At 50.1% G+C, this 132449-nt stretch overlaps 53 protein-coding genes across 53 annotated transcripts; 26 read left to right on the forward strand and 27 right to left on the reverse strand.

The window, feature by feature from the left end:
• Nucleotides 1–26: 26 nt before the first annotated feature.
• Nucleotides 27–365, reverse strand: HO173_013121 (uncharacterized protein; the record flags this gene model as incomplete). The annotated part of the gene is made up of 1 exon (XM_037314946.1): nucleotides 27–365. One exon carries the CDS (start codon nucleotides 363–365, stop codon nucleotides 27–29), a length of 339 nt encoding a protein of 112 aa, XP_037158102.1.
• Nucleotides 366–1027: 662 nt separating this feature from the next.
• Nucleotides 1028–2355, forward strand: HO173_013122 (uncharacterized protein; the record flags this gene model as incomplete). Its single annotated transcript, XM_037314947.1, has 4 exons — nucleotides 1028–1056; nucleotides 1107–1341; nucleotides 1417–1867; nucleotides 1934–2355. The coding sequence occupies 4 exons, from the start codon at nucleotides 1028–1030 to the stop codon at nucleotides 2353–2355; spliced, it is 1137 nt and encodes a 378-aa protein (XP_037158103.1).
• A 1411-nt stretch (nucleotides 2356–3766) lies between these two features.
• On the forward strand, nucleotides 3767–4905 carry HO173_013123 (uncharacterized protein; the record flags this gene model as incomplete). Its single annotated transcript, XM_037314948.1, has 2 exons — nucleotides 3767–4355; nucleotides 4478–4905. The coding sequence occupies 2 exons, from the start codon at nucleotides 3767–3769 to the stop codon at nucleotides 4903–4905; spliced, it is 1017 nt and encodes a 338-aa protein (XP_037158104.1).
• A 664-nt stretch (nucleotides 4906–5569) lies between these two features.
• On the reverse strand, nucleotides 5570–5986 carry HO173_013124 (uncharacterized protein; the record flags this gene model as incomplete). Its single annotated transcript, XM_037314949.1, has 1 exon — nucleotides 5570–5986. One exon carries the CDS (start codon nucleotides 5984–5986, stop codon nucleotides 5570–5572), a length of 417 nt encoding a protein of 138 aa, XP_037158105.1.
• A 39-nt stretch (nucleotides 5987–6025) lies between these two features.
• HO173_013125 (uncharacterized protein) lies at nucleotides 6026–9411 on the reverse strand (the record flags this gene model as incomplete). The annotated part of the gene is made up of 4 exons (XM_037314950.1): nucleotides 6026–7256; nucleotides 7282–8535; nucleotides 8626–8901; nucleotides 8993–9411. 4 exons carry the CDS (start codon nucleotides 9409–9411, stop codon nucleotides 6026–6028), a joined length of 3180 nt encoding a protein of 1059 aa, XP_037158106.1.
• A 294-nt stretch (nucleotides 9412–9705) lies between these two features.
• On the reverse strand, nucleotides 9706–11412 carry HO173_013126 (uncharacterized protein; the record flags this gene model as incomplete). The annotated part of the gene is made up of 4 exons (XM_037314951.1): nucleotides 9706–10007; nucleotides 10060–10326; nucleotides 10385–11063; nucleotides 11134–11412. The coding sequence occupies 4 exons, from the start codon at nucleotides 11410–11412 to the stop codon at nucleotides 9706–9708; spliced, it is 1527 nt and encodes a 508-aa protein (XP_037158107.1).
• A 1126-nt stretch (nucleotides 11413–12538) lies between these two features.
• Nucleotides 12539–16092, reverse strand: HO173_013127 (uncharacterized protein; the record flags this gene model as incomplete). The annotated part of the gene is made up of 4 exons (XM_037314952.1): nucleotides 12539–13297; nucleotides 13363–15254; nucleotides 15305–15945; nucleotides 15998–16092. 4 exons carry the CDS (start codon nucleotides 16090–16092, stop codon nucleotides 12539–12541), a joined length of 3387 nt encoding a protein of 1128 aa, XP_037158108.1.
• A 194-nt stretch (nucleotides 16093–16286) lies between these two features.
• On the forward strand, nucleotides 16287–18091 carry HO173_013128 (uncharacterized protein; the record flags this gene model as incomplete). Its single annotated transcript, XM_037314953.1, has 3 exons — nucleotides 16287–17139; nucleotides 17192–17475; nucleotides 17525–18091. The coding sequence occupies 3 exons, from the start codon at nucleotides 16287–16289 to the stop codon at nucleotides 18089–18091; spliced, it is 1704 nt and encodes a 567-aa protein (XP_037158109.1).
• Nucleotides 18092–19989: 1898 nt separating this feature from the next.
• Nucleotides 19990–22711, reverse strand: HO173_013129 (uncharacterized protein; the record flags this gene model as incomplete). Its single annotated transcript, XM_037314954.1, has 4 exons — nucleotides 19990–20002; nucleotides 20053–20481; nucleotides 20540–21931; nucleotides 21981–22711. The coding sequence occupies 4 exons, from the start codon at nucleotides 22709–22711 to the stop codon at nucleotides 19990–19992; spliced, it is 2565 nt and encodes an 854-aa protein (XP_037158110.1).
• Nucleotides 22712–23452: 741 nt separating this feature from the next.
• HO173_013130 (uncharacterized protein) lies at nucleotides 23453–24607 on the forward strand (the record flags this gene model as incomplete). The annotated part of the gene is made up of 3 exons (XM_037314955.1): nucleotides 23453–23468; nucleotides 23531–23764; nucleotides 23895–24607. 3 exons carry the CDS (start codon nucleotides 23453–23455, stop codon nucleotides 24605–24607), a joined length of 963 nt encoding a protein of 320 aa, XP_037158111.1.
• Nucleotides 24608–24939: 332 nt separating this feature from the next.
• Nucleotides 24940–26082, reverse strand: HO173_013131 (uncharacterized protein; the record flags this gene model as incomplete). Its single annotated transcript, XM_037314956.1, has 2 exons — nucleotides 24940–25686; nucleotides 25894–26082. 2 exons carry the CDS (start codon nucleotides 26080–26082, stop codon nucleotides 24940–24942), a joined length of 936 nt encoding a protein of 311 aa, XP_037158112.1.
• A 1065-nt stretch (nucleotides 26083–27147) lies between these two features.
• On the reverse strand, nucleotides 27148–28620 carry HO173_013132 (uncharacterized protein; the record flags this gene model as incomplete). The annotated part of the gene is made up of 5 exons (XM_037314957.1): nucleotides 27148–27178; nucleotides 27236–27989; nucleotides 28040–28202; nucleotides 28268–28476; nucleotides 28533–28620. The coding sequence occupies 5 exons, from the start codon at nucleotides 28618–28620 to the stop codon at nucleotides 27148–27150; spliced, it is 1245 nt and encodes a 414-aa protein (XP_037158113.1).
• Nucleotides 28621–29260: 640 nt separating this feature from the next.
• HO173_013133 (uncharacterized protein) lies at nucleotides 29261–30317 on the forward strand (the record flags this gene model as incomplete). The annotated part of the gene is made up of 4 exons (XM_037314958.1): nucleotides 29261–29354; nucleotides 29696–30021; nucleotides 30081–30129; nucleotides 30184–30317. The coding sequence occupies 4 exons, from the start codon at nucleotides 29261–29263 to the stop codon at nucleotides 30315–30317; spliced, it is 603 nt and encodes a 200-aa protein (XP_037158114.1).
• A 292-nt stretch (nucleotides 30318–30609) lies between these two features.
• Nucleotides 30610–31384, reverse strand: HO173_013134 (uncharacterized protein; the record flags this gene model as incomplete). The annotated part of the gene is made up of 2 exons (XM_037314959.1): nucleotides 30610–31264; nucleotides 31323–31384. The coding sequence occupies 2 exons, from the start codon at nucleotides 31382–31384 to the stop codon at nucleotides 30610–30612; spliced, it is 717 nt and encodes a 238-aa protein (XP_037158115.1).
• Nucleotides 31385–31652: 268 nt separating this feature from the next.
• Nucleotides 31653–34112, reverse strand: HO173_013135 (uncharacterized protein; the record flags this gene model as incomplete). The annotated part of the gene is made up of 2 exons (XM_037314960.1): nucleotides 31653–33860; nucleotides 33915–34112. 2 exons carry the CDS (start codon nucleotides 34110–34112, stop codon nucleotides 31653–31655), a joined length of 2406 nt encoding a protein of 801 aa, XP_037158116.1.
• A 470-nt stretch (nucleotides 34113–34582) lies between these two features.
• On the forward strand, nucleotides 34583–35299 carry HO173_013136 (uncharacterized protein; the record flags this gene model as incomplete). The annotated part of the gene is made up of 1 exon (XM_037314961.1): nucleotides 34583–35299. The coding sequence occupies one exon, from the start codon at nucleotides 34583–34585 to the stop codon at nucleotides 35297–35299; it is 717 nt and encodes a 238-aa protein (XP_037158117.1).
• An 81-nt stretch (nucleotides 35300–35380) lies between these two features.
• On the reverse strand, nucleotides 35381–36877 carry HO173_013137 (uncharacterized protein; the record flags this gene model as incomplete). The annotated part of the gene is made up of 2 exons (XM_037314962.1): nucleotides 35381–36530; nucleotides 36588–36877. 2 exons carry the CDS (start codon nucleotides 36875–36877, stop codon nucleotides 35381–35383), a joined length of 1440 nt encoding a protein of 479 aa, XP_037158118.1.
• Nucleotides 36878–43586: 6709 nt separating this feature from the next.
• HO173_013138 (uncharacterized protein) lies at nucleotides 43587–43964 on the forward strand (the record flags this gene model as incomplete). Its single annotated transcript, XM_037314963.1, has 2 exons — nucleotides 43587–43752; nucleotides 43807–43964. 2 exons carry the CDS (start codon nucleotides 43587–43589, stop codon nucleotides 43962–43964), a joined length of 324 nt encoding a protein of 107 aa, XP_037158119.1.
• Nucleotides 43965–46355: 2391 nt separating this feature from the next.
• Nucleotides 46356–47411, reverse strand: HO173_013139 (uncharacterized protein; the record flags this gene model as incomplete). The annotated part of the gene is made up of 2 exons (XM_037314964.1): nucleotides 46356–46504; nucleotides 46574–47411. 2 exons carry the CDS (start codon nucleotides 47409–47411, stop codon nucleotides 46356–46358), a joined length of 987 nt encoding a protein of 328 aa, XP_037158120.1.
• A 1239-nt stretch (nucleotides 47412–48650) lies between these two features.
• On the reverse strand, nucleotides 48651–49296 carry HO173_013140 (uncharacterized protein; the record flags this gene model as incomplete). Its single annotated transcript, XM_037314965.1, has 2 exons — nucleotides 48651–49034; nucleotides 49126–49296. The coding sequence occupies 2 exons, from the start codon at nucleotides 49294–49296 to the stop codon at nucleotides 48651–48653; spliced, it is 555 nt and encodes a 184-aa protein (XP_037158121.1).
• Nucleotides 49297–50259: 963 nt separating this feature from the next.
• On the forward strand, nucleotides 50260–51944 carry HO173_013141 (uncharacterized protein; the record flags this gene model as incomplete). The annotated part of the gene is made up of 2 exons (XM_037314966.1): nucleotides 50260–51293; nucleotides 51341–51944. The coding sequence occupies 2 exons, from the start codon at nucleotides 50260–50262 to the stop codon at nucleotides 51942–51944; spliced, it is 1638 nt and encodes a 545-aa protein (XP_037158122.1).
• Nucleotides 51945–55236: 3292 nt separating this feature from the next.
• Nucleotides 55237–55596, forward strand: HO173_013142 (uncharacterized protein; the record flags this gene model as incomplete). The annotated part of the gene is made up of 1 exon (XM_037314967.1): nucleotides 55237–55596. One exon carries the CDS (start codon nucleotides 55237–55239, stop codon nucleotides 55594–55596), a length of 360 nt encoding a protein of 119 aa, XP_037158123.1.
• A 338-nt stretch (nucleotides 55597–55934) lies between these two features.
• On the forward strand, nucleotides 55935–56339 carry HO173_013143 (uncharacterized protein; the record flags this gene model as incomplete). The annotated part of the gene is made up of 1 exon (XM_037314968.1): nucleotides 55935–56339. One exon carries the CDS (start codon nucleotides 55935–55937, stop codon nucleotides 56337–56339), a length of 405 nt encoding a protein of 134 aa, XP_037158124.1.
• A 990-nt stretch (nucleotides 56340–57329) lies between these two features.
• On the reverse strand, nucleotides 57330–57593 carry HO173_013144 (uncharacterized protein; the record flags this gene model as incomplete). Its single annotated transcript, XM_037314969.1, has 1 exon — nucleotides 57330–57593. One exon carries the CDS (start codon nucleotides 57591–57593, stop codon nucleotides 57330–57332), a length of 264 nt encoding a protein of 87 aa, XP_037158125.1.
• Nucleotides 57594–59505: 1912 nt separating this feature from the next.
• On the reverse strand, nucleotides 59506–60034 carry HO173_013145 (uncharacterized protein; the record flags this gene model as incomplete). The annotated part of the gene is made up of 2 exons (XM_037314970.1): nucleotides 59506–59913; nucleotides 59981–60034. The coding sequence occupies 2 exons, from the start codon at nucleotides 60032–60034 to the stop codon at nucleotides 59506–59508; spliced, it is 462 nt and encodes a 153-aa protein (XP_037158126.1).
• A 777-nt stretch (nucleotides 60035–60811) lies between these two features.
• Nucleotides 60812–61057, forward strand: HO173_013146 (uncharacterized protein; the record flags this gene model as incomplete). Its single annotated transcript, XM_037314971.1, has 1 exon — nucleotides 60812–61057. The coding sequence occupies one exon, from the start codon at nucleotides 60812–60814 to the stop codon at nucleotides 61055–61057; it is 246 nt and encodes an 81-aa protein (XP_037158127.1).
• A 455-nt stretch (nucleotides 61058–61512) lies between these two features.
• On the reverse strand, nucleotides 61513–62811 carry HO173_013147 (uncharacterized protein; the record flags this gene model as incomplete). The annotated part of the gene is made up of 1 exon (XM_037314972.1): nucleotides 61513–62811. The coding sequence occupies one exon, from the start codon at nucleotides 62809–62811 to the stop codon at nucleotides 61513–61515; it is 1299 nt and encodes a 432-aa protein (XP_037158128.1).
• A 291-nt stretch (nucleotides 62812–63102) lies between these two features.
• HO173_013148 (uncharacterized protein) lies at nucleotides 63103–64170 on the forward strand (the record flags this gene model as incomplete). The annotated part of the gene is made up of 6 exons (XM_037314973.1): nucleotides 63103–63163; nucleotides 63219–63253; nucleotides 63306–63382; nucleotides 63440–63900; nucleotides 63957–64044; nucleotides 64104–64170. 6 exons carry the CDS (start codon nucleotides 63103–63105, stop codon nucleotides 64168–64170), a joined length of 789 nt encoding a protein of 262 aa, XP_037158129.1.
• A 772-nt stretch (nucleotides 64171–64942) lies between these two features.
• On the reverse strand, nucleotides 64943–66428 carry HO173_013149 (uncharacterized protein; the record flags this gene model as incomplete). The annotated part of the gene is made up of 5 exons (XM_037314974.1): nucleotides 64943–65465; nucleotides 65517–65581; nucleotides 65634–65732; nucleotides 65779–66070; nucleotides 66121–66428. 5 exons carry the CDS (start codon nucleotides 66426–66428, stop codon nucleotides 64943–64945), a joined length of 1287 nt encoding a protein of 428 aa, XP_037158130.1.
• A 2023-nt stretch (nucleotides 66429–68451) lies between these two features.
• On the forward strand, nucleotides 68452–69180 carry HO173_013150 (uncharacterized protein; the record flags this gene model as incomplete). The annotated part of the gene is made up of 3 exons (XM_037314975.1): nucleotides 68452–68803; nucleotides 68945–69045; nucleotides 69109–69180. 3 exons carry the CDS (start codon nucleotides 68452–68454, stop codon nucleotides 69178–69180), a joined length of 525 nt encoding a protein of 174 aa, XP_037158131.1.
• Nucleotides 69181–69327: 147 nt separating this feature from the next.
• HO173_013151 (uncharacterized protein) lies at nucleotides 69328–71305 on the reverse strand (the record flags this gene model as incomplete). The annotated part of the gene is made up of 3 exons (XM_037314976.1): nucleotides 69328–70274; nucleotides 70322–70914; nucleotides 70986–71305. 3 exons carry the CDS (start codon nucleotides 71303–71305, stop codon nucleotides 69328–69330), a joined length of 1860 nt encoding a protein of 619 aa, XP_037158132.1.
• A 1010-nt stretch (nucleotides 71306–72315) lies between these two features.
• HO173_013152 (uncharacterized protein) lies at nucleotides 72316–72989 on the reverse strand (the record flags this gene model as incomplete). Its single annotated transcript, XM_037314977.1, has 5 exons — nucleotides 72316–72336; nucleotides 72390–72541; nucleotides 72598–72681; nucleotides 72738–72781; nucleotides 72835–72989. 5 exons carry the CDS (start codon nucleotides 72987–72989, stop codon nucleotides 72316–72318), a joined length of 456 nt encoding a protein of 151 aa, XP_037158133.1.
• A 115-nt stretch (nucleotides 72990–73104) lies between these two features.
• On the forward strand, nucleotides 73105–73736 carry HO173_013153 (uncharacterized protein; the record flags this gene model as incomplete). The annotated part of the gene is made up of 2 exons (XM_037314978.1): nucleotides 73105–73138; nucleotides 73405–73736. 2 exons carry the CDS (start codon nucleotides 73105–73107, stop codon nucleotides 73734–73736), a joined length of 366 nt encoding a protein of 121 aa, XP_037158134.1.
• Nucleotides 73737–75344: 1608 nt separating this feature from the next.
• On the reverse strand, nucleotides 75345–76736 carry HO173_013154 (uncharacterized protein; the record flags this gene model as incomplete). The annotated part of the gene is made up of 6 exons (XM_037314979.1): nucleotides 75345–75679; nucleotides 75734–76109; nucleotides 76168–76271; nucleotides 76319–76422; nucleotides 76501–76638; nucleotides 76708–76736. The coding sequence occupies 6 exons, from the start codon at nucleotides 76734–76736 to the stop codon at nucleotides 75345–75347; spliced, it is 1086 nt and encodes a 361-aa protein (XP_037158135.1).
• Nucleotides 76737–77430: 694 nt separating this feature from the next.
• Nucleotides 77431–78947, forward strand: HO173_013155 (uncharacterized protein; the record flags this gene model as incomplete). Its single annotated transcript, XM_037314980.1, has 3 exons — nucleotides 77431–77500; nucleotides 77561–77979; nucleotides 78030–78947. 3 exons carry the CDS (start codon nucleotides 77431–77433, stop codon nucleotides 78945–78947), a joined length of 1407 nt encoding a protein of 468 aa, XP_037158136.1.
• Nucleotides 78948–79709: 762 nt separating this feature from the next.
• HO173_013156 (uncharacterized protein) lies at nucleotides 79710–83109 on the forward strand (the record flags this gene model as incomplete). Its single annotated transcript, XM_037314981.1, has 2 exons — nucleotides 79710–79750; nucleotides 80406–83109. 2 exons carry the CDS (start codon nucleotides 79710–79712, stop codon nucleotides 83107–83109), a joined length of 2745 nt encoding a protein of 914 aa, XP_037158137.1.
• A 1205-nt stretch (nucleotides 83110–84314) lies between these two features.
• HO173_013157 (uncharacterized protein) lies at nucleotides 84315–84983 on the forward strand (the record flags this gene model as incomplete). Its single annotated transcript, XM_037314982.1, has 3 exons — nucleotides 84315–84352; nucleotides 84475–84529; nucleotides 84735–84983. The coding sequence occupies 3 exons, from the start codon at nucleotides 84315–84317 to the stop codon at nucleotides 84981–84983; spliced, it is 342 nt and encodes a 113-aa protein (XP_037158138.1).
• Nucleotides 84984–86969: 1986 nt separating this feature from the next.
• HO173_013158 (uncharacterized protein) lies at nucleotides 86970–87455 on the reverse strand (the record flags this gene model as incomplete). The annotated part of the gene is made up of 1 exon (XM_037314983.1): nucleotides 86970–87455. The coding sequence occupies one exon, from the start codon at nucleotides 87453–87455 to the stop codon at nucleotides 86970–86972; it is 486 nt and encodes a 161-aa protein (XP_037158139.1).
• A 9-nt stretch (nucleotides 87456–87464) lies between these two features.
• Nucleotides 87465–88018, reverse strand: HO173_013159 (uncharacterized protein; the record flags this gene model as incomplete). Its single annotated transcript, XM_037314984.1, has 2 exons — nucleotides 87465–87735; nucleotides 87789–88018. 2 exons carry the CDS (start codon nucleotides 88016–88018, stop codon nucleotides 87465–87467), a joined length of 501 nt encoding a protein of 166 aa, XP_037158140.1.
• Nucleotides 88019–89091: 1073 nt separating this feature from the next.
• Nucleotides 89092–91171, forward strand: HO173_013160 (uncharacterized protein; the record flags this gene model as incomplete). The annotated part of the gene is made up of 2 exons (XM_037314985.1): nucleotides 89092–89468; nucleotides 91042–91171. The coding sequence occupies 2 exons, from the start codon at nucleotides 89092–89094 to the stop codon at nucleotides 91169–91171; spliced, it is 507 nt and encodes a 168-aa protein (XP_037158141.1).
• A 3-nt stretch (nucleotides 91172–91174) lies between these two features.
• HO173_013161 (uncharacterized protein) lies at nucleotides 91175–95803 on the reverse strand (the record flags this gene model as incomplete). The annotated part of the gene is made up of 1 exon (XM_037314986.1): nucleotides 91175–95803. The coding sequence occupies one exon, from the start codon at nucleotides 95801–95803 to the stop codon at nucleotides 91175–91177; it is 4629 nt and encodes a 1542-aa protein (XP_037158142.1).
• A 2816-nt stretch (nucleotides 95804–98619) lies between these two features.
• HO173_013162 (uncharacterized protein) lies at nucleotides 98620–99665 on the forward strand (the record flags this gene model as incomplete). The annotated part of the gene is made up of 5 exons (XM_037314987.1): nucleotides 98620–98701; nucleotides 98752–98974; nucleotides 99036–99401; nucleotides 99451–99559; nucleotides 99633–99665. The coding sequence occupies 5 exons, from the start codon at nucleotides 98620–98622 to the stop codon at nucleotides 99663–99665; spliced, it is 813 nt and encodes a 270-aa protein (XP_037158143.1).
• Nucleotides 99666–99761: 96 nt separating this feature from the next.
• HO173_013163 (uncharacterized protein) lies at nucleotides 99762–100378 on the reverse strand (the record flags this gene model as incomplete). The annotated part of the gene is made up of 4 exons (XM_037314988.1): nucleotides 99762–99953; nucleotides 100006–100136; nucleotides 100225–100327; nucleotides 100376–100378. The coding sequence occupies 4 exons, from the start codon at nucleotides 100376–100378 to the stop codon at nucleotides 99762–99764; spliced, it is 429 nt and encodes a 142-aa protein (XP_037158144.1).
• Nucleotides 100379–100731: 353 nt separating this feature from the next.
• Nucleotides 100732–101079, forward strand: HO173_013164 (uncharacterized protein; the record flags this gene model as incomplete). Its single annotated transcript, XM_037314989.1, has 2 exons — nucleotides 100732–100821; nucleotides 100882–101079. 2 exons carry the CDS (start codon nucleotides 100732–100734, stop codon nucleotides 101077–101079), a joined length of 288 nt encoding a protein of 95 aa, XP_037158145.1.
• Nucleotides 101080–101137: 58 nt separating this feature from the next.
• On the forward strand, nucleotides 101138–101785 carry HO173_013165 (uncharacterized protein; the record flags this gene model as incomplete). Its single annotated transcript, XM_037314990.1, has 1 exon — nucleotides 101138–101785. The coding sequence occupies one exon, from the start codon at nucleotides 101138–101140 to the stop codon at nucleotides 101783–101785; it is 648 nt and encodes a 215-aa protein (XP_037158146.1).
• A 1194-nt stretch (nucleotides 101786–102979) lies between these two features.
• HO173_013166 (uncharacterized protein) lies at nucleotides 102980–103848 on the forward strand (the record flags this gene model as incomplete). The annotated part of the gene is made up of 4 exons (XM_037314991.1): nucleotides 102980–103000; nucleotides 103077–103191; nucleotides 103250–103525; nucleotides 103622–103848. 4 exons carry the CDS (start codon nucleotides 102980–102982, stop codon nucleotides 103846–103848), a joined length of 639 nt encoding a protein of 212 aa, XP_037158147.1.
• Nucleotides 103849–109875: 6027 nt separating this feature from the next.
• On the forward strand, nucleotides 109876–111253 carry HO173_013167 (uncharacterized protein; the record flags this gene model as incomplete). The annotated part of the gene is made up of 3 exons (XM_037314992.1): nucleotides 109876–110100; nucleotides 110157–111022; nucleotides 111088–111253. The coding sequence occupies 3 exons, from the start codon at nucleotides 109876–109878 to the stop codon at nucleotides 111251–111253; spliced, it is 1257 nt and encodes a 418-aa protein (XP_037158148.1).
• A 379-nt stretch (nucleotides 111254–111632) lies between these two features.
• On the reverse strand, nucleotides 111633–112874 carry HO173_013168 (uncharacterized protein; the record flags this gene model as incomplete). Its single annotated transcript, XM_037314993.1, has 3 exons — nucleotides 111633–112032; nucleotides 112106–112647; nucleotides 112704–112874. The coding sequence occupies 3 exons, from the start codon at nucleotides 112872–112874 to the stop codon at nucleotides 111633–111635; spliced, it is 1113 nt and encodes a 370-aa protein (XP_037158149.1).
• Nucleotides 112875–117296: 4422 nt separating this feature from the next.
• On the forward strand, nucleotides 117297–117715 carry HO173_013169 (uncharacterized protein; the record flags this gene model as incomplete). The annotated part of the gene is made up of 2 exons (XM_037314994.1): nucleotides 117297–117427; nucleotides 117526–117715. 2 exons carry the CDS (start codon nucleotides 117297–117299, stop codon nucleotides 117713–117715), a joined length of 321 nt encoding a protein of 106 aa, XP_037158150.1.
• A 367-nt stretch (nucleotides 117716–118082) lies between these two features.
• HO173_013170 (uncharacterized protein) lies at nucleotides 118083–121651 on the reverse strand (the record flags this gene model as incomplete). Its single annotated transcript, XM_037314995.1, has 4 exons — nucleotides 118083–118753; nucleotides 118808–119017; nucleotides 119067–121057; nucleotides 121110–121651. 4 exons carry the CDS (start codon nucleotides 121649–121651, stop codon nucleotides 118083–118085), a joined length of 3414 nt encoding a protein of 1137 aa, XP_037158151.1.
• Nucleotides 121652–123056: 1405 nt separating this feature from the next.
• HO173_013171 (uncharacterized protein) lies at nucleotides 123057–124502 on the forward strand (the record flags this gene model as incomplete). Its single annotated transcript, XM_037314996.1, has 3 exons — nucleotides 123057–123239; nucleotides 123763–124297; nucleotides 124375–124502. The coding sequence occupies 3 exons, from the start codon at nucleotides 123057–123059 to the stop codon at nucleotides 124500–124502; spliced, it is 846 nt and encodes a 281-aa protein (XP_037158152.1).
• Nucleotides 124503–125738: 1236 nt separating this feature from the next.
• Nucleotides 125739–128297, reverse strand: HO173_013172 (uncharacterized protein; the record flags this gene model as incomplete). The annotated part of the gene is made up of 4 exons (XM_037314997.1): nucleotides 125739–126100; nucleotides 126154–127426; nucleotides 127496–127771; nucleotides 127824–128297. The coding sequence occupies 4 exons, from the start codon at nucleotides 128295–128297 to the stop codon at nucleotides 125739–125741; spliced, it is 2385 nt and encodes a 794-aa protein (XP_037158153.1).
• Nucleotides 128298–129411: 1114 nt separating this feature from the next.
• HO173_013173 (uncharacterized protein) lies at nucleotides 129412–129906 on the forward strand (the record flags this gene model as incomplete). Its single annotated transcript, XM_037314998.1, has 1 exon — nucleotides 129412–129906. The coding sequence occupies one exon, from the start codon at nucleotides 129412–129414 to the stop codon at nucleotides 129904–129906; it is 495 nt and encodes a 164-aa protein (XP_037158154.1).
• Nucleotides 129907–132449: the final 2543 nt, after the last annotated feature.

A 132449-nucleotide genomic window follows, 5' to 3' on the forward strand; every position in this document is an offset into this window, starting at 1 on the left:
GAGTCTCAATGGGAGAAGAAGGAGGTTTACGTGTCGATGTAGTTGATGCCGATTATGTCATTCTTGACGAGGACCTCGCCTTCTTTGGGCTCGGGGACTGGTAAGTCGGTCTTGTACTGTAAGACCTCCGTTCCTCCGGTCTTCTCAACCAGTATCCCCTTCATTGTCTTGGGGATCTGCGTGGAGGATGCCATGGTCCGGGATCGCGGGAAGTGGTTGCTGAAAAGGGAGAGTCGGGATATTGGTTTGGTCAATTGGTTGGGTATCTTTGCCAGGATGAAGCGCGACTGGAACGACATGCAATTGAGCGTCAACTGAAAGATATGACGAAAAACAGTCCCAACATTAGAGGGGCATATCGTCATTGCGGAGTTAACCCCAGTAGATTACGGATGTCCGCACGCAAAGTCCTGGACATCGCTAGTAGTAGCCCTAACCCTAATTTTGGAAGCTGACCCCGTAACTGTCGCCTAGAACTATTTCCTAGGATCGCATGAATTGAGTTATCAGTTGCTCCTGAGAGTGAGCTCAGGTTAGGCGCAAATCCGAAGCAGATTTGATGCATTGTCCAGGCAAACTTTCAGGCAGGGCGTTATCCGAGATCTTGGCGCTCAGGATTTCTGGGGTCCCCCACTACAGGGCCCCCTTCTGAACGTAGGATTAGGGCTGCTACTGGCGCCCGCTCAGGTCCTTTCTCCGTAGGTGGTCCCAATCGCCCTGTAAAGTTCCTTGGTACGGTGTACCACGTAGAGTACCGTTCAGGCATAATGTCACAACAAAAAAGTAAAGCAGCTCCCCACTGAATCACGTGAGAATTGCCTGCCACGTGGTCCTTTGGCAAGAAGTCAGCCCTAAGAACAAGGTGCCGCCAACAAGGTTAATGCTCGTCATAATGATCGGCAGCAAGGATTATGTCTCGCATACGATTGCCCGCATCTCAGGAACCGATTTCGACCGATTATGACAGCTTTCAACAAACAATCCTGTCGCCCCCCGGCAACTTCAGTGCACAAAAACCACCCCCATCATGACTGTCGGCTCAGTGTTGGTCACCGGGTAAGTCTACCTCATTTGTAAAGGTATCATCTGTACTAACTCAATGCCAGAGGGACGGGCTACATAGGCTCGTTCACTGCGCTTGCACTACTCGAAGCAGACTACAAAGTTGTGATCGCAGACAACCTCCTCAATTCCTCAGAAGAAACCATCAATCGTATCGAGCTCATCTGCGGAAAGCGACCCGAATTCTTTAACGTCGACGTCAGAAAAGAGGAGGACTTCGACAAAGTCTTCAAGGCGCATCCAGACATTGACAGCGTGATCCACTTCGCTGCTCTCAAGGTATGTTCCAAAGGATCGCAAAGAGCCGTTTTTTTGGGTTGTGGCATCTCTGGAATCTCAATTGACCGTTTTCAGGCTGTTGGTGAATCCAGCGAGATCCCTCTAGAGTACTACCGTACCAATGTCTACGGCACCATCTGCCTCTTGTCCTCCATGACACGCCACAATGTATCCAACATTGTTTTTTCCTCTTCGGCCACCGTCTATGGCGATGCCACCCGCTTCGAAAACATGATCCCAATTCCTGAAATCTGCCCAATCGGCCCCACGAACCCCTATGGCCGTACCAAATCTACGGTCGAAGCTTGCATCACAGACCACGTGGAAGCCCAACGCAATAGTCTTCTGAAGGCGGGAAAATCTGGTGACCACTGGAACGCTGCTCTCCTCCGCTACTTCAACCCGGCAGGCTCGCATCCTAGCGGTGTCATGGGTGAAGACCCCCAAGGTGTACCATACAATCTCCTCCCATTACTTGCCCAAGTAGCAATAGGGAAGCGCGAGAAGTTACTTGTCTTTGGCGACGGTAGGAGCGCTATCTCCCATGTTGGTCACCCCTATGGAGAACGCATGCTCACAGAATTGACCGTAGACTACGCATCTCACGATGGCACCGCCATCCGCGATTACATCCACATTCTCGACCTCGCAAAGGGTCACCTCGTCGCTCTCAACTACCTTCGCGATCACCACCCTGGCGTACGTGCCTGGAATCTGGGAACAGGCAAGGGTAGCACGGTCTTCCACATGATCAAAGCATTCAGTGATGCGGTGGGCAAAGACTTGCCATATCAAGTCATTGGGAGGAGAGCCGGAGACGTGCTGGATCTGACAGCTAATCCGAAGAGAGCGAATGAAGAACTGGGATGGAAGGCAGAGAGAACATTGGAGGATGCATGTGAGGATCTGTGGAGATGGACCAAAAATAATCCGCAAGGGTATAGGCAGAGTCCGCCAAAGGATTTGCTGGAGCAGTTGAAGAAGGATCGAGAGAGTGGCAAGAAGTGGGTTTGAAAGGTTATTCTCCGTAAATAGCTGCTAGAGATGTGATCATGATCGAGCTTGCGGATTCATTGATGAGTGGCACTAAGCTGATAGAATTGCAGAACCCATAGACAGCAGTCCTTCATCTGGACATATTATCTGGGTGCACTCTCTTCACGGGACGTATGTTGTTCTGCCGCAACGACATCCCAGGCATCTAAATGTTTTCCCTCCAAAATACAAAAACTACTGACAATGTGGGCCCACTACCGAGTAACACCTTGACCTCACCAATGTTTCGTTTCAACGCGAGTGACATCTCAGCCGGCGAGATCGTCCCGTGTCGCCTGCAATCCTGCTCAAGCGCGCTTATCATATAAAACCCTGTTGATACCTTGCAATTGCAAAGATGAACCAGCTTTAAGGCCCGAACCTGCGCTAATACAGAATCTGCGGCTTTCCTCAAACGCGAACGTCGGTTCCTGAAAATAGCAACGCATGGAAACGTGGCAAACCATGCTACTTCTGGCCTTGATGCAGGTGACTGAAGGCTTTGCAGGAGCTTAGCATCTACCTAATTATGAACCTAGCGGTCTGACCGCAAATTTGGCCGCGTATGCCAGCCGCTGAAGCTGGTGGGCCGCGGCAAGCTATCCGAAATGCTGGAATCCCATGCAGACGATAGATGACGCCCAGGACGGACAACTCGAGTGTGGCTGTGTAAAAGTTGATGCGAACCGAAAGCCGATCCAAAAGTCTCCAAAGGGACATTTTCTGCCAATCAAGTGAGACTCTGCGCCAGCCTGGAGCAGCGGTGCCAGTCCCTAGATCGAGCAACTGGAACGCGACATGGTTACTTGGCCTAGCTTGATGCCATCCTTACATCGCTTGCCGCTCTTGACGACGTCTCGTGTACGGAACTTTCCAGTAGGAAATTGAAGTATCGGATCATCTTAAGCCTCTGCTGTGAGCTTGGGTTTCCCGACCCGCCCCATTGGTTTTCGTTATGGTTATGGCTCTCAACTAGGATCTCAACATGAGACGAAGTCCATGCACTCAGTCGATGTTGGCGATTGGAGCGCAAGAAGTTGGTCGAGCTATTCAGCCATCATGCCGTCCAGGCGGGAGGATACCATTTATGCTTCGATCCACAAGAGTCCCTCGTGCAGCGAAAAGATGGCACTTCTCCTCATGAGTCCAACGATATCCCAACGCGGACAATTTTCATCGCCTGGAGGGTTCGTAATTTCGCATGAAAGCATACTCCCACTCTGTCATAGCAGGAATGGAAAGTCCATTACTTGACGCGCAACATCGGAAGGATATCTATAAAGCCTGCTCCTCACCTCACTCATTCCCACAGCAAAGCCATCATCCTTGACACATCCAGTCAATGTCAAGCAAACTCCAAAAAGCCTAGCACCCAAACACATCGACCATCATGCATCCCTCTCCCCAACTCCTCGCACTCGCTGCATCTGCTCTCCTCTCATCCACCACCTCAGCTTCCCCCCTCCAGCCCAGTGCCACCGCCACCTACACCTCATCTTCTCCACTAGGAACCAAGTCCGTCGACTGCAGCAATGTGTCAACCGGCCTAGCTCCTGCCTGCTGGTTCACTCTAAACATGACCACCTACCTCAACAATTGGGTAACCACGAGTCCGTACGGCGGCGAATTGGCAACCGGAGAGACGCCAGGATCTACCAATCCTTCACCAGCCACCAGTTCAGGTTCCGCGCAAGCGTCCGGCAATCCCTTCGCCGACGACGTCACAACCGGCACCAACTCCTCCTCCTACTTCCGCAAGCGAATCGTCGCCCGAACAGCGGCAGCCCCGGCTTCTGGGCAATGCGAAGGCGGCAAGCCATTCTCCACCTGCTTCCTCCTGCTGCAGCAAGGCTACGGTTCTGGCAAATTCAACTGCTCCAAGATCAACACCGGCGGAGCGAACGGGACGTGCCCGGCGCCTAGACCAGCCTATTACGCAAACAACCCCCAGGCATTCTACGCTGTGTGGAACTTCTACGGTAAGCCCCATGTCTCCCCTCCTCCCGTAGATCAATAAGCCTATTGTTACCTTTCAATCGATGGAGGACACCATCACAAGATCAAGCAAGAAGCCGAAGGACGGACTGACCTCCCAACCCAGCAATAAACGCCTACATCAGCACCTTCCACCGCGCCCTCCGCACCCTCGCCCTCTCTTCCCCCGCCGTCATCTCCACCGCCGCCACCGAAGCCGCCCCAAAGATCTCCTACTTCCAATCCGCCAACCAAACCCTCTCCATCGACGTCGCGCTGCTCGACCTCCTGGTCCGATCGACCGGCGGCCACGAACTGCCAGGAGGGCAAAACACGCCTTTTCTGACCCTGCTGGAGGGAGATCTGAGCAAAGTGACGTACGGAGAAGCGACGCCGCCGGCAACGCTTGCGCTGTTGATGCAGGGGCGTTTGGAGCAGGTGTTGCGGGAGGTTATGCGGGATGAGAGGGTGTTTGTGAAGGTTGCGGGGAACGGGGCATTTTCGACGAGGGGTTTGTTGAGTGTGGAGGGTTTGGTGAAGGTGCTGGGTGGGTGAGTGGGGGATGTGAGCTGTTGGAGGATTGAGAGGTTGTGGGGATGGTTGTGATCCGCGGTTGATTGATTGATTGATTGATTGATTGATTGATTGATTGATTGATTGATTGATTGATTGATTGATTGATTGATTGGTTGGTTGACTTGTCTGTCGTTACCTCCGGTGATATCGTATATTTAAGATTTGTGTCTTCATTGCTTCGCTCTAAATCGATATGTATTTCGAGCGTCGACCCCAAAATCCCATGGCTCTTGAAAGTCTTATATACCCATGTAGGGCGGAAACCCTCCCAGCTTCGATAACTACATCGTCGGGCCCCCTCTCTCACCCCAGTATCTTCACCAAAATTCGCAGTCAAGGTGCGGCAGGATCGAAAAATCTGGGTTTTCACCCGCCCCTTTTCGCAACTCTCACAATGTTCTCCTGTGTATATCACAATAAAAACAGGGCTTAAAGCCCAAACTTTACTTCCAAAGGTAATTGAATTGCTTTTGAAGAAGCCACTCCTTTGAGAGATCCTAGCCTTGAATGACCTGAGTTGGTAGGATGTTGTGGGGCTGTAACCAAAACACCACGGCCGCAAGCTGGAGCGGTTCGCAGACTCGGCGCACTGGCTGGCCGGTCTACAGCGTTGCTAACAGCTAGCGAAAATCCTTGACATTATTCACCAGAGATCCTCTTCTTTGACACCAACGTCATCAAGCCCGCTCGGCGCTATCGGAGCGGCATGTCTCACCGGATCAGCTGGGAGTTGGTCCTGTTGAGGACTGGGAATGGCGTTACTATCGTCTGCAATCTCGTCCAGCCCCATCTTTTGCCGACAGAAAATTTCAGCCTCTTCATGCTGTCCCAAGTCTCGCAGATGATCTGCAAGAAACCGCATCGAATCCTTTGCGAGATCACTGTCCAGCCCCAAGATCTTCGATCTAGTCTCGTACACGTGCCGAAGCAGGGGCGTGGCTTCGTCTGATTCGCTGTCTTGGTACTTGAGCACCGAAGCAAGGTTGTTCATTATCACAAGCGTGTCTGGGTGCTCCGACCCTAGGTCTTTGCGGCGCGCTTCGAGCAAGAAACGGTACATTCCTTCTGCTTGAGCACACTTTTGTTGCTGTTGAAGCACTCATGCAAGCTGCGTGAGGCTGTCAAGAGTCTTCGGATGATCCACACCAAGGATCTTGGACTGGATGCCCACCAGTTGCACATACTTCGCTTCAGCGTTCAAAAAGTCTTCTTGCTCGCGGTAGACCAGCGCCAGGTTCCACAGAGTCTGCAAAGTCTCTCCGTGCTCAGGTCCGTAGTGCACGGTCCTGTAGTCCAATATCTGCTTAAAGATACGTTCGGTTTCATCATGCTTTCCCTGCTGGCCAAGAAGAAAAGCAAGAGCGTCAAGATTGTCTTGAATTTCTTTCTCATCTTCGCCGGAAGCCAGTCGAAGCTCCAACTCCTGACGGCGAATTGCCTCAGCGTCCTCATACCTTTCTTGATCTGTAAGGCTCTTGGCGAGGTTTTCGAGTGTCTGTAACTGTTCTGATTCTTTATCTTCATGCAAGGAATCGGATATGTTCAAGGTCTCAGTGTCCAGCTTGTCTCCCTGTTCAAGATCTCCAGACTTCCTCAGTGCGATCGCAAGATTGCGCCGAGTGTGCATAGTGTGTGGATGAGTAGGCCCAATGACTCTCTTCTGCAGCTCCAAGACGGCCTTGAACTCGGTTACCGCCTGTGCATAGTCTTTCCTGTCGCAAGCGGAACATGCTAGATTGTGCATGACGTTGATTGTGGAAGGGTGAGTGACGCCGAGAATATCCTGCTCAATAAGCAGGGCTTCCCTATAGATACTTTCTGCTTTCTGATGCTTGCCTTGGCGGGCAGAGACTATTGCTAAATTGTTCAGAGTGATAAGCGTGTCAGGATGGCGATCACCAAGCGATTCTAATCGATCCTTTAGCAAAGCGTTGTACATCTGCTCAGCTTCATCCAGTCTGTCCTGATCTCTAACCGTACCTGCTAGCTCCCCACGTGTGATGAACACATCTGGGTGAAGACGTCTTAAAACAAGCTCACCCTTATACAATGCTTCCCGATGTAGCTGTTCAGCTCCCTTGAATCTGCGTTGGTGAGAAAGCACACGAGCGACATTGTTCATTGCAATGAAGACGTCCGCCTTGATCCCGATATCTCCTGGCCGCCCATCGAGTAGTTTTTGCTTTTCAACGAGTTCTCGACGATGGATCTCCTCGGCTTCTCTGTACTGACCAAGGGTTTGTAGGTCAGACCCCAAAGCATTCAAGCTCTCAAGTGTGGCTCGATGACCAATTCCAAGCACTTTCTCCCTTGACTTCAAAGATCTGCCTCTGTAAGAGCGTTGCATCTTGGTACCTGCCACGTTTGTGGACAGTATGTGCGTAGCTTTCCATGGCGGACAGCGTATCTGGATGCTCAGAGCCATACAAACGCTCGAAAACCTGCATCGACTCCACAGCTCTCAATTCTGAGGCCTCGTACCTGCCTTGCATCCTGAGGAAGGTTGACATATTGCGTAACAGAGATGCTTTAGCGTGTAGTGACGCGGTTTGAATTACAACAGCACTGGAGCGAAGGACCTCTTCCGCATGCGGAAAGTAGACTCTGCAGGTCGGCCAACTCTCAAAGAAGCCATCTGGAAACCTGTCGGATACCGTCTTCAACGCTTGTGCTGCGATCGTTTCGCATTTATTTTCGTACTCGCGGAGCCAACCCTGGACGGCCACCGTGACTAGACCGTGGACGTTGCATGCGTAGCGGTGCGTGTCCAAAGTGACGAGCGAAAATGCTTCCAATAGACCCATCGCTTCTTCGAAATCAAACTCATCTTCTCCGTCTGCTATCAACAAGGAGAATGGGATCCCTCGCGGATCCATAAAGCTCATCATCGACAATATCTCCGCACCTCGCGGGTTTTCCGTCTTGATGTAGTTAAACGATATCCACCACGTAGTCACGACTGACTCTAACGGTCTTGCTTCTCTACCATGATGATTGAATCGTTGACCAAGAAGCCTAATTCTAGTTGATTCACTGCCACGATATAGCTTGATATATTCGGCGACGCTTTTGCGTCTTTTCGCCATGAAAGCTGCGGCTTGAGAAATCGCCAGTGGCAGATAGACCAACTCTCCGAGGAGTTCAAGCTGCTCGGTTTCTGTACTCTCAGCTATGATGTTCTGACCAAGCAACGCTTGGGCCTCATGCGCATCCATGGAAGGCACGGTAATCGGAACTCGATCAAGAGCGAGGTCCATGCCGATGTCTCTATTCCTTGTCGTGTAGAGTACTGAACCTTTGGAACTTTGGGGGATATACTCCCTCAAAGCTTTGCCAACGTAGCTAAAAGTTTCAAAGAACATGTGGCGGTCATCGACATTGTCAACAATCATTAGCCATGGACACTCATACTTGGCCTCCAGCCAGTCGCGGACAAGCTGGAGTACGTCTGCATTTGGATCATCTCTGCCCGGTATCTGGCATTCGGAAGCGATGCGCTTGTAAGATTCGACGAACCTCGCTGCATTACCAGCATGAATCCAGAATACTGATGTGTTCGCAGACCGTTCCCTCTCTCGGTATGCGTATTCCAGGGCAATCTGGGATTTCCTGCACCATACCCTGCGTCAGAAAAAGCGATTGTGGCTGTCGATGGCCATCGGCCATGACTTACACCCGGTCGTTCAAGACTTTACTTACCCAACACCACCTAGTCCACACAAGACCGCCGTTGGCACAGCATCTGGTTTGGCTGCAAGCCTGAACTCCAAGGCCGACATCACCGCAGTGCGTCCGACGAAGGTAGGATTCCGTCCTATAGATACCATCCATAGGACCTTGTCTAGAAAGCTGGCATTGTCGTTAATCTGATCCTTCAAGCCTGCCATGTGCCTCAGATCGCTCAGCAGCGACATCTGCTCAAGCTGCCGTTCAAGGATCAACACGGTATTTGTTTGTACTTGACTTGATGCGGATCTTTGAAAGAGTCAGCACGAATGACATCTGGACATTGGATTCCTTGAGTAGGCAACAGCGAGTCTTTGGTGGGCGAAGCCGCAAGTCTTACCTCGTATCAGCCTGCAATTGAAGGCTCAAAACTCCGACAAGGCTATCTAAAAAACCTTGTAGCTCTTCAATCTGATCAGAACGATTGAGCGACTTGAATGCTCTTCTTGCATTCTTTGCCCAAATCTGCCTTTGGCCATCGCTCTTCAGATCATCCAAAATACCGGACAAGTCCTGCGCTTGAGTCTGACATCGTGCCAGGGTCTGGCCGCTCAAGACTGCTTGATTGGAGGCCTTGTTCAGCGATTCAAGGATAATCAGAAGGTCTGAAAGACGGTCGGCTTGGGTGGCGAGCTTTTTCGGCAAGCCGGAGCCTGATGCATATTCCCGTATTCGGCCACATAGCTTCGCCGTGAAGTCAATGAATTGGATGACATTAGTAGCGATACCGAAAGCAATAATTGCCTCCGCACCCGACATTGCTATGGCTGCATAACATGTAGAAGCCGATTGATCGAAGAATGAGAAACTATAGCATGCGATTACGAATCAAGCTAGACTAGGCGCACCAAAGGGAAGCTGCGATAGGGCTGCGCAATGGTTTATATCTCAATGCGATGCTTGCGAATGGAGCTGGCTAGGTGGAATGGAATGGCACAGAGCGGACAGCATTCAAGAGATGGCATTGTGTCTAACTAGGGTATCGCTTTTTGACTATCCAACAACGCCTCGCTATGCGGATCAATGTCATGCAGCTCGGAGCTTCCTCAGCCTTCACATCAAGTCAGAGATTCCTTCAGGCCATGAACCCCATATAATGGCCTTATTTGGCAATCTTCCCCCTACGGGTGCAAGCACCTTCAGCTTGTTTTTTTCTCCATCTACATCGGCAATGTATATGAACCCCATCACGCTGGCATCACGGATGTTCTCCTGCGTATCTTCAGGGTGGGCGTTTACGATGGTGAGGATCGCATTTTGCATCTGCGGGGACGGTCGGACCTTGTTGAAGATGGCGGAGATGCTATCTTCTGTCACGTCTCCAGGCATCAGTGATTTGAGCAGGTCATCGATTGCTGGACGATGTTAGTCAGATCAAATGGTACAGGCACGAAAGTTCCCACTCACGCTCGGCCAACTTGTATATGATCAGCTGGTTGAAGTCGATCTGTTGCGTATGTGGGCTTAACGTGGCATTGACGTCGCCAAAGAAGTACTCCCGGATTTGAGACTGGCGGAATTGCTGTAGGTATGCTTCGTCTCGATCGACACATCCGCCAGACTTGTCCACTTTGACGACAGCAATGGTCTCGCCAGCGCCGGTCTTCTGGCCGCTGAAGCGTCGGAGCATGTCATTGTATAGTCTTTCGGAGCCAAGGACTACCATCGCACTGACTGCCATAGAAGTGAGCAGAGGAAATCAGGTCAGAGGTCTCGTCTGTCAAACTCTTACCTGAGAACTCCGAGACGATGTGCTGGATCATTTCATAGCCGCCTTTGCCTTGACTGATAATGCCTGGTGTGTCAATGATGACCCCTGTTTCTTTGGCTTCACTATCATCCTGTAACCGGTTCATCACGGACAATGCGAGCCGGGTCACAACGGGCTTGAATATCAGAGTCTTCTCTTCCGGATTGGCTAGTCCCATATAGTACACCAGAGGCAGCTTGACGGGCACTTGGCTAGGCCCATTCATTGGACTGCTTCCCCATCCATTCTCCACGTCTATGACCGAGGTGAACGTTGTGGCAGAGAGTGTTCCAGGTATGCTCAACATGCCTTCTTTCGTATCAAGATTGACCACCACAGGCTGTCGACCAACTTTCGTAGCGTATGCTGTAAGTATCTTGACTAGACTGGTCTTCCCTGCGTTCTCCGAACCCACTATTAACACCCGAGGTCCATCTCTTCCTTCTGAATTCGCTTTATCGCGTAGGTTCTCTAGAGCAAAATGTAGGTTCGCATAGATCATCATGGGGGTCTCTTCGGCGATATAATCGACTTGGCAGTCGCCGACGACCTCGATGCGACAACCATGCCACGTGTAGATGGCCGCTTTAGTGCCAGTGAAGGTGTAATTCTGATTGATAGGGAGCTCGGTGCCAAAAAGTTCAGCAGTGCCTGAGAGGAGCTACAAAGATTTGGTTAGTATTCTCACACTTAGGAAAATTGAAGAGAGCGATCGAGCTGGGACTTCATACCCGAACCTCAACTTTGGTACCAAAAGCAACCTCGAATCTCCATTCTGTTTGCTCCTTGAGCTCATGAACAGTCGGCGTCGCGAAAGTCTCAACAGGAGCAGATAAGTCAAGGCCAGGCAGAGACATCTTGGAGGTGTAGGCATGTCCAGGAAGGGTAACCTTAACAGCTTTGGCGGCCCGACTGTGCTCCGGCGTCTCCAGCGTCTGCGCTTGGGGACAATCCAACCTCAGGTCCTGTATTCCCTTCATAAAACCCTTCATGTCGAATGATTTCTGCATTTTTGGGGGTGCACAAATTTGAAGTACAGGCTGCCAAAGAAGTCACTATCGTTTTCTGTATTTCAGGCCATGCTCTGTGAAATAGATTTTAGGGAGTGACCTTGTAGCTATGCGTACCACATAACAAGAAACAATGTTGGTTATTCACCAGTGTTGTGGTCAATCAAAGGAAAGCTATCACTCGTTGTGTTGGAAGGCGGCCTTGAGAGGTGCGTGTAAGTTTTAAGGGATCCAGACGCCCTGGCTGATCCATCAAGAGAGTAGCATGTACTGCTAGTGTAGAGCAAGTCTGTTAACGGACGTTGCATTACGAAGTATCTGTGGTTGGACATTGATACTGCTTTGGCCTTGCCCTTGGTCCATATCGAGGATGCGAAAGTTTGGCTTTGCAGAATTACATGCGAGGCGTGATCTACTTTGAAAAAACTCCAAAAAAAAAAAAAGAGGCTCAAACTCGTCGTCGAACCGAGGAGCAAAAGGAAAATCATCCATACTACAGGAGCTCAGTTTTATTAAAGACTGTGCATATTCATATGGATGCAAACCCTCGAGCTGACGTTAGTGGCAATACTGTACTGGGCCAACGGTTGATGAGTAAGGCCTCATCAGATTAACTTGGGTGTTCCAGTGTAAACCACTAGGCCAAACTGCTCGATGAAAAAGGAATCTACTAAAATGATCTATACTCTTCAAAAGTTAAAAATCAAGATTGCAACCGAGGGTTAATAGTCGACCCCTGGCCATTGTTATTTGAGTCAGCATTGGGTTGTTGAGCCTCCACAACAAGCACAGACATACAGAACTACGACTTTGATATTTGCGTGACTAGTTTTGGTTTTAAGTGCCTTAATGACATGCGCTACATGGGTTTTGCGTGCAATTTCTTCTCTTCGGGTTCGTTTCAATATGTGAGTCGCTAAAGGATTAAAAACACTTTAGAGTCCTTACTCAACTCTTGCCCGGGTATGAATGTCCTGAACATCTATTTGTTTTGGTTTGTTTTTTGCGTTTTTCTTTTTCGGGTAGGGCGGAAGGGAAAGGGTTCTCTCAGTCACGATCTCAATTGATTGCTTTGATATTCAACTGGCACATTGTTGGGTTTCATGAGAAATTAAATAGAAAGCTCTCAATGCAATCTCCTTAATCCCTCTACCAGCTCTCTTACGCCCTCAACTCCGCCCGCTTTCACGCCCACCTCCCCCAGACCCCCTACAACACTTTCTTGCACCCTTTCCCCTAAGTCCAAAAAGCCCTCAATCAACTCCCCGTCCACAAACCGATAAGGCTCTTCTGCTTCTCTGACTTGATTTCTAAGCCCTCTATATGCATTGAACGGAACGTCCCCCAAACTATTCACCATGGGCGCCAGCGCAGCTTGCAAGCGCATGAGGAGATCGCGGTGTGTTGGGGCAATGAGGCCAAAGAGGTAAATACTGCCTTCCACGGTACCCATAAACGCTTTCGGTACCACGGGCGCAGGGGTACGAGTATCGGTTTCGCTGACTTCAAAACTCCGGATCCTATTAACCATCTCCCCCAACCTCAGCTCACTGGTAACCTCCAACCTTCGCCTGTCATCACTCGTCACACCGCCGACATTCTGATGTAGCACCATAAGATTGCCTTCAGCATCAGCTTCGAGCCAAGTGTCTTCACCAACATGAGCGACAGCGGTGCTCCAAGCTGTCTGGTAGTGGCGGGCCGTTTCTGTGAGGGTGTCCTCGAGTCCTACCGAACCGGGAGTGTAGGTGGTGACGGACAAGGATTTCATGAGATCAGCGATCGCGATCTGGGAGCCGTGAACGGATATATCGATGGGGGCGGTAGAGGTGCGGTAGGTGGCACGTTTGTGGAGATGAGAATTTTCGAGGGAATATACCACAACCTAGAAGGTACGTTAGCTGTTGTGTCTGCAACAGAGTGAAATAGGAAGAAGGCGGATCGCCGTACTGTCTTCACGAGCGCCGCGACAATGTTGCCCGAGATTACGCCGAGGGCTCTGCAGGCGCCTCTGACAGGCAGTTCGGTGATGACTTTGAGGGTTCGTTCAGAAGTGACAGCAAACACAATGATTCTGCCGCGTATTGAGTCTGGCTCTTCGTCATCCAGATATGCAGTCCCAACAATGAAGCGTTCGACTAGCTCGCCAGAATCTTCGCGAATGTCGGCTCTGATGACGCTTTCCACCAACTCTTCTTCGTTGAGAGCGTAAGTGTCGAGCTCTTTGAAGAGGACCTCATCTGCGAGCTTGAAGTGACTCTTGATAAATTCTCGTGACTGACGCAATGATCTGTGTATTGTTCCTATGCCAAAGGCTTTCAGCTTGGGTGAGTATGCCATTCTTCGTACAGTCTCTCCGACAGGTAGAGTCTGAACGTGTGTTGTGCGCTCTGTATCCACAAGCGCGATCCTGACGTCCTCGGGTGTAGCTATGGCGATGGCACCAGGGTAAGCCTCGGAATCAAAAGAGCAGATGCACGACGCTTTTTCAGCGGTGACGGCAGAATACACAATACGGCCCTCAGAGCCATAGATTAGACTTGGATGCTCGCACGTTGCAAAGACATTTGACAGGCCATCACTTCTTGGGAGAGCCTGGAAGCTCGCTTGCTGAGTCCCAAGTACGGTGACTTTCTTCGAGGAGAGTGCGAAGGTGGTGAGGTTGGTGGAAAAGGTGATGACTTCGCCATTGGCCATGGCGATGAACAGCGTAGGTGGCTGTTCTGGGAGAATCTGGACAAGTAGGATAGAGCGCGGTACTGAGACTGTCTCATCGCTGACAATGACTTTCTGCAGTGTTTCGAGAGTATCAATCTTGAAAATAGCAACGGCGGCACTCTGCCAGAAGCCTGCTATGCAGATCTCCGACGAGACATGCGAGACGTGGATGCAAGCAATTTGACCCTCCTCTGTGAATTGTCTTCTTGCGCAGACCTTTAAGTCTTCCCTCAGATCCAGTACAAGGGCTTCCAGACCATTGACTGACAGCACAAGGTTCTGATCATTTGCTGACGCGGCCGTGATTGGATGGCCATCGGTCGAGGACCACTCGGAGATAACCATACCATTTTCTGACTCAATCAAGCGAGCCGACGATGCAGTGACTTGGAGCAGCCGGCCATTTGAAAGATCTGCAGCAAGTAGAGTGCCTTCTGACAATGATAAGCTCTTGTATTCCGCTTTTTCCTCCACCTCTCCATCTGCTTGGAACTGAAATAGCCTTGTCTCGCCAACGAAGGACACCACGAGTAGATCTACACTAGCGCTTGCATCGCCTGACCTCAATGAGAAGAGATCCGTGGCATGATCCATCTCTCCCAGCAAACCCTGCTCTTCTAAGCCAACTCCACTACGGACACTTCGGAGGCTACCATCTTGAAAAGCTCCCGATCCGGTGACGATACGAGCTTGCCCCGAGGAGTATTCATTGGTCTGTCCTTCGCCTGACCGATTGCCCATGTCCATGATAGTGAAATCCAGGACAGGCGCGATGTTCGAGATCGTCTGTACTATCTCGATGCCTTGCTCTTGAATTTTGACAACCTGTGAGTCCCCTTGATGGGAGCCGACGAACATATATCCCCCGTCTAAATAGACAAGTACGGAGGCCCGTGATGTCTGTCCAATCGCATCAAGCTTCCAGCCTGTGACATCGCCTTCATTCTCCAGTAGAAGCATAAGGAGGTAAAGTTTCCCAGAGTCATCTGCTATAAGCCAACGCTGATTGTCAACCTGTGCCCAAGCCACAAATTGCCTTGCTTCCTCCAAAGCATTGCTCAGAACTTCCCCATTGACATCGTCTAGATACGTTATTGAAGTTTCAGCAAGGATGAGCAGGCCATCTGTCATTATGTAAGTAGGTGAGCGACTGCAAGTACTGGACGTGGCATACAAGCTGGGGCAGGCACGGCTATGAGATGGCTAGCCCCAAGCTCTAAATCGTCCCGTGTGCTAACAATTTTCTCAAGGTATGCGCTACCTGGTTCCCCACTGCCGCTGGCAGAATATTCCAAATTTCTAACATTCAAGCACACTCTTTGCTGGTTGTCTTCGTAGAGAAAGGCGAATTTCAGCTGTTCGGCATCTTCTTGTCGAGGGTGCAGAAAAGTTGAAGATCGAACAAATAAGTCGGAGATTCTTGCCGGTACAGGATCGCCCAGAGTTCCAGGTTCGCCTGTGCCCTTCTTGCTGCCCTGCTGGTGTATGGGTAATATAGTGACGATGCCATCGTAGAGTAGAAGCGCCATGAATCTTCTGGTAGGGTCTATCAGGCACCGATCTTCGGTCTGAGAGTCTCTTGCAGTCTTCTCAGCTTGATCTTGATAGCTCTTCTCCGTACGTAATTGCCGCGCCTCTGAGTCCCAGGAGACGGTAAAGTACATATATCGATCTGTACCAACGAAGAGGTGTTCGGTTGAGGCATTGGCCGGACGTAGCGTCTCCAACATTGTGACCTTGCCATACAGGCTTCTTGTATGAGCCAGCACCAAGCCATCTGGGGTCTGATGGTAGATTTCGAGCCGATTGGCTTTGCTAATGCACAGTCAACGCCGAGCGTCATCCTTAACATCGAAGGCGAACTCACGCTAAAACCAGTGATTCCTCATCTGCAGACAATATATGGAGCTTTATTGCATGCTGCACGCTAGTCCCACGATGTATAGGAGCAAGATATGCCATGATTGCAGGGAGCGATACCGTTCAAGGGACTGGTCAGCAATACTTAAAAGAAGCAAGCTCGCGCTTACCGATAACAGCGGCGCTAGGCGATAAGCCTGCATAACGCGGGGAATGACGGCAGTTTGTAAACGCGTAATATCATTTTGCCTGCAAATATCTGCCAGATTCAAAGTCATCTTCCTACAGCAGCGACCATGCCTCGCGGCAAGAAAAAGTCTGCTATCGTTGAGACCAAGCTCAACCAGGCTGCGCGAGCAGACTCTCTCGCGCAAAATGTGCAGCTACCTCTCGAAGAAGTGACATATCCTAAGGGCTCAGCACCCCACCAGCCTAATCCACCGCTACCAAAAGCGTCCTTTAACAGTATAAAAGAACAGCTTCGAGCGGCTCGAGCTTGCCATACTGTCGTCGAGGGCGAGCCAGTCTCCCCCTCAGACGACCGTATCAAGGAGGCGCACCGTGAGATCTGGCAGCGCGTTGGGTTCTATTCCAACCATCCTAACCATGATCCTACGGCCATTAACGAAGCTTACATCAAATCAATGAGGGAGAAGAGCCATAGATTAGGCAAAGTCGTGGCTAAATACCGCTTGTTCATCAACAAGCCAACGGGCAAACGTGCCATGTTGATGCAGTATCCCAACCGAGAGGTTGGTCAAGAATATCGTGCAACGTCTGGTAATAAGCCTTTGGAAATCCGCATCAAACCTAAATGCGGTCTTGTCGAGGTCGAGATCCCAGTGAACATTCACGTAAATTACGACAAGGAGAGAGGTGTCGAGTACGGAGAGGCTATGCGCAAAAGTCGGTTGCTACAGGAAGGAGGATCGTATAGTCTTGGTGGTGGTTTGGGAATCGGTCCAAAGGCAATATCAAAGAGCGACCGCCGGGCACCCGCACCAGAAGGGCCCTCGCACGAAAAGCTCTTGGAAAATTTTGATGATGCCAACAACAAGGGCCATGTGATGAACAAAATTACTTTGGGCGGTCAGATCTATCCGTTCAGGAACGGTGACCCAATCTATATGGCAGCGACTTTCAAAGACGGTGAGCACATCAGCTCCGATCACCACAAACTTTCCTACTAAATATCGCACAGACATCTGCACTTGGACGAAAATGGATGCAATTGTCCAGTTACGGCCCCAGTTCGTCCATCTTGATGCTATCAACGAGGCAAAGAAGACCGCGTTTCGAACAGAGCGAGGTCCGGACAATCGCGATAATGTTGAGCAAGAACCCGAAGCCAGGGCTGTCAATATGGCTGTCAAATCGACCGAAGGTAGCGAGGAGGATATGTATGGGGGAATGAGAGCAACCGCCAAGCTCCTACGCGATATGAGAGATGAGCCGTGGCAGCGTTTGGCTTGGGTTGACCAGGATGTAAGCTATATGAACAACCACTATGTTAGATCAAACCAACACTTTACAGGAACCCGAGTCATACAAAATCTACAACGATGCCCTGGTATACCAAGACCCTGAAAACGCCCCTCAGCTAGTCTCCGAGATGACCAATGAGCAATACCTCGACGCCATCAGCTGCCCTCGCATCGATCCAATCAAACAGGGTCAAAAAGTCATGGCACAGGTAGAGGAGTCATTTCTCGAATCTGAAGATAGTGACGGTAAGATGGAGGTCATTGACGACACCGATGACGAAGACAGCGACGAAGAAGATGAGGAAGAGTATGAAACCTTGCCCGAAGGTGCGATCCGCCCTGATGACTGCGTTGCTGAGAGACGTATCGAACGCATTGCCAGGGCAATCTGCATCCACCCAGTAACTGAGCAAGCCTTCTACGAAGGCCATATGAAGCAGAAATTCCTCAATGACCCGAAATGGGCCAAGCACTCGTTCCTCCTTGCCGGCGATCGTCATCACATATACTACAAATATCGCGTCGCTGAGAACAGGGCTGGTCGAGGCATCGACCCCGTATATGACACGTTTGAGATGGTGGCAGCACCCCGAGGTCACAGTTCGGGCAGTAGTTGAGAATGGTGTACTGCAAGTATAAAAGTAGGTGATTAAAGCATAGCGACTGGGAATCTTCAAATATAGCGAGGGAAAATATCATGCATAGCGAAAGGTCTAACGGAGTTGTCTCTCGATATACCCTACATAGCGTTGCGAAAAACCCTCGGGGCGTATTACAAAAGCAATGGACGTTCAAATTAAATCATCGACATCACGCCACCCACATAGTCGACAGATGCTCGACCAGGCAGATTCGCAGGCTGTAAGACCAAGTAAAATTTACAGTCGATGCCCCAGGCATTTCCCTACTAGAACTTCCCCAAACTACAAATAGATATGCGTCAAAACTACGTCCTCTAACCGCCCAAAGAATTGAATTACCATTTCACATACCCCACATATCTAACAAAAGCGAGGATCATATGCTGTACAGCTTTATTTCCCAAACCACTCGCCAGCCTACTCTGTGCAACCCGAATCTCCTCCTCACCCGGGAAGCGGCCGTTGTCCTTTCCGTCTTCTTCCTGTCCTCCGCCAAGACACCAAATCAACCTTTTCGAAGAAAAGACATGAACTTGCCCAATCTCCCGAATAGTCCTCCGTGACAACAAGAACATCGGTGAAATACACAGCCAACTCGGTGGCGGACCATCATCCATCACGAAGCGAATCGAACCTCGTTGTCCAACCCTTGCCCTCCCGTCCGCTCAAATCCCTCACGCCCTTGTGCTCAGGTCTCCGCCGGCATATCTCCATCAGAGCCACAAGCACGAGGCCGCCCAGCTCGATTGCCAAAAGGTGAACTCCAGAGCAGGCACACCGGCCTGCTATTGGAAATCGAGATCGGATCGCAGCCCCTTTCGGTAGGCGCCCTTCAAGTCCCCGCGTATAGTGGAAGACTTGATGGACATTTGCTCTGCTTTGTGACAGGTAGCAGGCCAACCTGAGTCTGACCGACAACCCTGTGTGGTTGTCGGGAGACCCTGCGCGGATGCATGCTGGGCAAGGGGATGGTTCGGCAATGGCTTGGCGCCGTTGTGAACCTATCTCACTCACCGCATGGAGGTCCACGGTAACTTCTACGACAGGTGTTACAAGATAAGTTATTCAAGTAGAATGCAATGCAGGAACGTTTGCAAACCATGGTAGCATTCTAGCCCTAGAGCAGACCCAACGATTTAAAATCTCATGTAGGGCAAGCGTTGAAACATACAATACTTCACGGTAAATTACAAAACGATGACACCAACAATTTACATATGGCCACAAGATGCTTTGATCGCAGGGACAACAAAATTCAAGGATGCAGTATTTAGTAGAAAGTCATAGAACTCGTCATTGTTGGCATTTGATAGCATGGATGCGAAGGGCCACGCTGCAGCGAAGAAAAGGCAGTCATCATGCTACCTTGACACAAAAAACTACGGCTTACGATACCTTAACGAGTTTTGGTTCTTCTCGTCGCTGAGCTCAAACCTCACTGCTAGATCCTGTCAACGTTTCAATCCTATGCCTACTTCCCTTACTTCCCTGACTTCTGCTTGAATAGCATACTAGTAAACGCGGGCAGACTATGTCATTCAAGAAATGCTAGACTCGTAAATGTGCAGAGCAAAACCAGCTTAGTAGCACAATATTCTTTCTAAAAGTAGCGTCTTGCGCCAAATTCGAGATGCGGCATGCTTGAAATTTTATGATCATGGTTTTGACCAACCCTAATTATTGCCAGCCTCTGCACGAAATATTTGAGTGCTGCTAGAGAAATGAAGTCTTTCAAAGTACAAATTTCCAACACAATTGAGAGTATCGGAAATACAACAAGGCCCGTGCTCGAGCGCCACGCTATGCATTTTAATTGTTTGGAGCTGAACAAGATGGTGAAAAAGATGCCCAGAGTATCGTAACTCAAAAGGCACCTACCAGCGGCGACTGAAACGGCATCAGGAATTGGCTGGGACACAAGGAAGGATCTTACTCACCTGTACGCCTCGGCGACTTTGGGTTGACGCTTCTTGAGCTTCGGCGTATAGTCGTCTTCTTGGCGTCTTTTCGGAGTGTCTTCCTCATCAGAGGAGGAATCTCGATGTCGTTTGCGGCTCAGTGACTTCTCTGAGCGTAATTCGGTGGGTGAAAGAGCTTGTCCATCTGTCGGCGGGGTGAAGAACCCATTGCCATTACCGTTGCTGTGATCTACACCGTTAGTGCTGTAGCCAAAGGGATTAACGTTGGCGAGTCCAGCAGACAGTGGGCTGCCATCAGTTCCATCTGGATGCGGTTGCTGTCTGAAAGGCATTGGCGGCGGCGGAAGAGGTCCGAAGTGTTGGTTATAGGAAATTGAACCATTGGTTTGGTGCTCTGGGGTTACTTGACTAAGGTCGGACTGTTTTCGATGCTGGTCTCCACTAAGACTGGAAGCAGGTCAGCAGGATCGCCGGTCACCGCGTGATATATGGAACATGAACCCACATGTCTGCTCTCGACGAACTTCTACTACGTGACACATGCGTATCATTAGGTGAGCCATGTCCAATGTATTGATCTGGCCAAGTAGTTGCTGTGACTGGCTTCGGTGCTCCAGTCACACCTAAAGCTGCGAGAACATCCTCAGGGTCCTGTTCGGATTTTATTGGTTGCCCAAAGGTCGCAGGTTCTGGGGGTGTATGGTATTCTTCTTTAACCTCGTGATCCCCAAGCGGATGCTGCTCCGGCTTCACCGACTGTAGTGGAGATGCGTGCACTGGATTTGCCGGCTTCCCCTTCTCAAGCTTTTCTTGAAGCCTCGCTTTGGTCTCTGCCAGTTCACGCTCCATCCTGTCTAGCGTGTTTTTCACCTCGAGCGAATCCTGGTTCATGGAAATTGTTCGCGACTGACTGCGAGAATCTCTGTTCAACTCATCGCTTGATCCTGGATGCGCGTGACGTTGCCTGATCTTCAGCAGGATTTCGCCAACAGGAACGATCTTACCGTCAGCTGGGAGATCAGAGAAAGCGATATCATCTGCGTGTTCTTTGTCCCAGTACTTTGAATCTTTGGATTGCTCAAGGCAGGCTTCGAGACTTCCATCGTATTGGTACTTTGACTTGCAATAGCCTTTATCTTGAGGTGCTGGCTGCGGAAACGGTGCTAAAGCATCCGCAACAATAAAGTTCCCTGGTAGAGGTTGACTGATAAGATAGACAAATTGTTGTGATGCATTGGTGAAATGTAACCTGGATTGTGGTAAATCGGGTATGTCAAGAGAGTCCAAGTCATCGTCTTCAAAATCATAGTCTAGGACCTGAGCTTGGTCTGAGCTTGGTGGGGTAGACTGGGACTTCATAGATGCGGAGGATTCCATTCGCTGGTCTGGCTGGGCCGTGGCCTCAGCGCCAAAAGACTGTTGATTAGATTGGACAGAAGTAGCTGAAGCTGGCGTGAATTGTGATTGGTACATCTGGGAGCCGCCAGTGTATTGCGAGGCTTGGACAGCAGACGCCTGGCTGGGCGTCTGAGAACCGTTTGGATATCCCGTAACTTGACCATGTGGAGCCATATATGGCTGTTGGTGATGCGGTGACCCTTGGTGTTGGTGGTTGCCTTGCTGATAAGCTTGTTGAGATTGGTAGTACTGTTGCCATTGCTGATAGTATTGCGCTTGAGCTGGTGAGTGCGCCGAAAGCGGAGTGGCAGGACTATACGCTTGTTGATACTGATGATGTTGGGGATACTCCATTTGCCCATGAGGCGGTGGTGGGTACCCTTTTGGCGAGACTTGCGTATGACCGGGATGTGGCGTGTATTGGTGTTGGGTGGCCACAGTACCACCATTTTTGGGTTTTCTCAATGGATTTTGAAAGGCTTGCGGGTTTAACTTTCCTCTACACTTGGCATTAGAAACATCGCAAAGAAGCCAAGTATGAAACTTACGCTGGAACCTCACGTATCGGTTCCGGGCAGTCCATCGCGAAGTGACCCGAGTTGCCACAATTGAAGCATGGCTGAGGTGCTGCATGAGCGGGACTCTGTCCATGGACAGGATTAGGTTGCGGCTGGCACGCTTGCTGGTAAGGTCCGTACTGAGAAGTACCGAAATGCTGAGAAACAACTGGATGCTGAGGTGAACTATGAACAGGAGAGGAGCCATGCTGGGGAGGAGAACCTTGCAGCTGGGGTGCATACTGTCGTGATTGGTAATGCTGCGGTGCATATTGATGATGGTAGCCATTTTGTCCTTGTTGAGGTTGATGAGACTGCTGCTGCGGGTATTGTTGCGCTGGCTGGCTTTGTTGAGATTGCGCATACTGTTGCGCTGACGGGCCTTGTTGAACTTGCGGATACTGCTGTCTCGGTTGACCTTGCTGTGGTTGCTGATGTCGCTGTGCTTGATGTTGTTGGTTCTGCTGATACTGCTGCACAGGGTAGCCTTGTGGTTGGTTTTGCTGATACTGTTGCATAGGCTGAGAATTCGGCGGTAGCTGATACTGCTGAGTGGGCTGAGGTTGTTGGTATTGCTGTGCCTCATATTGCGGATTATGCTGATACTGATACTGCTGGGGTTGCTGGTACTGTTGGCCTTGTGCGTATTGTTGAGGCTGCTGATAATGCTGAGGCAGCTGTTGATACTGCTGATACTGTTGCGGCCACTGAGTGGCAGCCATGTTTGACAATGATGACTTGAACTCTTGCTTCTGCCGCCAGCACAATATGGACACTCGCCCTCAGATCATGAAGACGTTTGTAGGGACAAGAAACCTAGGAGTAGGGGCTTGACGTTTTCAAACAGAACTAATTTTCTGGTGGAAGTAAATCTGAAGTTGAGGACCAGAATTCTTAGAGGAGTTCTTGACAAGGGTGATGCATATACGTGTTTCAGAAAAGGGAAGAGAGCCGACAGGGAATGAGATCTTAAGATCCGACTGAGACTAGCTGGTCAAAGAGAACTCCTACAGGCCGCTGAGTATCTGCACAACCTAAGTTGCTCGTCAGACTTTACACGATTTGGCGGATAAACGGTTCCGAGAAAACGATTTTCTTTGGAAAGGGTAGAGACTGTGGGAGTTTGCAGCTTGCATGGAAGATGCAGTGTTGTCTCAAACAAGAAAGTTGGAAAGGGCGATTTGAGAGGGTGTACGTATATCGAGATGACTAACGCTTTTCGGATAGCTTCCGCTCGGGAAAAGTCAAAATTTAACTGAGAGGAGTAGGTACAACATCAAGTACACATAGGCCTGTCTAATGTTTTCCCATCATGCCATGCCGTTTCCTGTTTTGAGGGAGTAAAGCTCATGATGATTTTGAGATATATCTTACAGCAGGCTTCCGCACTGCTAGATCAAAGAAAAGCCATCCTGCAGAGCAACGCGGTCTGAGAGCCCCCGCTTGGGTTGGGAGGCAAAGACATGCCCGGTCTTCCAGGTATGCCTCCACCCGTCGCTTGCTCTTTAACCAACAGACGGCTTGCTAACCCTCTGCTCTAGCAAGTGTCGATCTCGATGAATGTATCGAAAGACTCTACAAGAAAGAATTGCTTGCCGACTCTGTCATAGAGGCAATATGCGCCAAAACAAAAGAGCTTCTGATGAAAGAGAGCAATGTTGTACACATCGCAGCGCCAGTCACAGTGGTTGGAGATATACATGGGCAGTTCTTTGATATGATTGAGATATTCAAAATTGGAGGCTTCTGTCCAGATACCAATTATCTTTTCTTGGGTGAGCTGTACCCAAGAGTGCTCGCGTGCTCAGCAGAGCGAAATCTCTTGAGCTGGTCTCTGCGTTCAATCCACAAGACGTTCGCCACTTTGCTACCGCAACGGAGTCGCTAATATCTTCTTCGGTTTAGGCGACTATGTAGACCGCGGTCTCTTCTCCGTCGAAACAATCTCCCTCCTTGTCTGCCTTAAATTGCGCTACCCGTCCCGCGTGCACTTAATCCGCGGCAACCACGAGTCTCGCGGCGTAACACAATCATATGGCTTTTACACCGAATGCAACCGCAAATACGGCAACGCGAACGTCTGGCATTACTTCACCGACATGTTCGATTTCCTCACCCTCTCTGTGGTGATCAACAATCAAATATTTTGCGTGCATGGCGGATTGAGTCCGAGTATACATAGTATCGATCAGATCAAGATTATCGATCGCTTTAGAGAGATACCGCATGAGGGCCCAATGGCAGATTTGGTGTGGAGTGATCCGGATCCTGAGAGGGATGAGTTCTCGCTGTCTCCGAGAGGCGCGGGCTATACGTTTGGAGCGCAGGTGGTGAAGAAGTTCCTGGATGTCAACAAGATGAACCACATCCTTCGTGCGCACCAGCTCTGTCAAGAGGGCTACCAAGTCCTGTATGAAGATCGACTGAGCACAGTCTGGAGCGCGCCGAACTATTGCTACAGATGCGGAAACATGGCGAGCGTGCTCGAGGTCAGCGATCAGGGAGAGAGGTATTTCAACGTCTTTGATGCCGCGCCGGAGAATGATCTGCATAGGGGAGAGCAGCAGAATCAGCCGAATCAGGATGGTCAAGGCGTTGTGGTCGAGTATTTTCTTTGATGATACCAGGTTGCATCAAAGCGTTGGAATCATGTGAGGCATATCAAGTGTTCATTTGATCATCGTTATTAACGGGAAAAGCATCGTAGATAGGCAGATTCCATATGCCGTTTTCTGTTCTAACGCTATATGAAGTACTACGATGTTTCGATAGCAAGACACAGGAGAGAATGAACTCATGAATCGCTTAATCTATCTACAAAGGTTCGCAAAGCCCTCAAAGCTCCGGCCGAAAACAGACCAGCTATAAAACAATTGCCGTTCCTATTCCCTCTCAGATGGCAGCCCCTCGTTCAGAGAGACCAATACATAGCCATGACAAACCCCATATACTACACCATCTTCCCTCCCAACCACCTGTAGACAACGCTGAAATCCTTCCCTTTCTCCGAAGCCTCGACATCCTCATACACGTCTCCTGCTCTTTCTCCCATCTCCACCTTCGCACCCACCCTCATCGCCTCCTCCATCGCCAACCTCAAGTCTTTCTTCATCAATTCCACCCCGAAACCGCCTTCGTAATCTTCCTCCGCTGGCGCTCCCGGGCTGATTCCGCGGACTGGGTTGTTGATCTCGCTGCTCCAACATCGGCCGCTGCTACCGTTGATCAGTTCGCCAAGGACGTGCGGGTCGAGTCCCCATCGCAGGCCGAGATTCATGGCTTCGGCGGTTGCGATGTTGGAGATGGCAAGGAGGTAGTTGTTCGCTAGTTTCCCGGACAGCCCAGCACCTTGTTCGCCCAGGTGAAGGACTTTGCTGCCCATAAATGCCAATATTGGAGTCACCCTCTTCACCAGTCCTCCCGATCTGCTGCTGGCTCCCAACATGAATGTCAAAGTGCCAGCCCGTGCGCCTACGACGCCGCCAGACATGGGAGCGTCGACAAAGCGACCTTGAGCTGTGCAGTGGACGGCGTTGGCGACTTCGCGGGACGAGGTGGGGTCGATGGTGGAGCAATCTATGAAGAGGCGTTCAGAGGCGCCGGAGGAGGACGTGAGTGGTGGGAGAGGTGGGTTAAGGATGTTGTGGAAGACGTTTTTGACATGGGAGGGCTCGGGGAGGACGGTGAGTATGACTTCCTGCGCGATGTGTGAGCAATTGGCAACTTTCATTTGGCCGCCGAGAAGAGAGTGTGGGATTGAGGATGTCAGAGGATTGGCTTTGATGTGGAATTCGAATCAGGGAAAGGGCTGCATGACGCGAGCTCCCAACTTAGATCATTGAGGTTGGAACATGCTCATCATAAGGGAAAACGCATGGTGACACTAAAAAGACCAGTCACGTACAGCCTTCTCCGCCACTGCTCTCGGCGAGCTTGCAATCTCAATGCCCATAAGGCCCATTTGGTTGTTCGAGGTTGGACTGTCCCTTGCAATGCCGACTTCATGCATGAAACTGGCCGTAGCTTCTTTGTTGCGGTCATGTATGATCAAAGTATCGCTCGCCGGGATCTTTGCACGTAGGTTTCTGGCCATTGGGTACCCTGAGAAGGGCACGCAGCCATTTGTAAGCACAATTCATTCTTCAATTGGGACACGCTGTCGAGGACATGGTGGGGCTTCCACGTGCGATAAGGAAGCGAAGCTCACCCATTCGTCCAAGACCTATGAATCCCCATGTTGCTAGGTTTGCGGGTGTGGAAGCGAAAGAGCGTCTTGTTATGGAGGATAGCGAGGATGCTGAAGGGCCATTGCTTAGCATGCAGAGGCGAGAGGGAGAGAATCGGACAGAGACGGCAGCGCTCATGTTGACTTGTTAGGGAATGCAAAGAGATGGCAGTAATGAGGAAAACAAACAGATCACGTGTGGAGATAGAAACATGAAAGACAAAGAGTAAGGTAGTTCGAAAGCTGGGGAAGCTTTCAAGGTGCGGGATGAGACTCGAGAGCGTTTGAGGGGTCTATGCGAGTGTTCGCTTTGAGTTCCACTTTATCCCTCGGTTGGTGGATAGCGCAGTTGGGGCAAGACTCTGATTAGCCAATGGGCGAAAGGAATGGGACTCCGATATCTCCCGCATGTCGCATGTCATGTGCTTCCACATTGTAATTTGGTAAGGCACGTGAAGCGGGTTAACACAGTTGATGGGAGTGCATCGTTGACATCGATAGGATGCTTGTGCGATGGTGGTGGTGGCAAAGTGGGGGTTCTAAGCAGGGCAAAAGCCACGAGCGATTGATAGACGCCGGGACCCTGTCACGTGCCTCTTCCTTTTATGTAGTCCTCAAGACTATCGGAGTAAAGTACTAGTACTCCGTACAACAGCTTAAAAGACACGGGTCTCTCTGTTTGTGCAGACTACAGCTTTCGGCAATATTACTTTCGGCTTCTAATCCTAGGGGAAGTTTCAAGTCTCCCGTCCTACAGGAAAGCTCCTCCAACGCCTGCCAGAAAAGATATTTGACAGTGTAGAGCGTACAAGAGGGTATGATGAGAAGAGAAAGAGATTCCTCGACGCCTGTAGGCACTCGATGCTTGAATCTTGTCGATACCAATCAAATGAATTTCACCAAAGGGCAATCAATCTATTGAGGCTGGACAGATCAGCCGGGCAGCACAAGTGGGATTATAGCTCTGTTTCTGGTATTAGCAACATTCAATATTGGACGAGATAGTCTCATAGGCACATACCCGATCACCAATGTAGCCGCAACTCCAAGTAAGGCTCGCGTCCTCACTTTCTCCTTCTTCAATTCCTCCCCTAAGAGCCTAGCCTTCTTTGCGGGCTGAAGTTCATTATCTGCAGATCCATCGGACTCCTCGTCCATCTCCTCTGCCTTTCGTTTCGCTTTTGAGGAGCTACCCTCCCCATCTGCCTTCCTGGCCTCTTCTACCATTGCTCTCGCTGTCTCAATCATCTCCTCCGGACGTTCTGGCAATGGTAATTCTGGAAATCCCGTGGGCATTTCGATGTTCACAGTGGTAGTCTCTCCTCTCTCAGTGTCACCCTTGATTTCAACGCTGGACTCGACACGGATCTTGACATTCTCGCCGTCTGCTGATTCTGGCTCTGCTGTGGACGTACCGTCAGGCGCCGTATGATCTAGGGTAGCTTGTAGAGACGCGCTGGCCTCACGCGCTGATGCGGCGTCTGCCTCTTTTGCGGCCTTTGATGCTCTAGGCTTCTTCGTAGATGGTTTGCCGGGACTTGCGTTCTTCGCAGGAGAAGTCCCTCTGGGTCTGCCTCTTGCTTTTGGTGTTGAGGCGCGAGCAGTTGTTCCGTTGGGAGGGGGTAGGAGAGTCCTGTCATTTGCCGTAAACGTGAATTTCGGTGGGGGAGAGATGGCCTTCGTCGCGGGGTCGTCTGTGCCTTGAGAGATTGGGGCTTCGTCTAGGAGAGCATGAATCCATGGTACTATCCCGTAATCTTGTGCAAGCTCAATTGCTGAAATGCTGTCAGTCGCTCATCACGCAAGGTCTATCGGAGCAACGCACCGTATAATTCAGAGACCCAAACATTGCCTGCAACCTCGTCCTGTGCCGTCGATGGCAGGCTCTTTACGTAGTCGCGTTCTGCATTCTCCTCCGCATGCTTCGCCCATGGGAAGGCAGCCTTGAACATTCCAGTCGCACTCACATAGCCATCAGTGCTACGTCTCTAGAGGCACGATGACATCGTCAGCGGTTGGCTTCCGGGCGCAACGACAGTTCAGACACACGTACCATGAGGAAGTAAACCTCGGGCGTCGGCTGATTTTGATGAGGCGCGAATATCTCGGATCCCTTCAGACTACGTGGTAGGGGAGCGCGGAGGTGTGCATAGTCAAAAGGTCCCAGGTTTTCCGGCTTTGTAGCATTGGAGGTTCCGACTTGTCCAGGTTTTACAGCTAGGTTCGTCTGTCCTAGCCTGCGCTTCGCGATGAGTTCGCTGTCTATTTTGGAGCGGATTAGCAATGAAGACGGAACTGGACTTTGGGTAGGATCGTACGAGGTTGTGTCTTTTCAGGCGCAAGAAGAGGATTGCGCTTGCTTGGCAATACCCGCTCAGAGGTTCCATTGATCTGTACATTCGACATTGCGATTATACCTCCAAAATTTCAATCAGTGTTGTTGATGATGTACTGACGTCGAGGGTAAGCTTTCGGGCGGGTGCCAAGCGCGTCGAAATAAATCTGGGCTCTACCAATTGACTGATCGCGTGGCTCCTTGTACACGGAATGGCGCGCTCGATATGATGCTGTCGCAGTGATGCTGTATATGAATTGTGAGATGAAGAATGTGAAGGGCGGGTGAGGTGTTGTTCTGCGTTCAGGCCAAGTTCGCTCCGGGCTAGCCTAGGGGGGAAATCTGGGGGAGGAGGCCGCGTTGGAATGGGTGGCTGGAAGCAAATTCGTGGCTGGCTAGACTTTCACTGTCGCAAAAACAACGAGGTCACGGGTGTGTGAGCAGGAGATGATGAGATTCAACCGAGGATATTTAGTGGATGTAGTACAAAATATGTTGCTGTCGAGGTCATTGATGATGGTGTTTCAACATATGCGGAGAGCGGAATAGAGTACGTGTCCGATGATTGGATCAGTGAAGCGAAACCCCACCAATCTTCCTGAACATATGCCAGCCTGCGCTGTCGAATAATCGAGCTAGCTTCAACAACAACAACAACAAACAACAACAACATCAATCCCTCCCTTGACATCTCCAGTCTTTACAATAAACATGGCCAGCCAAGGCGAGGATGATCTCCAGGCCTCCACCACCGAAGGATTCAAAGTCGGAGAGAAAAAGACCGTCGAAGAATATGCAAAGCTCGGTAAGTGCATATCGCTAATTTTCGACGACAGACCTTCCATCCACTCTCACCTTTGCCTTCAAATCTGTTATTCATAATGCCTTCCCTAAGAAGAATCAAGTCTGTACAAGATCTGTATATCCTGTTGGATAATCTCATGCCCTTGAAGAGATGCCAACTATCCCACTATGATGTCGAGAATTTCTTCGCCGCATCGATATGGGAATACTCTCCCAAACATACCCCACTTCTCTTCTCTTGCAAGCATCTCCCATCCCTTTGCAATATTCCCGACACGTCCCGATGAAGTTCCCTTGTCTTCCCTGTCCCTTGAAGCTTTCTCCTGACATCGACCCACCCAGACCAAAATGACGAATCCCTCAACCGCTGGAAAGCCTCCCTCGGCATCTCCTCATCCCCAGCCATCCACGTCGACCCCAAAGACCAGCGTCGCTGCGTCATCAAATCCCTCGCCCTCGAAGTCGAAGGCCGCTCCGACATCACCATCGATCTGACCGCCCCAGGTTCCGTCGAAGCGCTCAAATCGAAACCTTTCACCATCAAGGAAGGAGCCAAGTTCCGCATGAAGGCAAACTTCGTCGTGCAGCATGATGTGCTGAGCGGATTGAAGTATTTGCAGGTTACGAAGAGGAAAGGGATTAGGGTTGCGAAGAATGAGGAGATGATTGTGAGCGTTCTTTTTTTTCTGTAGGGAAAGGATGGAAAGCTAACCGGGTTGACTGATAGGGCTCATTCGCGCCGAATACGCAGGAAAAGCCTGTATATGAGAAAAAGTGTATGTCTCTGCACCAATCATCTGGTGCATTCCATCTGACAGGTCTATTTCCAGTTGAGCCAGATGAGGCGCCGACAGGCATGCTGGCCAGAGGCCATTACGAGGCTGCGTCGAAGTTCGCAGACGACGATGGTCATGAATACTTGAAGTTTGAATGGTCATTCGACATCACGAAGGAATGGAAATGAGCATGGTTGAATTGCACTGATGAGTACTACCGAGTAGAAGTTGCAGAGCATGAAAGTTTGCTATGATCAGTGCTGGTATCTTCAGATATGACATGATGAGAGAGCACGCCGTATAGTGCCATATAATCTTCTAGCTATCTCGCCCATGAGCTGTTCCAGATCCTCCTCCCTCGCCTTATTCTCCATCCTTGCAAGTCTCCATCGACGTCGACTTTTCCTGAGCTAAAAATGCAAGTCACACATCATGTAAGATGTTGAAAGGCGGTAAGCTCACTGAACGATAGTCACAGTGCTACAGCGGCTTGCTTGCTGCACCTCCGGAGGTTGGCGCTGGAGGCGAGACTGGTGACTTGACATGGTAATCGGAGCGACAAGCCTTGAAGTCCTCGATATCCGCTTTACTGCCAGCTCTCAACGCGTGTAGCACAACTGCTAGATCGAAAAGGAAGTCTTTTGGAATCTGCTCTCTCATCCACTCGGCGAGCCCGCCGTGTACAACGGGAAATTTGCATGCCATTAAGTCGACTAGTAGTCTCCTCAGGGGCGCTGTAGCAGGTGTGTCATCGTAGACCTTGCGGATGATTGAGATGGGCATCCGAATTGAGATTTGTTGCTTGTCGATAAGGACATCGATAGCCATATTCTGCAGATCCGGGATGCCGCACTTCTCTCCGAAGATGTAAAGACAAGCTAGTGAGACCCATGTCACGTCTGTTGCTGTCTCGCCTTTCGTGATGATGCTATCTGTGTACACCCACAGCTGGAAATGCTTGAACATGGTGATGCTTTCGTCGAGGAGCTCGAGGACCTGCTCCTGAGCCTCCACAAAGTTGCCCTCGAAGGCTGCCTTGAAAAAGGGAGAGACGTTGCAGATGATGGTCTTGTGCATCCTGAAGACCGTTTCATCCCGGCCAACCTTCACCACAACCATGGTATCGAAGGAGTCGCTGAAAATAGTCAGCTGATTTAGATTCCTCTAGTTCGGGTGTCCGCAAAGCGACTCACCGGTCGATTCGAGGCTTCTTATTTACGTGTTCTGTGGAATTGCCAGATTTTGCCGACATCATAGCTGCTCTTATGTGAGCGGCACTTATGTGTTTGCGGGACGTAGATGCGAAGATACTGAATCTTGGAAGTGGAGTATGCGGGTTGTTAGAAGATGGAAGGCACGATGTTGTCATTCGAAGTAGTTACAAGTGCAACTGAAGTGAGCCCTGCGCCTCTGTACCAAAAAGTCAACAAGTCAATTCGAGAGAGCAAACCACTTGTTCAAATTGTGTAATTAGCCTTCCAAAGACTGACAGCGACATACTAGACCTCTCTAGGATGGCAGTGCTATTGCTTGACCAATCTATCCACTTCCTCATCTCCCTCACTCTCACTCTCTTCCTCCTCACTACTCTCTTCCTCGCTCCCACTCTCCGTCTCCTCTTCCGTACTCCCCTCTTCACTGTCCTCTTCTTCATCTAGCCAATCATCAAACGTCTTGTTCTTCGCCCCTCCAACCCCAATCTTCCCCAACCCTTTCTTCTCAACCGCTTTATCCAACTCCCTCGCCGCCGGCACATCCTTCTTCTCCCCATAGACCTCCTTTGCCAGACCCTCATCCCTCAGCTTAGCATCCGGCTCCTCCCCTTCCTTAACCCACTCGGGCAAGCCCTCATATCCCATCATACCGTCTGCACCAGCTGCTTCGACACCAATGACAAGACTACTTGAGCCAATCAGCAGACCTTTTCGATTTTCGGATGGAGAGGGTGTGTGTGGAACAGGCTTGGGGGCGAGCAGGAGTAGGGAGGCTAGTTGAGTGGATTGAGGATTGGATAGGAGAGCACGATAGAGACGAGTGCGATCTCGGAGGTCGTAGGAGACATCATAACGCGTTAGATGCAGGACGTAGGTCCACAGAAGAGGTATGGGATGAGGAGAGTCTTGATCTGATTCTAGTCCCGGCTGGTCGGTTGAGGGCGGCGGGTGAGGATCTTGCCAGCCATTCTCCTCAGCCGCGGCTGAAATATGAAGTGAAGCACACTCGACAACTTGGGCTGATGGAATGTCTGGTGCTTCTTCTGTTTGTGCTGGAGTGGTGCGGATGAGATAGTGCAAATAGACTTTGGCAGCTAGGAGAACAATTTGCAATTTAGCTGCCTCGGATTCGTCGGCGAACCCTTTGACAAGAATGCGGAGGACGTCGGGGGCGATATTTTCTTCTTCTGGCAAACCTGAAAACTCGCTGACGAGCCATATAATGCTTGCTCTGGCTTCTGGGTTTGTCGTAGTATCCAAATTCTTCGCCAACCTAATCACGGTTTGCACGTGCGCTTGTGGATCTTGCTGGATCAGATGACGGATTACTGTCAGTGACTCAGCCACAAGGTTTCCATCTTGGCTTGAAAGCTGGTTTAGCAGAAGTCGTAAGCATCGTGTCGAAGCCGTGCTCTCATTTTGGGCACATCGTCCAATAGCCCGCACGCTCTCCTGTACTAACGCAGCATCTGCAGCTCGGGTGAAATGCTCCAACTCGCTCAAAATCATCTCTCTAATGTGTGGCTCGCAGTGCGGAAATATCAATGTCAAAATTTCGAACTTCAGGCGTGAGACATTGGGAGGATCTGTGGCTCGCACTAGGAAATGGCCCACGTATCTGACAAATGACTCAGGTCGGACTAGGCAGACGGCAACGATGTTGTTCATTGCGACATGCTGAATATCTTGTGGGCTTCTCAACAAGGCCACCAGGGGCCCAATCGCAGCGTCGATATACTCAGAGGTACCGAGATGGAGGAAGCAGCGGGCGGTCGATACAATGACTGCAGAGTTCCGACTCGACAATAGAGGTTTACAGGCTTTGAGGAAAAGCTCTAGATCAAGGTCCAGCACTTGGACTTCTTCTCCGGAGTTGTCTTCCTCATGCTCACTGCCCTCGTCCTCATAGAACCCTTTGCTCTTATTCTTCTTCACTCTCTTAGTCCGCACAGGAAAGCACTTGCGTGCATAGACTGTCAAAAGGCTCAAAGTAGCAAGTTGGCCCCACTCGTCCATGTCAACCAGCTTCCTGACAAGTCCTCTGTAATGCTTGTGAATGAGATCTATGCGGTCCGGGCAAACCTCCAGGAATGCAATGACTGCAGGTCCTACCACATAGTATTGCTTGTCTCCAAGCAGAACTGATATGTAATCGAGGAGCTGAGGTAGAGTATTGGGATCCAATCTATAGCACTTTGGTATTGCCAGAGCAGCGGCCTTCCGGACAATAGGACTCATGTCCGCACATCCTTTCTTAATTCCGAGAGAGACTATCTGGCTGATGACAGGTACCTTGATGCCTGACATGACTCGTAGTGCCATTGCACGGACTTGGGGGCTCTGGTCACTTAGAGATTTCTGTATCGTATTAATGGAGAGCAATGCAAGGTCCGGCTCTGACTCTGCATAATGCAGGAGATAAATATACACGAGCTTTTTGATCTCAATGTTTGGACTGGCAACATTTTTGACTACTGCCGAAAAGAAAGGAAGACAGGGTTTGGAACGGTACATCATCTGTACTTCCAATATCAGAGCATGTCCCCGTCTAATGGTGGCGAAAGATCATACGCTGATGACCTTCCGCAGGCCTTCCAAGATTTCTCTATCATTGCGGCTATCCAGCAGCTTCTTTGTCTGAGCAAATGGTAAATCCCTGTTCGAGGGGCGAGAATTGACAATCCTTGCAGAACCAGCAGACTGTGCTGCCTCCAATGTCAATTCACGTGCTGAAATCAGAATCAGCCCTGCTGGAATGATTGAGTACATGATCCAAACCTGTATCTAGCATCGATGATACTCTTGAGATCGATTCCATGCCTGCCTTGTAGGGGAAAGTCTCCCCCAGTGCTTCGCTCCTTCAGAATCTGATGTTCGACATCCAATGCCTCAGTCCCTCAGACGTGCCAAGATTACTAAGCCCCTTCGGGCTAGCGAGCTTGAGCTAAGCCGCTTTGGGTTAGTCCGCTGACTTCGCAGCCTTCGGGTGGTAGTAATGTCAGTCATGACTCTCATTGGCTGATATTGGAAAGGTAAGATGCCCAATATTCAGAGCTCAAAGATCACAAGTATATGTCTGTCGTAAGCAAGCATAAGAGCAGTGTATCAGAAGATCAAATTGCCTCAATACCTGGCATACCCAGCCAGCATAATGACAAATTCACACAAACATTGCGTCTTTTCCTCGATCAATACTTTCTCTCTGTAATAGGTCATAAGATCGTGCAGAGAACCTCAAGATGCCTTTTGCACATACCCCCATAGCTTTAGCGCCACTGCTATGCACAGACTTTGTCAATTTCATCCTACGCCATCACACGTCGCCGACGACTCTCATCATCTGCTCCAGTCGCGAAGCTTTCCTCCAGGAAATACAAGCTTGTATCGACTACACTCATCCACGAGATCCCTCGACAGATTCAAGCAATGAGCCTTCATTTGACGCAAGCCATGCGGCTCTACACCCTCTCTTAGTCCCAACAATCCATCTCATAGCCAAGTCAAGGTCTGTCAATCTAGCATTCACGCCTACATTGCCTCATCTACGAGCATATTTGGCAACATGCATTTCAAGCCCCGGGTCTCCATCAACTGCTTCCACTTTTGCCAAGCCAGGGTCCCAGTATCCTATGCTGGCAGTCTGGGGCTTGGCCACTCTTCACCGCTCAACTGCCGAGCACTCTGCACAGGGCTTGTCCCGCTCTCTTGGAGCGGCTGTTGAGACAGCGAAGCTTAACGGGCAGAGACTGGTGCTGGCGGAGTCGACAGCATTGAGTGGGGAAGTTGAGTACGAGAGTGTTGACAGTGTAGGCAATCCGTGGAAGGAGCAAGTGCCGCTTCTGAGTGGGAGCGTGCGATTTGGAGGGGAGGACAGGACGTGGGCTGGAAAAACAGTGGAAGTTGAGACGGTGGTGAGAAGGTGGTGTCGGTTTGTCACGGTTGGCGATGAAGGTTGAAGGGATCATGGAATGGACAAGTTGAACTTTGAAATATGCTTCATTCTTCGCAGTCGTCTATAGAGAAGTCTAGTGATGGAACTAGAAAGAGACGTAGTGCTTGCTCAGTCCTTGCTTGAAAACATCTTCCGAAACGACTTGATACGGTCCTTCATCTTTCCCATAAAGCCCAGTTCGCCCGTACGGGCCTTTGCTCGACCAAATTGCGTCTTGTGGCCAACTCCCATCAGAAACGACCTCAGCGACGTTCAGATCACCATGTACGCGATAGCAACGAGGCTCGAAGATCCAGTTGTTGATGAAGATTTCAACGTCCAATTCTACGCCCTCTTTTTCACGCAGGCTCATAAGAGAGCGAGCCTGTTCGAGAATGCGCCAAAATATGGTTTGTGACTTTTTTGAGGTTTTCAGCGATATCGGATGACGACCACACACAGTGCTGGTCCGAATTTGCATTTCGCCGCTCCAGTTGACGGAGGTATCAGCGAAGAGGTGCTCGCAGATCGAAGGCAGGGAAAGTGATAGGTTCCTTAAGCGAGGGCATTCGAGGATCTTTGGGCAGAGGTGCTGCTTTTGACCACGCAAAGAAGTCGGATCCGGATGCTCGAAGCCATCAGCCGTCAGTGGTGAGTGCTCTAGTATTTCCAACGTTTCATCCGAGGAGTTGGCGATAGCCCCGATGCCGTCGATCGTGACTGAGGCGGTACCCGTAATATGCAACTCTCGTAGGTTGACCGCAGTGTGGGAAATGGCGATCAGGTCGTCATCGGTCAGCGGCATGAAGTTCGATTGTCCGAATATTTTCAATCGCTTGAGCGCACTGAAGTCGACTCTAGGAGAACTCAGTGGCTTATTGTCAATTTGGTTTTTAGCGTTGTCTATCTGTGACTGCTTGAGATCAACAGCGAGGAGCTCCAACGATGAGATACTATGGAAGTTCTCATTTCGGCCGAGTAGCCGTGACCAGTCTTCCGTACTCCCGTATCTCAACGCAGTCCATGGAAGCGTTACATATTCCAATTTGGTGCAACGGCGGAGTATTCCGAAAATCATGGCATTCGTTTCTGCACCGTAGTACCCAACGAAGGAAATCCTACGCACGCAACATGCCAGTGCCGAACTGCTCTCGAAAAGTTGAAGCGTCTTCCTCAAGGAGTGGTAGGGGTCACGGTAGACGGCAATGCTTGAAAGATTTGTTTGTACGGTGTGGAGTGTCCGAGACTGCATCCATCTACGCGGTCAAGAGTTAGCGATCGTCACGAAGAATATGGTGTGGAAGGGTAACCACCTTTCGCTACCTCGCCAACGCGTAATGAAAAGGCTCCTAAGGGCATACTCCGAAGCCCATTGGTGGCATTGTTGATTGACTTGTCGAATAGCATCGACGGCATTCCACTTCCGTGTGTCTGGGGACACCTGGCCTCTGACTACGCGTTGCATTCGTACATCTTGTAGAGGTTCGGGTGCCTGGCTTAAACCGTATGTGTATTGAGGATTTCCTTGAATGTTGAGTTCTGCGGTCTCTTCGAGAATGGCCGAAAATAGTTCATAAGGGAGGTTGTTGATGCTTGTTGGCATGCTGAAACTCTGTGGTGTGATGAATGAGACGGAGAAAGTGATGCTTGAAAGTCAGTGTGTCCTGGATGTTAGCAGAGTAGCTTTGGAGCATTCAGTCTGGTTTTATATCTCCAGCAAAGCCGACTTTTAAGGCCGGGGCCCCGCTTCTATCATTCGATTTCTGAAGACTTTGCAGCGTCATGGGGTCATTCTCGAACGCCATTCGTCAATGATGGCAGAGACTTCAGAAAATAAGAAGTCGGAGTGACATAAAATGGGGGTAATAGTATTTTCGATGATTGGCTGCGGCTGCAGCTCGGATGCTTAGATAAGCAGATCTATCCTTGGCGGTCGGATAGCAGCTTCCCGGAAAGACGCCTCGTCTATTTTTTTTGAAGCTTGACACAGATAACACAAAATATTATCTTCCGCCTCTGGTTCTGGGCGACCTGAAAGGCAGCGGCGAGTGTGGGACAGCTGAATTGTGGAGAAGCGACGGCGATTTTCTCATGGTTTGCTGCCGTTGCATCGACTGTCCCTCCTGGCTTGGCAGCACTGTTTGCGTATTCAAGGTGGCATCTTAAGGCTGAATGTCGCGACTCGTTAGGTAATATGCTGATGAGTCTACGTTGGGGCGAATTCAATGGAGGCCAAAGCACGTACTGAGCCTGTAACGAAGATGGGAGTCTTTGCTAGTACTCAAGGTAGCTTTGCCAACTAGCAGACCGCGTTCGCTGCTGGACCGGCACTTTAGAAGCCGTTTTGGATAGATGAGGCCGTTTTCACCCCAATGACCCCTATGGCTCGTTCACCTGGATAGCTGTGGCTACAGCATTCCCCAGGCCAGGCCATTTCGATACTGGGGATCAACCTGTCGAAATCACATACCTGCTCTACCCGCTCCTCCAATACGGCGGATGAAGGCTGACACTCCGACAAAACCAGACTATCAATTTTTTTCTCTTGTCTTATTCTGGGTATTTTTCCTTTACGGTTTCTAGTATTTATAGCTTCTACTCTTCGTACGAATTCTTGATATTATAGCTTTCTCTTTAGAATATTCTTTGCAGAATACTCTTTTCAAGGTATTCTCGTTGCGATGTTCTGTCTGAGCACTCTCCGAGATACTCTCTAAGATACTCTTCCAGGTACTTCACGAGACACTCTTCCGGGGATACTCTTCGGGGTACTCTCCGGGGTACTTTCCGAGATTCTCTTTGAGAGGTATTCTTCGAGGAACACTTTTTAAGAGACACTTTTTAGAGTACTTCACAGGGTATTTCAGGCGAAGAGTTTCATTGAGAGTATTGCGAAAAGTATTACAGAGAATGTCACGGAGAGTGTCGCGAGGGGTACCTTGAGAAGAGTGTCTCGAAGAGCGAAGAAAGTCTCTTAGAGAGAGTCTTTCAAACAGAGTCTTTTTAGGTGCGTCCCTCAGTAGTATAAAATAATCTACTTGTATAATTATCCAGAGATAGTAATCGCAAGATCGTTTTTTTCTTTCAAAAAAAAACGAAAACAAATTCGACCGTTTGGTTTTGTGGGAGTGTCAGCCTTCGTCCGCCGTATCCAACCGTGGATTGGCGTCCAAATTCTTTCCCGGCTGTACGACCTGATCCTGGGCTTTGATATCCTATTGCTTCGGTTGAATCTTCTAATAGGTATCATTCGATAACTAATACCGTGATTCTGGCCCTGGCCCTGGCCTGGACATAGCTGGGAATTGATCGGACTGGGGTCGAAGACGGGTACTCGTCTATGGGCATTTGCGCTTCTGTCGATGATGTGACGCCCAGTATCATCGAGCATTGCAAATCACCAAGTGACAAGGGAGATCCCTTTGATTGCACCTATTTCGATACCGGCCTTGCAACAGGACCCGCCGTCTTCGGGAACTAATCTGTCTGGAAGGAGATACACTCTTCATAGGGGCGAATCCGCCCGCGAGTAGTTTCTCATATCCAGCCGTAAACACCCTCGTCGAGTTTCATGTCATCTACCTCGCAAATCTCAGCGTCTTCAGAGTATTCGGACCGAGTTACACGGACCAGCTGGTCGCACTGATAGGGACGTTCGACCTTTGTCTGTATGGAGCATGAGGTGGGAAAAGGGAACCTGGTGAAACCCAAATTGGGGGGGGGGAGGGAAAAAAAAAAAAAAAAATTAAAAAAAAAAAAAAAAAAAAAAAAAAAAAGAAAAAAAAAAATTTTTAAAAACCACCCCCAACAAAAAAAAAAAAAAAAAATTCAACAAAAAAACCCGCAATTTTACAAAAAGCGAAGAAAAAAAAAAAAAATTTCTCCCCACACCAAAAAAAAACATGTCAGCATGCCAAGTTTTTTATTGCCCACATAAGACGGATATCACTCTTTCAGCGCTGGCGCAGCGATAGCAATACGTCGACTATTACGCCCGGATGGGTCATCACTTATATTTGTATTCGATGAATCGCCGAGTATCTCATTGTTGATCACGAGTCGTCGTCCCGGACTCATAGACATCCTTAAGCGCTTACGACGGTCAGCATTGTATGCGGCGAGCCTCAAATATTGCCAAAAACGACATGAGGATCGCGCTGGCTGGTTGTGAGATAGCTATAAGCGCTTGATTGGTCTATGCACACCGAGTTGATGGTCCGGTTGAACGGTCAGCCTCTATCTATGAAAGCATGATGTTCAGCCTTGTTCTGATCCACTGGCGCACACCTCCTAGGTGTCAGGCCCCTCCATCTGCTACTACCCGCACCAAAGAAACAGAGTCGATACCAGCAACGTGCAGCATCAAAGGGCGAGGGATGGTGCAAGACGCATCTATAGCTCGCCTATGAGGTTTTCCTTTGACGGGCTGGTAGGCGCAAGGAGCTTCCGTCCTTACCCGTTGCGCCCTATTGTAGCTTGTAACTCAACAGGCTTAATCTTGCAACCCTAGCCTGCTTGTCTGCCGCCGCAAGGAGCAAGTAGGCATCCATTCCAAGACGAATTAGTGGGAAATGACCACAAGCAGAGAACAGGGGTTGGATGACATGATATTCAACAATCAGGGTCTCCGTCTGAGACGCCCGGAATTATGCTCTATTATCATCCAAGAGCCAGAGGTATGCGGCGGAGAGGTAGGGTAAGCAAAGAAAAGTGCCTGCAACTCTGCCCAAGGCGACCTCTATTTGCGGACAGAGCGATTGTCCATGACAAGTTTCTGGTGGCAGGCTGAATGATTGGAAAACACGTAGCATGGGAGACGTCAAACGAAGGGGTTGGAGACGATCCTTATCCATTCTTGCTGCATGGATACGAAAGCCCATCTACCGTCCAAGGCTCCCAGCGGTCCAACCGTCGGTCTGGAGGTCTGAACCGGTCCAAAATGAAGCTAAACCGACGGTTCATGGTCGGTCCAAGAGACAAACCGGCCCACCCCTTAATGGACCGGTCCGACCGATAGTCTCGGCTAAAATATGTGCTGGGGCGCGGGGCTACCCAGTAGTGGAAAACTTACCGAGAATGTGAGAAGACTGAGAAGACTGAGAAGACTGAGAAGACTGAGAAGACTGAGAAGACTGAGAAGACTGAATTACTACTGCATAATACCAATTCTATTAAGGGGAGACCCCCTAAACCCCCCCTCCCTCCGGGGGCTCTCCGAGGGCCCGTCCTCGCAAGCTCGAAATTATTTACATAAAGCCCATTTTGAGATCGGTATAGGGTCGTCCGCTTCGTCAAGATCATAACTATAATCCCCCTAAAGAAATTCCTTACAACGATCATCAATTATAAACCGAAGTTGCTTATAAATAGCCTTAAGATCTCTATATCGAATCGCCGTATATAATAAAGTCTCATTAAGTTAATCCTTAATTTAAGGCTAACCGACCGCTATACACTAATCTTCCATAATATAAAATACGTAATCTAAGGCGTCTTATACTAATAGGCCCTTATAAGAATCGCTCTTCTTAAAAACGTATTTAATATATGAGATTATTATATAAATCCTCGATAACCTCTCGTTAAAGATGAAAATAACTTATTTCGACTTTTTCGTAAGCGCGTTTTAGAACGCCGAGACCTTAATTTTTCCGTAGATATATATTATAAACATCGAATATAGGGCGTTTAATATCGGGGTCTAGAGTATCGAGCTTGAAGATATTTATTTAGATCTCGATAATACGTAGAGAATTAATGCCTTCGAGAGTAGTTTAAGAAAGATTTTAAGATATCGTAGACTAAAATTGAGATTATAATATAATATCGCACGAAGATAATCGACGTTATTATCGACTTTAAACTTTTCTCTAAGAATATAATTGATTTTAAGAGTATAACTATAAGAGAGCGCGCTCGATATTTTGTTTTTAATAATTCTTTTAATATCGATTTGCAGTACGTCGAGCTGTAGAGGATATAAGGCCAAAATCTAAAATTAATTAAGATATATTACTTATAAGGATAGAGATAGAGAGAAATAGAGAAAATTAGAGAGAAAATTGATATTCTTAGTCAAGACCTACTAAATCCTTAGTTACTTCTTAATAAGATAAGAGTTTCCCAGAATAGTCTTATAGCGAGGCTTGGCACAGAAGTAATTTTATTCTTAAGCCAGGAGAAAGCAAGCTTTTCAATTAGTGAACTAACCTAGAGAGGATTAAAAGCAATTTTAATAAGGCTAGAAAAATTGATGACTAATCAGATTTCCGTTGATTGGATATGATATTATCAAAAGTACACCTGTAATGGGCGAATTACTAATTCATACCCCAAAAGTATGGATCCTTACCGAATCATACCCCTAATTACTGAATCATACCCCTACACCAAATTTCACCCAAATATGGGGTATGATTCGGTAATTTGCCATTGCTTGGGGTATGATTTGATGAGGATCTTAAATGAGAAGTTAATGGTAGCGGTAGGCTTACTGAGCGTCTGGTAGTAGTCGTTGACTTGATTATTGATGACGGTGGTATTTACGCTGCGCAACGGGGCGGGGTTCGGGGCGGGGTTTGACCCCCGAAGCTTACCCCGCCAAATTATTCCTTCGGGGGCCCTACGGGACCCGAATAGGGGTGTCTGCAGCGTGAAGTGCGGACACCCCCGGGCTCGAAATTTCGCCCACTCGGCTTTCGTCTGATGTTTTTAGGCTGATAGAATTCTCATCAAATGCGGTCGGAGAAACTCCCTTATTTCTATGATCGAATAAGCCAGATCGCGGATTATCTCCTTCGTAGTTTGAGGCCACTTTGACAACTTACCAAATCATACCCCAAGCAATGGCAAATTACCGAATCATACCCCATATTTGGGTGTGATTTGGTGTAGGGGTATGATTCGGTAATTAGGGGTATGATTCGGTAAGGATTCGTACTTTCGGGGTATGATTCGGTAATTTGCCGCACCTGTAATGATCAAACATTCACTCAAAAATATAGTCACCAAAACATCAAATTTGAACCGGTCCACTATTAGTCGACTGGTCCAAAGATATTATGAACCGGTCCACCGACTATTAACGAAATACTCATATCGGTCCATGGACCGGTCCAATGGACCGGTCCAGACTATTAGTTGAACGGTTCGCGGTCGACCGCTGGGAGCCTTCCATCTACCTTAGGCCCCTGGCTGCGCGATCATGACGATTTTGAATTTTGATTGATGGGGATTGAAAGGGATTGAGGGGGGTTGAAGGAAGTTGGAGGGATGGTGGGATGTCGAACGAGAGTCTCGCAGTCTTTCATAGGCGCGACAAAGGAGGACGGGCTGGAGCACTTGCTAAGTAAAGTAAAGTACCTTGCTACTTGCTAGCCTTAGTAGGTGGCAATTAATGAGCAAATGGGAGGCATGAATGGAAAGTGGTCAAGTCTTACGAGGTACCCAGCTCAAAGACACGACGACAAAGAAGCAAGAAGGCCATGTGCGGGAAGCCAAGGGCACTTTTGTGTCAAGAGGGACGGTGATGGAGATAAGGTTTCCCCACGGCATTAGCCTTTTGAGCCAGTTGCATCAGTTGCATGCATTAGTGACAGTACATCTTACCTGACCGCTCCTTCGCGCGCTTTATTCGGCAACGCTTTCCAGCCGACTCCGAGTGGCAAGTCACACCAGGCATTCTCCAGTGCAATGCCACTCACTTCTTTTGCTAGCGATGCCCACGCCACTGGATCTGATTCGCGTACTAAAGTATACGGTACCGACAACAAGTCAGAGCAGGTGTCAATCGAACATAGGCGCCGGAAGAGAAGACATGCAACGGTGAACCCACTTCTACAATAGAAAGGCTGAGCGAGGGAAAACATCATAGAGGAACAGGTGCCGTGATATGCTTGCGCCACATGCTCTGTTCCTAGTAGCTCATGTCCATTTGTTGATTGCGCATCTCACATCCAGATCCGCTGCAGAAGCGTGTAATAGCCGTGCGATTGGCCGAGTCAACGGCTTGACCCAACCAAGCATGTTCACCAGCAACGTTCACGGCGGGTTTTAAGGGAGATGATCGAGGATGGTTCAGAAGTCACTCTCTTACTCAGATTTCCCCGCAGCCGTGCATAAAGTCGAGTTGACAGCAAAGCCACTCACACTTTTGTCTTTCCCTTCCGGATGTCCTGCGCGATGGCGTCCGCTTTTCAGATTGTTTCAACATTAGGATTGTGGTTGAGAGACCAACATTATATGAGAGGCTTACCTCCGTAAAGAGAGGCAACCTTCAACTTATCAACTATTTACAAATACTGCTGAGCAATATGACTCCGTCAATAGCATCGGCAGCTACCCAAACCATCGCCACCATCGCCTTTGGCATTGTCGCCACACTGATCAGTGCCCTCACCGTCTGGCAAGGCCGCAGAGCCTGGCGAAGACTGTACGGACGGCAGAGCGAGCGAAACGCCGAGTCCGACGTCGAGTCACGTGATTATCCCCTTCATCATTGGCCAACTCCGCGCTTACTAATCCTCGCTTAAGAAACCAGCATTGAACTCGAAGCGCGTCCCTCTTATCCCCATGTCTTCGAGCTTCCGGCAACGCCATTCACGGACGTGGAAGAGACTGGGCTTCTCGAATCGCCTGCAGCTTTTGCTCCATCCGCAGCACCGACCACGACTACAGTTGCGCTGGCTTAGATTTTTCTGCGAGGGAGCGAGGGACGGTGTCCTGTGGGCTTTGGATCCTGTATCTGAAATGCATGGAGTTGTCGATCAGTTCATGGAGACGGTGTTTTTGCGAATTTTTCATGAGCTTATGCTCGGTAGGAAATGAGGAAATAACGATCAGGTTTATAGACGCGTGCACTGAGTAGCATCCTGGGCAATGGGCACCTCAATGCAGAGCTATTGACGGCGGCGTTGAAGTGCAGAGGGCATGAGAGAGAGAATTCGGATATATATTCTGCAACGCATTATCATGGATCTCGTTTCACCTGAATGCTCTTTCAATTGATTATTACCCCTGTTGACGGAACGAAAACACCCCCACGAGGTGATATAATGGAAGCTCACATAGTTTGAAATGGTCAACACTCTAGACTCCTTCTCCGAAAGATTCAGACTGAGAGAGAACAAAAGGCATGAACGTTGAGACATGCTTAAATATCAAACTTTCCGAGGTATCTTGTACAAAGGAGGGCCTGTTCTATGGGATGAAGGGGAAACTCACAACGCCATTATCTAGCAATACTAACGAAGACCGCAAGAGGTCCCGTAGAAAAACCCCCATTATCAGGATCGATCCTGCTCCAGTCGCCTTTCAAGCTCGTCCTGGAGCACTGTTGGGCCCTGACTGCTTGGAGCCAGTATCTTTGAACATGTCCAGGTACTGGTGGGCGTGGCAGTACTGCCTCGTGTACTGATGGGTGATGTTTGGGCAGCACGGAAGACCACTTCGGCTATTGTCGCAAGGTGCAGTGAGCTGACGAGGTGCGACGGGGCAGCGACACCAATACATCCGTCGTGTGTAGAAGCACATCGTGGTCCTTGCTGAGGATCGATTTCGAGGGAAGGTGGAAGCTGATGTTAGGTGATCTGTCGTGACTTTAATGTTCTGGGTGTTTTAGAGAGAGAGAAATTCGGATAGGTTCTCGGCCCTGGATATTTATCATGGACGTCAGGAAAAAGACGATGTCACGAGCCATGTGATGACCGTGCCTCAATCTGCAACACTTTGGCAAAGACATTGTCATTGATTTTTTCTTTGTCGCTTAGGGATTTCTTTGTAGATTCTTGTTTACTCTGCCCATGTCAAACCTGATTGTCGCGCACACTTAGAATGTCAATTTCATTGTTAGCACAAGGCTCGGTTGGACGAAACACAATTCAAGTCGAGCTTGACGACGCACGGTGTTGTAGGTATCCACATCAACCGTCCGTAAAGGCGGGAACTAGATCAATATAGAATAGCATTTGCTCGTTCCTAGACCTTCACTATGCTGCACTAGTATCGTGAGCCGGGAATGGAGGTAGCTGCAAGTGCGCGCTTCGTCACTCGGGCAGTAGTCGCCTTTGTAGTAGGGGACGCATGAGTCGCACGAGGCGTAGGGATAGTCCATGATCTTGACTCAGTTGCCGAGAGATGGTGCTTTGTTGCGGGTGAAGACGTGGGGGAAGAGGTTGGGCAAAGACGGGATGCTGAGGTCAGATGGACCGCACGTGCCATAAAGGTGGGAAAGGCTTACCAGTGGGGATGCTGCTGTGTATATGGCGAGCACAGCGTGCCATAAACGGCGAGGTTAAGGGGAAAGTTCGGATGACAGATCGAGGAGTAGTGGTGAAATAGCCCAAATTTGCTAGGGGTCTGAAACATTGAGAGATGGGGACTCGCCTACAAAATTGAAGGAGGACCAAGGGAGGAGTACCCTCTCCTGGAGCCTGCGCCTTATTTTTTGACTAGTTGAGCAATTTCCCTACCTGAGCAAGGACCATCGACCTAAGAGACGCTAGAAGCACAGAGATAACAAAACGCCATGATCACGGCAATGACTATAACCATCGACATGGAGACGAGTGGAACATACATCGAACGCCTGGGATAGAAGGATTGGACGACTTTACAACAAAGTCGAAAATGTTCACCAGTCGCTTGAGGCGTACAGACTCATACTGTATCACCGAATGGGACAGCTGGAATCAAATCTTTCTGTGGCACAGACCAAGAAAGTTTGAACAGCTTTTCTCGCATGAGGAGAAACAAATCCTTACGTCGAGGAGGCTCGGCCGGCAGTCCAAAGACTATGATCTCGTCCCCCGGTATTATCAGCCTCCTGTAATTTAGTGAAGCCTTGGTCCGGTCTGAGCGCATTCTCAAGGAGTTTATCTGGCATGTTTCGAGCTCAAGATCCTTGACCAAGAGGTTGACTAAAGGTGCATTGTAGATCCTCAAACGAACGACAATGCTCCCGAATGTTGACGAAGTCAAGAGTATTGTACTCTCAGCTCTGAAGACGACGGTTTTCGTCGTCCACTAGTATAATTTGATAATGGCACTTTTGCGACATGGAGATCCGCAAGTACTTATCCAGATCACAGCTGACCTGTAGTCCCGGTAAAATCTTGGCTCGGATAGTAACATTTCGAGTCCCAGCGTCTGATGGTCCTGACCTCCAGTACCATAAAGTTGAATTCTGGTTCTCCCTTGCTTGTTGAAGCAAATTTGGACACAATTGTGATCACTGCAACGCAATCGAAAGGCCCAAATCTCAGGCAAAAGCCTAAAGAAGTCAAAGAAGCTTACGCAGTACCATGCCAAGTCGGACGTTCCTGCCCCTGCACCCCTGGTGAACCAACCAACTCCAATGAGTATGCCGGTATTGCTGTCCCTTGAATCTCATGTACATCGTTTTTTTCAAGCCCCTCCGGTCCACTGCTGTCCCGAACATCGATCATATTCCTTTCATCCTGGTTGTCACCTTCATCAATGACAGGGTACAGCCCGGCAGCCGCAATATTGCCATGATGTAGGAGCCGCGAAGCCTTCTTGTGTTTTTGGTGGCGCAATGTCAGGAAGCCGATGAAAGCAAGGGCGATCACGCCCAAAGACAGGCCCAAGCCGACCCCAATTTTAGCTGAGGGTTTAAGGCCTGGAGATGCAATCGAAGATGTGGGTTTGGCGATGGAGGTTGTCGAAGATGTGGGTTTGGCGATGGAGGTTGTCGAAGATGAGGATTTGGCTATGGAGGTTGTCGAAGATGAGGATTTGGCTATAGAGGTTGTCGAAGATGAGGATTTGGCTATAGAGGTTGTCGAAGATGAGGAGGTAGGTGGGGATGTTGTTGCTGATGTGGAGACAGGAGTGGATGTCGTTGTTGATGCGGAAGAAGACGTAGATATTGTTGGAGGGCTACTGGCTGTCGTTTCGGCATTGGAACTCGTTGCCTGAGACGAAGGGTCGCTGGGCGCCAACGTGGGACTGGTGCTTGGAGTAGTCTCGGTGGCGACTTGGACGATGGAATTGATGTTGGATTGAATCTCTCCGGGTATAACGGAAGGAAGACCGGCATATGGAGAGATGATGACTTGAGCCAGACAGACATTGATGGAAAAGATGGCAGCAAAGATCCAATTGTCGATAATCGTCATAATTCATTGAACACAAGCTGACCTCGAATCATGCTCAAAAGACAGGGAGTGAGTGAGGAAGAGCAGGATGATGGAGCAGCGCCTTGTGTAGGGGCTAGGCGCACCAACCATTCTAGGCCTACATCCTTGACAACTTGGTAGGGCGTCATGGTGTAGGTGTGCATTATTCTTTGCATCAATGCGCCAGGAACTCATTGACTAAGTATGTTCGGAGAGCTCGCTAAGTGGCTGTCAGATCGTGTACCACAATACCTTACTCTGAATTTTCTGCTGGGATCGGCACTAGTCGATCGGATCGACGCAGAGATGACGCAGGGATAGCGGGATGATTCAATGAAAAACACCTTGAAAGTCTTTCCTGCGTGAAGTAGAATACCAATTTAATGGTTTAGTTTTTGAGAAAGCTTAGAATTTTCGATGCAGCTTTAGTCTAAAATATCCTTTCCTGGATTTTATCTACTTAACTTTAGGTTTTAATTTTTAAATATATATTTTTTTGCCGGTACGGCCCCGTAAATCGGTGAATTTCACGTACAAGAGTTCCCGCAACGGCGCTAAACTAACAAAGTCAGACCTTTGCGCTGTGGCTGATCGGATGTGGGCTCGGAAGTGGGAATCGCACACTAATCAACGGTCTAGTAATAGATTTAGATTGACCTTGAAAACCGACCAAGGGATGATGTTGAGTATCTGGTAACCTTGCATGCATGAGTTCATGTACCCGCAGTTTACAGTGTGATGTCGTGAGACCGTCAATTGAGAGTGGTGAGAGTGGGAATGGGTTTTTGGGACTGCTACTTAACACTCTGGATGGTTGAGGTTGGGTGTCTGAGTTAAGATGACAATCCTTTGTAAGCATTGACTCGTCGCAGAGTTCTTCATCGTTGGTATACAAGGAAGGCGTCTATTGCTTATTAAGCTTGTTGAGTCCTTTATCTTTCGCTATAATGATCATTGTTGAGTTGAAGAGTCAATTACTGCCGACATATTTAATCTCGCTCCACGGGACTCTAGCGTCACTTTGCATGTTCTTCGGTCATCGTACACCATCAAACGTCACACAGATACAGAAATTGTCCACCAGTATCGGCATAGCATACACAGCAGGCTGTGATCCTCGCAAATACTCTTGGGAACCCGTCACATCAAGTTCAAAAGCCAGATTCTAAGGAATACAATGGCGGAACCGTCTTGCTATGCTGGAGCCAATATTATCGTCGGCCTAATCACCGAGGACTTTCACGATGATGTGAGTGAAGCTATCGAAGGACGTTTGACTGAGTGCAAGGCCATGGAAGAAGACGTGTGAGAGCTGCCAGTGGTCGATGGAGCCGCGTCAGAGATTGTTGCGGGGGCTAGAGTCCCCTGCAGTGCCGCGATCCCCATTATCTGTTGAACTCGTCGCTGAACATCAGTGACTGTCGGCATAGTCTCCATATTGAAAAAACCGTCCGCGTCCCTATCAATGAATTTCACGTTGTATCTCGAAGTGATGGAGATTGTATGCTCTTCCAGAGACTTAGGCTGGGGTGCGGGCTCACTTGGACTACAGTGCTTAACGAGGTTGCTCTTTGTGGGTGTTTGGCCGAACGTGGTACTGCTGAGGATTTCTGCGGCAGGAGGCTGCTCGTCACCAATCGCAAAGATTCCAGGGGAGTCTGGGTCAGCGTCAGCGATTGCTCTGGACCCTGACGGACTATGGGCAGCTGTGGACTGTTTTCACTTCTCCGGGACCTCGTTCCCAACTCTTCTGATTTTCTCCGGGATCTCCTCGCCGCTCCTTTTCGGAATCTTTGTGATATCTGTCGAACGAGTGTACTGGACTGAGTGATACATCCTCGAGTTCAAAGGCAAGGTCAAGTTCGTCGGCGAGCGATTCCTGCATGCGTTGTTTCTCCCGCAAAACCTCCTCCCCCTTTTCACCAAGAGCTGTAAAACCTCGGTGTTTCGGGAGGGCAAATTACAAAATCATACCCCAAACTATGGGATCCTTACAGATTCATACCCCATCTTACATTGAACGCCATCTGAACATTTTCCGTGTTCGACCGCATAGTGCGGAAAAAGTTCAGCATTTTCGATTCTGAACACAATCTCGATTCTGATCGTCGAAGCATAGCTCCATCATTGGCCTGTTGAAGTGTTGAAGAAGACGATGATGAGGATGCGGGGAGAGGACTGAGCGCTTTCACTTCTTAGATGCCATGGCGGGCTCATTACCAAATCATACCCCGAAACTATGAATCCTTACCGAACCGTACGCCTGTATATAAAGCGAGGTTTAATAGTAGTAGTAGGCTTAATGTGAGAGGTGCAGTAGCCTCTTTCTTAACTGGACTTAAGTAGGCCACATTTGAGTTTAGGATAGAGATACCTACTATGTTAGGCCTATAGACGGCGACTATGATATCGTAGTATTGGCTATTATAATAGACTGTGATAGTAGACTATTGAATGAGTAATAGTGGTAGCTATGGTAGTGGTAGCTATCTATGTCGGATTTATCGGATTTAAGATGGCGCGAATGGGGGTATGGCGCGAATGGGGGTAGATACGATTAGGGCTGGCCATAGGATACCCCGCTAATGTGAGACTAGACGCAATGATGATGAAGTGAAAGTGACGTAGTAATGATGAAGTGCAAGTGACAAAACAATGTGGTACTGACATCAGAGAAAGAGCCCTGATGCACTAGATGTCTTTGAACAGCTTCACACTGTTCATGCCTCTTAGGCCAGCTCATCTCTTCTTACCATCCCCACGCGCCTTGCACCCATCGGTAGCACGACTTCAGTCTCGCTCTAAGTTCCTCACTCACGACATCTTCCACAGCCGCTCAAAGGCAACCATGGCTCAGCCACAACACTTCATTGCCACTTCGGGCGCCAAGGACTCGGTCTGGGTTCATACGGACCCCTACTCGCAGCGTCCACGCTTTCCCAAACTCACTCGAGATCTTCAAGCTGAGGTATGTGTTGTTGGCTCTGGCATCGCTGGTGTTTCTACTGCGTACGAGCTGGTTTCTCGAGGCGTAAGCGTTGTCATGCTCGAAGCTAGAGACGTCGTCTCGGGCGAATCAGGAAGAACAAGCGGCCACCTGTCCACTGATGGTTTCGTTGACATTGCCAAGAAGCATGGAAATGATGGAGCCAAGGCTGTTGCCGAAAGTTATTCATGGGCCATCAAGCGTGTCGGTGAAATCTCTTCAAAGCTAGGCGTTGACTGCGAGTACCGACAACTACCGGCATACCACATCTCGCAGTATGCCAGGAGCGACGAAAGTCATGCGAAAGAGGTAGAATCTCTTAAAAAAGAAGTGTCCAAGGCGGGAGAGCTCGGGTTGTCCGCGTCTTTTGAAGAGGGTTACGCTATCAAAGGTTGGGATGGTAAGATCGACCAACGAGATGCGGCAGTCTTCAACCAACAAGCTACATTCCATCCCACCAAATATATTAAAGGCGTTCTTGCTTGGCTCTCCGAGCAGTCCAACTTCACGTGCTTCACACGCACACGAGTCATGTCGATTGAAGAGAAAGGCGTGGAAATATTGGGCATTGGCTCGAAAGATGTACGCGTGAGCACCTTAGATGGGCATACTATCATCTGCGAGAATGCAGTCGAGGCCACTTGTATTCCATTGCAAAAGCTCAGCGTTGTTGCGCAATTGGAGTTCATGCGGACATATTGCATTGCGATCCGGGTACCGAAAGGCTACATTGAAGACTGTCTTATCTACGACGTGGCCAGTCCCTATCGCTACGTACGACTTACTGCTTGTGACGAGGAAGATGACTATCTAGTCGTAGGTGGCTGCGACCATAAAGTGGGTCAGGAAGACGAGAATGGTCGTTTCAACGAGTTGGAAGATTGGACTCGCCAAAGGTATGAGTACCTGCTGACAATGACCACACTTACTAAGACTATTAAAGATTCACAAAAGCTAAAACAGTCGATTACAAGTGGTCCGGTCAAGTACTAGAGCCTGTAGACCATGTCGCCATGATCGGCCTTAATCAAGGAAACTCGCACATCTACATCGCAACCGGCGATGCTGGCAATGGCCTGGTTCACTACGTCCTCGGAGGGAAACTTATCGCCGACCTCATCACCAAAACCCCCAACTCCTGGAGCTCCGTCTACTCTCCGAAACGCCTCGCCAGTATCGCGTCCAGCCTACCGAGCATGATCAGCCACGATGTCCAAATCAACGCTCAATACAAGCGTTTCCTGCAGAGCGACATCTCCGACATTGAAGACCTAGCACCTGGCACAGGGGGTGTGCTGAACACCAAAACGAGCAAACCCGTAGCCGTGTATAAAGATGGCGAAGGCAAAGTGAGCACATTCTCGGCCTTGTGCCCGCATTTGAAAGGGGTGGTGTGTTGGAATGGGACGGAGGAGAGTTGGGATTGTCCGATTCATGGCAGTCGGTTTTCGAAAGACGGGGTGCAGGTTATGGGTCCTGCGAAAGCGGGACTGGGGCCTGTAGATAAGGAGGGTGAGGTCAGACAGCAACAGGCTGTTCAGGGATGAATTCGGTTCTTCCTCCGGCAAGTTAATGGCTTGCGGTGCGTTTTAATGTTCTACAATGTGATACATGCCCAAAAAAAGCCTCATTCCAGATTTAGTTTCATCGAGCTTCTTTAACGAGCTACTGGCCGGTCCTTGAGAAAGAAAAGTACGTTTCAAAACTGATAAACTCCTTGATGCCAACGCCTTCTTTAAATCTGCTCCAACGTGCGTACTTATGATGCTAGACGTTCGGCCGTTGCCGCAGCTTTGCTGAGTCTGCGATGCCATGACTTGTCCGCCGCGAATGCTTCACAGGTAGGGAAACCAAAGGTCTGAGGCTCGAATTTCCGGGGAAATGGGGTGATACAAATTCTACACTGAGTATGATCACTGTCACCTTCGATTCTACAAGGCCGGCAATGAGTTTGGGAAAAGGAGACGGGGGTTTGGCTGCTGGCCAGCCGCATTGGTCCGCCGTGGCTGCAAGAGGCTTGATGGGGCAGAAGGTGACTTGGGTAGGTGTGGTGGAGTGACTTCGGTACGTGATAATTACCGTGGGACAACATGGGTATGGAGAACGTATGACTTCATTTGCTTTACTTGGAAGATAGAGTTGTACTTTGATTTTCAGATTGGTTCAATGGGAGACTCAAAGGCGGTAAACAGAATAGATATTCTATACACCTAATCCCTTCACCCGCACGCATGCAGAGATAGATCGTTCGTAGACTCTCCCAGCTTTGAAGTCGAAATTCCATTTTCTAAAGGATATTGAATTCTAGGCAGCAACGGCCCGATACTTCGAGATCTTTAACACAAAGGGATGTTATCATAGTGCTGTGAAGTTGTGGGTGGACTACGAAAGGGCCGTTGAGATCGATAAGTTGTTCAAACTCCCTCGCGTTGGCAACATAGTAGGACATACGCGCATGGAGAAGTGTAAAACGTTGTGTAAAACTTGCTAAACCTCCCTAGTACTCTCCCTGCTACTTCCCAAGGTGCCATCGACGCTGCATTATATAGATTATTCGTACAGGGGAACTGTACGAAAAGAGAGCTGTGGTTCATGGTAGTCGTACTATTGGCTACAGTCCGGGATGCTCCCAGCTACACGGGACCTCGAGATCTGCCCGCCGGTGCCCACGTCCCCCAACCAGGTTCGTAGAGGCCCACAAGTTGACATCCCGCGTGGTCAAACGTAGGAGTCTTGTCCATCTTGACTAGAGCGAAGCTGCTTTACCAAGTGAAAAAGAGATCGAGAGATAATGGAACGGCTGGATTGAAACATTCATTTCGGGTACCGGGTTGGACTGCGCAAGAAACGTCTGAGGTGTCTTCTATTGCAGATAACGTTTGTTTAATGGTAGACTTATCTGGCAAAAAGAAATAAGTCGTTCGGTCAATCATATATATATTATAGCTTGCTTTCATAAATCAGAGAAACCGCACAACGCGCCGGGACCGCCTCGCACCAAATATCTGTCAATATGTATCGGATGAAAGGAACATGTCTAAGGGCTTGTAGCATGTGAATCCCAACACGTCGTCTCGCACGGCGACTTGCTATACCGCACTGGAATCGCTCTCGGAATGCTTTTTCGACTGGCCAAGGGACATGGCGGTATCGTGCGAAAACAGTTCATGATATCCCAATAGCCAGTGCGAAAGGTGTTCGACTGCTGGGGTACCTTCCACCATGCGCTGCCACTGAATCGGCTCTGCTTCATCTTGGATACTCGTCCTTTCGTAGGAAGCCCAAGTTCGGCAACTGCGGAAGATGCGCTTCGGGTAGTACTTCCTTGTGGATGGTGATTGTGGGGAGATGGCGAATGTCCAACTCGGGACTGCTGCTTTTCTGCCATCCCCTCATAGTACTCACGGCGTGTTGCGTCCGGTGCATGATCAGTGGGAAAGGGTGGGTTGCGAGCGACTTCTCAGAGGGGAAACCAGTCTGGTTCCGTTGCAAAGACGCTCGCTGAATTCAAGAAGCATCCTCTTCCGTCTACTCGGGAGCCAAGAGTAATTTTGATATCTTTTGTGGCTAGGCCCCTTCTACTGCTGGGATCGCTGCTGGGAGTGTTGGGATCGCTGGACCGGTTTAGTTGTTTTGAAAGGTGGAGGCTTTTGAAGCTCGAGTTGACAGAGGATAAGATGGATCTTCGTAATGGCAGATGACATCGAAAGAAACCCGGAAATTAAGTAAGGCAGCTGGACATGACACCTACGGTCAACTCGACAACACTAACAACAGTCAGTAGAACGCCACAATCTAAAGGAAGCGTACTGACACCCAGAGCAAGACGAACACCAGCTTCCAGGTCACGTCGCCGTTATAAGACGCAGTGTTGGGCTCACGACCACATCGAAATGGCCAACTGTACTCTAACCTTCATTTACACAAGAGATCCAACCCGTCGACACAAAGTAAGGTATACGGTATCTGCAAACCCTAGGGCTATCAGGCCCAAATGCGCTTACATCTGCTTTGGAAGTGCGCCTGACCTGAGCCCAATTTGGGGGCCATTAACCCAGGAAGTAGGTACTCTGAAATCTCCTCTTGACTTCCTCTGAGCGGTAGAAGGTAGTAAGTTAGGTTCCTTTCGGTCTCGTGCATTCAAAGCTAACAAGATACCTCGGATACAGTACGTGCTCATGCTGCAGCTGCGCGTCCTCGCAAGGGAAGTACAGACTGGTTTCATCCGGTCTGACTTCTTCTTTCCCTCCAACGTACTACCATTATTACTATAACGTCACTAGAGTCATCAACATGGCATCACTCACTCCGGAGGCATCGTCCCTGTGCACGCCGGGAGCATTGTCGCTGCACTCGCTTGCATCTGGGTTTTTGTGATTCGGGTAAATATTTTTCAGCATACTCTACACTACTCAAAACACAGATGAACCGCCCGTGGTGTTCCACTGGCTACCAATGATTGGCAGTACTGTAGAATACGGCATCGATGATATCCAAGTTTATCTTTAAATACAAGGCCAAGGTGCATGTTTGCGTTGCCCATAATGTGCTGGCGAACCTCGATACGTGAATACTAACACTGATTGCCAAGTATAGAGATACTCTCACGCTGATCTTTCTTCGTAGGAGTAATACTATCTACCTTTGGTCAAGTTGCAACCAATTCATCTTGAGCGGAGATCTCAAAGACGTGAATGCTGAAGAGATACTCCGTCTTGACGACGCCCGTCTTTAACAAGGAGTTTGTCTATGATGTGTGAAATGCAAAGTTCATAGAGCAGAGAAAGTATGCTACACAATGACCTTCCCAAGAGCTCTTCTAATCCTCCTCATTAACTCATGAAGTTCGGCCTGATCTCTAAGACTCTTCGTTCCGGTGTTTCATTAACGAAAGACGAGATCCGCTCCTTCATCGATCGGACCGCCCACTTCAGGGACTCGAGCGGCAGCGTTCAACTGCCTCCAATATTGGCTCAAATCACCCTCACTACCGCTTCTAGATCCTTGCAAGAAAAAGAGCTCCGTGAAAAGCTTGAGACCACGTTCGGAGACTTATACCACGATTTGGACGAAAGCTTCCGGCCCACCAATCTTCGAGATATAGCTCAGAGGAAGATAATCCAAATCTACACCGGAATCATTACAGCAAGACGCTTCAAGCGCAAAGAAAGGACAGCGAAGAAATGTTTTGGAACTTGATGACCAGTGTCTACAAAGACGCTACACCTCATAGATAGGCCTGTTGACGGCAAGGCAGCACTGATCCTCCGTCACTAATTCGTGGATAAACCTCCGACTCGCAGCGCAACCAGAGATCACGAAGGAGCTTTACCAAGAGCAGCTGCACGATCTAAGTGCCACTGCTCTGACCAACAGCAACGTCCAAAAAGTCCCCCTAAGCACTGCACGTGATACACAAAACCATCAGCCTCCATCCTCCAAACCACTCCATACGGAAACTTAGGAACTTGTTTCCGATTGCACGCAGCAACTGGGTGGTCCGGCCCTCGCATCTACTCCTCGCTGCGCCTGCAACTATGGCAAAGAGCGACCAGTACTTCCCCAACGCAGAATTGTGGGATCCGCACCGATGGGAAAGCATGGCGGATCCGAAGGACGAGGAGAGAGAGAAGATGGATTACGGATACGGTCTCGTGTCTACCGGAGCCGATAGCACGTACCTGCCCTTTGGCGCGGGCAGGCATAGGTGCATTGGCGAGCAGTTTGCGTATTTGCAATTGAGTATTGTTCTGATTGTTACGGTGCGGGAGTTCAGGTTGAGGAATGAAGATGGTAAGGAGGGCGTTGTAGCTACGGATTACTCGGTGAGTGGCCGCTTTGTGCCCGTTATGCGGTTTTGGCGAACGTTTGTCCAGTCATTATTTTCTCGCCCCATGGAACCAGCGCGAGTGAAGTGGGAGAGGCGCAATGGATGCTCTTGAATCACATGGTTGATGATGCATCTTTGCTCTAAGCGTGGAACTTGATCAGTCGAAGACTACGGGAGAAATCTTCTAACAATATTCTCATCTTTCGAAATCAGCCACGACAACTACAGGGACGCGGGGAGTTGACACATCACTCCATTCCACCCTTATATAATAGCTTGTTTGAGCCTCAGTCAGCTCCTCCGAACTGCTCCAGCTAGACTGAAAGGCTTTCTGACGAATGTGTATACGCTTATAGAACATCACATCGACTTCGAGTCCCCCAACGTCAAATACGAGCTAACATATTTTTGAACTCTTGACCTTGTCTCCATATCCTTCCAAACCCCTAAGACGGCACTGTCCCGACTCAGGAAAATAAATGGACCATAGAAAGGCCATCCCGACGGGACCGGAATGCGCTGGGGTCCGAGCTTGACTGACTAAGTGCCGTGTTTGTTGATGTATCTATCGAGGCTATCTATACGTAGAGAGGCCGTGAGGGGTTGCAGTAGCCGGAGGATAGGCATCGGTCCCCATCGGACAGGAAATCTTCAGAGTCAGTGATTCCGATGTGCAGTGGAGGGATCAGTCAGAGAGCTCAGAGGGCGTGCGGTAAAGAAAGGGTGGGGGGAAATTGACGCCATGTCAGGGCCTTCCTTTCTTCCTTCATTTCCTTTCTCCTTGCCACGTAGGGAAGCTTGAAAGATCAGAATTTCCAACAGTTGGTGGCAAGTCCTTCGCGGGTATGGACATTGGGTTCTTTCACTTTCAATTTTGATTTTCTATGTCGAAATCTTTTATGTCTTAATGATTTCGATGTGGCCTGTTGCATCTCCAACCATTGTTTCAAAACGCAAGCATCAATGGAATTCATTGGACAGAAGAGACGAAAATTGCAGCATGACTATTATGGAGTATTACCAAAAGTACTTTTAGAAAGCTCGACCAAGCGCAGTTCTCTTTGGAATTCGGTCACAGCGGGCAGGGTTCTCGAAGAGGCGGTTAGACATATGGGAACGGAAGCGGAATTCGACACCGCGTATTCCTGTTGGGTTCGCGGGCCTCGAAATTTTTGGGATTCACGTGATCAGGACCGCCGTTGTAGGTTCTGCGGATCGCTTCCTGGCTGATACGCCTCAATGCCTCTTCGCCTAGAGCGCTGAAAACTTGGTGGATGCCGAGGTCTCCTGTTCTGTTTCTCAGGGGATCTTCGACGGTCATGTCTCGCATCTCGTGTGGGAAGCGGACGGAGAGAGATCGCTTCATCTGCGAGTCGTCAAAACTCCTCCTCTTCTTGGAACAGACCGCCTCCGCCGTCTCTGACTGGTAACCATTGCTGCTCGCGAGCGCACCGTCAGTCACATATCTGGACCGGCTTGATACGCCAGACCTCGGCGTACGTATTCGAGGAACGTATCCGTTGCTTTCTGTTTCGGAGCTGTTTTCTTGGGAAGTGGCAGGAATCCGGAACCGTATCTATTTATGGTTGATAATGAATGTGTGGAGTTGGAAGAAGCTGGATATGGAGGATGAAACCATGGACGCAACTGTGCAGTTAGTGGCAAGCCGAGGACCTTTGACGAAGATAAGCCCTACTGGTGAGGTAACTACCTGAGACTCGGGATCTCTTTCTTTTTGGCAACCCTGTGAGAATTACCTGTCTTCGTTAGTTTAAGGATGTCTGTTTTTCTACGCAGTGCTCGAGTGTCCTCGGACCAAAATGTTCAAAGTCAGCTCTTCAAGGTGCGGAGACGAGGCTAGGTAGGTTTCATAAGGTGGAGCTTGCGTATTGTTATACAGCGATCTCATGCTCTACCTGTTCGTGGCGATCGTCGTAGCCAACGGGTCATAAATTTTATTGGGAAAGGGATAATAGATCCATGATACTTCTAGACCCTGATTCCGTCGAATGAAGTCAGCCAACACCGAAGACTCTACGTCTGCTTTACCTAGGTTCCATCGGATGGCAAATATTTTCGAAGGTAAGTCGACGTATGGAAGCCAAAGTCGGTGCCATGCCCACGCACCGAGCTCCAAATTGTTCAACGTTCGAGGAAGACGATTCAGCAGGCTTTCGAGAACCCGAGTCAACGTGGGACGTCTGCGTGGGAGCCCTTTACCTCAAACCTTGCGAAACTTGATGTACGCAGCGCTTCTAGATTAACAGTTTCTAACAAAGCTGGCAACAACTCTGTGTTACTAACTTACTATCATTTCCAGGGTTGATTTTGAAATCCCTAATCGTATCGAGTGACTGTTGTGTCTTCCACCCTGGAACATCGCTTTCACATCGGAATAATTGGCCCAAGGGTTGAATCTCGAGGTTCCGCAGGCTCCTCTGATGCCTCCAGAGATAAAGCAGATCTCCTGCTTCTGGACGACCACCCAGGCTGTAAAAGTAGTAGTCGAAATTTGTGAAGAAATCTTCCGGTATTGCGTGGAGAATTGGCCTAGAGCCTTGCTAGCTGGAGCTTCTTCATTCAAGAACTTCCGACGGTCACAGAGTGCACATGAGAGAGGCTTCGTTTTCAATTTTATAGAGAGTGGCAGAGTCCGGATCGTCTGCACGACATCTGGACTCGATGTCTCGATACATTCGGCTCGTTGCTACTACAGAAATATTTTTAAAAATGAGACACAGAGACCTCGGATGATTTGGTCTAGTGGTCTCTTCATACCCAAGACAGACAAAACTAGTTTACTCTCTCTGTAACGGAACAAGAGAGTTGTCGTGGCTAGACGACGACTGCTGTGGCTGTGAGGAGGTGCGAGGAAGAACAACGTAGCTCGCAATTGCCTCTAGATGCTCCACTGGCGGCTTGCTGAACCCAGACAGCTCTGATTGTCCATCATATTAGAGCCTGAAATCAAAGAGAAGCATTGGCTAGATCCCAGTGCATAGATCGCCGAAGGGGCTGGGGATCCGGAGCAAGCACTGCGAAGGGTGGCAGCTATTAATCGAATAAGGTACACAACTGAAACGCTCGTACTTTGTCCTCTGTAAAGTCGACTGTCTAAGTAGGGTCTACAGCTCAAGAATATTTCCGCAGAGATATGGGGTTAAACTTCGTTGATCCTTAAAGTAGCTACAAAGAAATCACCGAGGGATATCTCCTCTAGTGTGAAAGAAACCGAGAAACGGCTGGCTTCTGGCCACCACCACGTCACGAGACAAGCCCTACAACTTCGCACCCTCCGTCGTCCCTTCAACGCCCCTCTTCAAATCCTCATTGAACCCCTCATACGTCGCCTTCAGTATCCTCCCCATCAGCCACGGACTCATCGCCCAAAACAAGACGCCCGCAAACTCCTCACTCTGACCCAACGTCGTGCCCCCCGGGGTCACCTCGCTCTCCTCAAACGTGAACGTGTGCTTGCCCGACAGTATGCCGTAGTTGGGCGGTCCCTTCCATTCGAAGCAGTCGGGCGTGTTCTGCGTGATGGTGCCGGTGAACGGCGGGCCTATCTCGAGGAAGAGCGTGTTGCCGGGGGCGAGGGCGGAGGGGTCGGGGTAGGAGGGTTCGAGAGGGGTGATGCCTTTGAAGAGGCCGGTGTGGTAGGTGCGGAGGTTGGGGAAGTCGAGGAGCTGGTAGGGGTGGTGGGTGTTAGTGTGCGAGGTGATGGGGAAGGCAGAGGAGGCTCGTGGGACGTACCACGCTCCTGACTTTCGAGGGCGGTGCGTTGATCTCAATGGTGGTGGAAATCATTGCGTTGTGAGAGAAGTGCAATCCTGACTTCGTTGCGGGGGATGGATGCTCGATGGTCGGTATTCGGTATTCGGTATAGCCATGATCGAGCTTGGGCTGAGGCTCGGCTTACGAATTGTTGCATTGAGATTTTAGGCGGCGCAAGGCACGCGCAGAACATAGGCTTACGCATGGAGGAATCGCGGAGAGGATCATGGGTCATATCTTGCCGCGATTTGTGCCAATCGATCTGAAGACATGGATATTGAGGAGAAGGTCCGGTTCAAAAATTAGGGCTTACGCAGGGAAAACACACAAGGGATCAAACAGTGCGCTAAGTCTTGGTCACAGTGATCCCTACAATGCCTTTGACCCTAAATGTTCAACCATGTCTGTTTACCGTTCACTACGTGCTGCACGGCATAGATGAACTTTCAGGCACTCAAGAAACCATCTAAGATCAGCATACTCCTGCTCCTTCCCAGCTCATCAACCCAACTGCCTTCCATTCTTAAGCGACATATCTTCCCATCATCGGCCCTCAACCCTTTCGTATGCCAACGAAAATCAAAAAGCACAGCATGGAAGAGGCTGAGGGTCCTAGTCAACGACATCTAGAAGGGTCTGGATCGCCGCGGAAAGTGTAGTCGGATGGAAGGACCGGGCAATCTGCGAAGATGCTTTTGACCGTCTCAACGAGTTCTGCACCTGATCATGGCAGCTTTGTATGCCCGAGGCCTCTTCTCCAAGCAAAGCTAGACCATCAAAATTTTCCATAGTGTCGATTGTCTTGGTGCGATGGGAGCCAACAAAGAAGTCGTGAGGCTCTCCATGACTTGCCGGCGCCTTGAAGAGGCAGAGAAGATGATCCTAGAAGATTTTCCGCGCACAGAGTTGCCAGCAGAAGCCGAAAGACTCAAAAGGGCCAAGCAGAAAATGATCCAGGACGAAGTGAAAAGTACCGTTCTAACGCACTTCTTGCATTACGTCAAGTTCAAGGGCCGACGTCATCTTCGAGAATCGAGAAGGAACTCACGGAGGTAAAGCGTCCAGACTGGCAGCAAGCACGGGACAAGCACCTCACAATTTTCGAGGAATGCGTTGTACATCTGATGAATGTGGCACCGATTAGCACGGCGAAACACATAGACAAGCGGGCCTTGGTCATCCATATTGTCCGAAAACAAGCGCGAAAAGACCTAAGACCACAGTGTCCTAAGACGGAACAGTCGCCCGGATCGAGGAACACGTGTGCGCAGAAAGGCTCGGGAAATTCGAAATTAATAGGCGCTTGTGTGCTACAATGTACGACGTCCAAGCGTCCACTGGCAGAAGGAAGGGATACCAAATGCTAAAGAGTGGCAAGCCCAGATTTTTTTCCACCATGTCTGGTCGATACCCTAGATGCTTGCTGAGCAATTCCGATCGTTAAAGCACAATGACACAATTACCTTCGCAAAAAGACCATTTTCCAAACACCTTAAACTCCCAAAATGAAGTTACCTATAGCGGAGCATCCACGAGGAAGACGTCTGTTTGTGAAACTCTTTCTGGAACTTCAGGCGGTCTTTCCCAATGTCCCGGTGCCCCCAACTGTCATCCACTTGTAACTTCCGCAGGTTCGGGTACGAAAAACTGGGACGATAGAGATCGGACAGGAATTGTTCCTCGTGTGGACGTGTCAAACTGTTGCCCGCGATCGTTGCTGTCTCAATAGAAGCCGGAAGAATGTCCACTGCCCTTGACATCTTGCCCCGTTGGAAGAGCATGTCAGTGTCGACCTTGACATGTTTCAGCGCCGTGAAGCCTCTCAAAGTGCCAATGAACCGACTCTGCCCAGAACCGGTAGATAGAACTAGTTCCTCCAATGTACCTCTTGCATTTTTCAGCAAATCACTGATACGGTGCAGTCCCCATCCTGCACGATGCGCAATGTACTTGAAGCTTCGCAATGCTTCGATACTATTGCAAAGCTTCTCGAGCCCTTCCACACTCATGCCGCAGGTCTCCAAGAATATATGCTCAATAGTCGGGCTCGCGCCAGGGTAATCAAGCCAACCATCTCGATAGCAGTCTCGGTACATTCCGACCAGGTTGCGGCCATGCATGGATTGTATGCCCGGTAGTGAGGCGAGCAGAGGGAACATCTCCAGATCGCAGACGCCGTTCTCAGAAGTGTCCTTCTCCAATACGTATACAGCCTTGAGCTTTGACAGAGCTCTGTCACCGTGGACGTCGAGGGATTGCCGTTTGATCAATCGTATCATCTCCTTCACTTGCTCTAACTTAGTGTGGTCCAACCGAATCGTGAGCCTTCGAATGTTTGGAAGACAGGCAAGCATGAGAGCGAATAGATAGTCTTCATCGCCTATATTGATCTTTTCCAGCCATCCGTCCACCTCATGTGCCGGTATGAGTCTGGTTCGGCGGAGAATATCCCTCAAGTCAGCCTCCTCCACAAGGCTTCTCTTGCAAGTAACTTCTGCCACCAACGCCGTCCTCTCTTTGTTGCGAGGTCCTTCAAAGTTCCTCCAGCTTCTGTGGCCTCGAAGTTCTACCGACTCGGGATAGAGCGCGATCCACGGCCGCGCACACATCTCGTACAGCATATTTGCGGCGGCGACATGGTTGACATTGATCTTTGTATACTCCGCTTTTAGTTGTCTGTGTTCCTGCTGGATAGGCGCTGCGATTTCTTTGACGCGATGACTTGTTCGACCGTAGTTCTCGAGATCTGCTGGTTGGACTCGCTGTGATATCTGATAGATCAGCTCGTTTGGCAAAGCGTTGAACGACATGCTTGAAGCCACAGAGTGTCAAAGACAAGATACTTGACAGAAGCTTGATGAAAGTGGGAAAAGTTTGACACGAGTAACGATTCGAAATGATGACTCGTGGAAAGTATGCGGAGAGAGCGGGGAGTGTAAACAGTGCCTTGGCGAGCTTGGCACGAGCTGATGCCCCGCTTTTCGCGCCAAAGCTTGGTGCGAAAAGTCCAGCGGAATGTATACCTTAGCATTGATCAATTCCGCGGCATTCGGTTGAGGACTCCATCGTTGTGACTGTTCGTTGATAGGGTCGATTCCAAGATGCCTTTCCCTCAGACGTTGGAAGCAAAGCCCAAGTGCATCTTCTTCACCGATTTTGATGGTGCAGTCCATTCATTCAAGGAACGTGGAATTGGCAATGGCTGACCAAAAAACAGGCACAATCACCCTTCATGATAGCAATGACTGGATGGTAGATGCAGTCCTAGTATCCTTCCAGCCCATCCCGCTCATATGACCTTCAGACCGACAATCTTGGCTTTGGTGGGGACCGTCGCCGCCAGGGAAATAAGGAAGTCCTGGAGGGAAAAGACACATTTCGGTATGCATCGCAACCTTGAAAAGGAGAGGATATCTGATGGGCTGATTAGCACTCCAGCGATTCCTTCAGAGCCATGATGGACAGCGTCAAAACGCCTTTCCCTGACTGCATCAAAGCACTTTGCGACAACATCAAACTCGACCCATACTTCAACGACTTCTACAAATGGTCGAGAGAGAATGGTGTCCCAGTCATTGTCCTCTCTTCGGGCATGACACCAATCATTCGAGCTCTTCTCGTTCATCTGATCGGACCAGAAGGTAATGACATTGAGATCGTGAGCAATGAGGTTGCGGATAGGCCCCCAAAGAAAATGGCAGAGGAAGCCGGCTGGCAAATAAAGTTCCATGATGAAAGTGGCTTCGGTCACGACAAGTCTCTGACCATTCGACCCTATGCCAAGTATTTCGAGGACAATCCCAACGAGCCACGACCGACCATGTTCTATGCTGGAGATGGAGTATCAGATCTATCGGCAGCAAGGGAGACCGATCTGCTATTTGCCAAGAAGGGCCACGGTGAGCTGACCGCTCAATCAATTGCTATTTCCCGGACTTGACTGACTTGACCTCAGATCTCATCACATACTGCGAGCGAGAAGGTGTTCCTTTCACGGTCTTCGAGGACTGGCAATCAATCCTCGCAACCACAAAGGCCATATTGTAAGCTGTATCCCACCTGTGACCACAAAAGCCTGCTTACTTACCGCCCAAACCAACAGCGAAGGAAAGACCAGCGTCAAGGAGCTGGCAGCCGAAAGCGCAGAGAAAGCCAATGAGAAGAACTAAATCGGGTGGGGGCCCTTCTGAAGGTGTTAACCGAGAGCATCCGAGCTCGTGCATACTGGAGAGAAACCCACCATCCTTTTTGCATAATTATTTGGTCATTGTCACGGCTAGAATCGAAAAATAGATACAACCATATAGACGTAGAAGAAGAACTCGGGTTCTTTTTACAAGACCAGATGAACCGCTTACACACATGGTCGTTGATGCAACCGCCCGCTCATCTCCTAAAGGCCTGTCTTCCCTACGCCCGTCATTATGATTCGCCCTAACCATGCAGCCTAGCCAATCCATCCTTACGAATTTCTGACCCACCACCTCTCCTACAATGCCAACCTGGGACCCAAATGTGCTCGCTGGCTTTTGGGGGGGAGGGGGGGGGGGCTGTAGTTCAGTCTCCGGACGAAAAAAAACCTTCCACTTCGCAATACGATTATTTTGCAACAACGGGACTCGTGGCAGAATATTACGCGGCAGCGGGATATTTCATACCAAAATCATTAATTGTCAATCCGTAGTTCTTCGCAAGAGGGGTATCCTGTCCGGAGACCTCAGGCCACAGCGGGAACCGTCTAAGTACAAAGGTAGAGACAGTGTGCCTCGAAGACGATCCATTGCTCGCCCGACGGGGACTGCTCAAAGATATGGAACCATTATAATGTTTTCGTTACTCGGACATCCACCATAGTCACAACAGAGGCCCTAATGCCCCTACCCAGCAACAGCAGCCCTGATCAATCGCACCGACACCACCCCCATCTGTGACACTCAGCCATCAGATCGCCATGAAGACCGCCAGAATCACTGCCATGGAAATCACCGACAGCGGAACCTGGGTGCTCGTTGCGGACGAAGTGTCCGAAGGCTTGCTTTGGGCTGCGGCAATCAACGTCTTCTCGGCCCTACTGAAGGCGTAGCACGCGGTCGGGAGGCTGGTGGAGTAATTCTGCGAGAACGGCTGGGTGTCCGAGGGTTTCACGAGGATGAGGTTCAATGCCTCTTGAAAGACTTCCAGCGCGTCGACCCCGATCGACGGGACGACCAGAGTGAGGTTTTGGTAGACTTGATCCGCAGGGAGGGATGCTGGGGCAGGGTCACAGGAGACGGTGACGTTGTGGACTTGCATGATTGTGGCGTCGAGTTTGGGAATGTCGAGGGTCACGGCAACTTGTAGGGAGACAGGAAGCCCACCTATAGAGGCGACGAAATTGACAGAGGGGCGGAAGGAGAACTCAACGCCAATGTTCAGATCTTTTGTTGAAGATGTAAAAGGGATTGGAGTAAGTGTCGATTCGTTGCTGATACCATTAGCTTGTTTGAAGATATTCACTCGAGAATAGGATGCTTACAATCCAAGAGATATCGACTGATTGAGAGATTCCAACGGAAGAAGCAGCTCAGAGCCGGGCGGAATCTATGCCAAAATGATCTAGTCTTGGTCTTCAAAGTTTGTACAACCCACTTACCTCGAAATCGAAGCCGTATGTAAAGCTGACATTATTTGTGGTATTGATCCATCCATAAATTTCCGGATTAAGAGTAGCCGTGATAGTCAAATCACCAATCTGTAGAATAAGCCAAGAACTATCTGGGCAAACCGCGAGCACATACACTTTTTGTGAAAGTTTTCGAAGGTAAAGGTATAAGGAATTCGTTCGTCTGGTTGGACGTTTGGTTGAATGCAGTTAGGTTGACGGTCAAGTCGAAATGAGCGCTTAATGCATCGAATGTTGCACCCACCCAGAGACCTGAGAAGTCGAAGTCGGGGTGCATTTCAAGGACATCGGTGGGGGTCGGGATTTGGCTGCCGGGGAATGGGTCGTCAGGGATTTTGCCACCGCCAGAGAGACTGATGTTGCCAAAGACGTCGCAGTTGATACAGTCAATACTGAAGCCTTCAGGTCTACATACAGCGTAAGTGTCTCCACCATGAGACAAGAGTAACGTCCTTACGTGATTACATTCCCATCATATATGACTGGAGGATATACTCTGCCATTGATGATAATGTCCAGAGGCTCGTTGATCTCGTCCGGCGTGGGGGGCGAGGTGGCAGACGGGAGAAGTTGAGCAAAGTAAGAAGAGATCTCTCCAGCGAGTACTCCACCCAAAGAAGTAACAGCATCGAAATGACCCGGGGAAGTGGTTGTTGCTGAAGTGGTTGTTGCTGAAGGGGATGCTGCAGCTGTTTGGTCCGTTTGTCCTATTGCACAAGCCGGAAGTACCGCAACGAGTACGAGAGTGACAGACTGGAGCCACATAATCGAGATAGTATTGCCCCACAACTTCTATCTTGAGCACGTGCTTATTTCCAAGAAGAAGGAGAGATTCAGGCGACTCGAAGCCGAGAAAAACATACAATCAGACATACTGGCTACTGAACCTTTATGTCTGTTGACATGGGAGACCCCCCACTTTTACTGCGAGGTATTGGGTCAACTGCTAGCTCGCATTTCATCTGGAATTTTTGAGGTAAAGTGCATTCAGCTGCTCCTAGAGGGTGTGGGGTGAGTTTCTGAGAAGCCCAGATATATTCGTTTCGACCAGTAAAAACCGTATTTTCCTCATATCTCCCGTAGTCTGTAGATCCAGTGCTTTTCAGGGCGGCTACCAACAACGTGGGAAAGGGAGCCTCTCGGCACAATTGCCGACCTAATGACCAGTAAGAAAGAGGATGCGAGTATGCGCTGCAAACTGTTCTGCAGCTGGTCTAGAGCTTTCTCGAGAGGCCAAAAGCGGTATTCGTTGGAGAAACGCTATGCAGAGCAGGTTTACACGATCAGGATCTAATGCAAGGCTAGAAATTATGTGATTTGCAGGAAGGGCGTTCTTCATTAGGTGGGGACGGAAATTCGCTTGACCGGGATGCCCTAGAGTTAACGAGCGACAATGTACACTGCGGCTGTAAGACTCGAGAGGACGATTACGGAAAGGAAAGACCGTCAAGAGTCCCCGAATTGCGACTGCGAGAATCGGTATTCTTAGCTGGCCTGTCAGGCTGTGATAGGAAGGTAGAGAGACTCGAACACGTTTTGTAGCCTTATCGTAATCTCGATTTTAGGAAGAATACTGCTGATCTATACCCAAAGCTGCCGTCAGCACATAGCACATACACAAGGCGTTACCAATAGCATAGAGAGCATCAACTTCTATCGACAGGGTTATAATTAGAGTATGTATAAGCCCATGGCAGAAGCGTGAAATCTCGTCCCATCTTGTCCGGGACAAACAAGGTTATCCCGGATCGAAAGTGAACAATCATTGATGAGCAGGCAAGGTTCACTGCTCCACGACGAGTGTGAATGTTGTCGAAGCTTTGGTGGCTTACATTTCGAGGTGTCACACGGGACACGACCCGGTCCGACGTACTCTTTTGGGAAGTTTATTAGTCTCCGATCAGAAGCGAGGTACTTTGCAAAAAAGTAACTTAATGTCACCAAAGTCCAGGGGTGCGAAGCATCCTCCTTGATGCATATCAAACATGCTGTCTTTGTAAGGCCGTCGTGCAGGAAGTAAAACTGAGATATGGTGCCCAAAGGAATACTTGAGGGTGTGAGGCATTTTTCGGTCGTGGTCGTTCTTGAGTGTTGAAGGCAGTCTTGAAGCCATAAACTCTTCCTCCCTCTAAAAAAAAACAACCGTGCGAGACCAGTTTTTATCGAAGGGGTGTCAGCTTTTCAAGCAGTACAATCAATTTACCCGGTTCATTGGGCACAGGGAGTACTCCTCTACCTCAGTGCGGCCCGGTTGCATAGTGGCACGAGTGGGTGGCTTGCTCGCCTGGTGAAAAATCGACGATCCGTAAGATTAGATAAAGAGACCCACCCCTCTCTCCCACGCTTTTGCTCGGAGTGTCGGGAGACCAATGTACCCAAAGAGTACGTGGCATCATGATGTGCAGTCCCAGGTTGTTCCACTGTCGCGGTGCCCCGCGCCGACTTGCCATTGGTATAGCGAACTGAACTAAGCTGATTGACCCGAAGGTTTGTGAAGCAACCCTAACCATTGTGTCCAAAGGGGAAGAGGCCTGAGCATCTACCTCGAGTGATATAAAGTCCGTGCGAATAGCCGTACTCGTACCTGATAGATGGAAGAGCGGGCCCGTACGACTGTCACCGACACTATCGATTGGAGAAGACGGGAGGTAAAAGTTGCTCGAACAGTTTTGGACGACGGGTGATATCTCGGTGGCGCTTTTAGCTCAGCCTTGTGATCTTGGCAGCCACTAGCGCCCATCACGCTCGACTTGCTCTCACCAACCATCTCCATCTCTCACCATCAACCATGCCACCATCAACCATGCCATCCCTCCTACGCCTCCCATTCCTCCTCCCCTCGCTGTTCCGGCCCACTCTGCCGTCAACTTTCAAGAAATTCAACACCATCACTAACCGCACCCTCTCGACAACAACCTCCCTTTCCGCAACCCTGATGCAAGTGCTCAAAAAGCCCCGCCAGCCCCAACGCGCCCGTCATCCCGTGTCGCCAGCGCTGGTAAACCGACCGCATATGAAAGGCGTCTGTTTGAGGGTCGTCAACAATTTCAAGCCGAAGAAGCCGAATTCCGCGGAGAGGAAGGTGGCGAGGGTTAGGCTGAGTAGTGGGAGGGCTGTTACTTGTTATATTCCTGGGGAGGGTGCGTGAATATTCCTCGTTATTCGCGTGGTGGTAGGAGGGTAAGGGGAGGGAGAAAGGGGTGGTGGGGGGATTGGAGACGCGGAGGGGTTCCGAGGAGATGGTAAAGAGGGAATGCTTGGCTGATTGAGTCGTGATACAGGGCACAATGTGCAACAACATAGTGTCGTGCTGGTGAGAGGGGGAAGGAGTCAGGATTGTCCCGGTGTGAGGTACCATCTTGTTAGAGGAGCAATGGATCTGGTGAGTTACGTATTGAAAGATTCATGTGGTTGGTCAAATTTGATGGGCTAACATTATGGACAGGGTGGCGTTGGGAATCGCATTACCGCACGGTCAAAGTATGGGACTAAGAAGCCGAAATCGGCAGCGGCTTAAGGATTTTCATCAAAACTGTGTCTGTAGGATACCTCATTTAGAGCGGAGCATTGTGAGCGCTTCCAGAAATAAAGCTTGACTTGTATGCGACGCTCCAATCTATGGCCAATGGTATCTCCTGAGCATGAATATGTCTGTACAATGCCTTCAACCATCACCACCCAGCTCCTCGAGCTCCCGCTCTTTTGCTCTGAGGTCTAACCTCATCTGCTCCAAATCCATCCTCAGCTTTGCTTTTTTCTCTCTCAACTCCCACCCACCCGGATCACTGCTCGTGCTTTGCCTGGGACCGTTGTTGGGAGGCGGTAGTTGATATCGTTGCGGTTGAGATTCTGGATGTGAATGTCGATGCAGCGGCGGCGGCTGCTGCTGCTGGTGGCCTATGCCGGATAGGTTAGGATCGATCGGCATTTCATCAACCGCAGATTGAGGATGGTTCAAGATAGATGAGATGGAGCTTAGACGTTTTGCGCTTCCGCTCTCTGGGGTAGATGGTGAGGGGTTGTCTTGGTCTGTGTTGGAATGGCTTCGCTTCCGAGACGAAGAGCCCGGAAGCGGGCTCAATCGAGGATACGATCCAGGGTCGGAAGGACGATGCATAGACGAATCATGCATGCTAGATAAAGAGGGAAGGTTTTGCTGTGGATGGCTCGATGGTCGCCGTCGCTGATCCTGTCGTTGATTTAACTGATAGCCTGTGAAATCTACTCCTATTGGAGGTGGGTCGTATTGGTGCTGATGTTCTAACTGACGCTCGTGCTGGCGAAGAGTGAGGTTCGCAGGACTATTGGGGTCCATGCTAGACTCAATGCGCTGTCTGTTTCTGACTTCTGGACTATCGAGATGGCCTGGAGTTGGGCGAAGGTCAAGGTTGAGAGGTCCGGCTTCCATGCTTGAAAAAGCTCGTTGCTTGCCCCGACCTTCGTGACTTTCATGATGTTGTGGAGTAGGCGACGGTGAGACAGGAAAGGTTGAGAGTTGAGAAGCGTTTGGATCTTGCTCGTTGGTAGCAGGCACTACCCTTTTTCTCCGCTTGATAACGGATTTCTTCATAGCGACTGGTCGATGTACGCCGTGAAGTTTGTGATAGAGCCCTGATAAGAATTAGCTACTGAGATCGTGTTCAAAACGTTACCCTTACCGCACGCGTTACATATCGTTCGGCCGCTTTCATCTCTCCGCCAGAGAGGCGTGATAGTTGTGCCGCAATTCTGGCAAGAAAGTACAAGACTTGTAGTGCTTTGGGCGATGGTAGAGGTATCTGGTGCAATCGAGGGTCGTGGACTGATATCCTCTTGGGATGTATTTGCAGCGTACGATTCGTCGCCTCGCTGATGATCGATTGGGGTGGCTGTGCCTGGTACGGGATTATAAGCAACCTGCGTTGTCTTTGAAATTCGGTTGTTGAACGCTGGACAGCCGTTACAGCCATCTGCGCCTCCAGCACCATTGCAATGCCCTCCCCCAGGACACGAGCCCTTGGGTATCTGACCCGCTGCTACGTAGGTAGATCGGTGGTGATGTCCCACGTCGTTAGCCAGCGGGGAGACACTTCGTTGAGGCTCTTGGTGATCCATCTCCGAACCGTGCGCCGAGACAGGGTTTGAAGAAGGCCTTTTCATGCTTGTTGGTCGAGATATGTTCCGTGCCTTTGAGTACAACCCGCAAGCGTTGCACATAGTCGAACCATTTGGCGATCGTCGCCAAAGAGGTGTGCGTGTAGTGGCGCAATTGCTGAAAATCGTTTGTTAGTGTCCTACCGCAGACAACAGTTTCACACTCGGAGTGCATATTTTGGTGCATACCTGCAAACCTGCCCCAGAGGAGGTTGATTGTTGATGGGGGCATATTGTGCGTCTACATGACGCTCTTGTAGGGGAGACTCTCCGTTTCCGTTCTCATCCTCAATCGGTTCATCCCCTAGTCCTCCATCCCCATTTAATTCCGCGAAATTTGTTGTAGATGCTTCTGGTTCCAACGCCGAGCCAGGCATGCTGTCTCCATTGCTCTCCCAGCCCCTTCGCGAATGCTGTAGGAGCTGCTCCGCCGCTTCGAAATCAACGTCGGACTGCCTCGGGAAATGGTGGTACTGCTGCTGTAGTATCGAAGTGTCTTGCGGACCCATCTCTTATGCCAGCGCCTCAATGAGGCCTTTTAGCTTGCCATGTTGGTGAAGAGAAGGATATGTTTGTGTGGGTCGTGATGTTGAAGCGAAGATTGATAAGGTGTTCAGCGGAAGGGTGACAGGCCTGGGCTGTATGTGAATGCTGGTTGGTAGAAGATTGCGGAGAATCCGGGAAGACTACCTCGGAGTTATCGAGGGGGATGCCTCGTATGGCAGACTGGATTTACACGCTTAGCTTGGCTTGCCGGATCTTGCAAGTGACGGGAAAGAATGAACCTTATGTAGGATCAATACAGTAATCTGGTTCTGGAGTTGGTCTATTTCTCCTTCCGAGAATACCTCAGGAGTGACTTCTTTTAGTGATGTAGAGATGTAGAGATGTCGAGATGTACCTCAGGTAGGTTGGAAGGGAGGTCGATGAGTAAATGTGAATATTATATCGGGTTATATCGGCAAGGCAAACTCGAACCTGAAGAGGGTCACCAGTGGCGCCTGGGTTTCGGTGACCCACCCGATCGGATTCGCGTGCATTTACCCTATTCGCATGAAGCAAATTTAAAGCCACACTAAATCCCCGGATTGCATTATCAATCCCTTTGATCCATCTCTCATTGGCTATGAATGCTCTGGTCAAAATTCCATGTTAGGTGATAAGATTAAACAATGTGTCAACGTACATGTCCATAGAAAAGTGTTGGTAAGGTTGGCCTTTCCGCCTTGGCGAGGCTCCATGTGTAGCATACTAGGATTGTGAACAATACCAAGCATAGACCAGCGGGCGATGGGTTGGACTCCGGTAAAAGGCAGTCCTTGTTCTACATGCAACACCAGGAACAGGCCAAAAAAATTCTTCATCCCACCCAAGACACACCGCTAATACCATTACGTTATGGCTCTCTCTCTCAACCGTAGATACAGGCATAGTGATTAGGTAGTTCGGATATATCAAAACGCAATCCTCTTCCTTCCCTTCGCCGTTCCATGTAGTTCCTTCCTCCCTTTTGAGACTCTCATATTTGCTCGGCTCCCCACTGTCGCAAAGAATAAGTTGACGTGTCTCAGAAGGAAGGGTTCAAAGCCTTACTTCGCCACTGGCGTCTCTCATGTTCTGCGGCGGTTCAATCGATGGGATGTACTCGAGTATGCCATAGCCGAGGCCTACGATCGCAATTATGGAGCCAGGGACAACACGAATGGCCGATGTTTGGAGCAGGATTGTTCCGACAAAGATGTAGACTGGCGCTCCGTGTCAGACCCTGTTCTCAATGCCGACAAGCTCATTCCCAACTCACATATGCCGCGACCAAGAAAGCTAAAGAGGAATGGCGCCCATCTCGACATATAAGGCGGGATCTGAAATTCGAGCAAGAGGGTCGCTGGATAACCAATCGTCAGCATGGGTGCCTTTAGCGGTAAGCTGCTTGGGGCTGACCGGCTCCGAATATTATAACATAGCATCCAACGATAACACTTTGGCTATCGCAAAGGATTAGCTAAAGCGTCTCAGAAGGCAAGGGATGAAGGCTTACAATCCAATTGGGAAGAACTGCCCAATGCCTCCGAGGATCATCAAACCGCCAACAGCTAGATTGACTAGCCGAACTGCGAAGAAAGAGCTTGAGATTAGTATTTGATCCGTAGAAGCGATGTCGTCGCGCAAAGCGTTTGCGCGCCCAAATCGCATCTCAAAGAGGCTGGGAACGTACAGATGTTTGAGAGATCCATACTGAGTTGTTAGGGGATAGGTTGAGAAGCGTTGGTCGTCTGCTGTAGTAATGTGTCGATTCGATACAGGCAATATGGATACTGGGAAGGAAGGAGGAGCAGCTTTATGTAGAATGTCTGGAAATTTTCTTGAACGTTGTCGCGAGCAAGCTGGGAGGTTGGGCGCCAAAGACTCCGGGTTACAGCTCGGCAGGGATTGCGCGGCTTGGCATACGTACAACCTCACAATATCCTTAGTACAGCGCGTTAGCTTCTTTGTTTTGTGTATCAAATCTCTGTGATCACTGTGAGCAAATGAAGGATCGCCATAATTACCGAAAAACTTGCGTTATCTCGTTATCTAGGTACTGCTGATGCCATTTGTGCTACAAAAGATGGGATATTCTTGCCCGATACTCTCCATAATCAACATCTAACATCCGACCTTCCAAATTCTTCCAGCACATTGAGTGTCGACAGTACAAATACCCGAAGGACCCTTTTTAGGGTTCGCACCAGGATACATGTGATCTTCGAGAGTCGCCGTCCCACCATCCGCCCGGTCGTTGACCTGGCACCGAATATCATCCGCCCCACTGTTGATGCCTTCTGTCAAGCAGCTGTTGCAGTACTGATGTCCATCCGCTGGGGTATTGCCAGCGATGCCAGCATAGCCGTCATACCCAGAATCTCTGGTGCAGAACACCGTCTCGCTCAGGCTGGCTAGGTAAGGTCCTCCGCCGTTGGCGGTAAGTGCACTGTAAGCGAGCCAGCCTTTCAAGAGTGTGGCTTGATCTTGGGTGTCGAAGATGCTGTGGCTATGGTCTGGCAGGTCACCATCGCGCCCATGTTGTCGACTTAGACGGGGTCTGTGTATTGGGAGGTGGGCTTGCCGTCGTCGTCATCGATTCCTGACCCGGCTCCATTTTCATTGTTCCCACTAAGCATTTTCTCCACACGTCAGTAATGCTTGTTCGGGATAGGCCAAGAATCTTAGCCTTTTCGCAGGATACAAATTGATAGGATATAGTCCCAAGTGAATATGGGATGAATGAGAACAGGTGAAATGTGGTAGAAGAGAAGACACACTTATCTTCGCTGTCTCCTAGTATGTCTTCCTAAGGAGCGGGGGCGGCGCCAGCCCTGAAAAGGATGAGCTGTGGCGGAGGAGACGTGAGAAAGCCTAAGCTGCATTTGTCCAGTACGCTAAATAATGATGGTTGTGTTCTGGTAGGGATATATGGGTTGTGGATGGTGAATGAGAAGGTGGGAGGGTTCTCTTTAGCTGGGAAACTTCGCTGATTGATACCTTGACGGATGTACTCTACGCGTAGCTGTCTTTGTAAAGCTTTGATGCCAAACTTTTCGCATAATGAAACTTGGGTGCCTGCACGGAGATTAAATCAATGAAGAGGATAACCGCATTGCCAATTTAATGTGGAAGGGCCGCTGCCACGGTTTGAGTTGCAGAGGTCAAGATCCAACTTAGTACCTTCAGGCTACGCATCGCTAGAAACAGGAGTGATAAAAGCTGGATCATGGAGTTCCAGACTGGCAACCTATCAATCCCAGTAATAAAAACTGAGGAAGGTTTGAACAAGAGTAGTAACAGCAAGGATCAAGACAAGTATAAAAAATATGTTATATAATTCGCATCGATCAAACACAAAAAGGTAGGTCAATTCCATAGATGAGGCTTGCAATTGACGTACAAGCTTATTCAAACAACGAGCGCGAGTACTAACAGCCGTAGAAGGCTGCCAGTGGAGCAAGCTCAGAGTCTGGGTCTCCAAACAAGAAATGCAGGCCTGGTATGCGGGTGGCGAAACATGGGCTTGCAGAAATTACTTCATGCTTCAAGATCTCGGCGGCTCAGAAACGCAGATGTTGATTGGTCAAAATCGGGGACATATCAACTACCGGTATGGGCCGCAAAGACGGCCCGGAGGCTGACAGTGAGGTTCGCACTACTAGCCTCAGCAAGTCAATGAACGCCATTGCTTGTTTGCCGAGCAGCGCTGCTCATTGCCTCATACTCATTGTATAACGGTAACAACTGTCAGTCGTTAGTGGAGAACGCGCAGCACCGAGACGAACAATATCGAAAAGTCTAAGTCTCACGTTTCACCTTGCCACGCTTTTGGCTCGTGCTGGTTCTCATGAAGTGTTAAAGCACGACTTGAGATTCTGGGGATTCCCGCCTGGTAGACCTTTATGGTGATTATCTTAGACGTGGGTTATAAGCACACTCACTTGTTGCTTCCTTCAAAGATCGATGATGAGCGCGTTGCTTTTCTACGAGCTTTATAGCGATGAATAATTCGCTAATGCAGATCTAAAGTCTTGCTCGGACAGCTAATGCCTCTCCCACAAGCTTCACGGCAGCTTGAGAGCAGCCATACGAGGACTGATACCCATAGCCACCATGCCCGTAATTATGGACAACCCAGACCCCATTGATCTTCTCTTTCTCAATCCGAGTACCACGGAGACGAACTGGTCGGAGTCCAACGCCATGACGAATAACGCTGAGATGCTCGATTCCTTTGCCGTCTGTTAGAGAAGGGCAAAGCTCTACAGCTCGCTTCATGATCCTGTTTGCCAAATTCGGGTCAAATTGGGAGTCCCAGTTACCCTCTTGATAGCAGCCACCAAGTATTGTACCTCCGCCTACAGTGTGTTATTTCTTCTGATGCTCTTGTCGATAGAGTTTAAAGATCTTACCCGCAGCTCTCGGAATAACGTAGCAGACTTCATCATCGCCGTCGTCGGTTCCAGAACCACCAACAATACCAATGGCCTCATTCCTGACGAGCACTGTCTGTCCCCGAGCGGGTACCATGCTTTTGTCTTCGACACCACCAATTTTACCGGCTGAAAGCCCTGTACAATTGACTATTAGTTCTGCTTTCTGACCCGAGTGATGCGTATGTGCCGCCTCAGAAATGTGCCCGAATACTCCGCGCTTCAAGACAACCCCTGCTTTAAGGCACTCTGATGTGAGCCACGGCAGATATATAGCTGTGTTTATGCAGACGGATCTGAAGCAGGTTCCGTCATCAAATCCTGCTGGGAGTTGACTTTTGGGGATTTTCCTAAACTAGAGAACGGTATAAGCGGTAATAATACCCGATCCAAAATACCGAGAATATGCTTACATTTGGTACGATGTCTTTGTACCATGGATCTGAAGACATCGCCTTTCCTAATGCAGAACCCTCGCTGCCCTCAAAATCTGTATTACGACTATATATGAAGGCATCTGAAAGAGATCAGCGGACGGAGTGCAGGACGGTCCAGAGCAAAGACCTTGAAAATGCACGCCGGCCTCAGGCGAATGCCTGGCTAACTTTTCCAACTCTGTCCAGGTATTTCTGTCCCACTCTGCAGCCTCAGTACCTGGAGCAGAAACCCTACAACCTTGTCAGCGATAACCGTACTATTCGAGACTGCAAGGCGGCAGGAATGGCAAGAGAGGTTGTATCACTGACGGCAGATAATCTGCACCAGCCCACGGAGATGCGTATTCTATATCGTAATCACCTGGCATGTGCTTTGCAGCCACAGTGATGTTGTATTTGGCAATTCTAGACAGCAGAAGTGCTGTCGTTAGACCTGCTACTCCTGCACTATGCTCGTGGACAGTGTCAGTCTTGTGGTGGCGAGTGTGGCGATAGATCTTCTCATCACCGGCTTACCCAACTACGACAATTCGTGTTTCTGACATTGATCTAGATCAATATCCTCAAATGCCGCCTCTTGAATGGTTTTAAAATCCACAAATGACTCCAATGCCAAGAAAGTGAATCCGAGTGTGGGAAAGCAAAAGCGGCATGTGCCAATGAGGGGGTTACGGAGTGGCAACTTGCATACTGTGTAAGCTGCACCAGACGCTCAAATGAGCTCTACAAATGACACTGAAACAAGTCACCTTTTCACATAATAGTGTCATCAAACGAAAATCGTGTCTTGAAAGTACTTTACTACGTCAATCAAGTACCTCAGGAATTGAACAAAAAACCTGCGAAGTACTATTCAGCCTCATAGGGCGGGCTAGCGCTTTCAGGGGATAAGTACGTTTAGCGAAGAGCAGCCAAACTCCGAAGCAGCAGGGCTCATCATCACGCTCTGGTGCTGCCTCACGTGTGAATGAATTGGGGAATACACCAACCCCCTTCATTCATGTGAATGAAATTCCTATTGGGACGAGAAAAGACCAACCCCCTCTATTACTATTAAAATTTAATTCATTATTCCTCCACCACCGTCGCTCACATGAACCACAACCTTTCATCCTTACCATCTTACCACGTACTCTGCCCTGCTCCCACTTTTCCACTATACAAGTCCCCACAACGCACCACTATCACATCACCCCACTCACACACTCTTTCGACCTACACTCATTCATCACGCCCATCATGGGACGCAAAAACGAATTTCCTGAGCTCAAAGCTATTGGCTTGTACGCTGCTGATACTGTCGGAAATGGTAGGAATTCCAACCCATTGCCCTCCTTTCCCTAGCATCTAAACTGAGAGAATACTGCAGGAAATTGCCTATTCAACGCCCTTTCTGACCAGCTCTACGGAGACCAATCATGCAACACGCAACTTCGTGATGCTACAGTCGAGTACATGAAGAATAACCCCGACCGCTTCAAGTCATTCCTTGTCGTCCACCCTGGTGGCGGCTCTCGTCGTAACCCAAAACGCAAGAACCATGGCTCTCTTGCCACCTCTACCATTCCCGCTGGACCTACTCCCGAAGAAGTTGACGCTGCTTATAAACAGCACATGAAGACAATGGCCAAAACAGGCGTCTATGGGGACAATCTGGAGATCATCGCTTTTGCTCAAGCCTTTAAAGTGGATATCATGATCTTCTCGGAGGGAGGACGTTTCTTTTACTATGTCAGGTGTGAGAAAGCGGAAGGAGAGATGGCTCCGATGTTGTGCATTGTTCACCATGTGAGTAACTTACCAAACCGAAGCCGGGCTAAAGCTAACAAGATCCGTAGGCATGGGAGCACTATTCATCCATTCGCAACGCCGTTGGTCCGCATAGCGGTCCGCCCAACGTCAACATTGCCAAACCATCAGCTGAGGCTGAAGCCGAGATGAACGCAGAGCTCGCCAATTTTACCTACGTCAAGCCGTGGATGGTTGACGAAGTCATGCGGTCGCTGCCTTTCCTCACGGACCGTGCTGCCATTGAGAAGGCCTTGCAGGACTACAAAGGCAATGTTGACAATGCCGTCTCGAGTCTCATGCCGGAATCGTCTCAAAGCAGCGGCGGCAGTTCTAGCATAGAGCGTGATGCAGATAGCGATGAGGATATGGAACAGAAGCCCACAAAGAAGCAGAACCGCCGTCCCAGTCGACCTCAGCCACTTGGCCATGGGAAACCCCAGCAAAATCTTACCGTCCGAACAAAGGAGGCCAACACGCTGTCTCCCGATCCCATGCAACTTTCCGCAGCTCTCACGAACCTTAAAGGAGAGAAATCCTACGACCCTGATGAGACCGAAGAAGAGGATTGGCGGAATGACTCCACATACAAAGACTCCGAATCTGCATCAGTCTCCACATCAGCGTCAGACTACTCCGCTGCTCCCAAAGCCGAACCAGGCCCTATCCGCTTGAGGCTCTCTCAACCCAAGAAGCAGGCCGACGAGCCTCCTCAACACTCTAGCAATTCTAGCGTACAGTCGAACATCGGCGATTACGATGCCGATGCTGAGAAGCCCCAAAAGCCCCGTGTGATCGCCAAGCCAAGGAAGCGGCTGATCTCTCGGGATGAACGCGACAGACTTGCATCTCTGAAAGCAGCTCGGCTTGCTGGTGCACATCCAAACAGTGCACTATACACTGCGACCCAGAAGCAGAACCAGAACACCCCCGTCATCGACATGGGCATCAAGGTCCTTCACATCTAAGACATTTGCCTTTACACCACCCACCCCCACAGTCATCATCATCGTCATCACCACTATCATCACCGCTTAACATGTTTCCAAAATCTACTACACCAATTCACACGTCTATTCCCATTCCCGTGTTTCACATCTACATCACCCTCCGGTACATCCCATTACCCTTCCATGGCAAGGCGGCATAGCGACACAGGTGTTTCTGTTGTGGGATCATCTACATCCCTGGCGGGCAGCATCAGCGAGGAGTTTTTTATTCATTCATGACGGCATCGGCAAGGAGCGAGGATTTTAACAGGACTGCATAAGGCAGACATTGCTGGTCTAGGAAGAGCTCCAACGAACCCAACAATTGTCTACAGCGAAGGCGTTCGGGGGTCAAGGGCAACGATGCGTTTTCCGTTGGACATATGGCGAATCATTACTGGCACGAATGATACCATGCGCGAAAGGAAGGAAGTTGTTTTTATTTTGGCGTGGTGAAGCCTCATCAGAAGTCATTAGACGCATGTGTGAGGCTCGATTCAGGATAGGTAGACACAGATAGAGAAAATAATTATTTTCTCAACGTTGAATGTTTCATGAATTCCGAAGCTTGATCCATGCTAGCTACTCCAAAGTAATAAACGATTGGACCGCTAGGGTGTCTCGGACTATCGATCTAGAACAAGGCTAGGTACTAGACAATGTCATTCATCATTCATTGCTTTATCCAATTGTATCATAGTCTGTCTAAGAATATAAAGGAGATGGGAATTGGGAAGTGAGATGATCCCGCCAAGCCAGCCAAAACGCAGACCCCTGAACCCGTAAATCTTTTACCAATCAGATCGCGACTTTCCCCCAGGTCGATACTGCATCTCATTATCATTCTGCTAAATACAGAACGACCTGCATGTTTTTGTACAGCGGTGATACAAGGATTTGAAAATCTCATCTCGCGTGCTCCAGGGGGGGAGACCTAGTGAAGACCTCCAGGTTCATCGGCTACACCCTTGTTCAAATTCTGGCCAATCGCTAGGGTTGTGGCGCCAAGCCGCTGCGATTTGGTGCAAACTTTCAAGAAATCGCCCTTCAGCAAAATCATTACCACAACCAGGCATACCCAGATGTCATCAGATCAACCCGGAGTAGAGCGCCGTCGGCCGACAACCACTGTCTTGTTGTCGTGACCATTTCTCCAACTCCTCGAGTCTCAATTTCACGTCATTTTCTACTTGCACCAAGAATTTCATCCACTTCAGCTACCACATCGCTTACAACACATCCGGTCGCAACCCGATTCTGACGTGAACCTTCCGCCGTTGATAGTACTCTACCGTATGCCCCACGGCCCACATCAATTTACCACGCGCATGAGATGTTATCATTCCACAGATCTACATCCATTAATGCGACTTGATTCGCGCTTTAATCCCGCAAATCTCTCAAGCTGTCGGCCCTCATATGTTGGCGTCGCAAAAGGCGGCGAGCCAGTGGAGGAGAGGAGCTACTAAAGGATCCTGAAGGCGACATGGCAATTTGGCCTTTTGGCCGCAAATCTAGAAAGCTAAAGCAATCAGAAGATCGAGCAATGGCTGCTACCAAATCCTCACCATCCGAACCTGCAAGGAGAGCACCGACTCAAGCAACGAGTGATCCAAGTGTTGCAACCCTAGGACGGAAAGCCAGTCAAAAGGAGGTCCAAAATCGACGACAGAGCTCGTCAGGCAAACTTCAGAAATCATATCAGTCGTCCAAGAGGACCTCGGAGAAGGTCGATGCCATACCTGCCGTTCCTGCCATTCCCCAGGCGCATAGGCAAGATGAGCTCAATGAGAAGGGCGGCGCCAACAGGTCGAATCTACAGGCCTCACATCCTCCTCAGGAACGTGGCGATATACCGTCCTATTACTACCAGAATCCAATGTCGGCCACCAGCTTGCAGCCAGAGAAGTTCAGCGTCATGCAACCACCAACACTAAACGGCAAACGAAGCGCCAATGATCAGGGGGGCATCATGAGACGGAAGTCCAGCAAGAGGAAGGCAAATGACCATGCTCGCGAGCAAGAGATCAAAGCGATGAGCTCGCCTATACCGATACCAAAACGTCCAACTTCCCATAACCCCGGCATGCTCGCTCGGGATAGCAGGAAGATCCCTGGTGGCCTGAACCGTAATCTCGACAGACCAATATCAGACGTCTCATTACCCATGGCTGAGTCTATGCAATCAGCCCTATCAGTAGCCTCGGATCAGCACGCTTTCAAGGTCAGCGCTTTCGACGCGCTTTCTCCACGGCCAACCATACGCTATTCAGAGAACCCACGATCTGCATCTGGTAGCCTGGGGCCTTCGAGGGCATCTACCAGGAAGGACAAGCAGCCAATGATATTAGAAGAGGCGACGCGGTCCAAGAAGAGAGTCGATGATCTAGCTGACGATATGGACGCTGGCAGCATAAGAGAGCTGATGGAGAGAGAACAACGGCGTTTGGAAAAGAAGAGGAGGTCAGAGCACGAGAAGCTGCAGCGGAGACTCCAGAGGAGAGCTGACAAGCAAAGGCAGCCTGGAGGCAGAGAGGGAGATGTTGCTGACGAGAACCCCAATCACAGGGCAAGGGAAGAGGAGGATATTGGTCTTAGCATTGGAGGAGCCTCTACTGCCCCAAATCTGGCAACTACGTTGCAAGAGCCTACAAGAGAGCAAGCTGTCAAGACACCTGAGTCATGGCTCAAAGATGCTTCGAGGGAACATCTACCCATTGAGGATCCCTTCCATGACCCAGTCATGGGAGCTTCAACGTCACACCTTGAAGGCCCTACTCCGGAGCCAGATGATCGTGACGATGTAGTGCTCGAGACCGCCAAAGCTGTTCGGCTATCTTCCGCTAGCATGTCACCGCCAACCTCTCCTACACGTCACATCCATGAGGCGTCCAACCTATCGCAATTTTCGGAGCTGGCGCCAGCAGATATGCCCGATATACCCGAGCCCCTGGATCCAGATCATCGGCGAGATTCAGACACCAGCGCACGCTTCTCGACCAGCTGGAGAAACATATTCCGCCGCAGTGACACGAGGGCAAAGAGGGGCTCGACCGATCGAGGACGAGTGGCTCCTTCGGAATTCTCAAACACCTCGAAAGAATCAGTACACCGGCAGATGCCTCCCTCAGCATTCACAAGGATACCCCGGGCAAGATCAGGAACCCCTATACGTACCCAGTCAAGGTTCAGGGAAGACCTTCCAGAGTTACCCATCTCGCCACCAGACTCTCGGATGCAATCTCCGGAAGTGAGCAGACAGTCTCCGCTTCCAGATATCCCAGGGTCTCGAGGTACAGACATCGTGGGCGCTACTGCAGCCTCTGGTAAACCGTTATCCGACATCCATCCAGCTTTCCGGGAGGAAGTAGCACTGAGCCGACACGCATCCCTTCGCGGCCGCGCCAACTCCCCAGAAGGTCCACCAAGCGCAATTCTCTCTCAGTCACTGGCATCCGTCGACTCTGAAGGGTCGTGGCTCACTGGCAGACCTGTCAAGAGATTGTCCCAACCTCAGCCTCTCCGCGAGAGTGGCGGATCTCTACATGAACAATTTCAAGAACTCGGACAATCCGACGACGATCTTGCAGGCACTCCAGAAGAAGAGAAGTACATGGGGACTCTCACCCCAGCTCGAGATGAAGCACCTCCCGAGATACCGGAAAGGAGACGGCCATATATGGGCCCTGTGGCTCGTCTTGGTAGTGACAGTGACGATGAATCTGTATTCCATCCTGCTCCAGCGGCAATAGCTCAAGAAGAAGGGAAATGGCATGGCGCTGTCGGCAAGCACCCTACGATCGTGCGGCAAGCACCCGGCAAGCGAGCGAAATCAAGAGAAGGTCTCCTCAATGACTTCCAGAACGCCGAGGAATCTGGGGAATCATCTCCATCAGGAGACTCACCCGTGAGCCCTGAGAACCCATATTCTTCGATTCAGCGAGCGACCAGTGTGGATGTGGGCAAAGGGCACGCTCGGCACATCAGCGCCGGCAGTGCACGGCTTTTGAACCTGCCGCCGAGGTCGTCTGCGGACATGAAGAGGCTGTCAGCATCGTCGGGGGAGCGAAGTCCTCTTGGTGGTCCTTCGGGCATGCCGTCGCCAAGGCTTGGCTACCCTCCGGAGTCAGATGTTGACTGAATGAAGAAGGTGGTATACTGTTCACACAAGCAAATATTTTCATATCTTTTAATTTTTGTGTATCGGAGTCTGCATGGAAAAAATGGCTTCGCTCGCTACTATACCCCATTATGTTTTTTGGGCGTTTGATGCGCTTTCAACGGCCGTCATCGCTCTCGCTCGCTATTCGACGACGGTCGAGGAAGCTCCTGCCGTCCAGACTCATCCCATACACCTCTACACCGCCCTTCGGCTTCGTGAATATTGCAAGGAGGCCGAGGTTCGATGATGATGATGATGATGATAGCCTAGAGAAAGACAGGAAGCTGAAAGGCTGTTCTCTATGTTTCTTGGGATGCCAACATACAAAGCATCAAATTCGATTGGGCATGAAAAGTATTTGTCATACACGGAGCGGTGCGAGAAGGCAAGGATCACACTCGCTTACTCGAGGTCGTCTCCATGCCAATTGCGCAGGAGATTCCCTGAGGCCATTTTCTTCCGACACGTATCTATCTATGTATTGATAAGAAGAAATTGATGAGATGGATTCCCTGTAATTGCAGCGTGCGTGATGATAAGATGTCCATCTCCAAGATGCAGAGGGTCGGGAAGAATGCAATCGGAAGATCATGGTAGACGCCAATGCAAGATAGTCTCCGGCCTTGCGTCTCGGGCTGGAGATAATACTGCAGCAGGAATGATCAACGTACGGGGTCATGAGTAGTCGTAAATAAGTTAATACTTTAGTATTCAAGTCCCTTTCAAAGTCAGGATTCCAAATCTCTACTTATTCACAATGGAAGCTTTTGACAGTAGAAGGATGACTAATGCGCGAAAGAAAAAGCCGTTCCACCCGTCGAAGCCTTTATTATCAATCCCACCACACCACACCATATCACACCACACTACACCACACTACGTCACCGATACTCGATCCCTCTAGAATCTCACCGATCTTTCTCTAATCATTTTCTCTCTCCGAACAATTCCCTCACCCATCCTATCTAATTACCTCTCGCCTACTTTACTCATAAAAAGCTGGCATTCTGGCATCCTTTACTAGAACCTCGAGACTCTTCTTCTCCTTCACAACCAGACAAACTATATTCACAACAACAAAAACACCAGCAACAACAACAGCAGCAGCAGCAAGAAAGACTCTTGCAACGTCGTTGCCCTTGAACAAACATCACATCAACTGCTTCCACTCGACCGCAGCCAAGATGACGAGCACTGAGAAGGGTGTCCATAATCTCACCACGTAAGACATCCAACGCCCATCCACATCCGTCTACAGACAGACTCCTCCTCACCTTCACCATACCTTTGATTCCCCATTGCACCTGTTGCTGCTCCCCAGCTGACATCTTCTTCCACATCCAGCAAAGCAGACTTCGACGCCGCCCTCTCCGAGCCCTCACTCATGATCCTCGACTGCGTACGTCCACTTCCATACCATCAACCCCCTCCCCACCCCGCTTCTCTCTCTCCGCTCCCTTCTCCCGACCCAGAGTCCAACCCTCAAAGATCCATCTACACCACAGAACCCCCTCCCCCCCTTTCAAAACGCCCCAAATCCAACACCTCCCCCATCCACAGCACCACCACCGACACCACCGAACAACAACGCTGACGACCAACAGATGGCGACCTGGTGCGGCCCGTGCAAAGTGATCGCGCCCGAGATCGTCAAGATGTCCAACCGGTACCCGGCCGCGCGCTTTTACAAGCTCGACGTCGACGAGCTGCCCGACGTGGCGCAGGAGCTGGGCGTGCGCGCCATGCCGACCTTCATCGTGTTCCGGGGCGGAGAGAAGGTGGGCGAGGTGGTCGGGGCGAACCAGAAGGGGTTGGAGGCGTTGGTGGAGAAGGAGGTTAAGGCTGCTGCTTGAGCGGGGGAAAAAGGGCGGCGGGGGTGGGGAGTGAGGATGAGAGTGCCTGATGACAGGGTGGATGGATGGGATAGTAGGGAAGGGGGGAGGGAATGCAGCAATGAGCTTTGCGGCAAGATGATTTGTTTCCGAAACGTGTTTGGGCAACGTGAATGCCACGACTATAAATCAGTCTTCATGATATCAGGCCCCCTTCATATACCAAGCCTCCCCCCCCTCCCTCCCTCCATCCACCCAGCCCCTCCCTCCCCAACACAACACCCCACCCTCCGCCCCTTTCCCCAACACAACCCCCCTCCATCAACAGCCCTCACAGCCATCCCTTCCCCACCCCACCCCACCCCATCCATCCATCCATCCATCCCGCAGCCGGCACGACAACTTCCTCTTCCTCCGCCGCGCAATCATACATACACGTACTTGCACCGCAGCCCGACGAGTGACCGTGGTCCGGAGGGAGTGGGTTGAGACGCGTCCTTTCGGGGTTTCTTTTGTGCTCGACCCGCGTGCGTTTCGGTCGTGATGCGGCGGAGGAGCATCGGGCCGCGGCGTCGTTTTTGGGCGAGTTTGGGGATTGGAGGGGAGGGGGAGGATCGAGCGGGTGGGTGTTTGTGTGTGTGTGTGTAGATGGCGGGGAGGACGTGGGGGGGGGCGCGGAGCCAGGGTGAGAGGGGGCCGGGGGGGTTTGTTCTTGGCTCGGGGTGGCCGTTTGGGGTTTCTTTTTTTGCGATGGTTTATTGGGTGGTGGGGGTTTGGGGCTTGTTTGGTGTGGATTTTGTTTGATTTTGTAGGGTTCGGGGACCTTTTTCGCTACGGATGGCGCCGGATTTGGACATGGGGTTCATGGGGATGGGATCACAGGCTTCCTAAACAGGTTTCTGGGTCAGCTTTTGGTCTTTAAGTGAAGGATCTGAGAGGTTGAATAGAATCTTTTGCTTCCGTGATATCTTTCAAAACTCAAATATGGGCGACAAAGGAGGAAGCAAGGAACCACGCCGAGAAGTACGTACTTGGGTCAGCTCATCTGCTGTGCGAGCTCGATCGCCTGGGTTGTCGAAGTAGCCAAAGTGGAAGAGGTGAAGGTTCGGCCTCTGGCGACCCTGGTGATGGAGCCAGGCAGTTCTACCAGGCCGTGACGGGACCTTACAAGGACGATCTCGCCGTCCTCGACATTGAACTTTGCCGCGTCCTTTTTTTCAATTCAACGAAAGGTGATGGGACTGTATCCTGCAATTCCTTGGACCTCCCCGTGTTAGTCCTGGTGTGACATTGGTAGACTTGTCGGCCTGTTGAAAGCTGCAAAGGGTACTCGGCATCAGGGGAGTCCAGCAAGGGAATGTAATCAGCAGCTTTTAGAACAGCTCTCCCGGCCCAATTCATTGCTCGATACTGATCCTTAGTCGTGGGTGCCCCAGTCTCAAGATCGTGCCCATAGCTCTCGCAATAATCAATATCGGTCAAAAAGACCCCATCGTCGAAAAGTCTTGTCTTTCCATGAAGGTATCGTTCTGTGCATGGCCACTGGATGCCTGAACCTCCGGTGATTTTGGAAAAATCATCGCACTGTAGTCGCAAGGTCGTCCATGAAACAGTTGCTTCCAAGCATCGAAGACTTGTGGAGACTCGGTCTATGGTGTAAGTGGGCTACCATCCTTGCATCTAAAGTCCATTCTTTTCGGAAAATCCAGGTAGATCTCGAGGTCAGACTATGCTTCACCTGGAGGCTCAACGGCCTTGCGAGTAAGATGTACAGTCCGATCAACGTTGGTGAAACAACCGGTCTTCTCTCCCCATTGCGTGGCCATCAAACCACATCTGCTATCGCGCTAGATTCTGTCATGAAGATATCCTAGTAGATAACGAAGAGCTCCCCCTTTGTGAGGATCTCTCGAGCTCAAGGTAGATCCGGTAGGCTGACCAAAGGGTTCGTGCCACTGATCCAAAAGATTTCAATGATTCCGCCCTTGATGAAGTTTAGTATCGACTCTACATGAGTAGGCTGATTCCAATGCGGGACCTTGTGATACTCAACATTCCAGATGTCCGCGAGCTCTTGCATATGGTTAGGATTCTCAAAATTCTTGAGTCCTGTATACTCTCCACCGCACCCAGCCTCTCATTGCTTTGTGCGGTAGGTTGGCCATTCAATTGATAGAGTCCGCGGCCAGCTCGTCCGATGCAGCCGCAGAGCAGATTAACATGATTGACTTGGTAGGCACTTGCGGTAGCTTGATTGGACTGATACACCCCCTGCAAGACAGTCGGAAGCATACTACTAGTGGTACCAATGACCTCGGCTGCTATGCTAAGCTTTTCTTCCGGAATGCCGGTGATTTCTTCCACATATTTGGGATTGTACTTTTCGACACTCTTCGGTAAATCGTCGATACCAATCACGTGCTTTGCGACGTAGTCCTCATCAATCCCACCATTTTCAACTAGCAAATGTTGTATACCGTTCAGTACTGCCATGTTTTTTTTTCAATTTTTAGGGGGCCAAACGAACAGTCGTCCGCTTCGCGGTTTTTGGACAATCGAGGAACTACACCGATGTTTTGGAAGATCAGGAGCTTCCAACGTGTTCAATATCCTCGACCATAGAACAGCCTGTGTTGCCGAGGAATGGTGCCCGACTATGGACAGACAATCAGTAATGTCAATGTCAGTATATGACCCAGGTTGACCGTCGAAGCCGAATGACTCCCGCATGGAAGCTGCAGCACTTGCTATACAAAGACGAGTGTTCCCATTCCTGCCAAATGCTTAGCTCTTGACTCTATCATGGTTCAAGCCTAGGATCATTACATATGCAAAGTGTTCAAGCCAGCCTTACCAACCCTCGCAAGCACGTAGTACTCCTCTAGAAAAAGCTGTCCAGAAGCGTAAAAGCTGATACCATGGTTCATCAATCGCTTCTGTAGATCCTTCGTCTTTTTGACGATAAAAAACATGGCTTCATCCCATGAGGCGCGCTGTAAATCGCCATTCTTGCGAATCAACGGGTACTTGAGGCGTTCTTCATGAACAGTAGACATCCAGCTTAAGGCGTATCAATAACAACACCCAGAACAGTAACACTTCCAAACGAACATAAGCATGCAATTCTTTAGGGCCCAGACGCCCATGATTCACACGGTCCTACGCAGATTTCAGGGTTAGTATTTCTTCTTTAACGTAGGAACTTGGATTGGATAGCCTAAACGAGTAAAGGGGCTGTTTGATCCCGATATTCGTTTTGCGAATCAAATTTGGCACCGAACAGAGAGGGAACGCGACGAGGTGTACATACCACAGCTCTGCCCTAGACTCCAACTATCTTGCCATCTTTAACCGCGATGTCCAATCCACAGCCATTGCTAGACAAGTCGACAATACCGCGGTCCACTTTTGATATGCTAACGCTAAGGCGTTGAAGCACCTGCTCTCTTAATACCTAGCTGCACATGATACAGGCACTCGGTACCCACTTTTCGGGCCTTTCAGTAATCACCTCATCTACTCGCGCCGGCCACTTATGTTTATACGGCGTCCTTGGACCCCATATGTCCTCAACAGAATCGCTAGTCTGGTATCTTTCGGGGGCCATGGCAGGTTTGGGGATTGTGCTCGCGACGAGAGGCCCATCGAGGCCGGGTCGGATACAGACATCGTCGATGCCATTCTTTGATGATGACGTCCGACGACACGGCCAATATTAATCCTCTAGGACCTTTGAATGTGTCGTGGAAACCTAGCGGCGTTTGAGGTCTAGACCCAACGAGCTCTTGGATATTGTAGTGGGATATATCCGAACAAGTGACGTTGTCAGGAACACGCATAGGTCAAAGTTGGGGGCTAGCGACCCGGCCTTCCGGACCCCGCTGGTCCCTAGAGGGGATCTTCCAAAGCCCCCCGGGTGGTGCACCTAAGCGTCCAGGATCCCCCTAGTAGCTCACACGCTGAGTCCACCTCATCAAGATTTGGTGTAAGTTTAGAGCCTGCCTTGCTGCGACCCTTGATTTCGCCATGACGTTGTCGAATGACTAGATAAAGGCACCAGCTTATATATCTTGAGACGCCTATTAGAATCATCGACGTTCACGCATCAGAAGCAAGAACAGGAAGTGCAATGACACACAACATCAAGCCACTACTCATTGCTGGAGGTTTCTCTACCCGCAAGGGAACACCTAAGCACCTCATGCCGCATAGCGATGGGAGACCAGCATACCAACATACTCTTGAACATTTGATGAACGCTCTCCCCCTTACAGACACCTTCTTCATCTCGTTGCGCGACCAGGACCAGACTTTAGAGATGGATCTAGCAGGTTCTCACAAAATATCAAAGCACATCGAACCCATCTATGACTCCACAAGCATCCTTTTGGGCCCTGCGGCGGGGCTCGTCGCTGCACACATCTGCGCACCTTCGGCCACATGGCTCATTGTCGGCTGTGACTATCCACTCTTGACAGCACACACACTCCAGCAATTAATGAGGGAGTACGTCCCGCCTGTGACTTGCTTTGGTAATGAGCAAGGCCTGTTAGAACCTCTTCTTGCAATATGGAGCCCACGAGCATTAGGAAGACTTGCAGAGAACGTAGCTGCGGGAAAGTGCGGTCCTAGCATGACTGTTGAGGAGTTGGACGGGAAGATTCTGACTCCACACGACGAAAATTGGATTTTTGGCGCCAATACTATAGAGGATTGGGATGCTGCAATGAGCATTGCAAAGCTGGGAGCGAACCCTTCGGCTTGATTCCGCGGCATGCGGCTTGGAGGAGCTTCATCCATACCATTTCACGGTGTCCATTGCGGCAGAGCAAACCATTTCATAGACGCAATTGTCCAGCAAGGACTTGCTGCAGGACGCAGTGGTTCAGAACTTGAATTCTGATCCGTTGAATCTCTCTTTGGGGTGTCGCCACCAATGGAGGATGGCAGCGACGAATAGCAGTCCGCCCAAGTACCATGCGAGATCTGCTCTGGACCTTTAGGGGCAACGACCCAGCAATTGGCGGAAAGCAATGGTCTGACCTCATTTGATCCTTGGTCCTTACTCAGGGTGACTTGGCTTGTTGTACCGTCGATTATTCCATGCCAGAACAAGCGTAGATGGCTTGGCTTTTTGACGGCTTTGCGAACGGCGTCTGAGAAATTGGACCGCTGTGATGGAGAGCCAAGAACGTTGAGCTGTGCACGATGGGCTTTTCGTCCGGTTGCCCGTGGAAGAATCGGAGATATGGCATGACTAGGAAATGAAAGCAGCCAACAGTGGTCAGGCGATTCCCTGGCAAGCAAAAGAAGGGGTCCCTCTGGCAGCTTTGCGATCCCATCTCTCTGTCTTCATGGGCCTGGAGGCCATATTGTTCTTGACGTCTTCTCCGTGTGGGGAAAGCACAGCAAAGAGAACAGGATGTCTAGGCCTGATGGCAACCTTACGGAAGCGTGTCTTGGCTTCGAAGTCAGTGAGGCCCTGGCGGATGAAGTCAAACTTCCTAACGGACACTGCTCCTGTCGTATTAAAAGCGTTTTCTATAACCTCTTCGAACCTTCCTTGATCGTCTTGCACGACGCCCAAATACGCGACATCTATGCCCAGGTGTCTCAATGCCGCTTGGAAGTACGGTCCGTTGCTATCCCTGTATAGTGTGGCTTATCAATAAGAGTCCTGTAACGCAGCAACTTCCTTGGGCTACATCACATGGTCCAGAATGCGTTTCAGACTACAATGTTAGTGATCTGTAAACACCAGCGTGAAATACATGTTGTAGCATACGAAGCCTGGCTTTGCTGTGAAGTGAAGCGATGAAGTGGAAGTCTTTGGCTGTGGGGGGAATAGGATCCCGCCTGCCGTGCTCCGGCCTAAGACAGGTTAGTCGGACAGTGCACCCGGGATTGCACCTACTTTTCTCCGATGAGGCCCACCAAACATTAAACAGGCACAAGGTACAGATGGTTTGAAATATGGATTTGTTCCAATATTCTCGCAGCTGTTGACAATAATGAAATTCCCTTCCCTAAGTACGTACATGAAACAAATCCTATGCTTACTTCCCATACCTCAAGACAGATCAACAAGCCTCGGCTTCAAACATCAACGCAGGCCAACAACAGTTCTCAAAATTGGTAACGAGCAAAACAATCCATCCTTCCAATACCCCTTCGCTTGTCTCCCGAGCGTCTCTCTTTCCTCCGCGTGATGCTCATACGAAAGGCCATAAGAAAGCGACGGCGATCGCAATGACGAGCAGATAGTGCGAAGTATGACCCTTTGCCTCGTGCTGCATTGGTGGCGAAGCAAGCGCATCCTCCGGCGCAGCTGCTCCGAGAGCGGCAGCGGCTGTGACAGGAGAGTCAAACTGTGCCATTCGCGATGCTGCGTATCCTTCACGCCTCACTACCTCCCATACAGCGCGCTCGTTGTTAAAATCCTCCTCAAGCGACCTAGCTTCTGAGAGCGAGGTGTTCCTCGTATGAGTATTTCCGTTCTCGGTCGACACGGCTTCGGGAGAAGAGGAAGTGATTGAGACCGACGTATTCCGCGTGTGAGTATATCCGCTCTCTGTCGAGGTTTCCTCCCAAGAGAACGAGGTGTTTCGCGAATGAGTCTTGCTGCTCTCGGCTGAAACTGGCTCTGCTAAGGCGCGCTCTGCCGAGCTGAAGACTTGCTTGCGAGCAGGGAGACATGTCCGATGGCTACCCCACATAAAGTTGGGGTTCCAAGGCAGTCTGGGGGCAGTAGGCCGCCTAATTCTCTGGATTGGAGTTCGAGAGTTCTCCTGGATAGGAGACAAGACCACTAATTTGGACCGTACAGGCGTCGAAGACACTTCTTCGTCTTCGAAGTCGGTCGCTCGATCAGCAACCGTGGATTCTGCTCTCGCATTTGCCAAGACCAGGGCCTGATAGAAAGCTGTCTGCGCAGCAGCTGGCGCTTCCTCAGTCCTAGAGTCGAAGACGCTGACGTCGTCGCCTTGACTGTCCACATCTATGGTCATACACTGGGGACAGTGCTTGCCAGGAGATCTAAAGCCACCTTTACCGTCATCTTCCCACACTCCAAGGGTCTCAACCGCCTCAGGGCTCTGAGGGGGAGTTTTCGGCTGGTCCAGCGCCGAAGAGAACATCTTCATAGGCGATAGATTGCGCCCTGATAGTATAGGCGACTCCCGAGTATCTGTGGAATCCGTGGTGCTAGGAATACCACCCAACCTAGGCATCGGATTGTCAACAGAATCTGAGAAGAGGAGAGTCGCCCCATCACTCTCAGCCAGGATAGCGTATGCTATGTCAGGAACTGCACCAGTGCCAAGAAAAGTCATACCCCTCGTGGCCCGTGTAATACCGTAGCCATCCATCGTTTTCCCAACGGCGCCAGGTCCAAGCAGAGTCATCATGCCACTCGTAGTAAATGGGATGACGCCTTGTCCGGACATGAATTTCTGGGCGAGGACGCCAGGTCCGAGCAACATGGCGACATGCTCGTCAAATTCTGGATCCACTATCGTCCCGTCTAGAATATAGGCGAGATTGAATCGCTCAGCACAGTCCGGTATCATGGCCAGGGAATCCACATCGAGTCCTGGATCGCGCTCTTTCTCTTCACTCTCTTCGCCAATAGTGTTGCGGTTCCACTCGCCGCGCATGATACGCTGGGGGGAAGAAGACCAATGGGCGAGCTCAGAATTCGCAACCCTGTGCACAGGCGGCGGTGCTACTTCCAGTTCAAGATCTGTCTGGACCTGTTTCGAAAGAAGACGTTCCGGCGGTACTGGTGACTCCGAAGTCTCTATGAAATCTGCAGTGCGAAGAACACTGCCTTGTCCGGATACCATCTTTGAAGCGTTGGGGTTAGGTCCAAGCACTTCCGCAAGATACTGATCGCGTTCTGAATCAACCGGAGCCACATGTGCTTTGCGGGTGTCACGTAAAGCGCCCACATCGTCATGTGTCACTGTTTGGAAGTCTGGAGGGTTTGACTTGTCCGAGTTCTCTGCAGCCTTCTCCGCTGCTTCTCTGACAATCTGCTTGAGTACCGATTTCAAGGACCATTGCGAATTTTCCTCGACGGGCGCTTGTACCATATCTTTGTCGGGCTTCTCGGCAGCCGGCGACTTGATGACCATGAGGCTTGTGGACGTATTGACGTAATTTACTGTCTCGTGATCAACGGCTAGCTCCTCGTCCAACTCAGTCTCTGCCTCTGAAGATTCGTCTTCGATCTCATCAGCACCTGCTTCGTTCGGTGTCTCTTCAAGGGCATTTGCGGGCTCTGCTTTGAAAGGCAAGTCAATCACCAGGATGTCCGCAGTCTCGTATTTCTCCAAGACCTCGGACACTCTGGGTTTTTCCATTCCCTTGAAGGAATACACACGCACAGTGCCGTTGTCAACCAAGCGGAGATTTGTAGAGCTGCGACTCTCCGAGGTCTTCCATTCCCTCCCCTGCTTCAATCTTAAAGAACGCTGACCAGTGCCATCGTCGTTCACGTTGATATCTCCATCGTACGGTGTAATGAAGTATGGTCGCTGCAGACCGTGAAACGTGTTTGCGGCTGAGGACGCATTTAACATTGCTTCACGGGTTTCTGTGCTCATGACTTCCGGTATCTCTTGGTCGGAATCATATTCATCCCATATCCAAGTACCACAAGGCAGATATCGGATGGTGGTCTGGCCAGTGACAAAATCGCGGAGTGTTCTTGAGCTTTGCCTTGCTCGAAGGTCATCAGGGATCTCCACGCCTCGGTCCAAAGTACACGGGTCCACCCATTTTGCTGCCTGCGATGATACAACTGCCTTCCAGCTAACACCGTCTTTGATCTGCATCTTCCGATAGCTTGCAATTGCAGCCCAATATGAGACTGCTGAGGGATTCCGAGAATCTTGGAAGACAGGCTGGTCGATCAAGTTGAAGTGATGAACGGGAAATCCAACTCGAAGGTCTTGAGGCCTCTCCACAACAGCCTGGGGCTTGCTACCGAGACCAAGCAACTCCCGAAACACTGCGTCGGAGTCATTCTCGAACAAAGATCGTCGTGGCAGGAAGCCTTTTGGACAGCCTTGCGCGTACCACGTACCATTGATGGATACCTTAATAAAGTTCCAGTATTCATTGGCTTCAACCACAATCCTGGGTACGAACGGGTGAGCCTGTATCATGTACTCGACGTGGTCCGCATATTCTGATGGAATATACTGTGTCTGTGCGAGACGGCTCCCAATGACGTGAGAAGCGATGGTCGACGGCTCTGCATAGACTCCTTCATCGTCCAGTTCAGTGGCTCCCTGGTTGAATACGGCGGTCAAGTCAATATCCTCCAGTCGGTGTGGCTGCCAAGCACTATCGCTCGATGGCTGGTCTTGAGCCGGGACACTAGATCCAGCCGCTACATTTGTGCCCTTGGTGGCCGAAATGGACTGGACGACCATTGATGGAGCACTCATCTTTGGTCTCAGGTATAGCTCTCCCGAAGCGCTATCAATTGCAATCTCAACGCCTAACTCATCGGATACTGGAGGAAATCGCTGAATCTTGGGCGCGTCTGTGGCATGCTGCTTTCCCTTGGCTTCGAGTACGAGATCGAGAGGGAAGAGTCGCGAATATGTCCGCCCAACGAGCTCGATGCGTACGACATCGAGAGCGTCAAAGCATTGAGAGATGTAGGCCTCGTTGGTGCAGAATGATGGCAAAGCTTCGACAGGCGTTGACGTGAGCGGAGCCGATGTCAGAGAAGATTGGACGTTGTTACTAACATCCTCTGCTACATCGATTTGGCCTTCTTGAGTCATGACAAGATCATTTCTAGGAGCAGGAAATTTCTCGAGGTAAGGTGATTCACCATCCTGGATCTCGTCCCAGTGGAGGAGTTGCCGGTCTGAAATTCTCAGACCCCAAGACAGACGACGAAAAACAGTCTGTTCTTGGTCATCGGTCTTGCCTAGGTCATCGTGCTTTTGAACCTCCAATGCGAGCGCTTTGGTTGCGTAACTGGGCTTCCCTGGCGCGATGGGAACCTGCGGTAAGTTCGCCAATGCCGACTTCCAGAATGGCAACGTTGAGAGAGTCGACCACGCGGGACTAGTAGGGACGGTTGACGTAAGATCTCCGTTACCCTGGCTTCCAGCGCTTGATCGCCGAGATATGCTCGAGTTGTCCGACAACTGTGTGTCGACTGAAGATTCAATAGACTCTTGTGCTTGTGCAGCGGCATCAGAAACTTCGGCTCCGATGGAACTAGAGGCCGTTGAACCCCCAGACACGACGTGGATAATTGACTTGGCGAAATTGGAAAGTCTTGATTGATCATCCGCTGCTTGCTGACCTACGACACGTCCGACCCTTGTGATGGAGCTGTCCGATCCGGCAGGAGCAGAGATTGTCTGATCGTGGACATGCTCGACCTCGTCGGCTTCACTGTCTTGTCCAAACATGCCGAATTGGATCTGACGGACGATGTTGCGAACAGGCCTAGCTTGAGCGATGGAGCTTTCCCACTCATATACTTTGGACGGAGTCTTGCGAGTCTGTCGCTTTGGCACTGTCATCATCTCTCCGTTTGAGAACTCGACGTCGTGACTGGAGAAGTTGGCATTTGACAACCTGATCAACGGCAAACCTGTTTGAAGAGCTGCCTTTCGGAGGGTGACGTGATGTACCCCGGTGGTGTTGTCCAGGTCCACACTGTAACATTGCGACCTTGCCTCTGGGAGCTTGGAGGGAACTAGGAAGGTAGCTCCATCGATGAAGGTGTTCCCCTTCCAGAAGCAAGCGTCCACATGATAATGTATAGACGCTAGAGATTGACCATCCTCGAAGAATGCAGGCTGCATCAATTAGCTGGTATCCTATCATATTGATGATATCTTTGAACTTACCTTGGGTCCATAGACAATTGAACAGTTGAAATCTGCCGAGACATAGCCATACTTCTTCATCACCTGATGAAACAAAGATGGCTGGATTATTGGGATCCAGCTTGGCTGAGTTATTGAGTCAGCCATACCTGTAATGATAGAAGTTGTTGTTTTTGATTGACACATGGTATTTGGATGAGGTCTGTAAGCAAGTATGAGGAGGATGGATCGATGGATGTTGACAGACTGTATCCTCCTTGATGTGTGTTGACGGTAAAGTGTCGACCACAATCAGAGAGCTTCACAGATGCAGCTTCGAGTGATGATGCAGTGCAGTGTAAGAGGGTCTAACAAAAAGGTTCAGATATGTCTGTGAGCGAGTGTTGTTGGATGCTGTGATGGTTTGACCACCAAAACAGTATGCACAACAGAGCGGTCACCACGAGCAGACAGCCTCGCCTGTTGCAATATCGAAAGACGAAGCAGAGCAGTCAACTAAGATCAGAGTATGAAAGCCTGAGCCTCGGATATGCCTCAAAGTCTTGGTGCTGGGAGTAGAAAGATGTCTATGAACGGTTGAAAACTTGCTGTTGAAGCATGGAGAAAGAACGAAGTTGTACTGCAGGAGGGGTTCAAATATGTGGAATTTGAGAAGGGTTCACGCTGTGTTCGACTCGTGGCCAATCGGGTTGCAGAAAGGAGTGAAGATATCGAGGTGTTGAGAGCATACCTGTGTCAACAGTCCAAAGGAAGTTTGCCCTCTCCTCTACAGCCCTACCATCTCCGCAGCAGAACATCTCCTAACACATCCTCTGGGGGGCCTACACCTCTTGTCCACCAACTCCATGAGTGAATGCGTCTGCCAGCACGATCGTCCATGCTCCAAAACCAGGGGCAGAAGGATTGCAGAGCCAGGGGTACTCAGACCAGTGCTCGAAGCGACATTGAGAAGCAAAAGTCTCTTCCGCTACGCATGAAGGCGAACATAGCCTTGCAGCATACTCTATCGCAGAAGAGTAGGACCCTCGTTCATAAGGTCGAAGCTCTATCCGAGATCAGCTTGCTCAAGTGGCGACTGAAGGGCTTTTTGGCGGGTATGAAGCTGATGTTCTGATGCTGCCCAATGGACATCAAACCGCTATGGCGTCGCCTTTTAGCAGGGAGTTGGATTCCGGGGAAATGTAGCTGACCTTGTGCTTGCGACAGTCATCGCACGAATATCTCATAGTCGACAACATCTCAAGGCTGCAAGCTCTGCTTCCTGCTTGCCCATTAATCAGGTATACAGCGACACTATCTCAAACATTAGCTTGCTCAACAAGGTAGTGATCACGATACTGACCCTCTTCCTGTGACACTTGTTGCATCCGGTAATCCTAAGTTGCAGAGACTTTAAGCCCTTATCAACGCTCATGAATACAACAGACGTATATGTATATAGAATTCTGCTTCTCGTGCATATGGACAACAAGAAGAAGAAGAAGAAGAAGAAGAAGAAGAAATGTCTACGCATATTTAAAGAGCGCGATGGCGGCCACGAAATTACGACTCAATTCATCGAAATTGCCAGCCCCCTCAATTCACAAGCCAAGGAGCATTAGATTGCGAAAGAATGTAGGGGAAATAAATTCATTGTGCGAAATGAGAGAAGACGGTATTGCATGACTGGAAACGAGCCAACGCCCTTGGTATGGCTATGGTGTATATTCCTTTTCATGAACCTTGTCTTGAGTTCCTAGTTGGTTGTGATTACATTTGATCCTGCCACTTATTGCCGTCCACCCCCTGTGAAGATAGACGAATCGTACCCTTTTGTCGTCAAGTAGGGCTATCAATTAGCAAAGATTCTACAGTTTGGGGTATAAATTAGTAGTTTGCCCATTCATTGGGGTTAATGAACGACGCATAGAGAGTGTCATTGGACGCCGAAATTCCCAAAGGCTTGAATCGAGAGCCTACATATCCTTGCTACGTTATTTCACCGTAATCTGCGCCCTCAACTTACTAAGGGCAAGGCGTAGACGAAGTGCTTGAATTCTTGTTTTTAGCGTGTGCAGAAAACGTTGGAATACTTGGCACTGAGATTTTCAAAAAAAACCCACCAAAAGTAGTACTGAGTAGATGATCTTCTCCATATCGCATTCTACCACCTTCCTCATCATATTTGAAGCTCCTGTATATCTCGCTTAGCCGATCCTTGGTGTTTTGCCTTAGTGTTTCGAATCCTCCCAATGACGCAGTCAGGGGCCCCCCTACCGCCTCCTCCGGCCAGACAGTAGGGCTAAGAGGCGTCCTCCCGTGCCCAAGCGATTGCTGAGGATATCAGCCTCCAGACTGAAGGCCCTCATGCCCCCGTGAACGTGCGGCCCTGGAAGACAATTGCTAGGATATACAGAGCTTCAAATTGATGAGGAAGGTGGTAGAATGCGATATGGAGAGATTTCTTCGTACTACTTTTGGTGGGTGTGTGTGAGAATCTCAGTGCCAAGTATTCCAACTTTTTCGCTAATTTGCAATCGAGAATAAGCGACTTTACGCGTTTAGCGATCTGCCCAATCAAGATCTTTGTCGATGACGATATCTTGTATTTGCTCGGTGCTACGAGACTACGAGTATCCCGCCACTTTCAACTGCCCTTGACATCCAATTGAGCGCGACTACATTCTCACATGCTTCCTAGAGCTGTTCGCCGCAACACTCTGTTCTTTCATGACTTTCTGAAGCCTCAATCCCAGAGCTCACGAGTATTTCTTCCCAACATACCCCTCATCTCGCACACAGCAAGACGAACAATGGCTACCGCAATGGCGAAACGCCTCGAGGGCAAGACAATCCTTGTGACAGGAGCATCATCTGGGATTGGCAAAAGCACAGGTCTCAGCGCAACCTCAACTTTCGACAACCACCACGCTGACGAAATCCAGCAATGGAATTCGCTCGAACCTCGCCTAAAAGTCTTAAGCTGGTTCTGACTGCGCGGAGGATTGATACTTTGAAAGTGATTGCAGAGGAGATCAAGGAAGAAGTTGGCTCAGGGGTCCAGGTACTGCCAGTGAAGTTGGACGTCAGCAACCCGAGTGAGGTGAAGGGCTTTGTAGATTCATTGCCGGCACAATTCAGGGACATTGATGTCTTGGTAAACAATGCGTACGTCTCAAAAGTGGCTATGCATAAATTTGAAGAACAAATGCTGATGACTACCTTTTAGTGGTCTCGTCAAAGGCACAGCAAAGGCTCCAGACATAGCTGATGAAGACATCGATGTCATGTTCTCCACCAACGTCACTGGCTTGATCAACATGACTCAAGCCATTCTTCCCATCTACAAGAAGCGTGAGGATGGAGGACGAGGAGACATAATCAACATTGGGTCGATAGCGGGCAGAGAAGCATACCCTGGCGGCTCGATCTACTGCGCAACAAAGGCGGCCATACGAAGTTTCACAGATGCCATGCGAAGAGAGCTGATTGCTACGAGGATAAGAGTGATGGAAGTAGATCCAGGCCAAGTGGAGACCGAGTTTTCCGTCGTACGGTTTTATGGCGATAAAGCCAAAGCAGACGCGGTCTATGCGTAGGTATATTACCGTTTGCCAGTCCACAAGAAGCTAATTTCTCGGCAGCGGCTGCGAACCACTCACTCCTGATGATATTGCCGAAGTCGTGGTATTCAATGCAGCGAGAAGGGAAAATGTTGTCGTAGCTGATACGCTTATCTTTCCAAATCACCAGGTAAGGGTTGCTGCGCCCATCTCCTTTCATGTGATGCTTGCCATCACGGCAATGTTTGCTGATTTCTCTTCAGGCCGCGGCCACGGTCATGCACAAGAAGTCGTGACACTCGTAGTTGAGCTAATCTTTGATAGGCTGGTACTGGTGGCGCGATGTACAAGAGGCCGTCATAGATCCCAACACGTATAAACTTGATTAAAGGCTATTGCTCGCCACCTAACTTCTCTTCGATCTTCTCCAGGTCTTCAGCCTCGGCCATCTCAATGACCTTCCCCGTTTCTGCGGTATTTCTCATCAACTCCTTTGCTCCGGCATAGAGCATTCGTAGTTCCGCATTGCAGGTAACCGGGAGATAGTAGAGCAGTACATAGGGTACCGAAAGACGACCAGATGGCTAGCTTTGTGTAAACGAGCAGTCTTCAATCTGGACCAACGGCAGAACGGACCAGATTCAGGGGATAGCTGAGCAGAACATAGCGTGGCGAGTGATCTGGCAGCTCGTCTGCTAACTCTTGCATGTTGGTATAAATTTCATCATCGACTTGTGCGATCTCCAAGGTGTGCTTATCGATCTGGTCTAGTTTGTAGAAAGCGGTCAGCTGATTGTTTCTCCATGTGGCGGCTGACTTGGTGTCCATACGGTGTGAGGGCAGTTCAGAACGTACAGATCACCGCTTGGGGGTCCTTTGCTCTTGAAGTCCCTAATCTAAACTTCCGCAGCTTCTCTTTGGTCTCAGGTGAAAATGTGTACAACCGTGATTCCGAAGACTGCAACGGTCAGCTTAATGAAAGGTGCGCGCGGCAGCTCTGGCTCACCATATTCGATAAATATCAAGAACAGCGTCTCCCAAGGTATAAATTCTAGGATATGAGCAGCTGATGACAGTGCAGTTCTGAAGAACTGCCCGCGTCAGATCCTCCTTTAGATTCATGAGATCCGATAAATCCGAGAAACCTTGGCGATCTCGGCAGATCTCGCCCCGCGTACTGCTGCATCTTGACTTTGATGACATAGATAATGTCCATGTACTCCATTGCTGGACGGTTAACCTATTGTCCACACCTCAATGTTTGCAAGACTTAGCCAATTGAGTCGACATCTGTCTCGGCCACTTCCTTACTACGCACACTCCTCGGCAGCAGCTTCCAGCGCCTTCCCAAGAAGCAGCATCATGACACCAGTGACAGCAGAAGAGAAGAGTAAGCGCATGATACATACAGCAGGATGCATTATCATTGGCGATGAGGTCCTCGGTGGCAAGGTGTGCCCCAATGCGCGACTGGACGCGGAGTATCCTCCCAGCTGAACAGACACAAATCAGACTGTCGATACCAACTCGGCGTATCTTGCCAAGTTCTGCTTCAAACTGGGCATGAATCTGAAAAGGATAGAAGTGATAGGAGATGACGAGGGAGAGATAGTAGAAGCTGCAAGACGGATGAGTGACAACTACGACTTTGTGGTCACAAGGCAAGATAATGAAAGAGCCGATGAGAGAGTCGATGGATTACATTGCTGACATGTAGCAGTGGAGGAATTGGCCCAACGTAAGTGCGGCATGAAGTACCTGCCGCATTATGAAGCTTACTCAAGACACCACTAGACATGACGATATTACTTATCAATCGGTAGCAAAGGCTTTTGAACTAAAACTCGTGGAACATCAGGAGGCTTTAACCCGAATGAAGAAGCTTTCGAAACCGCATCCTTCGCAACCTAATTTTTCATACGACGTACCATCGCCTGCCCTGGAAGCAAAGAAACGGATGATAAGGCTACCAATGGATACTTCAAGAGACGATGAGGGCCAGGTACTGTTTGTCGACGAGAGTTTATGGGTTCCTGTTTCGGTTGTCAACGGCAACATTCATATCTTGCCCGGAGTCCCCAGACTATTTGAGAAGCTTCTCGAAGGACTCAAACCCGGTTTAGTACCACGGCTGACGGATCCCGAAGGCAAGGGTGTATACCGGATACTGATCTCTACTCCAATGGCAGAAAGTGCAGTAGCGTCTTACCTGACCGAGCTAGCAGGGGAAGTTGAGTCGAAAGGAGTCAAAGTTGGAAGCTATCCACGTTGGGGAAGAAAGAGGAACTCTGTCACGCTTGTTGGAAGAGACGAGGAATATCTTTTGAGTTTAGTTGGGGAGGTAGAGAAAAATGTGCAAGGCAAAAGGGTAGAAAGAGAAGATGAGATGGACCAAAGTGACGATCCAGATGAATGAAATCCAGGATAGAGCTCCTTGGGAGATAGAATAACAGGTCTCTCAATAGAGCCTTATACTAGATAATACGCAACAACATGAAACAGTCGCATGGATGATCTTTTGGAGAAGCACGGAGATCGTCAGTGGCCCTGCAACAGGATATCGGAGCTTAATTAGCCCAAGCACATGGCTCATGCAGGACGATGTCGTAATAGCCGTCCCAAGCTCATTTATGGCCTTATCGCCCATGCAAATACTGATGACTGCAAAGTAATGGCACAGAATTTTTTGTGGTGCGTAGTGGATGGATGCCTTGCAACATGCTCCGGCCGATCTGGGCTGAGCATCAACCCCTTGCCACATCTCCTTGCCCACCACCTCTGTGCGAATACTTGAGCTCGTTCCCTCGCACTTTTTCCTTACCAAAACCCTCGCAGAAAAGGCAGCTGGTCATCGACAAGTAATCCGTCTTTCGTCAAGCTACTTTAGACAGGCATAAGCAGGCGGGGGATCCCAAGCTCTCTAGGCGCTCTTGGAATCTGCCTATCAGATCACCTCATCGCCCTCCTCTGCCGGAACTAGAGGGAACGGCGGGTCAACCCAAAGCCTCTCCCAAGGGACCCAGTCCCATCTTCCCCGGGGGTCCCAGCTATCTGAACTATCGCGGAGGTGTCCTGTTGGTCTGCGCTAAAGTCGGCACTAAGACGGCCGTATGCTCCCCCTGTCACTTTTTTCCCTGTCCATGCTGCAGGTGCCATGAGATGCTTGTGCAGAAACTTTCACTAACACAGAACCTCAGCGGTACCAACGCCATCACACTTCCTCTTTACATCAACCTCACCTCTTTATCAAGGCCAAGCTCTTTCGTCACACTCTTGCCCCAAGAGCACGTACCACCATACGTCTTAACCCTGGAGTGTCTTAGATCTCACACCACCCAATCGATCTGTTTGTCGCAAGCGCAAGACCGTCTCTCGCAAAGCTCGCAACCTTCTCCTCAAAGTCTCCTGAGCTTCCCTTCCTACACACATTTGAGCGGCTATTCTCTAGCGACAAGCGGACCTCTGCAAAATCCCCGCCACAGCTCCCTCGTACCCTTGTGCTCCTGTCGTCATCCGACATCCAGTCGGATACGCCAATCAACCTACGGGCCACGCGACTTCCACGTTTCTTAGGGACGATCTATATTGAGCTATACAATTTACCGCAGCCATGACTAGTAATAGTAATAGAGTTCGTGACCCTTTCCCTTTCCTGGGATATCCCAATGTGTCTTCGAGCCATGCGTTCTAACACTCCGCCTGTACAGTTTCTTCGAGAGTACAAGCTTGTGGTGGTTGGTGGAGGTGGTGTGGGAAAGTCATGTTTGACTATCCAGCTCATACAAAGCCATTTCGTCGATGAATACGACCCTACAATAGAAGGTTCGCCTGGCCCGCTTGTCTGACTCCTAGAAGGACGGTGAGCTAACACAGCTTAAAGACTCCTATCGAAAGCAATGCGTCATAGATGACGAGGTCGCCCTGCTCGATGTACTGGATACAGCTGGTCAAGAAGAATACTCGGCGATGCGAGAGCAATATATGCGCACGGGCGAAGGATTTCTACTGGTCTACTCAATCACATCACGGCAAAGCTTTGAAGAGATCTTGACATTCCAACAACAAATACTGCGAGTGAAGGACAAAGACTACTTTCCCATCATCATAGTGGGTAACAAATGCGATCTGGACTCAGAGCGAGAAGTCTCAAGGCAAGGTACGTTTGAAGCCAGTACCCATAATTCGCGAGAAGCTCTTTACGACTCCGCGAGCTCTACTGCTATGGTGATCAGCTAACGTTTTTGATTTGCAGAGGGTGAGCAGCTAGCTCGCCAGTTCGGCTGCGCCTTCATTGAGACCTCCGCAAAATCCCGCATCAACGTCGACAACGCCTTCTTCAATATCGTCCGCGAAATCAGAAGATACAACAAAGAGATGTCATCCTATCCAGCGGGCGGAGGAGGGCCCAGTACGTCCCGGCCGCCACAGGACAGTTCAGACAGCGCGGGCTGCTGCGGTGGGAAGTGCATTGTGATGTGATAGACCTGGCCAGCTACAGTGGAAAAGCAGGCTACCCATATGGAAAGGGCTTGGGAAGACTTTGCATGGATATACCAGAAAAGGATCAGAGCGCGGGGTTTGTGGAATGCTAGCTACTTGTTTGCGAGCTGCAACTTTTGCGGGGTTGGAGTTGTGGGGTTCAAGGCGAGATCAGATACCTTCCATGCGGCCGATCGCCTGGAAAGAGTTCGTGGCATTTACTGGCTCTATTATGAGGATCTGGGGTGTGAGGGTAGAATACTTTCTTCTCTCTACATCTGAATCTCATTTTTTATTTTTTTCGCTGTCAAAAAAGAAGTCTGCAAATGCCCATTGAAATGGTTGTTTGCCGCTCCGCTCGTCGGCATTTCCTACGCGGCTTCCTCTTCGGGCACGTCGCCATGTGCCCTTTCCTCCTCAAGACGCAGGATGCATGATGCATGAAATGATACGAGCGGCAAGCCCGAGACCGCATGCGAGACCGCATGCATGCATTAGCTTCGCCACAGGCGTCACTTTGCCGAGACCGCAAGGCCAACTGTTTTTATGGAGCCTTGTCATTATGCACCGCTTCAGTATCGATTTATTGGTGGCTTCATCGAGACGCATGGTGTATGCTTGAGTATGGTCAGTAGTACTTCTTTCCAATTGCGAAAACGAAGTGTTTCCCCACTTTGCCGTTGATGCCTCAGCGAAGTCTTCTGTCCGTTCCTCTGCATCGGAGAGGAACCCAATCTGGACAACGCATCCGTTGGGTTCAGTTGGGATCGTGCATGAAAGACTACTGCATTTGTCCAATGAGAAGCAAATGACTGCTCAGCGTTAACAGAGCCTTATCGCCAAATTCCTCCCGTTAGCATGGTCTCCAATTGCGCCATTGATACAGACTTGATATATCTCGCTGGGAGATCAGGCCGGGACTTATTATTGTACGATTACATGATGGCATCAGAAGCATCTTCGGCTCAGCATCACGAGGATCGAATAGACCCCACAAATTCTTGCAATAAAAACCGTACGGGAAAGCACTGCTTAATTCAGACAGGCAAGGCCTAAAGGTAGCTACTTCAGGATCTAGCACGTACATATGGCCTTCTGAATGACGAGTTTCTTCACGCAGATCGAGCCCTAAGTCCACGCTATGTCTATCGGGTGTACTCGAATGCATCGCAGGGTCTCAACTGCGAGGCACGATTCGCTCAGCCGCAGTCTTGAAGAAGTCCGAATGTCGCCTTGATTTTGATGAAGTTTCCCGACGAAGAGGCTAAAAACGTGGTGGAAAATCACTTACTCAGCAATGCAGATATAGCCTTGAGCTTCATCTCATGAACAAGTTCCTTGCTCTTTGCCCTTCAGCATGCAACCCGCGTAGACTAGTGTTGCCAAAATGGGACCAGCTCGAAGTTCCTAGCTAAACAGATCATACAAATATGTGTTCTCGACACGCAGGGGGCAGAATCCTCCTCCCTATCCTCTGCCATGGAGTTGTTCGAAGTGTAAGACATTACCAATGGACGAGACTTGAGCCACGAAGATCATGCAGCAAATTACCATGCTTATGCAGAGCTTGAAGGTTCGAGTTGCTCGAACACACGCTCACTGCAACTGCTAATCACTTTGGCCTCTTCGACTCTGTACCGCACATGATGGACTCCAGGAGTGAGCAATATATGAGAAAGCGGGTATCAGAGTTCGGATCCGCTTCTTTCGCCGACATGTAATCGATATTACCTTCGGAGCTGGACCTAGCAGTGCGACTAGCGTAAAGTCTCGGCAGTGAATAATATTCAGCATGGTCGGAGCCGTTTTCGGCCTTTGTAAGCCCGACCGGAACGATTCAGAGTTTCCTCAAAATTTGCTAGGAGTTCGAAGGTACAAGGGTCAACTATTACTATACTCAAACGCAGTCGAGGGAAGCGTGCGGCGTCCAGACAGGAATGATAGTGGATAAAGAGGGTGATGTCTGGCCGGCCTCAGATCACATTTCTATTATCACCCATGCATTGGGACCGGGACGTTTGTAAGTAACATCACTGTCAATGCAAGGTATTCCGGCGACGCGTGTGATGTCGATGATGGAACGGAGCGGTTGAACTATGAGCCAGCCTGCAGGTGATTGTGTGGAAGAGTCAATGATTTTGAGTGGTTCGGTTTTCAGGGAGATTGGGAACGAAGTGCTAGTATCAAAATCTTTAGGGCGTCCCTAACTATCACCTAATACACAGAGGAGTTCACAGAATGGAAATACTCTTATAGAATCTGGAATCGTTCTTGAGGCAAAGCAAAAGGCTTGTAGATATAAGACTGGCTTACCGTTGAATTTAGATTTACTAGACGGATCGTACAGTCTCCTTCTCTTCTCCGGCACCAGCAAAACCGCAATCACCGTCAGTGCTCAATCTCACTGTCCAACTTGTGCTGAAGTACATATAAAAGCAGCATCCAATCGGACGGTCTGCTCGTCCCATTGGTATCATTCAATGATTGCCTGACGACTTCCCTGCATGGGCGCTTGGTATTCCTCACCAACCTCAACCCAACTTGACTGTCGGGGCTGAAAACCTGTCTATACAACCCACAGGATTGCATAAAGAGTATCGCTAGGATTTGCTGTCTGCATCATGAATGCCCAACCCCACCCACCGAATTTTATGGACCTGCAATGTTGCTCGACACCACCGGACCCGTCCGCCCTTTCCTTCCCGCAAGTACTCCCAAGAGATCCTTCCGATCCGTCCGCGATTCGGTCCTCTACACGAAAGTGATCGCCGCACGGAGTACAGCCTCTGGCCATACAGCCCCCTGGCCTTTAGCCGCCCACGTCTCGCACCTTTCGGGGCAGTTTCCAGGTGCAGGTTCCAAGCTCGGCGGGCTGGCGGCGCCCCACTCGGGAAAGTGCCTCTATCTCGCTACCCTCGCGGTGCTTCTGGTATGAACAGGATCCTCTCCCCCTTTGGCCCACCCTTCCCGCACACACTCGCTCTCTTTCTATGCGCTAGACCCTGAAATGACTAGCCCTCCGGTGGTAAAGGAGTACCTCACTTCGAGAAGGGGGCGTTGAAGCGTCTCTCGGACGATGATTTTCAAAAGCGGCGTATAGCAGGACCTTGTTTTGGACGGTACCCGTGAGCAGCGAAGCTCTGGGAAGTGTAAATCGCAAAGCGAGACATACCACCCGGTTTGGGAGGGTTGTACATTGAAAGCAATTGGGGTGTAACCGTGTACGGCTCAAGAGATTACGTGCACTGCGATTCTATCTCTATTGTGGAACCTTAGCCGAGATGTCTCATTTGTGTCACTGCATCGGGGAGACACCTGATCCAGACAGCCCGTCCGTTCGGTCCAATCGCCATCGTGCACGGCAGAAGGCTGCGGTTGTTCAATGGGAAGGTTTGTCATCCGCTCAGGCTGCTAATGGCCTCAGATGTCTGGATGCATCGGAGGTGGCTGTGTTCTGCGAGATTACGAAACGGGTTTCAGGTTGGCTCAGACCATCGTCCTTGTCTGATCTCTCGAAGAGATGTCGCCGCAGGGCTGCGGTAGGCGGATTCAGCCACCAGCTTTGTCAATTAGACAGATGATCTTGGTTCTATGTGGGAAAGACAATGCTCTCACGTGAGCTCCAGACTCCCGTCAGTCACAACAGTGGCAGCGGATTGAAAAGCAGGGCTAGACGGTAAGTGATCCCACTACTCTAACCAAAATACGGTACATGTGCTGACATCGGATAGCAGTCGAAGGCTGTGTACCTCGGTGTCAGTACAGGATCCCTTCCAGCGGATCCGCTTTCTTCTCATAAGGCTACAATGTTGATCGCCATAACTCCCATATTCGGTGTGTTCAGTCATAGATCAGAGCGTTGACAGATGTCTCTCGTGAATAAACTAGCAGACTTCAGGTCAGGTATCAATCATTGACGCTATTACATTGGGACAAAGTTGTCTTCAATTAATCATGGACTTGTTGAGGAACTTAATTTCCCAACCCTGAGGCAATGTTCTCGCTCCTCCAAATGGATACATCAGAGCTTCAAAAATCAGCACAGAGACTTATGCATTCCAGCACCAGGAAGGACATGCTGCTCTTTGTCTCCACCCGACTCATCTTCTGAACCACTCCGATAGCCTACAGATTCAATCGGGGTCGTGGGAATCAGCGGTATCATTTGGAGCTTTGATAACCCTGAGATTGGTTGAAGTTCAGGGTATATCATTTGGTGGCCGTATTGAGACCGTTTCCGGTGGCCCTGGATAGATCATCCTCTGACATCTCCGACTCCGTCTTCGACGGAGCAAATAAAGCAACCTCTGGGAGAATCTCGGATTCAATCGAAGACCTTGCATGGTAATCGTTATCGGTACCAGCCACTTCTGATGATTCCTCGATGGCGTGAGGGTCCTCAGTATCAAGCAATCCTCGATCTCCAAGTTCTTTGATATATGGCTTATTGAGCCGCTTGTGCTTTCATATTATAGAGCTCGAGAATCCCTCTTCAACTAGTCCCTTTCTAAACTCTTTTCAGACCGCTGTCATCGTTCGCGTAGGTTGTGAGGACCGAACCATCACGGTTCCTCGCAGACAACAGAGGTGCGGTCATCCCATTAACAGCAACCTGTAACTCCTCAATGTCTCCACCAGCATATTCCATCTGTTGCTCGACTCTGTCAACAGAGCCCATTGATATCATGTTCATAAACAGCGATGGGGCCGAAGTGTAGTATGTCAACTTCTCCCTCAGACCTCTCATATTCGCCAGCTCGCCATTGCCGAACCGTACCCTTTACCAGTCTCTTTGCGCTACGTTCTTTCTCATTCAAAGTGTTGTATTTCTGCAACCGCCGACAAATGCCTGCAGTTCTTCCCTTGCGCGTGTCATTGGGACGGTCGATTGGGCTCTTTGACTTGGAGATCTCTATTTCCAAACGTCGAAGGACCAGGTGATGTGAGGTCATCGTGCTCCCCACAAGCTTTCCGAGAGTTCAGAACTGTTTTCCACGCTAATTGCACGAGGAGAACTGCATCGCCGACGGAGTAGCCAAACAACATGGCAGCCTGCTAGCCGCGCAGCTCCTCGTGTTGCATACCACGCCGTTCTTGAGGTCTGGCTTGGATGTAAGACATCCATGGAAGCATTTGAGAAATGGTCTACCTTTGACAGTACTCAGACAAGACAGGACCGAAGCCGGGAAGGTCAACAGTATGGGAGGACATCAGACGGCATAGAAAGCCTTTGATTCACTGTGGGGAGGCCAATGGGCCGCAGCCCTTGGGAAAGAGGCCCACAGCCCTGCCTGGCTGGACATTCCTCGTAGGCACAGTGAGACCGAGATGATCCGTACTCCATCTGTCCTGCATGGAAAATTGCGGTCCTCCACGAACGCAAATTATACATGAGTGCGATACCTTCATGTGGTTGACTCTACCAGTCAAAGTAAGAGCACCGGCTACACAAAGCAGTGATCTTTGATGGGTCACAAGGAGACTACTGAGGAGATGCGTCTTTGGATCAATCAATGCAGAAATCTCTGCGAGCCTTGAGCCTTGTTCGTCTTCATCTTCATCCGAACTTCCAGCACATAGAGGCTGTTGAAGTAGCCGCAGATGTACCTAATGATGTACTGGCGAGACTGGCAGGGATGCGTCTGGAGATCTTAAAGTACTCTAAGTTAAAGTAAGGTATTTGCGGAGCTGATTACTGAGAGATGAGTTAGTCCCAATTGGGAATCGGGTCCGAGCTACCTCAGTCAGTACGTGACATCATGCATATTGACAATTCCAAATCATTCAATCCTCCTTCTCATTTGGAAACTCCACCCTTTCCGAGATGAGCGCTAAGTCAGTGCACCCGGGCACGCCGGGGAAAGAGGAGGCGCGCTTTCGGGTGTGGGGACATGCCAAAAATGTCCCCATGCTTCCGACAGCAGCAGTGATAAGCAATAGCCGAATCCTGGGCGTTCCAGTCTTACTCTGCCGCTTGCTCTGCTGCTTGCCCTCCTGTTCTGTGCCTTGATCTCTCCTTTCATCAAAATGGGTACCCTTACTTCGCTTGCTGAAGAGATACTTGCGAATGCGAAGCGTCTTGACCAGCACCTCTCATCCCAACATGTGATGCCCACCTCTTTTGACCATGACAGCCTCGCAGACCTGCCATCCGAGCTGGAATCCACCAAAAAGGCACTCATCAACTCAACCCAGACGTTGAAACAGCTATGTCAAGGCCCCGTTGGCAGCTCGATGGAGATTATATTCAATGTACGCGCTCTCAGCCCAACATCACGGACTGAATGCCCATACTAGCATATTCTCAGTGGACCGACCTCCTTTCACTACGAGTGATATATGAATTTAAGCTCGCCCAAGCCGTCCAGGTTGAGGGTTCAACAACTTATCATGAGATCTCTTCAAAAAGCGGCCTTCCTGAGGCTTTGGCCCGACGTTTCATGCGCCACGCAATGGGAAACCATATATTCGCAGAAGTATCTCCTAACGCGGTCCGACATACAGCAGCTTCGCGAATGATGGCTACAGACCCCGATTTCTTTGACGCGGTTGGACTGGAGGCATCGGAGCTCGCGCCGACGGCAGGCAGAGTTATCGAAGCCTTGAAACGGTACGGCGACTCAGGTGAGCCAAACGAGTCGGCCTTCAGTATGGCGAATGAGACCACCTTGTCCATTTTCCAGTTTCTAGGTCAACACCCGGAGCGTGCGAGGCGGTTCGGTTCTGGTATGCGTTTCTTCACCAAAGGCGAGACTTGGGATCTGAAGCATCTCGTCTCGGGCTTCGACTGGGCTTCTTTTGACCACCCTGGCGCCACGGTGGTAGACATGGGCGGCGGCAACGGCAGCGTCTCACAATTTTTAGCCAGGTCAACTCAGCACATAACATTCATTGTCCAAGATCTCCCTGGCACAGTCGAGCAGGGCCGCGCGTCGCTCCCGGTGGAGTTCAAAGGAAGGGTCGAATTCATGGCCCATGACTTTTTCACCGAACAGAAACTGCAAAATCCTGACATCTACCTATTTCGGTGGATTATGCACAATTGGAGTGACCCGTATTGCATGAAAATGCTGCAAAATTTAATCCCAACAATGCGCAATGGCTCCCGTATCCTTCTCTACGAATGCGTCCTTGAAGATACACCAGCAACACTGCTGACGGAGAAAATGGGACCGTATGTCTTCTACAAAAGGTGGTATGTATCTTTAACAGGATTCAGCTGACGAAAGTCGTTGATAGGAATTTAGACATGATCATGGCCGCCTGCTTCAACAGTGCCGAGCGCACAAGAGCTGACTGGCTTCGTTTACTCGAAAAGACCGACAAGCGCTTTTGTCTCCACAGTATTTCCCAGCCAGAGGGAAGCACTATGAGTATCATCGAGGTACTATGGAAGTCCGCATAACAAAGACTGTGGACTGCACGCGCATTCTAGAACCTTTGACGAAGGACGAGAGCATTGCATGTGAATTCCAGTGACAACCCTTCCATAGCTTGAGAAGGGCTAAGCTTGATATGATAAAATTATCATACATTCTTCTCAGAGTAAGATACCTAGAGTTGTGTCGACTCGCCATGTTGTCTGACCCATGCAGCATCTCCTACATCGAGAAACCCAACACTAATTTCAGATGCGAGAGTTTTTGTCCTTAAACTCCTTTCAATTTTAAGGCATGTCAGATTGGCGGGTGTTGACTAGCCTCCGTCCTCATCAAGGGTATCTCAGTCTCTCGACTGCAGCCATGCGTGTTCACCAACCACTCCTTAGCCCTCCTCCGAATACCTCATCCCCTTCTCCCACCATCTCCTCCAACACAGAAAGTATCAAGCCCTACCGCTTGGTTTCCATTGTCCGTCTCCACGAAGATATTCCTCTCAACAAGTACTCCTCTTTTTGGGAACAGCCCCGAGATCTCCTCATCCAAGCGGTCGAACTCTAGGCTGCGGTGTGGCATTCTAGCGGTTCTTTGTTGGGATGGCGCATACGCTGCTGAAGAGGAGGACCCAGCGTGGCCATGAAGGAGCGGATGTACGAGGGCTCCTAGGGTAGGAAGGCAGGCACATACCACACCGATATTGCCTTCGATAGTGGACCAGATCATGACGGCAACGTAGTCCCAAGTAGGATCGTCGTTATTGATGGAGGCGTTGGCATTGACGCGAATGATGCTTACGGCCGACGTACTGTTCCCATTAATCGTATTAGATATGGAGCCGCCATTCCACCTGGCACATGGGGCGGAAACGGGAAACTCACAAAGCGCCAACGAGGAGGACGCCGCTCAAAGAGATTTTGCGTCCAGTGGAGAGTTTCAGCCGCCAGATCTGCGGCATAGGCAAGAGCAGGATAGAGAAGTCGATGATGATGTGGGGGACGTTGGTCCCAACCAGCCACGTTCGAAGATCCATGCAGCGGCTGTTGGGTACATCGGCGTCCCAGGCTGCGGAGACGGGACTGCATCGGAAGATTGTGGTCAACAGGGTCGCGGTTCCCCACGCGATGACCAGGGTGAGGAAAACGTAGACGATGTTGGCGAAGGACTTGTTGATGCCGAAAATGCGCAGGTACAGGCACAGGATGGAGGACTGGACCGAGGTGACGATGGAGGCGTAGAGGAGCTCGTTTGCAAAGGTGTAGATTTGGTACTTTCTAATGTCGTTCGCATTCGCTATCGCTTGTACATGTCTACCCCCGCCGTTGTTCATCGCTGCCCCTCTGTCAGTCTCATCGAACGTAGGTCCTTCCACGGGACAAGACTCGCCTTCGTTCAAAAAGGCAAAGTTCAAAATGACAATCACCTTTAACCTCGTGAGCCTTGGGAACAAAACCGCTTTCCACGAGGATCAACACCCACCGTCGCGACCAAGATGAGCCAGTCATCCCACCACAGTCGCAGGTTGGACACCCTCCGGGCCACCAACCGCAGCCCCACGGCGAGGAGCGGAAGGGCGAAGAAGATGCTGAAGATGGCGTACATTTTCGGCGCTTGGGTCGCGTGGAGATCTGTTTCCGTCTGGGCTGCCATGTTCGTCGCAGGACGGGCACGGAGACCTCGCGGGGCCGGATTGCTACGAGGTGGATTTCATGTAGAGTACACAATGCTTTGCAGCCTGCGTGCTCTCTTATACGAGTTCCCTCGCCCAGCGTAGGAAAGAGTGAAAGGAGCCAAAGGGTGAACGGTGGCTGTAGTGTGGTTGGGGAGTGTGGCGCACATCTGGAGATGCTCGCTTTGCTCGCGACGGGTTTTACGCAACCCGGCTCGGGTTATCCCTTTCACACAACGAGATTTGCAGGGCCGGGAAACCCCTCGACATGCTTTATCTCTGACGTCTTTTTCCGTGGGAGGTTCATCACATCATTCAAACAGTATGTATGGCGTAAGGCAAATCGAGACTCGGGACCTATCAAGATACGGCCCGGGGCGTACCAGTCGCCCGGGCTCCCCACATCGCACCTGTGACCCCGGTCCATCTAGCGTATGCATGCAAGGTGAACTGCATCTGTAGCCCGGTGCGACGGTGTGATTCGTTCCTTTCGAGACCCACTCGCCCCGCCGGGGAACAGGGTCACGTTCAAGTCTTTCCATGCAGGCAGAGAGTGGTGAGATCATCGTACCGGTCGCGAGCCAGTTGACGAGGGTGGGATCATGGATGGGTTGTTCGACCTGGACAGCGCTAGTAGCCCTCCTTTCGGAAGGGGACCTGTACCGGCGGACTTTAAAACTATTTTTCTGGGCGCGCGCATAGATTGAAAGACTTCTAGGTACCTATTCTATTGAGTGACAATAAGGGTGTTGAGCCCCACGGTTAGGCGTCATTCCGAAGCAGATCGATCTTAAGCGCACCATCCGGGCAGAAGTCTTGGCGTTTAGGACCGACCTCCGACCCCTTGCGAGCGTTTTGTCACACAGAGGCTGCTAAGAATATGCGTTTCGTCTGTAGAACGCGTCCGAGAGTATCATGAGACACATGGCGATGCTGTTACGACTTGGATCCCGAAGGCTTCATGGCTCGCTCGACACGTCCCCTGATGCCTCTCCTTCCGAGAGCTTTTGTTCGATCGTCGTCGAGCAGGCAATGAAGACGCTGTGACCCGCCGTAGAGAGCTCGAGTCCTGTGCGGACGATGGACTAGCGACGCGTTTGTTTTCGGATGGTGGCGGCCATTGGCTATGGATCGCCTACCCTGTTTGCAGTCTCCCACTAGGCCACCACTCCAAGTTCTCTGTATTTGCAATGCTGATAATACATATGACGGGGCAGTGTTCATTGGATACCCTCAATGGCGCGTATTTGACATTGAGCATGTCGCTGATTCGGACTTGATGGCAAAGACTTCGCTACCGTCGCCCCGTTCCTTCAAGCTTGGCTTTTCTTCGGCATGTTGTCGGGTGTGTTTGCAGTATCTGGCATTCGTATCACTGAGCGAGACATTATGGCAAAGAGCGTGGACAGTGCTTTGTAGAGTACATTAACACTGAGTGACCGTATCTGGGATCGGGTAGCCTGTGAGTGCGATCTGCCTCCAGGCACAGGTCGAGGAGATCTTGAGACTGGCGGAGCGACTCACAGAAGCGATCATAGCCGGGTTAAAGGTACGATCATCTAGGGGAGGAGACCTAGTACGAAAAGACAATTGCAAAAAGCTCGAAGCGCTATCATCCAGGCGAGCTCGTAATACTTTTGGCAACTATTTTTGGTGAAGCCTTGTGTAAAGCTAAGGACCTTGCATTTGGGCTAGCATGTATGGTGTGTATAGTGCTGGTGGAGGCTTTCGCTGGGAGGTAAGCGGGTTACTTTGCAGGTTACTCAAGCAATCTGTGTGGTATCCTGGACGCATTGCTGTGCTGGACTCGACTTTCGAGTTGGAGTCAAAGAGCATTGTACCTGTTGAACCTAAGTTTTCAGGACCGGCACGAAGAAGACAAAGACCGCTTCCAGTGCTCTGAGCCGCATTGTAATTCAGACCAATTTGATCGCCGAGGCTATGTGAACAAAACTCTGAAGTTTTGTGGGGCTGCCAATAGTCTAGACTAGAAGAAGATTCAAGTTCGGCGGCGGCGATCCTTGGAGCAGGTGGCGGCGTACCATTGATTTCCGTCGAAGGAAAGGTTGGCGAGAAGTTATGCGAGAGCGCTGAAGGGCTGTGCACCGGGTCGCTCGTCACCTTATCAGAAAGACAAATCTATAGATGAGCTCTCCTTGGCCTCTTCTTTCTCGCATACCTTTCGTCCCGTACGTTGCTTTTTCCCATGTGAGGGCGGGTGGGTGGCATTGATAATATTGGAAGAATTCACAAGGACAAGAAAAGAAAAAAACAAAAAGAAAAAAATCCAACCACAGCTGTCGTCGAACCGAGGAGCAAAAGGAAAATCACCCAGACTACAGGAGCTCAGCTTTATTTTATTAAAGACTGGCATATTCATCTGGATGCAAACCCTCGAGCCGACGTTAGTGGCAATACTGTACTGGCCCAACGGTTGAGGAGTAAGGCCTCATCAAGTTAACTTGGGTATTCCAGTGTAAACCACTAGGCCATACTGCTCGATGGGACAAATATTACCGAAATAGTATATAACCTTGATTAAAAAGAAATTGTCAACACTGGCAAAACTAGCCGCACTAATTCTTCACCGCAGTGTGAACTGCGACGTTTGCAAGACCAACCAACCCGTTAAACCGAGCCATGACAGGATCATCCCCTTCTGGATAGACACCATGTACCTGCCGCTCGAGACCGTTTCTCGTCGACTTGCGATCCAGCAAATGGCAAGAACATACGAAGACGCGATCAGGGTCATTGTCTTAGACTCGACACTCCACATTTTCGCGTGCAATGTCACTCAAATTCATCTGAGAGGCAGACCAAAAGACGAAACTGTCTGCTCAGCCCATCTGAATGGCCTAGATGTCTCTACAACCGCTCCACAGGCTACGCACGAAGATAGTAGGAGGCTCTCTACCATTTAGTCAGGAACAATTTTCCCAGCAAATAATTATGTCTTGGTTACTAAGGACTTCCGAGATGACGGGTACAGGTAGGCTTCAGCTTCGTTTCTGGATATGGGCAGAGCGGTCGATGGTGGTTTGGATTCGACTGGCGTCCTGAAAGCTAATCTTCGTCAGGATGGACTCGAAGTCATATTCGCAGATCTTCTTCTGGATGCTTCCCAGGTTGAGCTTCTGCCAGATGGCAAAGAAATGACTTTCACCGTCAAAAATAACCGCAGCTGTACACTGCAAGATTTCGTTCTTTGAAGCTCTAGCATGGGCAACATGTCAACAACGAAGGATAGATGAGATAGAAGATTGGATTGGTGCAGACGGATGCCCTGCTTTCGAGAGTGCTAGATGTTTCACCGGTTTTCGTGTCGGTTTTGGAAAGCGTGCAGATGTCAAAAAAGGGAGTATTATATACCAGGTATGAGGGCGTCGTTGCCAGAAAGCTCAGCAATCTGTCGTTTTGCACTTCCAGACCGATGCTCTCAATGAAAATGCTAACGACGTAGCAGAAATGGTGCATCAAATAAGATTGGACTCAACGACGAACGTATCTGACACTTTCACGGAACGAACAGGTACGTTGCTCCTCACTCCATACACCCGACCATCTCTCGCACATACTTTTTGAGGCCTGAGCCGTTCACCGACCAACTCCTAGCTGCTCAACCCGAGCAACAAGACTTTCACGATGGCGCTTCAGCATTCAGTTGTCATTGTCGATGAGATCTTGAAGCCGGATCGAAGCTAGGAAAGTCCTACGACGAGACTCCAACTCAAAGCGCAATGTGCACTGAACACTGATATCCCTCTATTCCTCACATGCAGCTTCTGTACCAATCCGAAAACAACGAACCATCTCCCGTTCAATCCACGCATCGAAGCATACTCCTACCCGCCTACTGAAACCAACAGTTATCTTCCCATATCGGGATATCGTGCTTCACACAATCACAGAGACGTCAAATGTTCCCTGAGACCACAGAAGAATCGACCCCGAAAGAGCCATGGGGCAGGGTTTGCAGACACCTGATTGGACGAGACATTCTCTGCTTCCAGAGCCGCGAATCGGTCGTTGACGAACAGGACCGTTTTTTTGCCACCCGGGCAGCCGATTTTGAAACCTTCCCCTGGAGCCCTGTGATACTCGGGTTGCGTTTGACTCAAACGGAGATGGGCAGTTTTACCAGGCCACTCCTCGTCTCGGGTGGGTGAGTCTGCTCCGCGGCTCGTACGCACGCACCTTTGTTTGTCCAATGCGCTGGCCATTATGACTTGTCAATCTTGTAACGTCGGGTCCACCTCGGCATCTGGTGGAGAGAGAAAGCCACGCCTCGGACGCCTGTGCGCCCTCCGACAGATTTTCCCCAGTCTCTTCTCTGCACCGCCCGCCTCCTGCAATCCTCCCAACATCTCAGACCCACCAAAAGCTCCATCATCGTTATCATCATGTCATCGACCTCATCCCCCGCCGACACCTCGACTTCACCATCGTCATCCTCATCAACCACCAAGTCACCACCACCGCACACCTCAAAACGCCGACCGTCAGTCCCCGACTTTTTCGAAAAATTCCAAAAGTGAGCCCCCTCCCCCTCCCTTCCCATATCCATCCATCCTATTCACGCGCTTGAGAGAGAGAGAGAGAGAGAAACCCTCCGCTTATCCAATGCCTCAGGGCCATCCACATAGGTCAAAAGACGAAAGAATCCCGCTTTGCGGCGCGGCGGGACGACTGGCGCCGATGGGCCAATCCGGGTGGCGGAGCCGGGAGTCCGCCGGTCGGTAGGAGGGCAGATGCGAATCAGTTCGACGTGCCGGGGGGGCCGTGGGAGGATGGGACGGAAGAGGAGGAGGACGGGACGTAGGTTTGCTGAATCGGGGTCTGGTTGTGGAGGGTGTTGAAAATCATGCGACTTTTGTTTTAGGTTTTTCGCTGGTGCAAATACGATGGCGATCCCGGGCAGAATGTGAAAAGGGGGATTGAACCCGGAAGAGAGCAAGGACGCGTGTGAATATTCTGACGTCTTTTGTTAAGGAAGGAGTCGTTGGTTTGAGAACCGGCGTGTAGCTTGAGAAACCGAATACAGAAAGACCATGTGCGATAGAAGTCTGTGAGAGAATGGAAGAGTCACCGATGACTGAAAAAAGATCGTTGATTGGGAACATGGCCGTAAATGTCATCAAGTATCATACTACCATAACGTAAGGAAAGCTTACCCCCTCCCCTTCATATCAAGGTTTCTCCACCTGCTCGAACCCCTCCAGATCCTCCTCATCTTTCTTTTCCTCTTTCTCTCTCCCCTTCTCCAAGTGGCCAGCGCGCTCTCCAAATTCCCTCCCGATCTTTAGCATGGTTTCAACTTCCCTAGCTCCCAACATCCTACCCTTCCTCTCCGCCAAAACCCTTGCAGTTTGGACCGTCTTTTTGATCTGGTGCCCGTTGATGTCATCCTTGCTCCACTTCTGTCGAGCAAGCGTGCGCAAATCAGCAGATTGTGATGCGTTGATGGTGCCTTCATCGGACAAGTCCTGAATTTGATTGAACCAGACCCCAATTCTACGGGCACGGTCCAGAGGAGGTAGGCAGAGGGTAATATCGATGCGCGGCATGAGGCCTTCGTCGAATTTGCTGACGCGATTGGTGGTGATGAAGACGATACCTTGATAGTATTCGATGAATCGCACGAAGCTCGATACAAGATTGTTGCGTTTGAGATTGGCACATTCATAATCACGTCGAGCTTGTAAGAGGACGTCTGCTTCATCGAACAGCAAGATGGCACCCCATTTTGTGGCATAATCGGAAATTTCTTCTAGTTTCTCATCAAATACCGGCAGGGAAGTTCCAATATCGCTGCAAGTGACAGGGAATAGAGGTTTGCCAAAATGTTCCGCGATAGATTCTTGCGATTTCCATCAGCAATGAACGGCGCTAGGACGAGTTCTCGAATACGTACCAGCAGTCAGCGTTTTGCCCACACCTGGCTCGCCGTGTAGCAGTATGCTAAGTCCTTTTCCACCTGCTGAACCTCTCAATCCAGCGACCTTCTCATCATGAGATGAGACCATGGTTTCTAGGATGTCTTTGTATTCTTCGTCGAGGAACAGACGGTCCCAGGCGTTTTCTTGGAAAGACACCGGCTTGAGTTGTGATACGTTGAGGAATTCTAGACTCAAATTAGATTTCGCAGGAAATAGCGCACTGTATACACTTACTCCACACTTTGTCCCGAAAGGAGAAGCCACGCACATGTTGCGGACAAAGCATCAACGTGAGCTCGTCCATCTCGGCATATGGCCGGATCAGATCGTATTTCTCGAACTCGCGGACGACAACATGCGAAGGACGATCTGATGAATAACTTCGGCAAGGTTCAGCTTGAGGGTCCTCAGGTTTGTCGATGCTTTCGATCTCGTAGTCTCTGCTGCAGTATTCATCCTCAAAGTGGCGCACGAGGGAGCGCTGGGGTGTATAACGTCTTGATCGCCGGTCAACAGCGTCGCCACTTGTATCCCAATCGCTGTATCTGTTTTCTTTCCAGCTCCTGTCCTTGGCACTGGAGGGTCCGTACTTTCCATTGACGGAGATGAGCCACCCGTTGCGCTTCTGATAAGTTAGATGATCCACCATGATACGAGTAGACTGTGAAGGAGAGATCTCGCTCTCTTGACAGTGCTGTACCTGAAAAGCACAGAACTTTCTTCCGCGAGATAGTAGCGATTCTCTGATGGCGTTTCGGTCCAAAAGATATTTCTCCGGGACTAGGGACAGAGAGCTGATGTCCCGGACACCATGGAATGGAGCAACGCAATGAATGGACCAAACGCGGCCATATACCTCACCGTCGAAATTCATGGACCATGCTCTGATATCGAGCCTGGTATGGGCGTGACCGTTGTCTGGCGACGGTTTTCGTATCTGCATACCATCGAGAGAGTCAACGACGAAAGCTTCCCATTCGCCATTGCCACGGCTGTACACCGTCGTGCCAGGTCGATAAAGCATCCACAAGTCACTGTATTTGACAAGGTTCGGAGGCGTCACCGACTCAAAGTTGTCAAGCACTCTACTAATGTCGCTGAAATCGCTCCTCAGGAAGTTCAAGATAAATTTCGTGTGTTCCTTGACCTGTGTGGACTCTTTGGTATTCTCCACATAATCCGTGAGCTGCTTGCGGTTGAGGAACAGAACCATGAGGGGCTCCATAAGGTATAAAACACCCTCGTGAAGGGCAAGGTCGCTAATGTTATGCCGAGACACTTGCTTGAGGAGGTCGAAGAAGGTTGGGGATGCAATTTCGATTCGCCTTCGCCAGAACTGGGTGCGATCATATTCAGATACGGCGGTCACAAGCGGCCAGTCAGGCGGGATTTCGAGAACGGGTGTAGACATTCCATCACGCACTGCCTCAATTCTTTGATTCTCGCCAAGATGATTCCATCGCGCGACCTCAAGGCTTGGTCCCTCAAGGGCTTTTGCGTCTCGCTTCCCTTTCTTCACTTCCGGCTCGTAGCTTATGGTTTCATCATCAAAGTCTTGTGGGTACCTGGCTGCTCGACCGCCCTTGTGGCTAACGTCAGAGACCGAGTCTACAGAGTCTCCACTATCAGAAATCGAAGAGTTGGTAGGAGAGCCAGGGGCGCCCTCACACTCTTCGACACGGGACTGTAGATCGCTGATTTTTGACTCCAGCTTGTGTAAAAAGTCTACATCGACCATAGTTCTCTCGTTGTTCCCGTTTGGTTGTTCGGGACTAATGGTTGTGGGAATGATATCAAGCTTGGGAGGATGCCGAAGTCCCGATGTAACGATGTGCTTGGGCCTGAGGTGTGTGTCAAAGAAATCGAACCCTTTCCTCCCAACGTTGTCAGACGATTCCGGGCAAGGTGTTCTGCCGTAAGCAGTAGCTGGAGGCGCTAGCACATGGGCTTCCTCAACATGTTCGAAAACATCCTCCTCGTCTCCAAAATCGTTGCGTAGAAAATGGTCACAGTCCTGGAAGGAGCACCCATGTTGATTCTTAGAGGGGTCGTGCATTCTGTGGATGGCGGCGTCTCCATGGACGAGGAAGGCCTTCGGTCCGTGACCATGCATTTTGTGGACTTCTCTCTCGTGACGCAGCAAGCAACCAGCGGACGAGAATTGTGTGCCGACACATTCGCCGACGTCGCAGCGGTATGGCTTCAAGTGCGAGTCTAGGTGTTTACTAGAGCGGCGGTCAACTTTAGTGGGTAGAGAGATCTTCAGACATGACTGACTCGAAATTGGACTTCAACTTCTGTGGTCTGTACCAACACACCTCCAGAGCCGCGTACGGACAGTGGTACCGCCCATCCTCGTCTGGTTTCATTTTGTAAAATGAATGCTGACGCGCAATTCTGAGCCTGGTACCCCCGAATGTTTCATGGACAAATGCCTGCCCAATCTTGTGTCCGTCTTCATCGAGTACCTCACCTTTCTCGTTGAGGGGGAATCCTTCCAGCTCTTCTGGGTCCGTCAGGCTGTCGTCCTTAACTTTGCCGAGCAGTGTACCATCAGATCCCCAGATCATCCCTGCTTGGCCAACTTTGAGACCTTTGAAGACACTCGGTACTGAACGCTGTGCATCTTCCGTTTTGCCTGGGCTTGTGGGGTCGTCGTCTGTGCTATGAGGCTCGTCAATGTCACGATTCGCGGCTTGCCCATGAGTTGATTGCCAACGGGAAGCAAAACGCTTGAGCTTCAAGTCAGCCATCCTCGATTCGTAGGACTGGCGTTCGCTCATCGTGCCGGGGCGTGATGATGGTAAGGAAGATTGCATTGGGCGCTGCTCTACATCTTACATCCAGGCTCCAGGCTGCCATGACCCCTCACTTCGCGGGGCAATACATCGGTTCAGGAGGATCAGTGCATTGTCTCAGCCTCAAGGAAGCAGAGCCAATCGATTCGTCGAAGCTGAACGTCAGCAAGAACTAGCTTCGCGACTGTCTGAAGAGCCGGCAGCCAGGTTGGGCTATGCCTGCATTCGATCGACATGATTTCTTCACCCATGTTCGTAGCCTCGCCTCTCGCGCAATTCGGGTGACAGTCGGTATAGAATAGGGAGTATTTGGAGAAGCGGACAAGACCAGCGCAGCAGGGCATTGCCTCAGTCCCTCAGACCTGCCTAGCTCTCACTAAGTCCCTTCGGGTTAGCTTGCTGACAGCGCAGCTTAGTGGTAGCGCTCGTTCCATTACTAAGCGCGAGCCACTCACCCATTTTCGCGCGCAGCATTGATTACTAAGCACAGCCCCCAAGAATTAGCGGTATTTCGCAGTTCTATAGTCTCGGGGTATTAAAACCTTGAATGAGATTAGTGGTTTTTAGCGTGCGGCTTTCCTTCGGCATGAACAGTTCTGCGGGACTCGACAGTTGCTTCTCCATGCTTGATCGTTACATGTTTATTCCTAGACACGGTTCCCGCCACTTCAGCATCCGCCAGATGTGAAAATAACAATACTGCTAGAGCAAGAATCAGGTGTATAATACTCTACAGCTGTCATTCTTGTCCTGTTTTGATTGAAAGCGGCTCGGAAATTTCTCTACAAGATCATCCAAACGGCCACTCACCATCTGCTCCAATCTACAATTTTTTTATATGTAAACACCAGGGCAAATTACATTGTCAGGTACAATGGTGTTTTCTATATTCTACTATAGGATTCTTACAAATTCATACCCCCATGAGGTATGAATTTGTAAGATATTATTAATAGGGGTATGATTTTGTAAGTTACTATAGTAATTTGAAATTGCTATCGGTTTCTCGTGGGTAACGTTAATATCAAATAAGGGTGGAGTTTTAGAGTAAGGTTTCGAGGTGGGTTAAGGTAAAGTAGGTAGTCTGAAACCCGCCTTAAGCCGATAACCCGATAACCTCTAAAAGCGTGAAATATGATAAACGAATTTAGTCTTACAGTCTATCTATACTCTATTCTTACTACATAATAAGACTCTTATATATACTCTAACTATATCTCTAATTAATTTATAGATATAGGGCTAAATATATCTATAAGTTGATGGTCTCTCATATTTTTATATTCTAAGAAATGATAATTTACAAACTCATACCCCATTTTTGGGTGTTTTGTAAGAATCTCATATTTAGGGGTATGATTTTGTAATTTGCCTGACTACCTATTCATGGCCTAAGAAATACGTGAGCATCTCTTGAAATGGGATCATGTCTTCCCCGAGTATTGGCTTATACAGACGTCAGATCAAAGGACTGACGATGGTGGATAGCCAAGTCTACTGTGCAGAAGATGCTAAGAAATCAGGCTTGTCCTGGATGAGCTTGGTGATACTCCAAAATCCGGCGTATCGGAATGCCTCTGTCATGTGTGCTTTAAGTCTAAACAACGCGGTATTCGCCCAAACCCCTCCAGATTTTCGACTTACAATGATCTTTACCCTAAAACAACGAAATCCCTCACGGACCACCAATACTTCCTCTGTCCTCCAGATGTCTACGCTTATGTTTTCAAAACTCGAGCTTGGGGTAAGAGTTTCCCGGTGGGCCGGTTGACGACTTACCTTTATACTGGGGCAATTTATATGAGGAGCGATGCTGACAAAGGCATTCGCTTGCATAACGCCTAGAGGTATACTGCTTTTCGGATCCCATATTCGATACCGGGATGATGGATACACTAGTCATGGAAGACGAACGAAGGCGATTGATCAAAGCATTGGCCAAAACTACCAAAATGAAACCGACCCGAGCAGTCAACCGGCCCACAAACCCTAGGCAGCCGACTTCGTAGCTGGGAAAGGAGAAGGCAAGGTCTTTCTGCTGCACGGCAAGCCCGGCGTCGGAAAAACCTACACAGCAGGTATTGCCTGCAGATATACCCCAATCTCCCCCTGAAGTGTACTGATAGAATCAGAATGCGTCGCCGCATACTCCAAGCGTCCGCTCCTCTCCCTGGCTACAAGTGATATCGGCCGAGAGAAGGCTCAATCACTATTTTACGCGCGCGAAGCAGTGGAACGCCATCCTCCTCATTGATGAAGCCGACATCTACATGGAACGGCGCGAGACTGAAGACTTGACTCGAAATACCCTCTTATCAGGTATCCCTATGATCCTTACTACCTTCATCTCCACAGATATTAATCCCAAACACCATCACAATGCTTACAAAAGTTTCACAGGTTTCCTCCGTGCAATGGGAAATTGCCAGAGCATCCTCTTTCTAACAACTAACCGCATTGGCTCCTTCGACGACGCTTTCGTCTCCCATATTCCCCTCTATTACCGCGAGTTCATCCAAAAGGATCGACTCAAAGTCTGGAAGATATTTTTCGATAAGTTGGCTAGGGATCGTAAGAATGTCATGAACATTCCAGCAGAGACGATACCCTATACGACTGAACTTGAAGTGACGAGCTTGAATTGGAACGGGAGGGAAATTCAAAATGGTGAGTGGGGTTTACTTTACCCACATTTTGACAAAATGTTGGGGATGCGGAGGGCTGATTGCGGGTCTGACACACAGCGCTCCAAACAGCAGTTGCCCTAGCCGATTTCGACGGCGCAGATGAAGATGGAAAGATTACCCTGCGCAAGACGCATATCCAGCAGATCGTGCGCATGTCTTGGGAGTTTAAGGACTATCTCAAATAATTGCACCGTGGAGATGAGGCCAAGAGGGCGGATGCGCAGCGAATCCGGTATGTGAATTTTGATGGCATAAAGTGGAAAGATATAAGTCGCCAGAGTGGGACTGGGGGTTAGTGGGTCACATGATACAGCCCCTGTTCCAGGTCTCCTGTCGATACCCTGTCCGTTCTAGGAGAAAAGTATCCATCAAGAACTATGTAGTTGTTGCACGTCGTTCGTGGGTTAAATTTACCTATGGATAAAACACCTCACCCATAAATAGTATAACCTTCCGTTGGGAATATACTTATTCATAGTACTAATGGCACCCATCTCATGGGCAACTTCCCATCAATATCATAAATCTTCCCACGAATAGAATAGGCTAGCTATGGGTAACATGTCTTCTTCGTATTGAATGTAGAAGTCAACTACTACTACTACTACTACCACTACTACTTCCTTCCTCAACCCTTTCCTCTTCCTTCCCCACCTCCCTTGCTACTACCACCCCTCATTCCCCCAATATCCCCCCTTACCAACCAAACCGCCCCTTACCAACAGCCCACCGACCGTCCCACAAAGTCACATACGCTCACAGGCGTAACCCTTGCGACCCACCCAGCATGACATGAAAGACCTGACGCGCACAAGTGTCAAACAAGTAGCTCAATCTAACCACGAGAAGACGAACGGGACAGCTCAAAAGAAACTTCAAACAGCCGGAACCGCAGAGTCGTCGAGTCCCGCCGGGGTTAAATCCGTGCGCGTTGTCCGCGAACGACTTCATCCGCAAGATCTTGCTCGTACTGAACAGCTGAGGATATCCAACCCGACCAATTCGTCGTCGTTTTTCGCAGCTCAGATTACCAACCTCACATATCATACGTCGCTGCGAGCGCCACTGGGACGGCGGGGGGAGGGGAGACTGGAGTGATTACGATTCGCAGGCATCATCGGCCTAGGAGATTGGTCGACTGAGCTGAGATTCCACAGCTGGTTGTGACGAGTGAGGACGAGTATGATTCCTGTACGGGACACTACCTGTCGCGGACGGGCGTGCATGTCGATTAAGACTGACTCTGCCACTAGCTGGTGCACTGGGCACTTTGCATTTCTGGGGAAGAACAACCTCCCTCTCCTCCAGATTGCGGCGAAGGTGAGGAGGAAATTAGAACTGTTATATTAGGATTCGGGTAGATTAAACTTAGGCGATGGGATTACGCGTTACCGAATTGCAGATTGTCAATCTCCCTGCATTCAGTCCTCATTCCCATACTCCTCCCCCTCCTCCACTTTTCCCATCTTCTCCCGTTCCTCTCCACCAATTAGCAACTCCACCTTCTCTTCACCTCCGCCAGCGCCAGGCCCAGACGTCTTCACGCGGGTATTTCGCGCCATTGTTGAAAATCGCTTGATGCCCGCGCTGGTGTTTCTCAAGTCTTTTGTATCAGTCCTAGAAACCTGCGCAAGCACGATGAGTTCTTCCATCGTTTCCCAGGAGGCGGAGCTGAGCTGCGTAAAGAGAAGGTATAGCGTATGGATCAAGGCGACCACCATGTGAAGCAGTAGGACGACGATGGAGAGATAATCTGTAACTCTCGAGGCTTTATAAGCGTAGCCTGTCATATGAAGACTTGTTAGCGATGCCTCTTGGTCCTTTTCACACACTCACCGGTCAAATAGCCATGGAACTTTAACGGGCTAGACTGAGTGTAGGGTGGAGGGCCTGGGCACCATTTCCGAGGCGTGGCACCTCGGATGCTTGTGCACTGTGTCCCAAAACTGGTGTAGTATTTAATGGTGCTGTACTGCTGCCCGAGGCCAACGCGGGAGATGGCATCTGCCATCGCAGTCGATGTGATCGTCTCAATATTTTGTATCCAATGTCTTCCCTCACCTTCCGTAAAATTGTCTGTTTTCAACCTAACATCACCTGCGATGAATAGGTTAGCGAGAGCTGTAGTCATGGTGGATTTGCTCAGTGCAGTCTTGGCCTCATCCATCCATTGGGGTATAAGAGGCGTCAAGCCGTCCAGCCATCCTTGTTCAGCCGTGATATGTCTCCAGCTCCCGTCATTGATTGGCAGAGCCTTGGTCAGGATAGCCTCATTGTTGCGCTGGCCACTCTGTAAGACGCTGATATCGCTACCGGTGTTGTCATAAGCCATGTTTCCCCAAGCTGTAACGGCGTTTCCACTTCCTGTCAACACGTGCTTCGCTTTGTTCCATCGGCCGTCGATAGAGCACACTACCCCGAAACGGTGGGTGGCCGATGTCGAGGTAAGGGGGCCCAGAATTACAAGGCCTGTGGTGACGGATTCCATATCAGGATTGGCCGGGATCCACACCGTTGTGAGTCCTATCTGTTCGGTATGAGCACCCTTATGGTGTCCCCAAAGTGGTCTGGACAGCTTGATGTCTCTGTGTTTTCCTGATCGGTCGTTTCCTTTAGCCCAGAGGTCGTATGCCGGAGGATTGGGTAAAGACACCTTGAAAGTTGCATTTGAAAAGGTCAAAACCTCGCGGGTGCAGACGGTACGCACCGCTGCCGCCTGGGAGTATGTTTCCGCATAGCGGACTCCCCTGGGGCGAAGATTGGTAGGATACCAATGCGGATCATACCAAAGGTCGTTCTTGAGCAAAGAGGTGACTGCGTGAGGAGCAACAGACCATGCCTCCGCACTAAGACCGGCTTGCCTTGGGACTGCTTGTAAGGTCCTCGGAAATTGTGACTCTCGTGTGGAAATCTCGTAACTGCTCTGGGTGCGGTCATAGTTATAGAAGCTCTCGAGACTCGATACGCCTTTTGCGACACATTCTATTGTGTCCAGGCCTTTGGCACTTGAACATCGAGGCCCACCGAGATGGTCAGAGGTTAAGACAGAGGGCCAGTAAACGTCTGCTGTTCCGTTGAGCCAGAATTCTGTAGTAAACCCGGGCCAATTCTGCAAAGCAAACAAATCGGGATTAGCTAGTAACCACATGGGAATACACTTTGGAGATAAGGTCCATACCGTTGGTCGAGGCAACATTAGGATGGCGCTTGCAGGCCCTGCTGCTACCGCTATAAGGCCTCCCAAAGTAACCAGGCTTAGAAGGCATACGTCTTGAATCCTGCGGGAAGTGACGAGGGCCGAGATAGCGCCCCACAGCGCTGGTGACCAGAAGTAGCCTACACGAGCGAAAGAAAATCCCGATGTCGCAAGCCCTAAAGGGATGCCTTCACGCAACAATCTATCTCTGGTGACTGAGAAAATAATGACACCGTAGCTTGAGATTACGAGAAGCTCCTATCTCCATCAGCCCTTTTCTTCTTCTCCTGGTCCTGCAACGCGTGTTTACCTGAACCTTTGCTGCAACCTGTATCAACGCAAGTTTCACGTCATTTCCTTGGTCCGTTAGGTCGCTGCTGGATTGTTGTGCGAACCCATGTCCGATGTAGAAGCCCCCGAGGTTGAGTCGGAGCAGGACCAAAGACACTGTAACAGGCAAGATGTGGATTAGACAGCGGCTGAATGCCACCCAGAGAGATTTTTTGACTACCACTTTCGTTGGCTCTGATTTCGAGTCGAAAGCAAGAATCTCAAGTCCGAGATTGCGCAAAAAATACGTTAGACTGCCCGGAAGCTGCATTGTCGGTGGGCCTTTGACCAAGACCAGCCGGGCGTTTGGACTTACATATTCTGGAGCATACGAATTATGTGTCCGACCAACCTCAAAGAGGCTGAGGTTTGCGGGCGGATCGCCTTGAAACATGTCCTCGCTCTGCATTGGGAATCGATCAGAGGATGCCTGCCTCTTGGTGGCTTGCCACATGACGTGTCATCAATGGCGCTATGTCCCCGACACGAGATACCGTTCAGTATTGGAGACTTTGTGTCATGTTTGGCTGATTCTTGGTGTCCCGCCGCAAATGTGTTATCAGAGGGGGTTCTGCGATGGAAGCTGATTCGCTAACCCTCGCAGGCAGGACATTCCTCAGGAGGGCTGAGGCGAAGGGGTGCATGTAATCAGTGGGATGATGAGTATGCAGTCCGCATTAGCTTCACCTGTGGTGGAGATGGCAACATGCCAGGTTGATCGTTTGCGAAAGGCTTGAGCTTTAGCTTGCCAGCCTTGTAGGAAGACATTGTATCAAGTATTCGGTCAAGTAGTGGTCACCGTCAATGATCTACCGATGCGATGAAATTGCCTGGCTTTCGGCAAGCGAATGCACTCAATCAGGCTGAAAGGGACCACGGTAGCCTGACCATATCGAACGTTCCTTCAGCCTCGTTTTCGTTTTTGTTTTGATCATGACAAGGGCATGTGGAAAACAAAGGGAAATCTGGCTTGTCTGACAAGATACTTGATTGGGGATTGTCGGGACATGAGACCAGTGTGGATGCGTTTGGAGACCAATCATTGGTCGTGAGAAGCGTGAGTCCTCTTTCCGTCCCTTTCGACCACGGCAGGATGGGACTCCGCGTTCCCATGCGGCAGTCATGACCAGAAATACAGTATGTACAGCCTTGTCAATCAAAATCGCCTACACCGAAGAAGGGGGGTTCTTCTTGAGATGTGGTGAAGATAATGCTTGCTTATTTATCTACTCAGGTGGGGAAGCATTCTCAATGTAATTGTGTAAACAGTCCAAATAGTCGGATTTGACGCGTATATCAGTAGTTTCATGGTAGAGCATAGGTAGAAGTCTGCATGCACCCTAGGCAGCCGTTCTGAAAACTACCGACTGATACCGTTCGCTAGGTTGTATCTACATCTCAGCTGCGTACTCACGCAACCGATCATTCACTAATTGGGCATACTTCCAATTGGAGCTTCTTCAATGCGGTGTTACTGGCCAATGGCTTCCAACTCGTCCTCAGCTTCTTATACTATTTATACAACGGCTTACTTACATGCATGGTAGCCGCAGCGGAAATCAGCCGCCATGGGCTGGAACGCAAGCCGTTGCGAGTATCAGAACCTCGAGGCATCCAGCGATCGACCTTCTTCCTCTCTCTGCCCTACAGATACGGCCTGCCTTGCACCATCTGCTCCGGCCTTCTCCATTGGCTCATATCGCAGAGCATATTCCTGGTACGCACGACCACTGTACAACAACGATGGGAGCCGAAACCCGGCCGAGGACAGTTCCCGTGTGGGCTTCTCGCCTATAGGCATCATCATGGCTCTCTCTCTCGCCGTGACTGTGATCATCGCTCTTGTCGCCCTAGACCTTTTGAGACGGTATCCCGGCGGGAAAGAAGCAGTCCCGATAACGTCTACCCACAGTGGTGTGATTAGCGTCGCTTCTCACCGTCCTCCGGGCGATACCGAGGCCCACTTGCTACCCGTCCAATGGGGAGCAGTCATTTCGGAAGACGGCGTGGTACGTTGCTCCTTCACAACGGCCAGAGACGTCAAGCCCCTCATGGTAGGCTAATAGTACCGCCAAACCACGTAATCGGTGCGGAAAGTTGGTGCTTTCAGGGAATCCAAAGTCGACTGGGTGGGCATAGAATAGGCTTTTCCAGCGAGATATAGCCATCGTATCGCACCCACTTCCCACAAGTAGCGTCCTCCAACGCCGGATCCTGCATTCATAAGTGCCTCCGTCACGGAGGGTAGCACTGGAAAAGCCCCAGACGGCGCTAAACACAGTTAGCGTGTGCACAAACCGTTGGGATCCTTGGCGCTGAGAGAGATCGCACACACACACACCTGTCGACTACCTTTCAGCTCCGATAGAGCTATCATTCATTACGTATTAACATTCGAGAATCAATTTCCAATATCAGAGATAGGTAGTGGGATCTTGGCCTCCAGGACGGTTCAATACCGTTGGTTTTTTGTATAGTGCCTTATTCTGCACCCCTCACTGGATTTTCCACCCTCGCGCTAGCGTCGAAGGAGCCCGGGCTACGTGTCTCGGATGGGGGGTAACCATGGGTCTCCGAGACGGGCGGGGAACGAGGAGGCTGAGGTGCAGTAGCTAGTCTACGTCTGCCTGAGAACAAGGGAGGGACGAAAGCTGGCTTCGGCTTCATTCCGCTCGTTCGTTGATTCCTCCGCACTCGATACGGGTGCGGGATCGATATCGAGCACCTAGGTGGACTATCTTTCCAAAGTAGGGATGTCTGACAGCGGGGTTCCGATCTCGATTTTGCGTATGGAGATCAGGCGCAGGGTGTGATCGCTTGGTCGATTGGTCGTGAAAAGGATGTTGGGAAGACGCTATGAGCCATGCCACGTAGAAAAGGGCGTAGACTACCAAAAAGAGTGTCCCGTTGACTACGTGATAAGAAGCGCTCGCTGCCACGATCACGATGACTGTTCGAAAAAGCCCCAAGGACCCTTTTCGATTGCCATCCGACAGTCGCGCCGATCATCGAGCCGTGCGATTGACGCATTCCCAAAACACAGCAACGCGGTTTTCCCACACGGCTCCGAATCAAATTCCCATCGCGGTACCACGTAGCTCCCTCCATCCGCAGAAATCTCAAACCCGATCGTTCGGACCGCCTCGTTTCCGTCGGAAAGAACTCTCTCTCTCTCCACTCGCCATCCATCCCCAACGATTGCCCCACCGCCGCGACGATGTGACATGAGGGGGGGGGGCGAGGTTTGGAACCGCCAAGGGGCCCTAACTCCGCCTCCCCAAGATTTTCCCCCACCGCCTAGCTGCAGCTGTCACATGTGATCGCGACGTGCATCGTCGATGAATTTCCCCATCGGGCCTAGGACGCCCTCGTGCGAGGGAGCTGCGTGGCCAGCGCACCCGTGTGTGTCATGCCGGACGAACGCCCCCATTTTTTAAATTTTCTTTTAAATTTTGATTTTTTTCGTCTTCTTTCCCCAACAGCGCGGGAGACGGATGCGTGCTTGTGGATCCCCGAAGGACCCGGCGAAAGGGATCACCGATGGGAAGAGGGGGGAAAGGGGGGGGAGGGGACGTTTTACACAATTCCGCGTCTCGCGAGTTGCCCATCGGCGTCCCCTTTGGCCCGACCCTTTTTTCTTTCTTTTTCTTTTTCTTTGTGACGAAGTGGCTTGAGTGATTCGAGGCTTGACATAGGGCCGGGGGGGGGGGAATTCGGGTTCTAGGCGCGATGCCTGCCACGCGGTGGAGTCGAGATTCCTCCAAAAGGGGGCCCGGAGTAGATGTATACCTACTTACCTAGCCAGAAGATGTCCTCACCATCTCGCCAGCCTCGCTTCAAGGCCAAAGTGCGTGGTATCGATCGAAGATGCTTCAGCAACTGTCCCCAGCGTGCCGTTCGTTCGTTCTCCATCGGCCCGGCTACCGAGCCGCCTCATCCTTACCCTAGGGCTCCGAAATCGATACTCACCTTACCTTACCGGTTACTGCTTAGCAGATTGCGACCCTATTCCGGTGGTAAGCACCCTACCTTCCTTACATCATCACTCTCCACTCCACTCCCCCCCCCCATCCCCTTCTTTGACAGCCCGATCAAAAAAAATCTCATGCACACACTGCAGTAGCGGCGTCTTGACAGGTGATTATCGCGTCGTCGCCATCTGTTTCAAACGTGTCGACAATACAGATCTACTACAAACTTTTAAAATTCCGGCACCCAAATGACCCTCTGCCAGACTTTCATCAAATGACGTTTAGCATGACAAATATCCAACCTTTTTTTACGGGTAAGTAAGGTAAAGTAAAGTAAGAAGATGCCTCCCGATCAGGCCAAGCGTCCTTGGCGTCTAAAATTTCCCACCCCGAGCCGTAAGGGGGTATTCGTATCCCGTCCAGAGCCATGGACCCGGATTGATGCACCAGTGGTCGACCAGATGTGTCAAATCGTGGTTCGGGGGAGGTTTTATGAATACATGATGACACGGATCCCGATCGTTCTCGATTCCCAACCCAACCCAAGCAAGCACCCAAGATGGGTTAAAAAGCCAATCTGTGCAAGCTCGAACCTTCGTCCCCGGGCGGATCCAATGAAAAAACGGTGGCGGGCC

This window comes from Letharia columbiana (assembly GCF_014066305.1).
Source record: "Letharia columbiana isolate WasteWater2 chromosome Unknown xpSc0000088_s0, whole genome shotgun sequence".
Taxonomy (NCBI): domain Eukaryota; kingdom Fungi; phylum Ascomycota; class Lecanoromycetes; order Lecanorales; family Parmeliaceae; genus Letharia; species Letharia columbiana.